Here is a 144179-nt window from a genome sequence, read left to right on the forward strand (position 1 = left end):
CCTTATTCATCCTTCTCCTATGCCCGTATCTCATTAAGTGTAAGATGTCATCGTAGAGCTATCATTTTAGGTACCATTAAGAAAAAAAAAATCTTAACAAACCTTTGCAATGCTTTCTTATCACTTAGAATTTTTATTTTATAGGAAAAGAGCCCTTTTCAACTTCAGATGCAGATTTCTTCATGTAGTCTTATGTGAAATAAAGAGATTAAGGCTAAGGTAATCCTAAAATGTCTTTACATTCAGAGCTAGACTCAAATCCAGCTCATTGTGGAAGCGTCCATAACTCTAACCCCACTTGACACGTCCCATTGCTCCCAGAACCCTATGTATCCGTCTATGTGGTGCTCTGTCACATTTGCTCTCTTTTTTCAGAATAAATTCTTATGAACCATGCTGTAAGACTCCTCTTTGATATTGCTCAGCACAGCTTTTGGCTGACAGTTGGGTGATGCCCTTCTGGGAAATTAGAGCAGAATAAAAACAGCAATGGGCACCAAAGTGTCTATTTTGATGGTTTGTTTAGCAAATCTAGTTCGATCACTGGATGTGCAAAGATTTTCCTTATATTAGAGTCCTTATCCTCCGCCTCTAACATCAGCCTATTAAGTCTACAGTCTGTTGGATTTGATTCCCAACTGATGCTCAATTGGTGTAGCTTAGATATTTGTGTGGAAATTTACTACAGCGACTACCCTTCCATCTAATGGGGAAAAAGTTTGGTTCCTATAGCAGCTGTTTCAGACCAGTGCATACTTACTATACTTCTAAAATATGCAGCCCGTCCTTATGGGAGTACACATCATCTTGGAAGATTTTTTTACCCCTTTAATAAGCATTGATTTTTCTTTCCTTTTCACCTGATTTCTGAATAAAATAAAGCTTTGTTTGTAAGAATTGCTAAGGCAGAGGTTCAGGAAATAAGAACCATGGATGAGCCTGACCCCTGGCAGCTGTCATGAGAGAGCAGAAACAAAGTCCTCAAGTGATTTCTGGGAACACATGACCAGTCCCTCCATAGCTGTATTTCTCCCAGACTCTCTCTATTTTCCATGCATCATCATGTTTGCTGTGTTTGGGATGTTGCTATGCAAAATATGATATAAAAGAGTGGTTTTTTTTTCCTAAGGCAATTAAGTTTAGCAAATGCTACTCTAGAATGATGCAGAAGTTCCTTAGAAAAATTTTAGAACTCCTTGGGGAATGACCTACGAATGCTCATGATAAGAAAGGATAAATGTCAGTAATGGCCTAAAATGTCATTCCACAGGATAAAATTCATCAGTTCCAAGGACTTTGTAACTATTGACATCACTTAAGCCACAGTTTTGAAAAGTGTTCTTCTTTGTATTTGCAACAAAAGGCCCTCCTGATCTTTTTCTTCAAATTAATTGGCCTCTATGAATTTTTCTCTTTAAAAATTATATGCTACAGGGGCGCCTGGGTGGCACAGTCATTAAGCATCTGCCTTCAGCTCAGGGCATGATCCCAGCGTTCTGGGATCGAGCCCCACATCAGGCTCCTCTTCTGGGAGCCTGCTTCTTCCTCTCCCACTCCCCCTGCTTGTGTTCCCTCTCTCACTGGCTGTCTCTCTCTCTGTCGAATAAATAAATAAAATCTTTAAAAAAAATTATATGCTACAGTCTTATTATAGAAAAAAAAAGAAAGAAAAAAAGAAAAGAAAAAAGAGAAGAAAACACCAAAACTACAACTTTAGCATTTATTAGAAAAGTTTATGTCATGGTGTCCTTTTCATTTTATCTTTCTTTTGTGGGTATGCATGTGAATTTTTCTTCAGAGCTCACTCCCAGAAAGAGAGATCTATGGATTTGATAGCTCTGTGACAGACTTTTAGCAGAGGAGTTATGAAACATGTTCATAGGATCTTAAGCACGTAACTCCTCAGCAAGCATGGCCTGTGTAGACTCTAAAACGCTGAGTCCTCATAATTAAAGGGGCAGCATGGGCTTACTTAAGGATTGGCAGCATCCACCTTGCTATTAATAAAGAATACAAAATGGGGGCGCCTGGGTGGCTCAGTAGGTTAAGCATCTGCCTTCAGCTCAGGTCATGATCCCAGGGTTCTGGGATCGAGCCCCACATAGGGCTTCCTGCTTAGCAGGGATCCTGCTTCTCCCTCTTCCTTTGCCCGTTGCTGCCCAACTTGTGCTCTCCCTGTCAAATAAATAAATAAAATCTCTAGAAAAATAATTATATATTGCTTTACTACTTCCTTTTATGTTTAGGATGACTAATATCTTTTATTATTTTTTTTGAAGATTTTATTTCTTTGACAGAGAGAGATCTTGTGAGAGAGGGAACACAAGCAGGGGGAGTGGGAGAGGGAGAAGCAGGCTTCCTGCTGAGCAGGGAGCCTGATGTGGGGCTCGATCCCAGGACCCTGGGATCATGACCCGAGCCGAAGGCAGATGCCTAACAACTGAGCCACCCAGGCGCCCCTGACTAATATCTTTTAGTCTTGAGTGTGTTGAGCCAAAATTATTTGGTCAAAATTATATGTGTGTATATATATATATATGTATATATATATGTGTGTGTGTAAATATATACACACACGTGTGTATATATACACATATTTATTTATTTATATGTAAGTATAAATATATTAAATATCTATATTTTTTATACACCCATATATAGATATTGGTGTCAGTACTATCCAATGAAGGGCATAAAGAAAGGTCAGGATCACAATAAGACTGCTGGAAAGACTCTTGTAGAATTTTTATTCAAGGATCTAAATATTGAATTACGCAAAGAGTAATGCAGTGAGAAACACTAGGGCTTTACTGAATGAGGAAAAAATATAATTTGTGATTTTTCCTGCCCTACCTCCGTGGTGAGTATTTAGCTCATTTGGAGGGATATTCTCATTTGTAAGAACCAAAGCCTTTCATCCTTTCTGGGCAGGGCGTCCATTAGAGGCCGGCCAGGTGGTACCAGCTGCACTTGCTGAAAGAAATCACACGGTTTCATTATGAAGAGGAATGACAGAAGAATGGGTCGTCCAGACCAGCTGGATACATCTTTGCCACTTTCTCGGGGTGTGCAGGCACACGCGCACACTCACACACACATAGACTCCAGAAAAAGACGACTTCAGAAGCTCTAAATTTGTGGAGACAGACATTGAACCTGGTACCCATGGAATCTAGAATCTTCTGGTCTGTTATGATGAACAAAGCAGTGGGTCTTGCTCATAGTGGAGACAAAATCTGCTCATTAAATTAAGTAAAAAAATAACTCAATTATTATATGACTTCCCAAAGCCACGAAGAGCCAAGAAAATGAGAAACAGAGACATTGCCCCATTTCCTTCTCTGTAAAAGGAAGAACATGAAACATACAGGAGTTGTAGGGTCTGTATTGTTCTACGTGCTTGACTTAAATAAACTCACTTAGTGCTTATCATAACCTTATGGTGTAAGTATGATTACCACCCTCTTTTACCAACAGGGAAACTGAGGCACAGATAGGTTAGGTAATTGTTCAAGATCCCACCATTAAGGGTTGGTACTGGAAGTGTTGATAGGAGAGTGTGGATGTCCTTAAGTAAAGGTATATATCCGGGCACCTGGAGTGCCCCCTACACAGATTTCCTTCATCTCTAGCATCCTTTGTGTACCATACTCCATGCGCTTCAGTGCCTGCGTACGTGGAGTGGTGCGTTCTGACCCAGGGAGATTGCGTAATGGAAAAGGCGTCCGGGAACCGGGCTGGCAGCACGCGCTGCTCAGTTGACGCTGGAAAGTGACTCAGAGGAAGGTGTTTCTGGTGTGCAGAAAAAGCCTTACAGCCCTGGCAGGAAGGATGAGAGGAAACCGGTGGGTGTTACAGTGCCAGAGAGTGTCGGCACGGCTTTCAAATTCGGTGAGAAAGTTGCACATACGACACGTAATGGGGTCTCCCCCTTATTAGCCTTTTTATACACTTCATTTAAAATTTTTTGTTTCACTTGGATACGGTTGGCCCACAACATTCCATGACTTTCAGGTGTACGACCTAGTGATTCAACAGCGCTGTGGGGGATGAACCACCGGCTCGGAGCTACCGTCTGTCACCACACAGCGCCATCCCAGCACCACTGGCCATATTCCCTAGTTTTGCACATACTTCAGTTTTCTTTTTTTATTAAAGATTTTTATTTCTTTGTTTGAGAGAGAGAGTGGGAGAGGGAGAAGCAGACTCCCTGCTGAGCAAAGAGCCGGATGCAGGTCTGGATCCCAGGACCCTGAGATCATGACCTGAGCCAAAGGCAGAAGCTTTAACTGACTGAGCCACTCTAGCACCTCCATACTTCATTTTTCTTCTCCAATTACAAGGGTGACATAAATGCCAATGCAGAAATGGCCTAAAAGTCACGTTCAAGTTTCTTTCTCTATTTTCTAGACGTACTTGGAGGTTTTAATTCATACTCCCTTTGCAGTGTGTTTGAAACGGATTCTTCTGGAGGAAGACTGTGAATCTGAATGTATTCTGTAAACCTTTTATCTGAAGGTTCAGATCACTGGGAGATCAGTCATCTTCCAAGTTATACAGTCCTCACTAAATGCAAGAAATGAGACTAGGTTTCAGGTGGTTGTGTGGCTGCAGAATTAGTTTCCTTGTTTTGTGTTTGATGTATTCACATATAAAGCCATTAAATGCAGCCAACTTGTAGGCCCATGACTTGCCGATGGCCATGGAGCTCATTAGGGAATGAGGAAGATGCAACCAGTATTGTTCCAGAAGAAAACCCAAAACGTACAAGGTAGGGCAGTAGCAAGAATTAGAATTTACCGAGATGGGTCTGCGTGCCCCTCAATGAAAATACCCTGACCACACGCCAGGAGCACGATATAAGGAATCCTGGCTGGGCTAGACGACTTCCAATACTCCTCCTGCCCCAGCTCTAGGAGTATTTTGGTTCATTTCACAGAGAACTTAATTTTTTACATGCATGGACAGCTAAGCATTTGGATATTATATGAAACCATCTCAAATAGTAAGACAGCTCTGTTAATTTTTTTGAAGCATGTGACCTTGGTTTTCTAAAAACCAGAGAGGTGGTGGTGAGCTTTCTGTAATGCTGGGGCTCAGAATTGGGGCCGAGCGAGTACTGAAGGGCTGCGGCTCCTGAGGCCTGGGCGTGTACAAGGAAAAGCCGTGGGAGAGAGAAAAGAAAGGGAGGGAGGAACATTAGAATAACATGAGTGACAACGACCATGATGTTAGTAACCATCACAGCAGTCACATCAGTTCATCATGGAAGTTCTCATTTTCCACGGGAGGAACTGAGTCATAGGCTCAGGAGTCCCAAGGTCTTATTAATCGGCAGAGGCAGGATAAAGACTTCAGAGCCTTGACTCCTGATTCCGGGTTTGCCCGTGAGATCAGGTGGGCTCACCTGGGCAGTGGCTTGCTCAGCCCAGCATGCACAGCCCTATATTAAAGACAGGTCTAAGAAGGGAAGGTCACTTCCAACTCCGGCAAGATGCCTCAGAATTTAAAATATCAGTACTTTGGGCAGTCTTAAGTATATAGCTCACCTGCCCTCCCCGAGACTCACCTTGCTTTATATTAAATGGAAAGAATATTAATGAACCTTAGAGGTCTCTTAAATAATATAAACTCAAATCCCTATTTTGGAGGACTACGAAAAAATGAAAAATGATTGAGTCATTAAGAAAAAGACAGTGTAAAAGCCAAGTCTGGGGTTTGCTTTTTGACCTGAACTTTGATTTGTTTCTCTATGTTTGAAACATAGTCCATGTTTTCTTTATGTTTTGTTATGTTTCTCTATTCCAGGAAGCAGGAAAGAAAGAAAACCCTCCCTCAAACTCTTCTAGCATTACTCCATAGCCAAGAGGGCTATTACTGTCTATGGGTCTATTGGCTATGGGCTAAACAGTTTCCTTTGCCTCTTCGAAATAGGGTAGGAAAGAGCCAAGACCAGTATAAGAGCTGTCACTCTAAGATCATGATTCTTAACTGGGAACGATTTTGCCACCAACCCCTGGAAGGGATATTTGTTACTTTCTGAAGACTTTTTTTTTTAAAAGACTTTTTTTTTTTTAAAATTTGACAGAGAGAGAGACAGCCAGCGAGAGAAGGAACACAAGCAGGGGGAGTGGGAGAGGAAGAAGCAGGCTTCCCGCTGAGCAGGGAGCCCAATGCGGGCTCGATCCCAGAATGCCGGGAACACGCCCCGAGCCCAAGGCAGACGTTTAACGACTGAGCCACCCAGGCCCCCCCCCCTTTTTTTTTTTAAGAAATAGAGCGTGCATGTGTGCACAGGGGCAGGGTGTAGGAGAGGAGGGCAAAGGGAGAGAGAGCGAGAATCCCAAGCAGCCACACAGCGAGTGGAGCCCCACGCCCCACGTGCTCATCATAACCTTATGGTGTAAGTATGATTACCACCCTCTTTTACCAACAGGGAAACTGAGGCACAGATAGGTTAGGTAATTGTTCAAGATCCCACCATTAAGGGTTGGTACTGGAAGTGTTGATAGGAGAGTGTGGATGTCCTTAAGTAAAGGAATATATCCGGGCACCTGGAGTGCCCCCTACACAGATTTCCTTCATCTCTAGCATCCTTTGTGTACCATACTCCATGCGCTTCAGTGCCTGCGTACGTGGAGCGGTGCCTGACTTCATGACTGGAGCCAAAATCAAGAGTCAGATGCTTAACCAAATGAGCCACCCAGGTGCCCCTGGAGATATTTTTAATTACCACAACTGGGACTGCTACTGGCTTCTAGTGGGTAGAAGGGACACTAACCATCCAGCAATGCACAAAAGAGCCCCCACGACAGAGACTGATTCCGCCCCAAATGTCAATATTGCTCATGCTGAGAACCTCTGCTCTAAGACCAGATGAAATGCCTGGGAGTTCACCCCCCTGGGCGCCTCTCTTTAGGCTTCAAACCTAAAGAATCTCAGGCTGCTGGAGTTGCCTAGAACTTTTTGACAGGTGGCGAGGGAACATCTTTCCCACATTCTCTGTTAATTTTCAAAGTTCCTCGAATGAGCTTAGGTAATTACTTCTACCATCTCCTTTCTCTGTTTTTCTCATTATACAGAAGTAAACTGGCTTTTGAGAATTGTCGCTAGTCTGTTGTACATCAGTTTTCATAACTTGATTTTAAAGCCAGAGCTTCCCTCCCCCTTTTTTTTCATAAGGAGCAGAAAATGTGGAAGAAGATTCAGAAAAACTTTTCGAACACAAAGACGTCTCTGATTAACTACCCAAGTGACAATTTCAGTAACCATTCGCAATATTTATCATTTTTAAAAGTCTGCTACTTTAAAAAATGCCATCTAGTCGGTTAGACAGCGGAACCCAGGAAACATGCCCAAATCAAGAACTTAGAAACACAAATTAGTTTTAAGACTTAGAAAAAATATTGAAAAAGAAGGCTTTTAGAGGGTAACAAAAACGTATAACACATAAGGTAACAAAAAAGTCATAACATAAAAGGTAATACGACTTGACTATCAAGGTGAAAAGGTAATGAGTACGAAGTCCAGGTACGACATCCATAATTTTGAAGACTGTCTATATCACTTAAGCTTTGGCAAAATCCCCAGACCCACAGAGAAGACTGAGTCACCCGTCTCTCTTTCCTTTATTCTCTGTCAAAGGCGACCTGCGTGTATGTTCTGTGGCTGAATGTGTAGAACACGCTGAGAAATCTGAGCATGAAAGGCCACCGACGTCAATTGTAGGTGGAGAAAAATTCTTTCTCAGGTAAGCATTTGGCCTTTACCAACAAACTAGATTTTTCCGGTCTCCCAATTCCTTCGAATGGCCTTAATTTAAATATGCGTTAAAAATGTTCACTTCTGTGACTTTTCGGGTTGTTTGTCATTTGTGTGCCTGGTATGAACCAAAGCGAATCTGAAGGTTATTTCTCAAGCCAAGAACGAAGTCAGATAATGTCAGTGTTGGCCTGAGCTTTGAGTTCGAGAGGTTCACGATCATTTTGCTGAGCTAAGAAATAGTGAAGAATCTGAGGCAAAGGGAGCGCGAAAGCAGGAAAGCCACTGACCACAGTCACCGATTAGCATCTAGAATGGCCTGTGGAAACAGCAGGCTCCTTTGCCAAAGAATCACTTCTGCATCAAGGGACAACTTTTTGCTATAAGATCTTCCCAGTCTTTGCTTACAGAGACACTGAGAAAAATGTTAAATTATTATTTTCTTTAATTAGGTGGGCTCCACACCCAACATGGGGCTTGAACTCATGACCCTGAGATCAAGAGTTTCGTACTCTACCGACTGAGGCAGCCAGGAGTCCCTAAGTGATTTTAAAATTTGGTCCATTTATACTTATTCTTTAGATATAAACTATACATATTGAGATTATTGATGCATTTATGATTAATATAAGCTTATCGGAAGCATATTAGTACATTTGGAAATTAACTTTTATTGTGGTCCTCCAATACCAAACATTAAAAGCATTAAATCAAGTTACTTTTTTCTTTCTAATGTAAAATTTATAAATATAAAAAATGGACTTCTTAATTCAGAACCCATCATTATTTGTACTTATTAAACAGACCTTTTTCCTGTAGGTTATTTTTGCTTTACACACACACACACACACACACACGTATACCAAACAAGTTGGTAACACAACAATATAATTTCAAGGAAAATGTTAGTTCACTTACATGAAGAAACTTTTAGAGATTGTGGATTTACTAATTCAAAACCCTTCAACAGATCCATTTATTCATGCAGAAATTCCAACTGATCAGAAATTCCATTTAAAATTATTCTATTTTAGGGGCACCTGGGTGGCTCAGTTGGTTGGGCATCTGACTCTTGATTTCCACTCAGGTCATGATCTCAGGGTCGTGAAATTGAGCCCCATGTCCAAGTCTGCTCCGTCCCTCTCCCTTCCACTCCCCCACCTCAGGTGCGAGTTTTCTCTCTCTAAAATAAATAAATAAAATATTTTAAAAACCATCAAATTATTCTATTTTGATAATAGATGAAATGTGCTGGGCACCTCTGAGGTACTCAGTCCTCTCAGTACATTATTTTATCTACGCCTCACAAGAACCTTAGGAAGCAGAACTAACATTATCTTCATTGAACGGATGCAGAAATTAAGGCAAAGAAATTAAAAAACTTGCCCAAGGTCAGGCAGTAGGTGGTGAAGTCTGATTTAAAGCTGAGTTTGCCTGACTTGGAGCCAAAATCCTGAAACAGGGCACCATAAACTTTTCATTAGTCTAGGTATTACTTTATGGACTACGACAATAAAAGCACATTGTTTTAAAGTAGTCTTTAGTTAAGAATTAATCACAAATTCAAACTGACTTTTCTTTTAGTTCCAATTACTAAGCTTTAGCATATGTTAACTAATACCCTTTTCCTCAAACCTCAAAGTGTTTTTGCAGTAAAATTTTATTCAATTTCAGTTAAAAATTGTATAAAATGTATTATGTTTCCATCGAAGAAAGCCATTAATATTGTAAGCTAAATTTAGCAATATATGTCAAGAACCTTAAAATATACCCTCTAATTTAGAAACTCCATTTCTGAAGAACTTATTCTTCAGAAATGGCTAAAATGCATATAAACATTTTATTTAAAACATATTTATATGTATGTATTTATGGAATCAAAATTTGGAAGTAATGAAAATACATGGAGAATGGCTAAATAAATGATAAAATTGCCATTTCAAGTGACGTTTGTACAGAGTTTATTAGACCATGGAAAAATACTTGCGTGATATATTTATTTTCCTTAGAGTGTGAGACAGAAGTATAGCAAAACCGAGCAAGCATTTAGTCACGACTATGTAAGAAAACTTTTCAGAGTCGAGGAAATTGGAAGACCCCAGAACATGTTTAAAATGCCTATTTTACTTCTATTTTTCCAAATGTTCTGATCTAAAATTGTTGGCACATACTACATTTAAAATGGAAAAAGACATTTGAATTTTCTTTGTAAAAATGTCATGGATCAGCAAGATGGCGGACTAGGAGTTCCCTTGCTCCTATCGCCCCACAGCAACAATAATTTTGCAGATATCCTGGGATAGAAATGCCTTTGTGGAAGCTATGGATCCAGGCTGGAGGTTGTGAAACTCTGGTGGAGCCCATTTGAAGGGCCATTTGGAGAAAGCAGGCCCTTCCCCCGTGGTAGACTCAACAACTGTGTTCCTGACTTCAAACCCAGAAGCAACCCTGTGCTCCTGTGGACTTCCTACAGCCCCCTGTGGCATTGGTTTTGTGGGAGGAGTCACACCCACCCTTCTGGGAATCGGGTTTGACTTGCCATGAATCCTACAGGTATAGCTGAGGTAGTGAGTATAGTAAAGAGATTCCTAGTTAGAAAAGACAAAGAACTCAGTTCCTTCAAGTACAAACCACAGGACTATTAATGTGGGTGCTACAATAGATGCCCATTGTCCTGGATTATGATAGATACCTCCTTGGAAATACCAGGAGCCCAGCATGCCCACACCCAGTATGCTTACTGGTTCATCTGGATATTCTCCATGCCGGCAGTGTCTACAAACAGTTGCCTTTGAAAGCCACCAGACTATCGTTGAGAGAGACCAAAGGGAATTGATGCAATGAGATGGCTTTCATCTCTCTTGCTACTCAGAAGGCTGCTTTTGTTCATAAGCTGGGGGGAAAGGAGAAAGAATGAACGGGGTGGGAATACATTCCTTGTCTTCTAGGACATGCAAAGTTTCATGTCAACTTGAAGGACCATACAGAGACGGAGAAAGGCCTCAGCCATGTCCATTCAAGTTCTTAGTGCGTATATTTTTAAAAGATTTTACAAAGCACAAGCAGGGGGAGGGGCAGAGGGAGAGGGAGAAACAGATTCCCTGCTGAGCGGAAAGCCCAATGTGGGGCTCCATTCCCAGGACCCTGAGATCATGACCTGAGCCAAAGGCAGAGCCCTACCTGCCTGAGCCACCCAGGTGCCCCATTAGTGCATATTTTTAAAAAGAAAAACATAGCAATACATAGTACGAAAATAATGTTATATTTAAAGATTTACTTCTTTCAGTGTATTTTAAAGACCACATAAAACCTCTTACGGGGAGATAATATTAAAAGTACAAATTAAAATATTTCACAATAGTGTAATTTTTAAAAACTTTTTTAAAACACCCCCTGCAAAGGTTTCCATAGCCAACAAAGTTAGGGAAACACTGCATTTTGCTACAGTCTTCTTGAATATTGACAGTGTGCGCGTTGGCATATTACAAGCTCCTAGAAGTCCCACAAGATACAAGAGTGTTTAACTTTGCTTTTCTCACTGTTTGTCCAACCTAATGAATCACAACCTCATCTTTTTTCAAATATAAAGAAAAGTGACATAAAACACACCTTGGGAGATGTTGCTCTAGGTCCCCCAGTGTCCAATCTCTTTTTCTTTCTTAGTCTCTTCCTCATGTGAGACAACTCGAGACCTCAAGCCACGTCTCCCCAACCTCTTTCCCAAGCTCCCCTTACTTCAGATCTAGAATACAACCCGGACACTGGCGATACCGACTAGTTCCTGGGCTGTTGCCAGTGAGGACAGCACATCTATGCTGATCTAAAGAGAATCTATGTACAGTTAAGAGTATAAGCGCTCACTTCCCACTCCAGTTGGTCTTTCGTCTCCCCACCCCAGCCAAAGTTTAAGGAGATCTCCTTGGTTTTTTGTTTTTATTTTTTGAACTGGACATCTCTCCATTAGAAACTCAGCACCGGCTGAGGTACCAATTAATTTTGCACAAGCTGCCATCGCACCATCGGATGCTAATCCGTTCATTCGTAACCACAAGGTATTGTGTTAGGGTCACGCACATGACTTGTGCCTCCAGCCCTGTGAGTTTATTTAGAGCTTAGCCTCTAGTTCCTGCAGCTGTGTCCTTTCAATGACTGCTTTATGGCGGCCAAGAGAGTTGAGGTCGGCTGCCAGGACTCTGAGATCTGGAGGAACACATGGACGCATTATTCTTTTACTCTGAAGCTATCCAATTCCTGTTCCGGTCAGATGGGGAGATAGTGGGAGAATATCTCTGAAATAGCCCAGCACTTAGAGTTGATGATATTATCCGTGCCTGACATTATTGCAAAAAAGCAGGCTGAAGTCTACCCATAGTGTGTTCTTTAGGGGAAGGTTAATTACTTATGAAAGTGTAATAATGCAAACCATAATTCTGAATGTAGCTCCTGGCTTTATTTGTAAGAACTACTATGGAGTCATTATTTCCTTTATTCTAAGACTACACATTGGATCCAGTCTGCTTCAAACAAGAGGCCATGAAAGAGGGCTCGCTATGCTAATTGAATACTAATGAGGCTTTTGCTTAAGTTGTTTTGTGTTACAATTATTTGCAACTATATTTCCTCTGTACATACGTACAGGGGACAAAATAGTTCAAAGGTACCAAGATTCTCACTTAGCCTGACTATTTGGAAGAAAGTATCTTGCCACTTTTTCTTCTGTACTTGTAACATTTGTAAAGGGTTTTGTTCAGCACTAAGGAAAAGCAAAATATCATCATCATTATTACTGGCCTTTGTCCACAGTGGATTTCATCCAGATTCTAACCAGTGACTCTGTGACTAACAATCTGAGTCACTAAGTTTCATATGTTTATGTATTTCAACACAATTCCCAGGCTGAGAGGGTTTTTTTTTTAATTTATTTTCATGTTTCAGGGTTGAGAAAAAATAAATGCCTTTTTGTATTTTTGAATCCAGTGTTACTGAGTGACAGATTCTGAGCAACTCAGCGCAAAGATTGAACTGCTCCTTCAGTAACAGATTAGTATGGTCAAAAGTTTAAAAACTGCCAAAGTGTCAAAAAAATCAGTATGCATTTTTAGGACAAAAGTCTTTTGGCCTGGTGGAGAATTCAGGTAAATATAAATATTTGTGACTTTACCATGGTAGTGACACAAGATAATCTCAGAATTTAAAATGCAGGGAAACTCAGGGCTACTGGGTGGCTCAGTCAGCTAGGTGGTTGACTCTTGATTTCAGCTCAGGTCATGATCTTGGGGTCCTGGGACTGAGCCTTGCACTAGAGTCCTGGCTCAGAGGGGAGTTGGCTCGAGGATTCTCCCTCTCCTTCTGCTCCTCCCCCTGCTTGTGTGCACTCTCTCTCTCGCTCTCTCTCCAATAAATAAATCTTTAAAAAGTGAAATAAATTGCAGGGAATCTACAATGAAAATGTGATACAGAAAAACTCAAGTATATTTATCAGTTATTAACTTAGCAAAGAGGTACCTCTTTATTCTTACAGCTCCTTCAAAGAAATATCAGAAAATGGACAGTCTGAGCTAAAATATCCCTTTTTTGTGTGGAAAATTCAATTATTTTAATAATTTCCTCATTGTCCGTATCAATTCTCATACCAGCCCCAACTTGTCCCTAGACTATAACTCTTCTGATAGGTCCATCACACCCATCTTAAAAAGGCAATTACCCTGTCGTTTTCAAATCAACTAACTTTACCAGATTTGCTCATACATTTTCACAGTATCTCAGATTAATAACACCTTACAGTTTCATGGGGTTTTTCTAAGGATTCTCTTGCCTGTTATCTTATGTTAATCTCATCATTATGCAATAGAGCAGCAAGGTACTGCCCCCTCTTATAGATGAGAAAATTGTGGCATAGTAGATTGATGTAATTGGCTTAGCCTTATTGGCTAAGATCATATGGATTGTTACTAAAAAAAAAAAAATCAGAATTCTAATGCAAAGCTATTCCACTAGACACGTAACAGAAATTTGAGATTTAAAAAGAATTTTTGCCTCTAAGTTCTCATACTGCAAGATTAAGAATTAAGCCTGGCCGGGGGCGCCTGGGTGGCACAGTCCTTAAGCGTCTGCCTTCGGCTCAGGGCGTGATCCCAGCGTTCCGGGATCGAGCCCCACATCAGGCTCCTCCGCTGGGAGCCTGCTTCTTCCTCTCCCACTCCCCCTGCTTGTGTTCTCTCTCGCTGTCTGTCTCTGTCAAATAAATAAATAAAATCTTAAAAAAAAAAAAAAAAGAATTAAGCCTGGCCAGAAGAGTTGTTATTCTTGGATATCATTGATCCTTGCAAATACTATTCATGATATCAAGTGTTACATCGTGTTACCTTAATGCTGCCCAAAGTACCAAAGTATAATTAGGCCACACAAAATGTTATCCAAATATGACAAGATAATAAATTTACTTTTAAAAATGATTTGCTTAAAACTATAAGAAAACTCCAATTAGTTGGTGTCAACTTTTGTATTGCTAGTATAATTTCTATCAAGTCCTTCTTGGAAAATTCATTGATCAATTATATTTGAAATCTCATCCTTTTCTTCTCTAGTTCCTTTCACTCCTAAGATCTTTAAATGAATGCAATAAATTCTAGAGTACTCTAGATTTGGAACCACTAACCACAGGTGGCCACTGAAAATGTTAAATGTGGCTGCTTTAAACTGAGATGTGCTGTAAGCGTAAAACACACTAGATTTCAAACATCTATTATGAAAAAATGAATAAACATCTCATAAATGTTGAAATGATATTTTTCCTATATTGGTTTAAAGAAAATGAATTACTAAAATTAAAAAAAATGTATTCATCATTTTAGGGTCTTCTTAGGATGTCCTATACAGGTCTATACAAGATGTTCTTGAGTGTAAGTTCCTGTCGTCATTCAAGCAAGTTCTGTTTTTTCCTTGTGATCCCATTTGGTTTTGCTTTTAAATTAATGGCCTTTCTAAGGAAAGATGTATCCAGAGTTTCTCTTCCATCTTCCACAGGGCCTGAGCTGGGCCCAGAGTTGTTGCTTTTTGGTTTCTGTTGAGCATCTACACTTGTCATTTGTTTTGAGACCCCTTGCCCCTGATCCGACTGACCCATGCACCCACACTGAGCCTCTGGTGGGTGAATTTGATTTTGCAGCAGCAAGAGGTAAAGTGAGATCCTTTACAGACTGGTTGGAGAACCACCTGCATTTCGCTCATCTGAGAGGCTCGGTAGCACGAATTTCCATGTCCCATCCTACGGCTTCCCCACATAATCTGCGGGGTAAGGGGCCGGCTTGAGGCTGCTTTAACCAGCTCCGCAGGCGAGTGTTGTGAACCCTGTAGCGTGATCACACCACAGTGATAGTACTTTTCAGTTGCTGGAAGTTTTAGTGACGGTGGTTGTGAAGCTACTTCCTGGGCTTGGTCTTTGATAACGTCAGTGGAAGACGGACTTTCACCTTTGGGAAAAGAGGTGCGAGGCGGACCATAAAAATGGCCCCGAACAAGGACCTCGGGCAAGGACGAGCAAAAACGGTGACCTATAGCCCAGGAAACAGTATCCCCCAGTGTCGAGCGCGGTGCCCAGTCTCCGCGATCCCCCCAGCAGTCTTTCTTCCTCTGCGCTGACGTCTGGGGAAGTCTACCGCACGGTGCTGAGCGCGGCCACGTCTGAATGACTAATAATTTTCCAACCTAGAGCGACATTAACTGATTGATGACTATTTTCCCCTCAAACCAAGCAAAATCAGCATTCCTCTCCCTGCCGTGTGCCAGAACTCAAACATGAACAAAACAGTCTTCTGGAGAGAGAGGCCGGAGTCCGAGAACTGTGTTCAGCTCGGGGGTTCAACCCCAGATCAGGACTGCGAAGAATGCGACGCGACAGCAGCGAGCAGGGCAATGAATATCTATGCAAGGAAAGCGGGTCCCTTGAGGCATGGACAAAGAACCGGCACCTTCGGTGGGGGGAAGGCTGGGATCAGGGGTTCAATTAACAAAAGATTCATAGAAGAGCAATTGCTTTAAACTGCAACCTTAAACCATTCAAGTCTGGCCATAGGGTCTCACAAAAGTGGTAAAATCGATAATTCGTAAAAATTTCTCCCCCCCCCCGCCCCCCCGGGAATGCGGTGAAGGGAAGGCCCTATTTCAGATTCCAGATGCCAAATGCGGGCTTGGGCTGGGGGAAAAGCAATCACACGGCTCTTTCAAAACTCCGGGCGGGGCGGGGCGACGATTTAAGAAACACATTCGGGAGAGTGTCGTCCACAGCCATACTTCGAGAACATCCCGAACCGCAGACTCTTTCACGGATTTACTTGGGATAAAGAGCGCATAAAAATTAGCAGGAAGGATTCAAAGACATTGTTCGCCTGAACGCCGGAGAGCACAGCCTTAGGGAGCCGGGGGCCATGGGAACACTTTCTCCTGCTGTAAAATTCCAGCCGCGGGCAGCTCCGTCCTCCCCAGTCCCAGCGGGGCGCAGGCGGCGGGGCTCCGGGGCTCGCAGACGGGCGGGCGGCGGCCGCGAGGGACGCGCCCCCGGCCTGCGCTCAGGTGGAGCGCGCGCGGCTCCGCAGCTGCGCCCCGCGCCGCCCGCGCTGAGCCCCAGGACCCGCCTCGCCGCCCTGCGCCCCGGGACCCGCCGGCGAGGGGGCCCGGGCAGGGGGGACGCCGCGGCCGAGCCGCTGGAGCCGCGCCAGGCGCTGGGTCCGCGGCGCGCGGTCCTTCCCCGCCGGCTAGCCCGGGGCGGGGCGGCCCGGTCCCCAGCCCCATCCCCCTCCCAGCCCTTCGCCCTCCCAGATCCTTCCCGCGCCCTTCTTCCCTTCCCGCTTTCCCCGGGAGAAACATGGCCGGGAGCAGCGAGGAGGCGCCAGACTACGGGCGAGGCGTCGTGGTAAATGCAAACTCCCGATTTCTGGGCTGAGTCGTGCGCTCCCCGCTCTCTCCCCTCCCCTCCCTTCTTGGCACCCTCCTTTTAGATTAAATGCCTGAAATGCATTCGCGTGAAATGCGGGCGGGCCACTGCTTTGTTCTCCCGTCCCGGAGCGGATGGCTTCCATACTCCCCTGCCAGCCGCCCCTCCCCGCGCCCGACCTGACCCAACACTTCACAGCCCTTCCCTCCGTGTTCTCGGTGTCCGCCCCCCCCCCCGCCCCCGCGCCCCTCTCTCGCCACCCAGGCCAGGAATCGGATACTCCAGCCCCGAGCCTGTGTGGTGCCGGGTCCCCACTCCTGCTAGCCATGAGCAGTCACCTTGGGGAGCAGGACGGGTCTATGAAGACCCTGGCGCGCTACTCCTGGGGGGCCTCCCTCCCTTTGTGCTTCCTTCTGACCCCTCCAGCCCAGGCTTCCAGTTTTGTTTCCCAAAAGGATACTGCCCAAGATTCTCGAGGGCAGCTAGGAAATGAGCTCAAATGGACGTTGTTTGAGCTTTGAAACGTGGGCTGGGACTCTGGGGTCTTTGCACAAGCTCGACATAGGCTAGCGCCTCTGGGGGGTTAGTTTCCTTGTGAGCAAAAGGGAGACGCAGCGTGGTTGACCCGGCGAGCGAATTGGAGAGATTGTAAAATATCTGCCTAGTAGTGTGTCCGGATGGGAAGATATAGGATGATGGGTTCCCAGACCAGAGCCTCTTTATCCCTGGGAATCCCCCAAAGAGTCAATCAGAGGGTACCCATCGGTCAGTGTCCTGGAATCAAATCCCCTCTTGCCCTGTGGCCACTGGCCTCGGCTCCGGATTCCTGTCCAGAATGGCTTCTATAGAAAGTGGAGGTTATTATTGCCTTAGGATTAACAGTGGTGAGGGTGGAGAGTGGGGCTAACTTGCTGCATTAACATTTCTTTTTTCAGAGATCTGTGGTGTTCAGATAACCTGTCTGTGGTTATGTGTGGATTGCTGGAGTATGGGGTTTGGGGAAGGAAACACCACACACTCAGACAGAACTAGTCAGGTCGAAATGTGTTGCTCAGTTCTTAATTTATCAGCAGGATCTTTCTATCTTCAAGGATGAGAAATTCATTTATGTATTCATTGCACACTTGTTGACTGTCCTGCCAGGTGGCCCGGTGGTGTTCTAGGCTCTGCGGAGAGAGCAGGGGACCAGACAAAGCCCTGTCTTGATTGGGCTTACATTCTAGAGAAGGCAAGCAAATAAAGAAGATAATTTCGCACAGTGACCTATGAAATGAAAAGAAAAGAGCGTAATGAGATATGGAGTGGTTAGAGGGGGTGCTGGGGCCCAGAGCAGTCCTGCTTTTGCTAGGTGATTAGGATGGCCTCTTGGCAGCCATAAAGGGTGAGTAGGAGGTAGCCTTGTGGACACTTGGGAGAAGAGGTACAGGGCATGCCGATTGCAAAGAAATCCTTGTATCCTGAGAAGAAACCCTCACACCCAGTTAGTCCAGTTGCCATAGAGAGAGCAGTCAGGCCTGGGGTTGGGGGATGGGGAGGAATGAAAATATGAAAAGGGAAACAAGTTCACTTCTGGACAAATTGAGTCTGTAAGGCCTCCAGGTCAAGAGGCACTGCAGGCGATTTGAAATTCGTATTTGCAATTGAGGCGATTGATCGGATAGACTTGGAAAGCTTCAGAAAATAGAAAAATACATCTGATGCTTGGAGTGGATAGGAAGGTCCGGTGAAAATGGGAAAAAAATTATAAACTGCTGCTAAGGGTAGAAACCTGGAAATCCCCACATGTAAGAGGCAGAGTGCCCAGCAGAAGTCCAATAAAGAGCCCAAGAGTGAGTAGCAGAGTCGGAGAGGACAGACGGAGTGGTAGGTGTCTAGGGAACACAGTTTTGTTGGAGGGGTGAGAGGGGCCATTGAGAGCTCAGATGCTGCAGGAAGAGCAAGTAGGGCAAAGATGGAAAAGAGGCCATTGTATTTAACAATCGCAAAGCCATTAGCTGTGAGAATCATTTAAACAACCATCCCATCAGTAGAATGGCTACAATATAGCACTACTCTTTAATAATACATGCTCTTGGAAAGGAATTAGGTAAATTGATATGACTAATAAGATAGGCAGATTGTTAAAGTCTAAAAAAGCAGATGATGGAACAGTATAAATAGCTCAATCTATTAGTATCAAAAGAAGCTCTCTGGGAGGCAAGGTAATTTTGTGAGAAAGGCGGTGGGAGGCACTGAGAGGACCTCACGAGAGGTTGGAAACAATGTGTAATGGAGATGGCCCCTGCATTTATGCTGTTTTTTCCAGTAGAGCTTGGCGTGATTAGACGAACTCAAGTTGGATACGGGTAGGGAAGGCAAATTCAGAGCAAGTTCAACGTGTGGGGGGAGCCCATGGCATCTAGGGTAGAGAGGAAAGGCAAAACACAGAAAGGTACCTACCGATACAGGGGAAATGGAGAGCCCTCAAGGATGGTTGCAAAAAACCAAAGGGAAGGGTTAGTACCAGCGGAAAAGGGGGGCAGGCAATGATAGCGTTTATTGAGCACTTACTATGTGGTTTCCCTGTATTATTCATTTACTCCTTGCAAATCCGTGAGGGAGGAATATAATCTCTGTTTTACAGGGGAGGAAACGAAGGTTCTGAGAGATTAAGAAAATCCCCAGGGTCACATAACTAACAAATGACAGAAGCAGGACTGAAGTCAGGTTTTACTCACGGTGCTACATAGAAAGCTGTGATTGCAGGGAAGTCCTTCCGAGGTGGGATTGTTCTGGAAGATTGGATGTGGCATAAAGGTGAAGTAGTTTGGGTTAAGGCAGGTGGAGGAATCACAAGATGTAGTAGCTAGTAGGAGGATGAAGGCAGGTTTGGGGGCTTTTCCAGAAAAGAAAATTCTGAACTGGTAGAAACTTTGCAGATGAAGATGGCAGGGGGGCATAGAGCCAGATGACATCAGCATAAAACGAGAAGCATGGTTTGTGCAAGAGAAGGGAATATTAAGAGATTTAAGATGGCTCTTGCCTACCAATGGCTTTCCATTGAATCGGGGAGGTAGGACATTAGTAGATTATTAACAGAAAGCGGTAGCAAATGTTAATTGCCAAATAGGAGTTGTAGACCCTGAGGTCAGAAACTTTGCTCAGGATTGACGGGTCACTTGATTTGGAGCCAGTAAGGTCAGCAGCCCATGATCGGTACATCTTCGTTCCTTCTCAGGGAGAGAAAGATCTCTACTCGTCTGGCCTTTTGGGATCTAGTTCTTACATATGTTTTGTTTCTACCAAAGCATTATCAAGAGAATCATAGCTAGAACCTACATAGTGGGTTTGGAAGGAATAATAAGAAGAAAAAAATGCAAAATAACCGTTGTATTTCTGTTATGGGTCCCCCCCCCCCAAAGAATTGGGGCAGTATTGGAGATAAGTAATCAGATAATCCATCTAAAGTACAACTTTACCAGGTTGGGTGCGGAACCCGCCCCAGAAGAGGAAGTCCTGTGTGATACAAGGTGTCATTTGCTCCTGTGAGTCCCCTTTATTCCTCTGGGAACAGAATCTGGAGCTTTTCTTTCAGGGAAGTGTTTGTACACATTGACTCAGCGAGTGATTTGAGGCACCCATCACAGCGCGCCTCCTTGCCTGGGCCAGTCCGTGTTCGATGTTCGTGTGTGGGAATTCTTGGAAGCAGAGCTGAGGGATGAGACTCCTTTCCTCCCTGACAGTCAAGGGGGAGATGTGAGCCTGAAAATTGGTAGCAACCATGGTCACTGCCTGCAGGAGAGAGTGGGGCTCAGCGTGTGGGGCTCCGAGGCAGAGAGGAGCGGGGATTTGCTTTTTGTATGTGTTTCCAAACTACTTTTCTCCCTGCGGGAAAAACCTGAAAAATGGTGCAAGAAAGAGGCTAAGCAAAAAATGATTTTTAATGGCTTAGAAAGAGGGTTTTCAGTACATCTTCAAATGAGAAAAAAAGAGGCGCCGAATGAGTTCTGGGGTTTGAATTTTGTATAAAATGGCTCAGTTCATGTGTTTGCCACTTCCCCAGCCTAGCCATGTTTTGTGTCTTTGAACAGAGGAAGCATTGTTCTGACCAAACTTAGCGCATATTCTCTGTGATACTGAAACTATTTAAAGATTTCTTGTTTTGATTTTTTAAAAAGCAGATGAATAACATAATTATCTACAGTTCATAGCAGCCTCCGTTCCTTTAGATTTAGGACTTATTTGCAATGCAATTTGCATGCACCATTAAGAATTACAAGGAGTAAACCAGTAGTTTCTTTCTTTCTTTCTTTTTTTTTTTTTTAAAGCATATTCCTTTTTTTCTCCATGATAAGTGTACTCTTTAATCCCATCACCTATTTCACCATTCCCTCCGCCCACCTCCTATCCGGTAACCCTCAGTTTGTCCTCTATAATTAAAGTCTGTTTCTTTATTTGTCTCTCTCTTTATTTTTCCTTTGCACATTTGTTTTATTTCTTAAATTCCACATATGAGTGAGATCATATGGGATTTGTCTTCCTCTGACTTATTTCACTTAGCGTGATATTCTCTAACTCCATCCAGGTGGTTGCAAATGGCGAGATTCCATTCTTTTTTATGGCTGAATAATACTCCTCTCTGTGTGTGTGTGTGTGTGTGTGTGTGTGTGTGTGTGTGTGTGTGTCTGTTCATCCATTGATAGATACTTGGGCTACTCCCCTCGTTGGGCTATTGTAAATAATACTGCAGTAAACATCAGGGTGTATGTATCCCTTTGAATTAGTGTCCTTATATTTTTTGGGTAAATACCCAGTAGTGTGATTCCTGGATCGAAGGGTGGTTCTATTTTTAATATTTTGAGGAATCTCCATCCTGTTCTGCACAGTGGCTGCCCCAGTTTGCAGTCCCACCAACAGTGCACGAGGGTTCCTTTTTCTCCACGTCCTCACCAACACCTGTGGTTTGTAAACCAGTAGTTTCTTTATCTCTAATTGTCTTTTATCTCAACAAGGAAAACTCACTCTTTCAGACTCACTGGGAAAGGCCAGTTTGAATTATAGAATAGTTTTAGAGAAATACATCTCTTCTATTTTTAAATGTATAACTTTAACTAGGGTAACAAGACATTGGCAGATAGATTTGAGGCCCTTCTGTAAATTAATTAAGACCTTTAATTTGCAAGTTAACCCATGATGTTTCAACACACCTAGATGGCGAACTCTTACTGCGTAGGTACTGTAGCCTAGATAATGATGTAAGAGTTTTATTTCCGTTATATATCTTACTGAATCCTCACAGCAGGCGTGCGAGCAGGCGCTGACTCCATTTTATAGATGGACACACTGAGGCACAGAGAATCAAAGCCCAAGTCAAGTCCCACAGCTATAAATTCCCCCACATGTGCTGGGCTTCTAAGTCCGAGCGCTTGACCTCCACTCCATGCCGCCTCTGACTACAGGTTACCATGATGGCTCTTACCCATACGTTGGTTTTGTCATTTGCTTATCATTCTTTTCTTCTTTTTGACATCAGTTATTAGGCACTTACTACACACCAGGAAATGTCCCAGGAACTCTGAGTCAATTCTCTCTCTCTCATTCTTTTCGTTTGTTTGTTTTAAACAATAGACGTGTATTTCTCATAGTTCTGGAAGCTGCAAGTTCAAGATCAGTGTGCTGGCTGATTTCGTTCCTGGTGAGGACACTTTTGCTGGCTTGTCGATAGCTGCCTTATTCTTCCCATTGTGTCCTCACATGGCAGAGAGAGAGACAGAGAGAGAGAGAGAGAAAGAGGGGGGAGCAAAGGGGGAGAGAAAAAAGAGAGAGAGTGTGCTAGAGAGAGCTTGATTTTTTTTTCTTATAAGAGCATTAATTCCATCATGACGGCTCCAGCCTCATGTCCTGATTATTTCCATAGGCCCCACCTCCTAATGTCATCACAAGGGGCAGTGAGGGCTTCAACATATGAATTTTAGGGGGACACCATTCAGTCCATAGTACTGTAAAAGCAGCTTCTTTGCAGCAAGTCCTCAAATGGGGTTGTTCCTGCGTGCTTTGGAGACTGTCTGTTCTCTCTTAGTCCTCACACCAACCCAGACCACAGGTTTTATTGTGTCTTATTTAAAGGTGGGGGAAACCGAGTCTCAGGCAGGGTGAGTACTTTCTCTAGCATCACAGCCGGGAAGGGTCAGAGCTAAGCTCTAGAACACAGAGAAGAATGTAGGCTCTGAGGTGCAGCCAGGGCCAGGGCGGGAGTAGTCAAGGATTTGCATAGTGGGAAGAATGGGCTCAGAAGACCACTCATGAATGATGCCACTACCTGGAAGGGCTCCAGGAAGCGGCGTGGGTAGTTTGTGTGTGGTCTGGAAGGGGAGCCAGGAAATGCCGTGCACTTGAATGATCTCCCTGGGGCCTCATGCCGGTTGGGGTTCTCGTCTGGCCTTTACCGTGGCCTGCCAGAGGATCTTCTGGAGGCTTCTCACGTACAGCTGGTGTTCAGGCTCTCACAGGGAACCACGGTGTTGATGGTTACAGCAGGCTCAGGGAGTTCTCAGGGCTGGAAAACAGAGTTGTTCTGTGCAAATTCAATAGTTGCACCCAGCCAATTTGCTGATAGAGGCAGAGCAAATGTGATACTTTTCAAATATGCAGATGACACACCATTTGGCTAACAATCTGCCCCTGGTAGATAGGAATTTCCGGAGCCTTGAGCAGTGGTGCTCCTTATGCGGGGAGACAAATCAAGACAAACCAGTTTGTGCTGGAGCTCAGGTAGTGCTGGGTAGTCTGTGGATGGAGACTGTCTCATTCATTAACACATCGGACATTTTTGAGCACTTACTGTATTACAGATCAGTGTTCTGAGTGCTGGGGTTTCAACAGTGACTCAGATATGGTCTCTGTCAGAAGGCACTGACATTCTAGTGGGAGGAGACAAGACAAAGCACACATGGGTCAAAGCCAGTAGGAGCACATGCCGAGAAGGAAAGTAAAGCTGGCGAAAGGGACATAGAGATGGGTTGGAAGGAAGGGGGTGCTGTTTTCTCTAGGTGATCAGGTAAGTCCTCTCTGTGGAGGTGATATTTAAGTGGGGGCTTGAAGGAAGTGAAGTGTAAGCCATGTAGAAATCTGGGGGAAGAGTATTGCAGGCAAGAGAAAGGGCAGGTGCAAAGCTCTTGAGGCAAGATCTTGTCCAAGATCAGCAAGAAGAACATGGCTAAACCAGAGTGCAGGAAGAAGAGAAGGCCTGCAGATGAGTAAGAGAGGTAGCCCCCGTGGGCCATAGTGAGGACCCTGGGTGGTTCTCAGAGAGTAGTGGGAAGCCCACGAAAGAAGACGAGCTGAAGATGGCAGCACTCCAGCTGCCATGTTGGAATGGGGTGGGGATGCCACGGTGGAAGCAGGGAGGCAAGTCTGACAGCTATGGGAGTGGTACCCGGAGAAATGATGGTGGCACAGACTGGGAGGTAGCAGTTGGGATGTTGACAGGTGGTCCTGGTTAAATGTTGAAGGAATTAATGATAGGATTTGCCAGTGGGCTACATGAGGGAAAGAAAGAAAGAAGTCAACAACAACATTTTGATCTGAGCAAGTAGAAAAATATGTTGTCCTTTGCTGAGATAGGAAAGGGATAAATTTGAAAGAAAATGCCCTGAGTTTGGTTTGGCTGGCGTTCCAGAACCCAGAACTGGGATGGGCATGGGTGGGGGGTCTGGACCATAAGTTGCCCTTCTAAAACCTGAGCTAAGGTTTTGCGTCGTAGGTGAGGAGAAGTGTGGAAAGCTGGGGGATGTGCCAGAATTAAATTAAGTCCAAATGGATTCTATAACAGATAAGAGCGAGTGAGCCAAAGGCTGGAAGAGGCAGGAGTCTTTTCAAGGAGCCTGAATGGGAGCCTTTGAAAAGACAGAGAGCTACGAGGGCCCCATCTATGAGGAGTTTGGGAGAAGATCAGAGAGTAGGAGCAGTGAGCAAGGCCTTCAGAAATAACTGAGGCCTGACCTGAGCTTCTGAGGAGGGGGTTGAACTTGGGATACAGAGGGAGAGAGGGAAAGAGAAGGTGAGGATGCAGGTGCAAGAAAGACAAATGAACAGAACACAGAGCTGGAAGGGTCACGACTGGACTGAAGACCAGTCTGAAGATAGGAAGGCGATGGTGTAGGGGATTGAGCTGGAAAATGAGGATAGCTCTGCATGATGAAAGCGTCAAGCTGAGTAGAGGAGTCTGATGGAAGTGTGCAGGAGCCATCAAAGAACAGGAACCAACAAGACAGCTATGGAATGAGTTGAGTGCTAACACTTCCCTGGAGTATCCTTTCTTGGTGATCTGAAAGTAAAAGTAACTCACTCTTCACCGTCATTTTCTCTCCCACATCTTTACTGTTCTAACCATAAAACTTGCACATTCAGTGCTAAGCAAGGGGAAGACTGGCTCATAGTGAATAGACCAATTTTCTGGAACGATTTTTCCCAATAGGACTGACTAAAGTTCCCACCGTAGTACATCGTTCTGAAGTGTTTACTGTGATGACTAGACCACTCAGAAGTTCGTGTCTACACTAATCCCAGGATACATGTACTTTAATAGGTAATCTTTCCCAGGCAGATGAGGCATTGACAACACATAGAAATATAATAGTATATGTAATAACATTTATAATAATGTATGATGATACTGTCCATATTTCTAAGTCCATAAGTATAAGTCCAATATACTTATGAACATAGTGTTACTTATATTTATGATACTATATAATTTAGATACAACAAACATTACACACAATACTATCAGGTTAGCTAGAAGACATCAAGTGGATATTTCTTTGTATGATGTCAAAAGTTAGGACTGGAATTCTCTGTTCATTTCAGTACTAGATCCTTTATCAGTTTTCATGAAAAAAATTACTTTCTCCCACTGAGCTTTTCATAGGTTGACAGAATATAATCCAATGTCATATTGATTGTCAGACCTCTTCTGTTTTTAATAGTATTCTTTTTTCTCAAATGATACCCATTTTTGTTTATTTATGTTTTACAAGTAAATTTCCCATGAAAAATATTGTAACCAAAGTAATTTGATTTACAGATTAGGGACGACTGGCCAGGATATGACTTGAATTTATTCACATACCCACAGCACTATTATGGAGAATTGGAGTATGTCCTCATACCTCATGGCATCATTGTGGACAGGTGAGTGTTATTTCTTGTGTTGGTCTTGGCCCTGCACCGGCTGGCCCCCTCTTGTGCGAATCATATAATACACTTTACGACCCTATTCCTGAGTCTCTCTTATATAGCCGTAGACCGAAATTTTATAGGACAGAGAATTTGGAATATAATGAATCTCTGCTTTAACTGAACTGTTTACCTGGACACTTGTTCTGGGGAAATGATAAGAATATATACATATATACACACACACACGTATATATGTATATATGTGTGTGTGTGTATATATGTATATGTATATATACATATATATTCTAGAAATAGTTCTATATATAGTGTGTATATATAACATATATATACTCTAGAAATAGTTCTGTGCAGATATTTTTAATGTATTATAAATATATTAAATATAATATATTTATAATATATTAAAATTATATATGCAGATATTTTAATATATTATAAATATATATAATATATAAGTATATTATAAATATATATATAGCTCACAGACTCTTGAGTTAACCAGGGATAATTAACAGGTGAACTTTGCCTTCATGGGACACACCCCTGCAGCCCTGGCTTTTCCTGCAACTTGGCATACATCTCGAATCAAGCAATGTATCACAGATCAGCCAGTCTGTGCCCAGTTTTGGTTTCCAGGCAGTGATAATGTTTTGGGAGTAGGCATATTTTCAACTTAAAAATATCTGCACAAAACTATTTCTAGAATACTATTTCTAGTTCTTTCTGACCTGTCTATATAGAGATCCTTTAGCTCCTTCCTCGCCAATTGGCTTTCTAAAAGCCAACATTTTCTCACCTGTTCTAGGCCTGTAAGTCAGCATTTGTTTCTTGGTTTTCAGAGAGCATCTTTTTCTTGAGCTCACCACAAGCCTCAGGATTTAAAGGTCATAGCCCGTTCACAAAACTGCCTAATGCCCAGACTATTATCATTCCATGTACGTCTCTGTTTTCTTGTACAAAGATCAAATACTTAAGCCTTCACATTCACATGGAAAGCAAGCCTCACAGTGCACTCCCAGGAACATAAAGATTCTTCAGACAACCAGAAATTGGGGTGGGAGAGGCAATGGGGAGTAGGAGCAAATTGAAACTTTGGACTCTCCACGCTACCCTTTTTAAGAAACCATAGTACTTCTGCCTCTATTTTTAAAAAAAATCTGTTATAGTCTTCTGAATTAATCTTTAACTTGATGAAACAAGTCCTTAGCCAATGTAAAGTTTGAAAAACCCTGGACAGTTACTATTCCCAGGATATTATCTTTCTATCAATTCCTGTCTATAGCAAAAGGAAATTTCATTCTTTCACTCTAAGATTTTTCCACTGGGTGAGACTTGCACAGTGCACGTCCTCTCAAACTATAGTATGTTATTAAAATAAGGTCTAGTTTGGAGTTTCTCATGGCCTAAGATGGCTTTCCATGAAATACAAGTCCCAATCCTCAGAGGGAACAAAATGTTCTGTGATCAAATAAACTTGGGAAATTTTGCATCTCTCAAATGGCCAAATCTCCCTGTTAGCAATTCATATTGAAAATACGGAAATTCCTGCAAAAAAGAAAAAAAAGAAAGAAACCTGCTTGACTTTAACAATTAAACCAACTTTGGTTGTGCAGTGGAGTCCCTGTATTCGGCTCACCTCTTAATATCTTAGAGGCATTTCCCCTTAACTCTGGTTTGGGAACCCCCTGGTTTAAGCAAATTCCTGCTTTTCTAACCTCATTTTTATGCCTTTAGTTAATTGTATCCGGATCTAGTACATGATTGGACCCTGCTAAGGCTACCTGAAGCCAGTTCCCAGTACAGGAGACTTAACCAGTGAACTTGTTAAAATGTGTATTCTTTTTTTTTTTTTTTTTTAAGATTTTATTTATTTGTGGGGAGGGAGCAGAGGAAGAGGGACAAGTGACTGTGCTGAGCGCAAAGCCCCATGTGGGGCTCAGTCCCATGACCCCGAGATGATGACCTGAGCCAAAACCAAGAGTCAGATGCTCAATCCACCGAGCCACCCAGGCACCCCATAAAATGTGTTTTCCTGGGATGGGGCCCAGGAATGAATTTATTAAGTGTAATTTACATACTACAAAATTCACCTATTGTCAGTCAATGATTCAATGATGTCTAGTAAATGTTTATGATTGGGCAGGCACAACCATCATTTTACAGTATTTCTATCATCCCCAAAAGTTTGTTTGCTGTCAGTCCCTGTTCCCACTTCCAGCATTGGGCAATCACTCGTCTGATTCCTTTCTCTCTAAATTTGTCTTTTCTGAAGATTTCATATAAGTTAAATCGTACAATATCTAATTATTGATCTATCAATCAATGGTTATTTGCATGTCTAGTTTTGGGCTACTGTGAACGATGCATCTATGAACATGGAAGTCTTTGTGTGGGTATACCTGTTCATTTCTCTTGGGTGGATTTCTTGGAGTGATATTCTGGATTTTATGGTTAAGTTTAAGAAACTGCCAATTATTTCCAAAGTGGCTGTACCATTTTACATTTCTACCAGCAAGGATGAGGGTTCCAGTTTCTCCACATAGTTGCCAACGTTGAGTATCGTCTGTCCTTTTGACTATAGCCATTCTAGTGGATATACACAAGTATCCCGTTGTGGTTTTAATTTGCAGTTTCCTAATGATTAGTGTACTTGTTAGCTATTTATGTTTTCTTTGAAGAGATGACTATTTAAGTCTTAGGCCATTTTTACATTGGGTGGGTTGTTTGTCTTTTTATTGAGGTGTGAGCGTTCTTTATGCATTCTGGATACAAGTCCTTTACCAGAAATAGGATTTTCGAATACCCCACCCCCTATCTGTGGCTTGTCTTTTCATTTTCTGATTTATATCTTTTGAGAAGAATGTTAGGTAAGTATTCTATAAATGCTAGTTAGGTCCAGTTGATTTATGATACTGTGTGGTTCAAGTGTATCCTTAGTGGTTTTCTGACTGCTGGATCTGTCGATTACTGAGAGAGGGGTATTGAGATCTCCAACTGCAGTGACGGATTTGTTTATTTCTTGTTGTAGTTCTGTCAGTTTTTTGACACTCTGTTGTTAGGTGCATGCACATTAAGGATTGTTAGGTCTTCTTCGGAAATCGACCTCTTTATTATTATATAATGCCCTCTTTATTCCTGATAATCTCCTTGCTCTGAAATCTGCTTTGTCTGAAATCAATAAGCTACTCCTGCTTTCTTTTGATCTTTTGATTAGTGTTAGTACAGTATGTCCTTCTCCATCCTTTTACTTTTAATCTATCAGTGTCTTTATATTTATAGATAACATATGTTAGGGTCTTTTTTTTTTTAATCCACTTTGACAGTCTCTCTCTTTTAATTGTTATATTTAGATCATTCACATTTAAAGTGATTATTGATTAGTTGGTTTAATATCTATCATATTTGTAATTATTTTCTGTTCATTGCCCTTGTTCTTTGGTTTTTGGGGTTTTTTTTTGTTTGTTTTGTTTTTGTTTTTTTGTCTTCCACTCTGTGGAATCTGTCTCCCCCACAGTGTGTGGCCTCTGATGATATGCAGTTTATTTCTCTTGTTTTTACTTGTAAGCCTCACTTACTAGGGCTTCCCCTGTGTCTGAATAGTTTAGTCTTCATTATAAGATTGGCTAGACATTGTACTCAAGCACCTCAAGCCCGTACAGCTTCCACTTTCTGCTGATGAATGTGTGTGGGGGCTGTCAAGCCCATTCAAATTTCCAGCCGTTTTCAAGTCTTCCCTGGCTTTTATTGTTTCATTGTGCTTTCTAGTGTCTCCTCTGCACCCGCTTATGGGTTCCATCATTCAGGAATGTGTAGGTAACCTGGTCCCATGCCGATCTCTGCTGGGCATATGCATAGCTTCTGGTCAACTTGGGATATGTGAAGAGTATATTGTCTGTCCCTCTCCTGTGACGCTAACCTCCCAGAACTCCCTGTCAAACTAGACTAGTTTGCCAGTTAGTTGCTCAAACAGGACCACAACTTCCTGATAAGGGGGCCCATTGGCTCTCCCTGTTCACAGGCTACCAAGGTAGCCATACTAACTGACAATGCTCCCTATCAGGTGAGCTCCCTCTGGCAGCGCCCCATGCCGGTTGAACAACGGAGCTGATGTGGGGCTCAGGAAGATGGGAGCATTCTCGGGCAAGAATGCCACAGACTTGTGCTATTTTTACCCACTGTTCAATGTTTTCATGAATAAATGACTCTCAGTTTGTTGTATGTCTCTGGTTAACTTCCAGAGTACTGCAATGGTTGTTTTCAACAGTTTTATCTAACTTTATAGTTACTTTTTTGTGGAGATAATGTGTTGACCACCTCACTCCATTATGCTGAAAACAAATGTCCCTTTTGGCAGAATATCTGGCATGCTGATGTACATTTTCTTAATGATCATATTTCGAGAAACATCATCTGAAACCATGGTTGCCATTTAATATTATGTTTATACCATGCATGCATATACACACATATGTATAACTTATATATAAAATATGTAATATATTAGGTATGTAGAATATATATATGCTTATATATATGTATGTATATATATACACATATGTATAACATATATAAAATATATTATGTAATATATTAGATATGTAGATCATATATATATAGATATATATAATGCTTTATATATAGATATATGTACATATATACACACATATATATTTTTATATATATATATATGTTCAGATCATTCATTTAACACATTTTAAATCTAATTCTATCTGAAGTGCCAGTAGGAATTTCTTTTAAATATGCACCTTAGCTCCTGCCTTCATTCAAGGTTTTAATGTTGTATGGAGACATGGGCAATGGACTGCTAGACATGAAACAATTAGAAAAAATACAGTGACAGTTCCAAATCAGGCTTGGGGTGCCAGCCCGAGGCTGCCCCATTGCCTAGCTCCAGGAAGGCATCATTCACATGGTGCTCCGTGGAAACGATGCCTACTGGAATTGTACCCTGAGCACCTTTCACCTAGGTAATGTGCCATCTTTGTCAAATAGAAGACAGAGGTGATTCTTTGGATAGTTTCTGTGGGCTCGACTTTTCTTCCAGTCTTTTCTAATGCTGTAAGGTGGGTGAGTCATTCTTCACGTCCTCTCCCTTTGCTATAGAGTGAGCATAACATCACCAGATACGTTCATAGCATTGTGAACAACCAGGCTCTGTGTGATAAAATAATAACATTCGTGATCTTTGACATATATCTTACACCTTACTCATGTTTGTGACACCAAGGAGCAAAAATGTGCTAGGGATGATGTGGTTATCAGCAATATGGTTTGAACACTCTCTCTTTGTCCAGCTTGAACAAAGCTCCTTTATCCGTAGGCTTCTGTCTCCCGAGCTCTCCTCCACACTCCCCTGCATAATCTAATATGGGTAATGTATCTTGCATTTTTTTTTAAGGAAAAAAAATACTCAGAAGTACTTAATGCTTTAATATATCTTTTAATCCCTCTTTCAGAACTGAACGGCTGGCCAAGGATATTATGAAAGACATAGGAAACTGTGACATTGTGGTCCTGTGTGTGCTTAAAGGAGGTTACAAGTTCTGTGCGGATCTCGTAGAACACCTTAAGAACATTAGTCGCAATTCAGATAGATTTGTCTCTATGAAGGTTGATTTCATCAGACTAAAAAGTTACAGGGTAAGTTATTAATTCCATTTTCATTATATAATGTTTAGCATAAAGAATTTTCTAGAATAAAAGAATTGATAATCTGATGAAAATGAAGAATGTCATTTTTTAAATTTGCAAGGTACTGCAACCTGTAATTGAAATAATACTGTTTAGGGGGGAAAGCCCTCTTTCTGTTATCACATATATGGAAAGATGCTTCAGGAATGATTCATGCTTCTTTTATGGTTATAAGGCTGAGTGGTTATTTCCTGGTGACTAGCCTCACAAATGAGTGTGTTAACAATGACTGTTAAGAAAGTCCAGTGAACACTGACGTGTTTCCGGTCTGGATGTCACCGTTGGCCCTAGAGACCTGTGCGAGGGTGTCCAGCCCAGAGAGGACAGTCTTAGTACTGGGGTGGCTGCAATCATGACCTGGAAGTGGAGAAGGGAAGTCTGTAGGGACAGTGAGTTACCAAGTGCAATGAGCCAAGATCAGAAAGCCTCCAACAGAAGGCCCATCCACCAGTCTGTACTGGGGCTTTCTTGGCCTGCACTGGACAGAACTGAGGGAGAGTATCCTCCAAAGATGTCATCCCCTTGGTCTTCCGTCTTCTGTGTTGTTGTCTTCTGTGATGCTTTTTGACTCAATGTATAATAAATCATTAAAACTAGCCTACTATTGGGTGAGGAACTGTTGGAGTCAATATCATGGAAGTATTTTCTGATTAAATTAGCTTGACACATTTTAATTCTCTCTTCCAGTTGGTTTTCTAATGCTGCGTGACAAAGTCACGACACACTTAGTGGCTTAAGCCAACACACATTTATCATCTCAGTTTCTCAAGATCAGCCATCCGGGCATGGGTTCTCTGCCCATGGCTGAAATCAAGCCATTAGCCAGGGGTGGGATCTCATCTGAGGTTTGCAGATGACTGACCTTTCCAAGATCACTTGTTGGCAAAAGATCACTGGTTGTTGACAGAATTCAGTCTCTGCTTCCCTGCTGGAGACGCGGTCAGCTCCTATAGGCTGCCCTCAGGTCTTTGCCCCATGGTCCCCTCCACCCGCCAGTTCCCAGCACAGCAGAATCTTTCCATTTAGTGAGGGCCTGACCCCTCTTGAAAAAGCTGACCTGGGGCGCCTGGGTGGCTCAAGTCGGTTGAGCATCCGACTCTTGATTTTGGCTCCAGTCATGATCCTAGGGTCGTGAGGTCCAGCCCCGCGACGGGCTCCATGATCAGTGCAGAGTCTGCTTGGGATTCTCTCTCTCTCTCCCTAATCATGGGAGTGGATTCCCGTGTCTAGTAGTCTCACCCACACTCACGTGGAGGAGACTAAACAGGGTGTGTACACACCAGGGAACAGACGGGCACGTGCCTTAGGGTTCTGCCCACCGCTCTCTGTGATTCAGTTGCTTCAGCTCTTGGGCAGCTGGCGAATTATTTATCATTTCTTAAGACACTCTGTATTCTCCCAATGACTTCTAAGTTGTTTTTTACAGATGTCTTAACCTGGAATTGTTGGTTTCATCTTCTCTTGGAAATGTTTTCTTTAGGTTCCTTTCATCCTAGATTAAGTCGCTGTACTTCCGTGTAAGACTTTTTTTCTCATTTAGTTGGCTCTGATCCTTATTGGATTTTTCCCTGGAAAACAGCTTTTTAAACTCTTTTTAAAAATTAAAGTCAGATGTGTTGAAGTATAATTTATATGCACGAGAAGTTATCTGTTTTAGTTTACAGTTTTGTAAGTTTTGACGATTGTATACAGTCATATAAATCACCTCAATCAAGATATAGAACATTCCTCACCATAAAAAATGCCCTTGTGTCCCTTTGTACTTTGCAGTCAACTCTTTCCGCAGCTCCTGGAAACCACTGATACATTTTTCTGTCCCTAGAGTTTTGCTCTTTCCAGAATGTCATATAATGTAACCAAATACCATGTAGCCTTAGTACATCTATAAATCTTAGCATAATTCATTTGAGATTCATCCATGTTGTTATGAATACCAGAAGTTTATTTCTTTTTATTGTCAAATACAATTTCATTATATGGATATATCACAGTTTTAAAATCATTTATCAGAGGCACTTGGGTGGCGCAGTCGGTTAAGCGTCCAGCTCTTGGTTTTGGCTCAGGTAGTAATCTCAGGTGGTGAGATCGAACCCCATGATGGGCTCTACACTCAGCATGGAGTCTGCTTGTGATTCTCTCTCTCTCCCTCCACCCCTACCCCTGTGCACTCTCTCTCTCTAAAATAAATAAATAAATATTTTAAAAAATTTTTTAAATAAAATAATTTATCAGCTGAAGAATATTTGGTTTGTCTCCTTCTTGGAGATGATTGTGAACAAAGCTGCTATAAATATTCACATACAGGTTTTTGTGTGTACTTATATCTGCATTTCTGTTGAGTAAATTTCTCTGGAGATTGCTAAGTCATATGGTGAGTGTATGTAAGAAATGACCAAACTGTTTTTTAGAGGGATTGAATAATTGTGCATCCCCACCAGCAGATGAGAGTTCCAGTTCTTCCATATTACCCACAGCACTTGGTATTGCTAGTTTCCGTTTTTCCTCCTTTTTACCTGTATTTTACCCATTCAAATAGGTGATAATATCTCATTGTGGTTTCAATTTGCATTTCCCAAAGGAATAATGATATCAAGCATACTTTCATTTGCTTATCTGCTATTCATATAAGTTTTTTGTTGAAGTATTTGTTCCGCATCTTGCTCATTTCAATAATTTGGGTTGTATGGTTTCTTATTATTGAGTTTGAGAGTTCTTTATATATTTTAGCCACAAATCCTTTATTAAATATATGCTTTGAGTATATCTTCAAGCTAATGGGTTGTTCTTTCATTTTCATGACAGTGCTCTTTTTTTTTCAAAGAGCATAATTTAAACATTTTCATAAACAGTTTTAACTTAAATCTAGGTCTATGATCTATGTCGTGTTAATTTGTTAATATGGTACCTTTTTTTTTTTTTTGCAAGTGAAGGTCTGTTTGTTCCAGGATCATCTGATGAAAAGACTATCCTTTCCCATTGTATTGTCTTTGTTTTTTCACTGAAATTCACTTGACTGTATAAGTGTGGGTCTATTTCTGAACACTGTCTAGTTCTATTCATCTATATGCTTATCCTTTTGTCAATACCACACTGTTCTGATTACTGTACGTGTATAATCAGTCTGGAAATCAGGTAGCATTTGTCTTCCAATTTTGTTCTTTTTTTTTTTTTAAGATTTTATTTATTTATGTGACAGAGAGACAGCCAGCGAGAGAGGGAACACAGCAGGGGGAGTGGGAGAGGGAGAAGCAGGCTCCCAGCCGAGGAGCCAGATGTGGGACTCGATCCCGGAACGCCGGGATCACGCCCTGAGCGGAAGGCAGACGCTTAACGACTGCGCTACCCAGGCGCCCCCCAACTTTGTTCTTTTTCATAAGTGTTTCAGCTATTCTAGTTCTTTGTCTTTCCATGTAAATTTTAAAATCACGTTGTTGATTTGTACAAAATAACCTGTTAGAAATTTTATTGGGATTGTTTTGAATCTATAGATCCATTTGGGGAGAATTAACATCTTAAGACTCTTTACTCTTCCAATCCATGAAAAGGATATATTTCCCAATTTTTTAGGTCTTATTTAATATCTGTGTTTGTCTAGTTTTCAAGAGTCAGATCTTAGACATCTTTGGTTAGATTTACACCTAAATATTTAAAATGTTTTTGGTCTTATTGTATTTGGTAAGTTTCTCTTTGAAATTCAATTTCTTTTTGTTTATTGCTAGCATATCTAAATACTACTGATTTTGTATATTAAATATTATGACTTTTCAAAACTGTCTTACTGGTTCTGACAGCTTTTTTGTAGGATTTCTTGTAATATCTTCTGTCAACAGAGATGGTTTTACTTGTTCTTTCTAATCTGTAGACTTTTTATTTCTTTTTATTGCCTTACTGCACTGGCTAGGACTACCTGTACAATTCTGGATAGGAGCGGTGAAGGAAAACATCCTTGCCTTATTCTCAGTCGGTATGATATTGACTATTGCATCCCCCAGTTTTTGATATTTTGTTTTCATTTTCATTGAGTTCAAACTATTTTCTAATTTCTTTTGTGACTTCCTCTTTCACTCATGAATTATTTCTTGTTTAATTTCCAAATATTTGGGGATTTTCCAGAGATCGTTCTGTAGGATTTCTAGTTTAACTCTTTTGCAGTAACTATACTTTGTATGATTTCACTTCTTTTAAATTTGTTGAGGTTTACTTTGTGACCCAGAATATGGTCAATCTTGCTGAAACTAACAACATTGTAATCCAGGTCAGATTAAGCAATACTGCTATCTATCTCTTGTCCATTTCTCTGAACATCTTCTCTTTATTCGATCAAGGTTTTAACCTAGATCTAACACATATGTTAACTTATATTTATGTGATACTAATTCAAAGCAAACATTTGCATTTCTAAAATTCCAGTAGCATTATGAGCATTACTGCTGCATCTAGACAGATATTTTCAAATCGACATATTTTTCCTGGGGAGAAGGATGTGGGGGTTCCTGCCCAGGGTTCTGATGAAGAAGGAAGGCAATGGTAGACTTTACATCTTCACCACCTTCATCCATTCCCACACACTGCGTATTTTTGCTTTCATCCCACACTTAAGTCCTGTAGGACGACTGCCGTGTGTCTTGTCTTTTCTTACTAACTGTCCTTCCTCCTGTCTATCAACAAGGTGACACAGATTATCACCTGAGAAACTACTCATGTACAATATAAAAGCCTACCTGCCTACTCAGAACAAGCTTGTCCCCTAACTAACTATCCTCAGAAATGAAGGGAAAAACCATATTCATAGACTGAGGTGTGATGTGAACAGCTTTCTGCTCCTAGCACATAAGCTGTCTTCATCCAGTGATGAATTAATTGCTGCATCAGGTTAGGCCTGAGCTGACCATCCCTTTACATACTCGAGCTCTTTCAACATTCCTGAGGGCAGAAACATGTTTTTAAAGAACCAAAAACTCATAAACATCACCAAATAAGGGGACCAGGACCAGCTCATTTTCCTCTGAGGGTGTTTGGTGTTCCCACATACCTCCAAACCTGTGCATAGAGAGCAGACATCTTGAAAACATCTTGGCAGCAACAGTGACCGTGAAAGTGTTCTTTTGATTCCTTTGGAAATTTCTGGAAGGCGAGCACGGCGCTGTACATTGTGGGTGCTGGTCAAAAGCATTGTGTAGTTTTACTTCCTCCTAGCCTCTTGCTCCGTGTTTCTTTTTAAATTTCTTCTTTGGGGCAGAAAAGTTGAAAGTCCAGTTGGCTCAGAAGCCATGTTTCTCCCTGTAGCAGCCATTGCGTTCATAAGTCACTTGAGGGGCTCTTTTCCCAGGAGGTCCCTCATTGCCGGATGCCCTCTACTCTTTACTAAGGGACCTTCAGAGGGGTGGATGGCTTCAAACATCCCAGGTTCCAAGCAATTTGACTTGTCTTTGTTGTATATGAAACATCCCATAAGACATGGAATGAATTTGCATGAACGATAACATTTTAGCCAAAGATTATTTAGAAATTAACACTAGGCTAATTCTTTGAAAAGCAGGGCCAACATACTCCTGTTCTTTAATGAACAGAGGAACATTGGCAACCTTAAATTCCTTGGCATTCCAAGTTTTCTTTCCTTCCACCCTCCCTTTTTCCTTCTGTCCTTCCTTGTCTTTCCACCAATGTTCATTCAGTACTTGCTATATGAATTCATTGTCTCATTTAATTCTGACTACAACCCTGCGGGATATCTCTCATCTCTTCTTTTAATGATGAAGAAAAGGAGGCTCAAACAGGTTCATTAACTCACCTAATGTCACACAGTTAATAAATAGAAGAGATGGCTTCAGAGCCCAGGCCCAACTGTCTCTCAAGTCTGTGCTCTTTGCAACATACCCACATTTCCCACAAAATTTTCTAAGGTTTTCCATAAAACTTCATTGTTTCATGAGATATGAATTTGTTTGCCAACATTTATGAAGGAGTTAGTGATATTTTTCTCCTAAAATATATGTTCGATACATACTAAGTATATATATACAATTATTATCATTATGCAATAATGTGCCTTTAAGAAGTAGTGGCTTTGGGGCACTTGGGTACGTGGGTGGCTCAGTAGGTTAAGCATCTGACTCTTGATTTCAGCTCAGGTCATGATCTTAGGTCATGCTGGGCTTAGAGCTGAGCATGGAGCCTGCTTAAGATTCTCTCTCTCCCTCTCTCTCTACCCCTCCATCCCGCTGCTCTCATGCTCTGTCTGTCTACAAAAAAATTAAAAAAGAAAAGAAAAGAAAGAAATGGTGGCTTTACTTGAGGAAATCTGGAAGTTGCATCAGAGAGAACTTACTATGTATATGGCATCCCATATGCACACAAGTGGCTAGAGTTTGTAGCTTTTCTTATAAGATCAACAAAATTTGTGAAAGTATTCAATTTAACAAAGAATCAAATATTTATCAATTATTTCTCATTAGAATTTATTCACCTGTGAGGCCTAATTTTTCAGCAGATCTAATCCAAGGAAACACTACATTCCATCTGTTTGTATTATATCAGTACGTGACACATTTTTAAAAAGTCTTCTTTTTCTCAAAGTAATACATTCAAGTAGGTTAACAGACCAAACAGAGAGTTAGCTTGTGGCAGTTTTATGGAACAGACAACTTGGAAATCCTCTTGCTACCAACACCTAAAAATGCTAGGTGAAATATAATAATAATTGTTTAAAAACCTTTTCAATGCTTCCTGGAGCTCACAAGAAGGTACAGGGTATCCACGAAACAGAAATGAAAAGTCTGAGAATCAGACCAGAGATGAACTGGGGGCTGGGGTGGTGGAGGGGTTTATGGAAGAGGAGCTGTTGCCTCAGCATTGGATTTTCACACCCTTGCAGAGCCAGATGATAAAGCCTTGGACCAACATAAAATGGGAAGTTGAATGAGACCCTCCAGCAAGCCAGTGCCCTCAAAGATGCATGCCCTTGGTGAAAAAAATCCACCCTTCAGTAACGGGAGACCTTAAGAAATGGGAGACCCTAAGACACTACCTTGTCTTTTTTGGCCTAGGCTGGAAAGGGAAAGTAAAATATCCTGTGGGAATTTTTAAATTCAAGTCTGTACCACATGTGAGCTAAAGGTTTTAATTTACTTTACCTGCATCGTCTGGGAAAGTCCAGCCAGAGAATTTAATATTAAAATTGGGCTCAGACCACAATATCCCCAAGGTGCCTGGTAGAAGGCAGCTGAAAACCTCTCTGGAGTTCCTCCACGTAGGCCGGATTCTTTCAGATAAGCTGTACTTAAGCTGAGTGCACAAACCCAAAGCACAAAGGATACACAGAAACAATTCACCATGGGCAAGATCAGCTGGCAAAAATAAATAGCAGAGATAGGGACACAAACGATCTGAAAGAGAATAGAAAATAATTATAGTTAATATAACTAAAGACATAAATGAAAGGATTTAAAGAAAAGGTAAGACAGCACGAAAAGAAAAAAAAATAAACGAAAACTTTTAGAAGTGAAGTAATAGAACGTCTAGCAGCAAAAAATAACGTAACTGAATGGATAAGATAATAAGTCAAATGACAGGATAATGTTGATATGGATGTGAATTCTGAACTGGAAGGTAGATCTGAAAAAAGTAGCCAGAAGATAGTGGGGATAGAGGTGGAATATAAGATGGAGAAGTTAGGGGACATAAAAGAGTGAATGAAAAAGACCAAAAATATGTCACGTAGGAATTCCAGAAGGAAAGACTCCTCCTTAGCGAGACTTGAGTAGAGGGAGTTTTTGATAAGATAATGCCTACTCATATGCTAGAGCTGATGAAGGAACATGACTATTCAGACGTAGGAAGCACAGTGAGACCACACCTAGCACGTCATCGTGAAACTGAAAAACAAAACACCAGAGTCAAAGAATAGATTGTGAAAGGAACAAAGAGAAACTGTCTCTAAAGGAATCATCACTATAGGATCAACAGACTTCTCAAAGGCCACAACAGAAATCAGAAGACATGGAGTACTATCATCAACGTTCTGAGAGAAGATAATTGTCCACCGTGATTTTCGTTCCCTGTTAATCTCTGACTCAAGTGTCAGTGCCAGCTGGGGACATGAGCAATCACGTGCTGAAAGTTTCCCGGTAACAAATGCTGGCCGAAAGCACTTCTTAAAGGGTATATTTTAGTAAGAAGGAAATTGAACCCAAACGAATAAATGAAGAAACTGACAAGCATGTAGGTAAATCAAAAGTTTTGATTGGGACATCTGGGTAGTTCAGTCGGTGAAGCACCTGCCTTCAGCTCAGGTCATGATCCCAGGGTCCTGGGATCGAGTCCCGCATAGGGCTCCCCGCTCAGGGGGGAGCCTACTTCTCCCTCTTCCCCTACCCCCTGCCTGTGGTCTCTCTCTCTCACGCTCTCTCTTTCTCAAATAATAAATAATCTTAAAAAAAGAAAAAAAAAAGAACATTGGTTCTTAAAAAAAGATAAGTTTTGATTGGTTAACATAATAATTGACAAAATAAAAATACTGATGATGACACATTTTGGTGGTAAAACAGACAGGCTGGAACTAAAATGCCAGTCCACAATCAGTTGTAAATGACCAGAGTGAAAGCATTCTAATTTTGTGCATTGTTTAGGGGAAGCCTAGAAGTGTTTATGACTTGTAAACTTTAAGTCACATATGCCTATTTAAAATTTAAGGAGAATCCTTGAAAGAATAGGAATATTATGTATATCATGGATAACTTCCCAGGAAGTGGAGAGGATGGAAAGGAATTAAGAAAACTCAAAACTTGACTGATGTGATAGTAGAGAGAAAATATTAGGTAACATTATACCCATTTTTCAGATGAGGAAACTGAGACCTGAGATGTCAGGTAACATGTCCAAGGTCAAACAGCTTGTAAGTGGAGGGTCTACTCTTCAAACTCAAGTTTAACTCCAAAGGCCAAGATTGTGACCACTGAGACATACTGTCTCTCTAGAGGTGTGTTGATGTGTTAAGATGTAGTAGGCTAAAAATTTCACCAAAAGGAATCAACTTTAAGAGCACGTAGGTGGCTCAGTATGTTAAACGTCCCACTCTTGATTTCGGCTCAGGTCATGATCTTAGGGTCCCAGGATTGAGCCCTGTGTTGGGCTCTGTGCTCAGTGTGGAGTCTGCTTGTCCTTCTCCCCGTTTGCTCCTCCCTCGGCTTGTGCTCTCTCTCTCTCTCTTTCTCTAAAATAAATAAATAAAATCTTTTTTTTAAAAAAGGGATAAACTTAATTTTTTTCTGAGGTTTATTTTAACACCTACCTAACTAGGTTAAGCCAGCTCCGGTAATTGCTGGGAAAAATGGCAATGTCGATAAATAGACCATTCACCACATAGTTTTTGAAAAGTTTTATACATGATATTAATAAACTATGAAGAAGTACCCTCTAAGAAAACGAATAATCAATGTTGATTCTTGGTTTTCCTCTAAATTGTGGGAAATCATGCTTTTCTTCTCATCTTTCCCCTTTATACCATGGAGACTTTCCAAAAGATTTGAACATTCGCTAAACCTGCTTGCTCTCTGGATTCACTTAAAGCTGGTTCTTGGGAAGCTAAATCCGGCAGAATTGTGAAACAGCCTCGAGCACAAGCTCCATACCAACTCCTGAGGGCGTAAAGACTTGAGTCAAGGAGAAACAGGCATCCTTCGGCCAGCTCATGAGCTACCCAATTTAGTGTGTGGGGAAAGTTCTATCAGGGTTGGGGCGGGAGAACTTTTGGAATATCTATTCTAAGGGGCTTGGAAGTAGAGAAACATAGGAGGATTTGAGAAAAGTTGGAGGGGAGCATTGGTGGGTGCCAACAAATGACTTTTCAGCCGGCTCTTCTGTATGTGGATGTATTCTCTGCCCAGCATTTTTTCCTTATGCTTCCAAAATGTTGCCCTGATTGAAAGGTTCGTTAATTTACAGACGACCCAACCTGAGGCCAAAATGTAATACTCTTTGTGTTCCATCAGTTTGGATAGCTAACCTGTGAGCAAAGTCTTCGTCAAACTTCGAGGTTTAAAAACTGACAAGAACTTTGTATTAGGCAGTGTGGAGTTTCCCAAGATCCTTCCCCCATGCTGTTTGAACGCACACTGCCCGTATTAATTAATAATTCCTGTGTGTTGGCAGCACCCCCAGAAAGCTTTTTGGAGATAAAATACAATCCCGAGATTTGCCATGCAGGGCATGTGGGCCCCTGGGGACGCCGGCATCTTCATTAAAGAGGCTCGTTAGAGCTAAGGGTTGGCCACAAACCTATTCCCATGAGAGAAGAGAAAAACTAAAATACGGCTCTTCTCTCGCATTCCCAGAGTTCAGAACAAAGGGTTTAGGCCAGTCCTTGATTAGCCATGCTGGTGAGGAAGGGGAATGGCATAGAGAAACCAGATCCAGCATCCTTAGTGTTAATGAGAAATTTTCACTTTTCCCTATACTTCTTTTTACTGAACTTTTCCTACATAGTAAGGTGGCTTTGAATTGAATGCGCCTTTTCTTTTTGAGACAGAAACTCCAGCTTTAGCAGAGTCCCATCTTGGGTTTGGGTTGAAGAAAAGGATTCCAGTTCAATTCTTTGGTGATGGACAGGTAGAGAAGAGAGGTCCCCAGTTGTCTGGGGGTGCTGGATGGGTCCAAGGCTGGTGTATATGTGTGTGTAGAGTGTATATAAATATATATAATTTATGTATATCTATATCTATATATCTTTTTAAGCAAGGAAAGAAGGAAAACTAAGGGAATAGGGAGTCAAGGAAAATAAAGGAATAGAGAAGGAGAGGTGAGAGACGAAAGAAATTCCAATATTTACTGTATTTCATTAAACCTAAGACATCATAGACTGTAAAGTACACACTAGTTCATATACCACTAAGAAAGGAAAAATGCTATAAATTAAGCCATGACATGGATCGTATGATGCGTCCTGATTTTGGGTATATTAAAATGTGAAAAAAATACCACTTGGAACTGATGAATTGGTAGTCCCGCTTTTTCTTGCAATACCATTTGCAAGTGTTTGAATAGCTGAAATGTAGCAGAAAACATTGTCTTTACCCTTTAGTTATTCTTTTATCTCAGGTCCTGTGATATTATTCCAATACCGTTTTGAAATGGCAAGATACTTCTCTGAAGCTGCAGATTTTTTCCACCTTAGTAGCTGAAATATTTTTAATATCCTCAGATCATTTTTGCAGACTTCAAAGGGCAAATTATTTACTAAAGAATACACCAGGAAGAGGCCTGGGTGGTTTGAATCCATCCACCGAAATCCTTAAAATTAATCAAAAGCATTTATGAAAGCCAGAGCATAATTTCTGTGTGACCTCTGGATAGAGATGGTGGAACATCTGTCGTGTTTGTGTGTTTACTGAAACAGAGTGTTGACATTACCTGTTTTGTCTTTGACCTTTGGTTCTTAAGATGTATTTACTACTGGCTTTCAACGTGCATGGGATGAAGAAACTCAGCATGAAGCAAATATCTAGTCTGAGCTTAAGAGAGAGAATTTAGCATTGCTCTAGGCGCGTTTACTTTGAGATTTCCAATTCTGTCAAGTAAAAGATATTGAAGAAATGAAACAAAAGCTGCATTGTGTAATAAGGTTAATGGTAGGTTTCCAGCAATATTTTTAGTTGTCATTTCCTTACGGTCGCTATTTTGTAAATAACGTTCTTTGTGTGCCAATTTCGTTTTCTGTAGAGATGCTTATTAGGATTTGCCTTATGAAAAGCAAACACTGGGAGGGCAAATAAGAGAATAATGCAGAAGTAATGATTAAATTATAGAAGCAACTCTGAGACAGAGCTGTGCTTAACTTGGTAACTGCCACCAGCTGGGGTTGAATCCAGGATAAGAAACAAGACCCAGCGCGGTGGGGTGTGCTGTGGAATGGACTCTGCTACCAGTGCAAGTTGAAGTCGAGTGCAGCAAGTGTAACAGGTAGTAGAAAACTGGGATGTAAAGACCACAGCCTGGAGAGCTCTGCCCACTCGGCTGATAGTGTCAGCTGGCTTGTATTTTACCACTGCTTCTACAATTAATAAAACCTAATATTCACTGAGCACTTATCTACCCTGACCAACTCTTGTTCCAAGTACTGTATATGTATTAACTATTAAACCCTCACAAGACCCGTATGAAGTTGGCTCTACTAACATCCCCTTTGCACAGGTTAGGACATGGAGGCCAGAGAGCTCAGTTGGACCCCCAAGGTCTGTCCAGCTCCTGAATTAGGACTGTGAAGCACAACACCGTGGCTGCCTCTTGGAGCTGTGGGTGAGGAAAAGGACCCCAATACCTAGGACGCAGATAGGCAGAAGGGAGCTCCCCAGTTCTTGAGTTGGAAACTGCATGAGTTTCCAGGAAGGGGCTTGAGCACAGAAAACAGGACAAGGCATAAATCCAGAATGCACAGTGGTTACTGGATCTTGAGAACAAAGCAGAAGGACAAAGCCAGCAGGAGAGGACTGAGTCATAAGGCATTCGGCTCCGGTTGCCTGCCCAGCAGTTCCAGAGTTCCAATCCCATCTAAGGTTGGGTTTGTTCCTAGAGATTCACTGAGGTCGAGTCAGTAGGTGAAGTGGGCGTGGGGTCAAGTGATTTAGCTATTAGGAGTGAAAGCTGAAGAATCTGGGAACTAGGCAAGGCCTGGCCGAGCAGATGGTGTGTGATGTAGGAGTACTGACTGCATCAGATGCCTCAGATTCCCATTGCATCATATGTCTCTGCTTTTGTCCCATTTATCCTTCCCATGCATTCTGGACCCATGGAACTTAATCATGCTATATAAGCATGCTGTTAATCATTTTAATTTTTTTGTACTTGACCTTTTCCAAGAAAGATGCAATGTGGTATTTTGTTAATTGTATCCAGAGAATGTCTAATTTTCAGCACAAAAAATAAGTGCAGGTGGCAAAAATGCTTGCCCTGACTTTATTAAGTTGGACTACTTTTATCAACATTTTGGAACGGATGTAGAATATAAAATCTAGCATCAAGGCCATAAAAGTGTTTATGAAATTACATATTCTGTGTGTATCTTATAAAACACATGGACTTTATATGCTAGGTAAGATACCAAGAAATAATTTGGATTTGGTGGGGGAAAAATAGATGTAAGAAAATGACCTGGGGAAATACTTAAGAGAAAATAATCTCCTTAAATACCTTTTATGATGGTCTTTGTGCTATAATACAGTTCAAATTTAACGTTTTTATTCTCATTTATATTATAGTGTGGGTTACTTCATGGCATGAGTTTGCCATTACTCTATGCAATATTATTGTTAACAATTTAGATAATTTCAACATATAGGAAATGCTTGAGATTTACAGCTCTCGAGGACAGGAATTATTTAACTTTCTTTTTATTAATTTGGCATTCATTTGGAAGACAGTTCTGAAAATATTTTGTGTGTGTGTGCCTAGCGTTTTTTTCTCCTCGAGAACAGAAATGGAATCCAAACAGACATTGACAAATTAGAGAATAATGCACAAAAACAGGATGACTCTCAGTGAGTAAAGGGCACGACAATACGTCAAGGGCCCCGAAGCTCACGCCACGGATAGAAATGACTAGGCAGAAATGCCTCAGGAAGAGACTCAGCACTCCTGGTAGACCAGTAGTTGGTGATGAGTCAGCACGGCCTTTCCTAAAAATGCTAATCGAATACAGTAGTGGGAAGCATTGGGAGTCATGTGACCCTTAAAATCCCGGAATTACTCCTTCCTCTCTCACGAGCTCTTGCTGAAGTACTGGCAGGGGCTTTGGTGCCCTAGTAACCTCTTGTCTGTTTTGTTGTAGCACCCTTCTAATCAGCAAAGGCAGATGGAAAGGACGCTCAGAAGCTGCCCCAACTAGAATTCTAGTAATTCTAGTAATTCTGGTACACTTTTGAAGTTCCTCTTGGCCTGTGTTTAAGAGATCTAAGAAGTGAAAATGTACAATGTTATCCTTCCTCCCCCGTTAAGAAAATGTCTTAAGATGAAAATAGGGTTTTCCCTTATTCCGTTGATTTCTGAGCCCAGGTCACAGGAAGATATTAATTATGTCCCTACTCCATTCTTTAAATCACTTTTCACTGATGTTGACTTATAGCCAGGGAAATACTTAACCATGAAAGAACATATCCTGGTTTTATTTCATTATTTAAAGGAAAATCCACTCCCTTTTAATGCAGGTCAGTTGGGACCAGCAAAAAAGGGTAACTTTCCATTTCTATGTTTTCAGGTAGTGTTCTTGTAAAAATTAGAATTAATAGTAATTTTAGGTGATTAATGAGTATAATTTAACTTGAAAACCATCATGTAATCTAGTTCATTTCTTTTATTGGATAAATTTAAACATATTTCACATTTAAACATATTTCGTGCAGACTTTTCCAAAGATGGGTTTTCTGTGAGCAGCCTTGTTAGGCTTCTGTCTACATATAGAACACATATAGTAGAATAAATTATCCCTAATATTATCTGTACGAATTCTTAGATTAATATCTCTTTCTACTATAATAGCATTATGCATGGGTTTTTTAAAAGTTGAGTTAGATTTATCCAAACTAATACCAGTGATGTTGATTAAGGGACTGCTGTGACCCTATGTGAAAGTGCTGTTTCAAGTGCTTCACAACTATTAATGCATTAATGCCACCCGTGGCTGGATGAGTTAGGTAACAGATATCATCCCCATTTTACATATAAGGAAAGTGAGTGACAGCGAGTTTAAAAAACTATCTCAAGATCACAGAGCTGGTTGAGAATGGGGCTGAAATGCAAAACCAGGCAGCCTGACTCAACGGCATGAAGGCCTGACAACATCTTCGTGCTGCCTTCCAGAAGAACCTCAGGACTGCAGTTCACTTTGGCAAAGAACTCATTTCTCGGGGCTTTCCTTCCTTCTTTTGTGAAATGATAAGGTCAGCTTTCAAGATTGGTAGGGTCATCTGAATTAATGTCATCTTTAAAATCTTTGAATATCTGTATAAAAATGACAGATTGACCCCACACATTTGATTTGCATTTTCCACTAAAATGACATTAATATATTAATTATATGTGATACTGATTATATGTGATATAATATATGCATACATATATGTGTATATATGAAACCTCAATGGGCAAATTGAACAGGAGAGGCATATAATAGTGCCAGAGGTAATGGACATGTCATGGAGGTGCATGAGACCCAAGTGCCCGCACAGGAGGACACCAAAGAGCAGCAAAGAGCAAGTCAAGCAGGGCCTTGAGAGACTGAGTCAGGTACAGCAGTTAGTGAGCTGACGTCTGCACAGACCATTTGCACTTCCTGGTTCCCTGACCTCACCTTCCTTGTTTGAAGTCAGATGACCGCTCTCCTCGCCTCCCAACCCAGCCTTGCCCCCTTTTCCACTGTTGCAGGAAAGTAAAGTTTAATTTTGCAAGAAAAATTGAACCAAAGAGGTGCTAAAATTGTGGACATTGAGTAAAACAGAGGTCTGGGGGGATTAAGCTACAATTTCTATATGAGATTCTGGGAACGTCAGCCCCCTTCCTTAGCAGACAAGAACATTACCACTCCGCACCCCACCAATGAGGCACTGAGGTTTGAGAGTGAGTGCTCTTTTTTGAAGAAATTGAGTGGCCCTAAAGAAAAGACCTCCACGTATTGCATTTGGGAGTCTCCCATGGAAAAGGACCGCTATCCCCAAAGGAATCCTCTAGTAAATCCATCTGTCATTACTCTCTGCCCCTTGATAGACACATACTCTTTCCAAACAGTTTGTTTGGTGTCTCTCTTTTAAATAGGAAAAGACAAACAAGAGGAACTATCTCTAACTTGGATGAGAAAGACCACACAAAAATACAAGATAAAAGGGAACGTCGAGAAAATAAGAGATAAAGCAAGGAACAGAAGAAAACTTCAAAATATTATGTTTAACATTCCCTTGGAGACAAAATAAGATATAGTAATTCTAAAACAAGAACAAGACCCTGTAACGGAATTAGAGAAGATGAAAAAGAGAGAAGAAAAATTTCTTAGAAGTTACAAACATTTGCAGTTCAGCAGACACTCTTGCTTGCTTATCCAAAAGATGTCCTTACTCCTGACCACAACTTCTCTGTCTTCCATGACAGAGACTGCTCGTGCCAACTTGCTTTCTCAGCCTCTCTTTCACTTAAGAAGTGGGCATCTGACACAATAAATGGAAGCCCGCTGCAGGTCTTCCCAGAGGGAATGGTTTGTTTCCCTAATGAGGAAATCTCTCTCTTTTCTTAGTAAGATTTATTTTTTCGTAAAGATTGTGGCAGTTTTTTGGGCCCACCAGAAGACAAGTGTTAGGACTCAGCTAATTATTGAGGATGGCAGAGAGGAAGGAGAGAGAGAGCCTCGTTCTACAATGGCCCCACAGAGTCCAGGAACTAACTCTGAGCTATAGGGCAATAAGAAGACATGACTATATGGCAAGTGGACCATAAGGGAAAGTCTAAATGTAGGTGGGGGAGACAATCTTGTCAGGAAATAAGAAGACGACGTTACTGGGGGTTCTTTGAGCACAAACTTGCCATAGCGTGGTCATTCAACGAATAGTTATACTCTGTGGGTCAGGCCCTGTTCTAGGTGCTAGGGATCCAGGAGTGAACAAAATAAATTCCTTGCCATCCTGGAACTTACATTCTAGGTAAAATAGGCAGGAAATAAAAAGTGAGAAAAAAAACCAAGAAAATATGAAATTTGTGAGATAGTGAAAAGCACTGTAGAGAAAAATAAAGCTGGGTCAAAGACATGGGGTGGGTCAAAGGGGGTGTGGGATGAGCGGTCAGAGAAGGTGGTCTGTAACATGGGGGTCATTTGAAACAGGGACTTGGAGGAAACAAGGGTATAAATCACGTGGATGGGGGAAGTGAGTTCCAGCAGAGGAAGCAGCAAGTGCAGCAGCCCTTAGGTGATATTGGCTTGGTTTGGCACAGTTGAAGAAAAGCCAGGGAGGCCCAAGAAGAATAAGTGAGGGGAGATTAATGAGAGATGAATTCAGAAGCAATGAGAGGTAAAATCATGTAGAATCTGGAGGCTATTGTAGGAACTTCTCCTTTGGCTCTTCATAAATGGAAAGACTTTGTTGAGTTTTGAGGAGAGAGAAACGATCTTCCTTCTGTTTTAAAGAAGTCTGTTGTGTTGAGAATAGAATGAAGGGGTTAAAGGTTGAAGCACAGAGATGTTTGGAAGGCCCCTGCAGTAATCGCAGTGAGAAATAATAATAGCTTGACCCAGAATGGTTACAGAGGAAGTGGTGAGAAGTATTTAGATTCTGTACATATTATAGAGTTAAGCCCAAACCGCCAATCAGATTTGCTGATGCATTTGACATTGCTTTTCAAGAATGACTCCAAGGTTTGGGGCCTGAGCAACAGATGAACTACGTTGTCATTTACTAAAATGAGGAAGAATGTAAAAAGAGGACATTTGGAAGGGGAAGCCAGGACTTTGGTTTTGAACTTTTTTTCCCTTTGAACATCCGAGATGAGCCGGCCATGGGATATTCCAGTCTGGAGTTTAGAGAAGAGGCTGAGGGTAAAGACATTAATTCGAGAGTAGTCAATGTGTAGAAGGGATTTAGAGCTATTATGAAGGATGAGGTCACCCAAGGAGTCAGGATAGATGGGGAAGAGATCCAAGGACTGAACCCTGGGGCATCCCAATATTTAGAAATGAGGAGGACAAGGAGAAGCTAGCAAAGGAGTCCAAGGAAAAGCAGCCAAGGAATCAAGTTCTCCTGGAATCCAAGTGAAGGGGAAGCTGATCGATCACCAAAGGCAGTTGATACATCAAGTAAGAAGACTGAAAACTGGCCACCAACTTTAGGAAGATGGAGCTCGTTAGTGGCTTGACACGGTGTCTTCAGGAACAAAGAGAGAAGGATAGGTTTAGCAAATGATAATGTCGGCAATAGCAGCTCGACTAGACAACCCATGGGAAGTGGAGTGGGACACTGAAAATGACTCCTCGTCTAAGAGGTGTGTGGAATTCGGACTTTGCCTGTAGGGGTATGGTAGCCAAACATGGGAAAGGATCTTTAAAAGGAAAACAAGGGGCTCTGATTTTACCATCTAAGTTATGCTCTTTGCAACTCTTATTTATTTCGAATCATCGTAAAGGAAGCTCGATGACCCATTTCCCTGTCTAAATGTCAGAGGTCTTTGAAAAGGCAAGCATAATAAAAAGGAATATGGAAGTTATAAGCACAGACTTTCAAATAAAGATGTATCTGGTACAAATTCCAATATCGTATACTAATTTTTGATACCAAGTTACTGAACCTTTCTAAATCTTAGTGTTCTCACCTGTAAAGCTAATTATGCCTATCTCACGAGAGGTTTTTATGAGCAATCAATCAGATAACATATGGAAGACTCAATACAGAATCATGCAAGCAGGTAATCAATAAATAACAACTATGGTGATGATCTTGATGATGATGATGATTTGTATTACATCCTAGTCAGGCCTGAGACGAGAGACCACTTGCTTTGATGTGGAAAAGATGAAATGTTTGTTGATAGGAACCTAGCGGGTAAAGGGGTTGGCTATGCCTGTAGTTTCAACAAAATTCTTTGAAAGGCATTTATTATGGCCTAGACCTTGTAAGAAGCAGAGCAGGGCTCAAGGCCATATTTTCCTGATGGATTCCAAAATAAATTCCACTGACTTCTCTTAAACTCTACTCTTTAAACTAGATCATAGCATGCGTAAGGTTAAGACAATACCACACCCTTGGGAGGTTGAGGGCAGGAAAGAGAACACCTTGCTGTCTAAGAATGTTGCCAGGCCAAAAAGTACATCTTTGTGAGGCTCTAAGTGGCCCTAAGCGCACCTTCATCCTATGTTTTTCTTCTCCCTCGTGTATTTTTACTTCGGAACAGTATGTACACATGGGTGTTGGTTTTATTCTCACTGGTTCACAAAATAGACAGCAGATAGCAAATGCCTAAGAAATAATTTTGTGAAAGTACATGATGACTTTCTTTTTATTTTTGTAGTAATCCAAACCAAACTGGAATATTTCTGGTAGAAATAGTCACATTCCTCACACTTGAATAAAATATTTGGAAATTTAGCAAACGGGTTGTATGTCCTAAAACAATGTTTACTTGTAGCTATTATTAACTTCATTTTCTTATTTAAATGTGTAATTTTGAGTCCCGGTTCTATGATTTATTTTTTCTAGCTGACTTGACTATAAAACTTTATGGCATTGAGGCACTTTAGCCAAGAGATTCATAGGGCAGTGTGAGTTTTGGATTTCGGTTTTATATTACGGTTCATGGGCATTCAACATTTAAAAAAAAAATCAAACAAAATGGACATTCTCAGAAGTCAAGTACAGACAGTGCCCAACTTGGGATTTTTTGACTTTACAGATGATGTGAAAGCAATATGTATTCAGTAGAAACTGTACTTTGAACTTTAAATTTGGGTCTTTTCCCAGGGCTAGTGACACAGTCTGATCCTCTCTCGTGATGCTGGGTGCGAGGGAGCCGCAGTCCGTGGTCAGCCCCTCGATCACCGTTACAACCATCCTGCACTCATACAGCCACTCTGTTTTTCACCTTCAATACAGTATTCCATAAATTACGTGAGATGTTCAACACTTTCTTATAAAATAATCTCCGTGTGAGATAATTTTGCCCAACCATTGGCTAATGTCATTGGTCTGAGCATTTTAAGGTAGGCCAGGCTAAGCTCTGGTGTTTGGTAAAGTAGGTGTATCCAGTGCATTTTTGACTTCACAATATTTTCAGTTTTTCTATGGGTGAGGGACTGATTTCCTCCCAGAAGGAAAATAGAATTTCATTAGTTCCCAAATTTAAAAATCCTAACCCTATGGAAATCCTATCTCCTCACATGTGACTCAAGGAAAGATTTGTTGATGCATCTTCAACGTACAGCTGCTTTGTGTGTTTCGTGACTTTCACTTCTCTGAATTCTGGTTCCTATATTAGAGGTAAATAGATTCTAAAAATTGCTTTGGAACCATTGCCTGAGTTGTCTTTACCCTTCTTAGCCTCTGACTATAATTGAATGAAAAGACATTCTAATGGGGGGGGGCATTGAAAACCATTTAGGCTAACTTGAAAGGGACATTTCTGGCAAAAATGCCAATTCCTGACCACCCAGATCAGGTAAAGTAAGACTAATTTGACTCTGATCTCTCTTTGGTGTGAAGATCACAGTAGAATTTTACCTAACAAGTTTCTGGGCATAAAGAATTGTCAGTTTGGGCCTGCCATAGCTTGAGATATTTGGAGTGACAGAGCAAGCATGTGAATGATAATATCCAACGGAGAACTTTACTATAACTAAAAACCACATAATTAATCATCTCATAAACCTAACATATACATATGAATTTACTTAAAGGGTCAAGTAAAAGGAACAAAAAGATTGCTCGACATTTCCTGACAGCATTACACCCAACCCTCTCCTAGCTAACCTAATTTTGAACCAACAGGAAGAAGCCAGTTCCAGGGTTATCTCTCAACATAAGGTTCTCTACTAGATGACTCTGCCTTGGAAACTGGGCAGCCCTAGAAAGGTTAGTGTGTTCTCCCTAAACTGGCTGAAATGTCAATGGCAAATGGTATTAGGACCTCTAGATGCTGTACTTGAAATTATTTATATTTGATTTACTGAAAAGATTTTATTATACTGTATTGTCGTAGCTGATTTCAGAAAGTGAAAATGGCGTTTTCTGTTTTAGTAAACATCTGTAGTTTTTAACTTAGTAAAAAGAAGCCTTTCGTAGGTTTTAAAAAAAAAATAATTTATTTGAGAGAGAGCATGAGAGCAAGAGCAAACAAGCAGGGGGCAGGGGCAGAGGAAGAGGGAGAAGCAAACTCCCCGCTGAGCAGGGAGCTCGATGCGGGACTCGATCCCAGGACCCTGGGATCATAACCTGAGCCAAAGCCAGAGGCTTAACTGACTGAGCCACCCAGGCACCCTTTTGGTAGGTTTTGAATGGAAGGTGACATGTTGTGATATATGGTTTAAAAGGATCGCTCAGGATGCTGTTTAGAATAGGATGAATGGGCAAGAGAGAACTGTTAAGAGGTTATAGTTAAGGGGTCACCACAGTAATCATAGTGATGGAGACATGACTGTAGACGTTTGTCAAAACTCTTTGGGGGCGCCTGGGTGGCGCAGCGGTTAAGCGTCTGCCTTCGGCTCAGGGCGTGATCCCGGCGTTATGGGATCGAGCCCCACATCAGGCTCCTCCGCTATGAGCCTGCTTCTTCCTCTCCCACTCCCCCTGCTTGTGTTCCCTCTCTCGCTGGCTGTCTGTCTCTGTCAAATAAATAAATAAAATCTTTAAAAAAAAAAAAAACTCTTTGAATTATAGACTCAAAATTGGTATATGTAAATTAAACCTCAAAAGAGCTGATTTTCTAAAGTAGTGCTAAATATTCCTGCTTTTATTGTGGAGGTTAGCCCATATTAATTGTTTGGGATTCTAGAAGTAAACAAACAGGTGTGCACTGCATAAGCACTCTTGAAAAAACTACTTACCTCTCTAGCCATCTGTCACCTCAGCCGTAAACTGGAGACTGTAGTTTCTGATTTAGTGACTTCTTAAATCTGAAAAGTCAGGTATAAGAATTGTTTTTGTGGGGCGCCTGGGTGGCACAGCGGTTAAGCGTCTGCCTTCGGCTCAGGGCGTGATCCCGGCGTTGTGGGATCGAGCCTCACATCAGGCTCCTCCGCTATGAGCCTGCTTCTTCCTCTCCCACTCCCCCTGCTTGTGTTCCCTCTCTCGCTGGCTGTCTCTATCTCTGTCGAATAAATACAAAAATCTTTAAAAAAAATTGTTTTTGTAAACTGTATTGAATTTTAATTGCCTCGAGTTCAGTTTTTATTTATTGGAATCCAGTGGTGATTTCATGTTGTAAAGTATCCTTTTGTAGTAAAGTAAGTGGGCGTGAATTATTTTGTAGACTGGTATTTTTGAAGACTAGATTTTATTAAAGCCGGATAGATCTATAATTACATAATCCTGAGTGGGGGTGGGGGAGGGGAGCTTGCTCTCATCTGGACAAGCAGAAATTCGAGGTTCTTAGGTGGTTCACACTCAGCTAACATTGATCACTGTATTCACTGCGATCATACCCCGCAGCTTCAGACACAGTATCTTAGTCTTCCACGGCCCTTTGAAAGAGGTGTCATTATCCCCAGTATGCCTACAGGGAGATAAAAATCTGTCAGTTGTTAGATGACTCGCACCGGGCACTCAGCTTGTAATTGGTGAAACGAGAATTAAATCTTAAGTTTTCTGGTTTTATACTTTTCCCTCAACCAAAGCTGCCTTTTTTGCTCCAGTCCTTAAAATACATGTAAGTTGTCAGCATAATAATTGGCCTTAACTTACTGAATCCCCAGCCTCCACCATTACTCAGCATATTGGACAAATGTATGCATCTTATTAGAATACATCTGCATAGGAACCCAGCCGTGTCAGTAAGCTCTGGCCAAGGGCACTGAGAAAGACCCCCCATGCTGCTAATTTAGCCCTTCACCTAATTTCACTGAGGTGCTAAGTGCTTCACAGACTTTAAACAAAGTGGCATTTTTCAATATGGAGGGCAAAAAATGGAGTGAGAACATTCTGAAATCTCAAATTAATGCCAGGTGCAGTGTACTAGTCTTCCACTGTTAGAAGAAAGGGACATTTTCCCCCATACAAAGCTGACGAATGAACGAAGAAATACATGCAATATTTTAAAATTCACTCACTTAGGTGATTTGCTGAAAGCCTGTGCATCAATGATTCTGCTAGGTCCTGCAAATTTGGGAAAACATTACACAATTGTACACAATCTCTGTCCTTAAATGGACTCACAGCTTAGTAAGGGAAACAGATGTTCCCACAAATGAGTGCTGAACAGTGAGATAATGGGTCGTGGATACTTTTATGTAATAAAAAGGGAACCTGCACACTATCTAGTTACCGAAAGTCCTGCAATCTCTTTCTCTGATCTTTGCGGTAGATCTTAACATACGGGGAAGGCTAGATGCCCTGTTGAAGGCTGATCATCCCAGGAGGGGAGTTTGTGTTTAAAACGCCTGCCCCTTTTCCTGCATACTCATCCCAGCCAGAGATGTTCTGAGTTTCTGGGAGGATCTGGAATCAAAGGGACTGTTTAGAAGAGGGGTTAACTCCAAATGTTCATCCCCTGCCTCCACACCCCACCTCCGTTACCGGGGCCGGAGTGGAACTAGGTCTAGATCCAGTGAGGTGCCCAGTAGCACGTGGAGAGCGCCAGCATTCAAGCCCTTTCCAGCCCCTTCAAGCCCTGGCTTGTCAGCAGCCCTCTTAGGGGGAAAAGGGAACACTTTGTCACTTGGTGGTATATTTCTTCCTGCCTGAGATGGTGAAAAAACATCAAAATGTGTAAAGAAACATTGTTGGTGGTCTTCCAGTTCTTGATTTGATGAGAGCTAGAAGGCGTGTTCAATTAAATGCAATTGAACAAAAATATACTGAGGGTCTTCTGTACCTCAGTGGTGATCGAAGCGTGTGATGCAGCCCTGCGCCTCAGGGGCCTTTGCTGAAGATCAAGCAGTAGTCAGTGAAACTACTCTAAAAGGCCCTATTCAACGTTCCCTTTAAATGTCTTGGACCAAATCCTAGAAAGCCTTGCTGCCCTCAAGTAAAATTTTCCCACATTCGACGTTCAAAACACTTGGTTGCTAGAAAACTCTGTAAAGAAATTTTACTGAAAATCAAACTCTTAGGGCAAAGGTTATGACATTTTGTTGCCTGACTCCAGAATGAAATAGTCTTTTGTTCCGTGCCCTCTATTATTTAGACTGGGTTACAATACTTCACTTGGAGATGCGTTTGCATGTAGTTTTAAAATGAAAGAGGATGGCAAGAAAAAGAAAGAAGACAATTGCTCCAAATATTTTTTGATTGTTAGAAAAAATAGAACTTCCTCTGTGGTGTTGGTGGAACTTCGTGGGATTTTTCAGAACCCAAGTGAAGTGTAGTAACTCCAGAAATGATTATGTTGCTATTTTCAAAGACATTTTTTTCCCCCAAAGAATTTGTCTGGAAGTGATTGAAGTCAGATACTTTTATCCTGTGGAAATTCTAACTCATACAACTATCAGTCTCCATTTCCTGGGTAATTTTCCATTTTTATGCTTATCTACACTATCCATGCTTTCTTTCTTTCTTTTTTGGGGGGGGGGGGCAGAGGGAGAGAGAGAGAGAATCTTAAGCAGGTTCCACACCCAGCCCAACATGGAGCTCCATTTGACCTGAGCTGAAATCAAGAGTCAGACACTTAACTGACAGCCCCCCAGGCACCCTACACTATCCCATTTTTCTGAAGTGTTTTCATGTGACTTGTATATTCAGGAAACTAAGACATAAGCTGCTTTATATCCTCAATGGATATACTTATAGCATAACCATATGCCTATATTCCAGAGAATTCCATTCAAGGAAAGAGAAACCAGCAGCAAAACCAGCAAGAGTACCAAGATCCCCATGACATGTGCATTTCTCTATTCCTTTGACCCCATGCCTTTCAGAACCGAGCCTGTGGTGCTCGAATGGGAGCAAGCAGCTAGCAGTCCTCAAGCCAGCTTTCAAGGGCAGCTGAGGAAAACCTCTTACGTGGGAGCCTTGTGGCCACAGTTGCTCCCATGAAATGAGGTCTCGTAGCAATCCTACTTTTATTTCCCTGATAAATAAAAATGTTCCAGTTCACTGGCCTCTTAGCAGAAATGCCAAGGATATTAAAAAAAAAAATTAAAGACAGACTTCTGTGTGCCTTCTGTGCGGTCTATATTCTGACCATTTACTAAGGAAGATATTATTCTCCTTGTTCCACGTGGTAAGACACATTCATTCGTTCATTCACACGAGTCATTTGTTCCAAGTTTCAGTGTAGTCCACCTTCAGCTAGTAATGGATGTGCGTGCACACGCTCATGTGCATACACATGCGTGTGCGTGTGTCTGTTATGTAAGTATTCAAATTTGCACATTTTTGTAATTCTTTTTTTTTTTAAGATTTTATTTATTTATTTGACACAGAGAGAGACAGTCAGCGAGAGAGGGAACACAAGCAGGGGGAGTGGGAGAGGAAGAAGCAGGCTCCCGGCCGAGGAGCCCGATGTGGGGCTTGATCCCAGGACTCTGGGATCACGTCCTGAGCTGAAGGCAGACGCTTAACGACTGAGCCACCCAGGAGCCCCACATTTTTGTAATTCTTAATCTTTCTTCATATTCAGTATCTTTAGACCTCATAAGGTGGGTGGCCCAGGCCTCTATGACTTCAGAGAGGACCGGGCATTCACAATGTAATCAGAATGGTAATGAGGCATATATACAAAGCATGGGAGCAGAGGGAGGGGAGGGGAGGCTCCCTCGGCTGGAGCATGAATGTGGACTGGGGCTCTCCCTACAGACAAGAGGAGATGGGGAGTTAGAAGCTGAGAAATCAGCACCTACAACTGCACAGGGATAGGAGGAAGCCTGATCTGGTGTGGGTTGGGGACCATGTGCATGGGCCATGTTAGGAGGCTGAACAGCCGAGGTGAGCCTGGTCTACCTCTGGAGTTGACCTGAACCCTCTGGTCTGGAGGTCGGGAAACCATGGGAGGATTTTAAACAGGGAAGTGATACACTCAGCTGTGACGTAGAAAGTCATTCTGAGGGTGATGTGGAGCATTAGAGGTGGACGAGACTAGGAATAGAGAGGATAGGTAGGAGTCTATTGCCACAGTCCAGTCAAGACAGGAAGAGGCTCTGAACTAAGGCAAAGACAGAGGGGAAGCAGCAGAAAGAACGGGCATAGTTTGAGCCTTTGTGGAAGTATTTTGAAGGCAGTTGGACACATCATTGAATCTTTATGAGCCTCAGTTTCTAATCTGTGAGGTCAGTGTAATAACACTTACTTTGAAAAATCCTATCAGGGTAAGATGAGATCACCACCCCACCACCAATGAGCCCTTCCTCTTTCTACTTCCCATGCCAGTCATACTGGCCTCCTGGTGTTTCCTGAAATATACCTTGTATACTCACACTCAGAGCCACCCCACCCACTTCTCCCCCAGCTCGGATGCTTCTTAAATGTCACCTCATCAGAGATGTTATTCTGACTGCCCTATCTAAAATAGTGTCCCCCACATCCTTCATTCCCCTATCCCAATATATTTTTTGATAGAACTTACACTGCAGATATATTAATTAAGTATTTATGTATGTACATAATCCCTGTCTTTGTTCACTAAAATGTAAGGCCCAAAAGAGTAGATACTTGTTTGCTCACTAGTGTCTGCAGAACCTAGAAGAGTTTCTAGCATTTAGTGGTTGTGATATTGCGATTTATAATAAGAAATACACATTTGGTTTTCACCCACTTCCTGACACAGAGCTCCTAAAACCCTTGGAATTTCCTGTGATGAGAATGATAAAGGTGTCTTTTATTGTTAATGAGTGACTATTGGAAAGCACCTAAGCACGGGGGCTGGTTGCCAGTGGAGACCACCATGTGATGAAAGGGTTGAAACTTTCAGTCCCACCCAATCCCTAACCCCCATACTCTGACTTTCTGGGAAGGGAGAGGGACAAGAGATTGAGTTCAATCACCAATGGCCAATGGTTTCATCAATCGTTGGTGAACCAGAATACATCCGTGTGTTGCCATGCTAAGCCCCAGACTCCACAGGGACATAAGTTCCTGTGTTTAGGGACTCGCCCTATGTATCTCTTCATCTGGCTGTTGATTCATATCCTTTATAATAAACCAGTAATCAAGTGAGTAAACTGGTTTCCTTAGTGCTATGAGCCACTCTGGAAAATTAATTGAACCCAAGGTGGGGGTTGCAGGAGCCTCTCCCATCTATAAACAGATGGTTAGAGCACAAGTAACAACCTGAACTTGCAATTGGCATCTGAAATGGAGGATAGTCTTGTAGGACTGAGCCCTCAACCTGTGGAATCTGATGCTATCCCCAGGTAGCCAGTGTCTGAATTCATTTGAATTGTAGGACACCCAAGCAGGTGTCAGAGAATTGTGGGGAAACAACCCACACTTTGGAATTGGTGTCAGCGTACTACAAATATTTTGAATGAATGAACAATGAAGATAAAGTGTCAGATACCTGAATCCTGTCACCTTTTGTATCTATCCGTCTATCGTTCTGTCCATCCACCCACCCATTTCTGATCAAAGCAGCTATAGTAGTGGTGATAATACTACTAGGACCAATAATCATAATTCATTGAATATTTGCTACTCAGACACTATATAAGTGATTTACATGGACTTTCTCATTTAATTCTCAAAAAAATAAATGAGGGGCTCCTGGGAGGCCCTATCAGTTAAGTGTCAAACTCTCGGTTTCGGCTCAGGTCATGATCTCAGGGTCATGAGATCCAGTCCTGTGTCAGGCTGTCCACTAGGTCTGGAGCCTGCTTGGGATTCTCTTTCTCCTTCACCCTTTGCCCCTCCCCCTGCTCTCTCTCTCTCTCTCTCTCTCTCTCTCAAAACAAAACAAAAGAAATATAAAGTAGGAAATCAATAGTGACCCATTCCTCTAGGTGATTAAATTAATAGATAACCTTGAATATGGTTGATAAAAGGAAGAGAAGAGAATTCTATGACTCTTGGCTTCTGGCTTGAATATCTGATGGATAATGTATCCTCACTTAGACACAGGAGGAAGAAACCATTCAACAAGAAAGACAACAGGTGTTTTAGTACAGACTGACTTTGAAGGGCCCATAGAACACCCCTGTGGAGTTTTCCAGTAGACTGTTAGGAATATGAGCTTCGGTACTATAAAGATACCTTAGCAAGAGGCAAAAATAAAACAGGCAGTCCTTAGTATACAGGTGGGAGTTGAGGCGTGGAAGAGATTGCCTACAGAATGTGAACATGGGTTGAAAGTGGGGGTAAGATTTTGGATAATATCTATGTAATAAGAGGTGGGGTGAGGAAAAGGAGCCCACACTAGGAAGGGTCAGTAATGTAGGGAAAGGACCAAGTAAGAGTGGGCTCTATAAACCATTGTTTAGTCTTCTGTGGCTACTTCTGGGATAATTAGAGGTCCCTAGAGGGTCTGATGTATTCTTAGGGTTTCCAGAAGACATGGCTCCAGAATATTAAGTCAGGGAGAGGGGATCCAAGGGATGGCATAGAAGATGACCAGTGCTGTGCACCTGACATGTTCCAAGCCCTCCATACAGCTGACTGGCGTGCCCCCTGACACGCTGTCACAATCACTGGTATGCCTCCCTCACAGCCTTGCAGGAGCCCTCAGTACCACTCAGTCTTTGTGTGGAGGAACAGTTGGTTGTGCAAACTTTTTGGGGAAGAGACATCTCAACAAAAATATGTAATAGTGTGACCAGTTCTTCAAAAGGGGAGAATTGTCACCTACTCGTTTTTGTCAACTTAGGAAACGATAAGAAGAATCTCAGACTTGCACATGGAAAAAAAGAAACCTTTCAGATGAAAGAGAATCTGAGTGGTTTAAGAGTGCAGCCTACTGGGTACAGCGCAACCTCCTCTGCTTCTATCAAATGAACTTCATCGAGAGGAGGTAATGCTGTCGAATTTCAGGCAGTTACAGGGTAGTCTATCAAAATAAAGACAAAAACTTTCAGCTTACAGTTTAGAAAGGCTAGAACAAGGGCAAGAAGAAATGAAATGGTACATTTTTCTGAGTGACCCTCTTCAAAGATGGCCCTTAAAATGGACGACCAGACTGTTGAATGGAGAATGTGGAAAGAATATCAACCAGGAAAACCAGGTCCTACCCCTGGCTCTACCAAAACCAGCCACGTGAGCTTTCTAGGCCTTACTACTTTCCTTTGTAAAATGAAAGAGGAGGACTTCTTTTTTTTTTCTATAAATATAATAGTCCCCAGTTACCACGGGAGATTACATCCCAAGCCTCCCAGTGGATTTCTAAAACCACAGAGAGTACCGAACCCTATACGTACTATATTTTTTCCTATACAGATATACCTGTGATAGAGTCTAATATAAATTTGGCACAGTAAGAGACTAACAACAATAATAGAACAATTATAATATATGCGGTAATGAAAGTTACATGAAAGTGGTCTCATTCAAAAAATCTCATTGTGCTATATTCACCCTTCTTCTCGTGATGATGTGAGATGATAAAATGCCTGCAATAGGAGAGGAGGTGAAGTGAGTGACATTGGGTGACATAGCCTAACGCTAGGCTTCTGATAGATCAGATGTAGGATCATCTGCTTCCAGACCACGGTTGGCTGAGGGTAACTGAAACTACAGAAAACAAAACTGTAGATAAGGGGGGACTACTGTATCACAGGGTGACTATTAAAATATGAGCTCCGTGAGAACGGAGATTGTGTCTATTAATTGCTTCTTGAGGTATGCATGTTTTAAAAATGTTTTATTGTGGGGCGCCTGTCTAGTGCAGTCGGTTAAGTGTTGGACTCTTGGTTTTGGCTCAGGTGGTGTTTTCATGGTTGTGAGATCAATCCCCACGTCAGGCTCTGTGCTCAGCACGGAGTCTGCTTGAGATTCTCTCTTCGCTCCCTCTGCCTCTCCCACTTGTGCTCACTCTGTCTCTCTCTAAAATAAATAAATAAATCTTTTTAAAAAAATGTTTAATTGAAGTATAACTACATACCGGAAAGTGTTCAAATCGTAAGCGGTCAGCTTGATGAATTTTTCACCAAATGAATATGAATACACTCATGTAATCATTACCAGCTTGCAACAAATAGAACGTTACCAGCTGTTTACTTTATTAGTTTTCTGCTTACAGGGAATGCTCAGCAAATAACAAGTTAGTCTATGAAGATGACCCAATAATCTTTCCACAACTGCCCCTATACCTTGTTATTCTATTCATAGTGGGGAATTTGTGCAAATAATCCACTCAGTCTTTTAGGGTCTTAGGAGAATAGCATATATTTGTTGAAAGAATAAATGAATGAGGATTGAAGAGAACTATTATGGCAAGGTCTCTAGACAATGAAGAAGAAATAAATCTAACTGTAATCTTACTAGACTACATCTTGCTTGCTTTCCTGTTTCTTGTCACCGTGTCACTGTGTGGTGAGAGAAGAAAGGACTTTAAGCTCCACTGTCACTGTCTTTGGTCCAAAGTGTGAAGGAAAATGTGAACATTAACTTCCCGAGGCTTCTAGAAGAGTCTCCTTTCCTAAGAGAGGCAGTTGGCACTGGATCATAATTTATGAAGACGAGATTCTAGCCCCGGTTCTGATGCGACCTACTGATTCACAAGGTCTTGGACAGAAGAGGACCAGGTCTCATCTGTAAAAAGACAGACGTGGGCAATTGCTAGAATTCATTCCTGCTCTATGATTCCAAGGACACCCACTTCTTTACAATGCCTCGTTGTCGCCCACAGAGCAGATGAAAATGAATGGGGACCTCAAAGTAGTGAGCCACTAGCATAGGTCCACGGCTCTGAGTTCGCTGATGAAACTAACCAGGCAGAGATGAACGCCTAACTGGAATGTGAATTGTTGCCTTGCAAAAGAGCAATGTAAAGATTAAGGGGGGGAAAAATCCTGGGCTGTCCATCCCTCTGCCATCCAGCGAAACGGGCAGCTTTGATGAGTAATCTGTCCACTGCTCCAAGCCATCAGCTTTGTTCTTACCGCCCACTTTGCTGAAGCAGAGTTTTCGCCGCCAAAGCAACCCCAACTGTGCAGATCTCACCTACCTAACACTCCTCTGCGGATAGACGGTGCAAGGATTGCAGTGACAGTCATCGGGAAGATTCCGGGGCTTTGACCCTTCTAGACGGATACCTGTGACAAGTCACCACACCTTTGTACCATCTCTGCTGTGGTGAGTGGCTATTCCTAGATGTTAAGGAAGAGAAAGAAATTCACTGTAGATGCCGAGTGATTCCATACAGCAGTAAGACATCAGCAACATGGGAAAATTGGAAATGTTCTGTTTCGGCTTTTTTAAAAACACATTTTAGCATGTATTAGTGAGGTTAGGCCATGGTAGTCAGTTCCCTTTAAAAGCAAATTTCTGTCTATAGCTTCTATTTTTAGCTTACGATTACACCGTGCGCATGCGCTCGCCCCTGCCCGTTTCCCTTAGCCTTCTAATTGCTGACACTGTACCCGCAAAGAACCACCCAGTTAGTTTCTCACACAGTCACAGGTTCCTTTTTTCTTACTGACTGATGTTACCCTGCTCGGCCATTCAAGAAATGAGAGCCTGACAACTGAGGGATTTTAATTGTGGCCTTGGGAATCAACTATACATAAATAAAGGAGCCGAGATACAATTGTCTATTAAATTACGTTATGGTGTCTGAGGCATATGATTCTGAAGCAGATTCAAAGCCTAGACACATGTCTGATGCTAAAATATGATTTCCAGGTTGTAACTACTTTGTAATTTGATAGCTTGAGGTTCGACTTTCAGACCAAAGACTTCAAATTCTAATTTCAAACACCAATCAGTGACAGGTGACCATGAAATAATCTCTTTTCTTAAGGACACAGGAAGCAGGGTTTTCTCTTTTTAAGTACAGTCTTTATGCATAGATTTTATTTAATACAATGTTTATGTGGAGTCTTTGAAAACAGTATTTACCCTAGTTATTTGTTTTTTAATTCTGGAAATAAACATGCAGGAAACTTAGCAACTAGAATCCCACTCACTGAGTAGTGTTATCTAGATAGGTTGATTGGGTTTCTGGGAGGAACAATTAATTTTTTTTTAATCCAATGAATGGATTTGATGAGAATATTTAAAAGACTAAGGATCTGTGTGTTCCAAAGAGCACACCTAATTCTCTTTCACAAATTGGTTAGCACATTCTATCTCCCCTCAAGATTCTGGAAGGTTCTGAGATATTTTGCCTTTTTGTTAATTGGCCAAAATAACAGGGTAACTTCTCCTGAGCTGTGGAAGTTGATGGGAAAAATTCAGTTGCAAAAATACCAAGTTACATAAGGTTATATAAAAAGTCAGCTACAGAACCAAGGCCTCAGAGTTTCTGGCTTTTTGGTTTCTGCTCCTCTTTGAGCCTTGGTGTGAAATGGTGTGTGAACTGCCACCGTTTGAAGGGTCTTTTGACCAATACCCCTGTCGTGTTGTTTCTCACATCTCAACACTGGCTTAGGTGTTCACAGGAATTTATATTTGGAAGGAAACTCTGAAGAGGCAAATATTGAAGTTCTCTCAGTTTAACAATATGAGAAATGATATAAAAAAAGGTGTGGTTTTTATAATGGAGAACTAGGTTGCATTCGGTCAATTCGGTGCACTGTGGAATTCTACCTAGAGATGGACAATAAGCAACAATTAAATTTCTTTTGATTGATTTTCAAACCTTTGCCAGCTAGCAGTCTCTACACATTAACTACTCTCCTCATTTAAAAAAAAAAAATCTGAGTTCATTTCCAATCCATCTTTTTTTTTTTTAAGATTTTATTTATTTATTTGACAGAGAGAGATAGTGAGAGAGGGAACACAAGCAAGGGGAGTGTGAGCGGGAGAAGCAGGCTTCCCACTGAGCAGGGAGCCCAATGCAGGGCTCCATCTCAGGACCCTGGGACCATGACCTGAGCCAAAGGCAGATGCTTAATGGCTGAGCCACCCCACACGCCCCTCCAATGCATCTTTTGCTCACTTCCTAACTCCCCCAGTTCTGGTAGATGAGAGTCCACAGATATCTATGTCTGTACGAGAAAGAAAATCTGTAAGGGCAGCATTGCTGTTTAATTCAGAGTACTTCCTACAACATTGTTGGCTATTCTCAAACAGAATTAGAGAATTTCACTGCTGGGGGAACATGTTTAAAATAACCATCATGTGTCATAGTCATCTGTCTCTATTGTCTTGAAATATTGGATTTTTAAAGCCTCTTGTATATTTCTCTTTCTCGAGTATATAGTTCAAATATGGCATCACTATCATAGCATAATTGAGTACATTTCTGGTTAGTTAGAAATCAGTATGTTTTAGGAATACTCTACCGGATTTCTATATAATAAAGGCTGTTGCCCATGACCATGTCCTACCCGCTAAGTTTTGTGGAGAATATGGAGCCTTCTGTCAGTGACGGCAGCACATCTGTCCAATCCCATTCAAACATGTGGCCGGGGATAGTTCTGCACAGTTCTGACAGTGCAACCCCTTTCCGATGCCCTTTATCCCAGAGCACTTCCCAACCACACAGTCACAAAGGAACCCCTTCTCTTGAAACAAAATAAGGCAGAGGTACTCTTTAACATCACAAAAAGTCTAGGACCAGCTACTGCAGAAAGCACTGACAAATCATATTATCAACTGAAGTTGTGGGAGACAAATTAGACTGGTTCCCCAGCTCCCAGCAATTGCCCCAGTGGCCCTGACTGCGCTATTCCATCCACTCCGCTACTCTCATATAGGGTCCAAATTGCCCCCTTGATCACAACTGTTAACCTAAGGGTAGATATCTGACACAAAGCAGGCGAATCACTGCAGCTTAGGTATGCTTGGCCGTAATGACTGGTCCAAGGGGCAGGCATGTGAACCGAGCCAGACGAGTGACGTCTTCTGTGGAATTTTTCACACTCAAGTGTAGAAGGAAAAATCCTTTTCTCTTGGGTGGTGAGGTTGTTAGGATGTGAGGCTAGAGGTGGAGCCGAAACAGACACAAGAGAGAGTCCCGAAGCCCTCCTGAGTCCCCGGTCCTAGAGTCTCACCATTCCTCAAACTGCCCCGTGTCCTGCCTTCCTAAACACGGTGCTTCGGCACTTCCTTTCAATTAATCACCTTTCTGTTTAAATTGGTTCAAATGGGGTGTCCGTCACTTGCACTTGAGAAAATCCTGAGTGGAACACAAGTCAAAAGGGGTACTTTAGGATATCACTTTTAATGGCAGGGAAGCATCCCACCCGCTGCATATATTCACAGATTTTTCAAGTAATCCTCTATTATTGGACATTTAGATACTTAAAGTCTTCCTGCATCATAAATGATGCTGTGATCAACCTCCCTGTTCATAAAATGTTGTACACATCGCTGACTGCTTCATTAGGCTTGCTTCTAAAACTGGGTGTACTTTGAAAGCTTTTGATATGTTGTCACCCACATAAAAAGCTTTTTTTTTTTTTAAATTCAAGTATAGCTAACGTACAATGATATATTAGTTTCAGGTGTACAATATCATGACTCAACAATTCAATACATTACTTAGTGCTCATCACCATAAAAGTACTCTTAATCCCCTCCACCTCTCTCACCCATCCCCCCACCCACCTCCCCTCTGGCAAGCACCAGTTGGTTCTCTATACATGTCTCTGAGAGCTTTTGATACATTGGCACCAGATTTCCCTGACAAACATTTGTATTTAACGTGCATTTCCAACAGCAGTCTATGCAAGCGTTTGTTTTTTTCACACTGTCACCACCTCGGGATACGATCGTTGTGCTTCTTTAATATGTTTCTCAATTTTCTAAGCAAAACGTGCTAACTCATTGTTTTTTTCGGTTTGCACATCTTGGGAAAAGCAGGTCATTCTTACAGAGAAGCCCTGGGTTTCTACCATGTTTTGGAGCATCGTGCTGGTGGCGCTCTTATCACTGTGCTGAGCCTCCGTGGCCGCCAGACTCACTCTATCAAATGTTAACAGAGTTTCCTGCCATCGGAGGGTTTTGTCAAAATATCACGTTGCCTCATTTTGGTCCAAAATACCCACAACTCACTTCATGCTGAGAGGAGGAGAAGAGAAATCATCCAGTACATATCCTAAGAGATGCTAACAGGTAGCGGGAGCACCTTTGCTTTATTTTGTTGGGTTTTGTTCCATTTAGACTTAATGATCGAGGGGGATGGGAAAGCCCTTTTACTGGCAAAGAAACTGACTCTAAGGAGGAGACTTTCTTTTGACTCATGTTGCTCTCAATTTTTTTTTTTAATGCACTCACAATAGTTTGTTCTTCTGCTATGGAGCTGGAGTGACCTTGGATTTCACAGAGGCACTTTTCAAGACTCTTCCACGTCATCCTTTTCCAAAGCATTTGCACTGTGTGACCGCCCAGTGCTCTCACAAGGGACTGAATGACACACTTTCTCTTTCCTTTGCAGTGACTCCAAGTAGGGTGCATTTGCACTCCCTCCCATTAGCAGCAGGCTAAAACCAGCGTGACATTGTCGGAGTTGAGCTTGGGGAACGCTGAGCTTCTCGAAGAGACTCTCCAAGTGGAGACGGGCCATGTTGCACAATTAAAAACTTGGGGAAACATCCTTTACAGCATGCACTGTTGACTTCTGTACTGCTGTTGACCAAGACCAAAAGCCCCTTTTGTGCACACGTGGCACGAGTACGATGCGGCCAGAGAGTTAGATGCTTGAGATTTTCACCGTGTCTGTGCAGTAAAAGAAAGAGAGGAGGAAACTACTTTCATTTTATCTTTTGATTATGTGTTGACTTAGCTTCCAGTGGTTGGAAAATGATCATGTGAAAAAATTGTTTTAGTATGGTTAGGTCTGTCCTCATTTATCAAAAGATTTCATTAAGGCATATTGGTTTTCATTTTTAATTAGTCTATATTTTTTGTATATATGAAAAAATATATGCATATATGTATATACTTTTATACATACCTATGAAAAGCGCAGACTGATTTAAAAGTGAAAATCAATATGCCTTAATGCAATCCTATTTTAGCCTATTACATCAATAATAATGATATTTAAATATATATGGTGGGTGTGCAGCCCCATTCTACCCCTCCTAAATTGTAAGGTTTTCTTTCCTTTGTTGTCCAGTGCTATACCTCTTCCCTAAGCTCACATCAGCACCACCACCCCCCCCCATGTATAGAAAACTACTTTATTTATTTGAATAAGAAAATTTCGAGATTTCCAGAAGAAAGAAAAAAAACCTACATGGAGATAGAAACAGAGTGGCTTATAGGCTATAGGTTTTTAATTTAACCTTGGTTCAAGTCACAATTTCCCGGGATCTCAGTTTTCACATTTATAACAGGAAAGGGATTGAGTATTCTCTACAGTGGTATTCAGTTTTACAATTAGAAGATATAACACAGGCAGACCTGTCTGGGGAGCCAGATCCCAAGTTTCTCTTTTATAAAGCACTTGGCATTTCCCCTTCTCTTTCTGGATTTTAACCCGATTCCCCTCTAGCTCACCACCCTCTAATGGGACCAGATGGTAGTGTTAATGACTACCATTTCCTGATGCCTACTCAGAGCCAGAATGTATTTGAGGTTCAAAAGCGTGGATTTAGTTGCTCTATGACCACACGGTCCAGGAATGGTAGAACCTGGACTTGAACCCACAATTGTCAAGCTCCAAAGCCATGATCTTCACCACCATGCTATGTCATCTCCCGGTAGGCTGGTGATTTTCACGTGTGTTTTCAGCACTGAAATGTTTTAAGTGATATCTTCCATAAAACCTCAAAAGTGGATCTGCTCTGGGTTCAGTAGAGTGGGTACGTGGGTGTCGGCCCCTTCGCCTCATCTACTAGCCTAGGTTCACCCCACTGTGCTTTCCCAGAACTCTGAACTGCAAGACATGGGAAAGAAACCATGACACTCCCATGACTACACACAGCTGTGATAGGGCAACACCCACCTTACCTCCTCTCCGGAGTTTCTGGGTGAAGATCGAGCAGTCAGTGTCTACAGAGGCAGAGGCCCAAGAACGTGACTCACAGTGTAAGCAGCGATTCCAATAGCCAAAGAGCCAGCAGAGCAGCCCTATTTTAATATTTCCTTTGGGGGCCACAATAATGTTATCAGGAGACAGGCAGTTTCTACACTTCCTCTGTCTTGACTCCATCACATTTTAACAGACATGATAAGTAGGAAGCTTCAGGCCCTCATTTTTGAGCATCACTGCCATTAGCATTGCCAAGCTGATTAGTGTATCATTTTCCTGAAGTTCAACATCATGGTCAAGTGTGAGGACTTTGCTCTGAGCAGGCCCAGGTTTCCATTCTGGCCCCACCAACTACCGAGTGGGTTTGGATCAGCTATTTAATTAAGATCCCATTTTTTCGTCTAGGAAATGAGATAAAGTAAGTGAAACCCAGCACAGTATCTATCACAATAAAGGTGAGCCATTAATATTAATATTGAAAGTTAATGAAACATATTCTTCTAGTTACAAGAAAATGAGAAGAATCCGTATTTCCAAAAACTTTATTAATATCTATGGTAATCTAATTATTAAAAGATGGACTCCTTTCTTTCAAACTTTTTTTTAGGGGCTCCTGGGTGACTCAGTTACTTAAGCTGAGTCACGAAGTCCAACTCTTGGTTTCGGCTCAGGTCATGATCTAATGGGTCATGAGATGATGGAGCCCCACATGGGGCTCTGCGCTTAGCAGGGAGTCTGCTAGAAGATGCTCTCCCACATGCCCGCCCCCTCTCTCTCAAATAAATAAATAAATCTTTAAAAACTTTTTTTTTTTTAGTTTGGATACTCTCCTTCTGAATTGCACCTAATTTTTTTGTTTTTGTGATTGCCACACTAAGTCTAGTTAACATCACCAGCACACATAGTTAAAACTTTTTTTTCTTGGGATAAGAACTTTTAAGATCTACTCTCTTAACATGATGCAATGTACAACCTGGTGACTTATAGTTAATAATAATACTGTATTGTATATTTGAAAGTTGTGGTTGAATTTTACGTGAGGTTTCTTTCTCAAATATGCAATATTATGTCATATGGGATGTGCTATTTCCATGTTCCTGGGAGTCAGGTGTGCCATTACAAAGACAGATGCTATAATGGTCAGAGTTTAGGTGGATTTTATTATCTATTGATAGCTAAATTCCAGGGTTGTTTTTTTTTTTAAGATTTAATTTATTTATTTGAGAGAGAGCACAAGCTGGGGGCGGGGGGAGAGGCAGGGGCAGAGAGAGAAGCAGACTCCCCACTGAGCAAGGAGCCTGATGCAGGACTTGATTCCAGGACCCTGGGGTCATGACCTGAGCCAAAGGCAGATGCTTAAGCAACTGAGCCACCCAGGCACCCATAAATCCCAGGGTTTTAAGAGAATTTGGAAACTCCTTTTCCCATTCCTCTCAGCCAAATGAAAACCGGAATTATAGAAATCAAACTTTTGTGCAGCAAGTTTGAGAATCATTGATGCATGCTTACTATGTAACCATGTCTTCCGTGGTAGCAAAATTTGCTTTTAGGTCTTTAGTGCTCCAGAGATCACTAATGGTTTAATAGAACTGAAATGTCAATTTTCTAGTGAAGAATTTGCTTTCAGTGCCGCTTGCCTCCTGAAATACCTCAGTCCCTTTCCACTTGTGGACCAGTGTATTTATAGTACCCACAATTTGTCATTCAATTTCAATTGTTGAATTAGGTGTGCTTGAAGGGCGTATGAGCACAGAACCAAGGCTCCATCACTAATTGGCCCCAGCAGCAGATAAATGGAAGAGAAGAGGATTTATTTTGACTATAGGGGTAAAAATAATACTGCATAGCCAGTCTGAGCAGATGAGAGTCAGGGGTGAATGTGCAGAAGAGACAGCTGGTGTTGAGTAAAGAGAAGGAGGCTAGAAGTTGTATTTAAGAAGCGACTTAATCAGAACACCAGTGATTTGAAGCAGACTTCAAAGGCACATTCGAAGGAAGTTTGACTTGGTCTCTATGGTGGCTACGGGATTGAGAAGACTTGGAGCAAATTCCTAGAACTTTTGGCTACAGTAGAGTGTAAATTATTTAACATTCATTAAATATGTATATTGACTTTTTTTTAAACTGAGCTTTTGTTTTTTTCACATTTTTAAATACTTAAACCTGATGCAATAACCTCTTTGAAAACAGCCGTTCAATAAGCATCGTAGGTACCCGTGGGCACAGCACACTTAGCCCCGGGTTCTTTCCCGGGCATTCATTCATTCAGTTGCCAATGTGAGTCATTTCCAGCTTCCAACCTCAGCACCCTCCCCTAAGCCCTCCTCCTTGGCACCTGTTGATGGACAAGTGGGTAGTTTCCAGTTTGGGGCTATTACAAATACAGCTGCTATGAATATTTGTAACAGGTCTTTGTATGGAAGTAGGCTTTCTTTTCTCTTGGATAAATAAACACCGGGCGGTGAATGGCTAGACTTTATAGTAGACACAGGTTTAATTTTCTAAAAAAACTACTCAACTGTTTTCCAAAGTGGCTGTACCATTTTATACTCTGCCCCCAGGAAAGTGAGAGAGTTCCAGTTCCCCTACATCCTCACCAATACTTGGTATGGTTTTTAATTTTTGCCATTCAAAGGAATCAAGGTACCTCATGGCATTTTAATTTGTATTTCCTTAATGAATACTGATGTTATATGTTTTCCTTTTTTTTTTTTTTTTTTTTTTTTACTTTTAACCTATTTGTTTCTTAATATGCAGAGCTGGTGTCTTGAAGGCGGCATGTAGCCAACGTGATACTGTTTGCCTTTTACCTGTGATGTGAAGAGCATATATATTCAATGCGATTATCAGTATGGTTCAATTCTGTCATCTTGTGATTTGTTTTCTGTTTGTCCTTTGTGTTCTTCCCCCATCATTTCCTATGTTCTGCCTTCTTTTCAATTCATTATTGTTTTTTGATTCCGTTATATCTCCTCTGTTTGCTAACTAGCCAAAACTCTGGGTGTTTTTAAAATTTAGTGGTTGTTCTGGCATTTATAGAAACATCTTTAACTTACCAAAGTCTACCTTGAAGTTGTAATATACCATTTCACCTATGGTGTAAGAACCTTATAATAGTACATTGCCATTTTTACCCTTCTGGACTTTGTACTATTGTTGTTATGCATTTTACTAATACATCTGGTATAAATGCCACAATATATTATTACTGTTTTTGGTTACTTTTGTTTAAAAATATCTTTTAAAGGGATGTGAGTAATAAGAAATTAAGTCTTTATGTACACTCATGTAGTTATAGTTACTTTCTCTGATGCAGTTCATTCCTATGCCCGGCCATATTTGAATAAATAAGATGGATTCCAAGGATTCTAAGTAATGTATGTAGATACTCCTTTCCCAAGGAGAAGGAGATTAATTCCCTATCCCTTGAGTGTAGGCTGTACATAGTAACTTAGCAGAGTATGGAAAGCAGAGGAAAAACGAATCACTGTACTGTGGAGCACCTGCCAAACACTACCCTGACCAGGTGGTCAAGGCTAATGTCGTGAGTACTAGGTCCTGTTGATAGCATGTACCCTGGGTGTGATGTAATGACAATGGCACTTCACCTCTGCGATCATCTTGTCAAGAACACATAACCCAGTCTAACTATGAGAAAAATACCACACAAACCTCTATTGAGGAACATTCTACAAAACACCTAACTGGCACTCCTCAAACCTGTCAAGGTCATCGAGAAAGGAAAGTCCCTGAAATAGTCACAGACCAGAGTAGGCTAGAGACATGATGACTAGAGTTTAGTTAATGTAACGTAATAATACTGGTTCCTTAGTTGTGACAGATGGACCACTGCCATCAAATGTGTTAACAATAGAAGAAACTCGGTAGAGGGTATACGGGGAATCTTTCTGCTAACTTTGCAACTTTTCTGTAAATCTGCAATTATTCCAAAATTGATAGTTTACTTTTTAAACAGATTTCAATACCAAGATTTCAATTCCAAATGTAAAAAATCTTTTCTATTTATTTATGTAGTTACCAAATCTGGTCACGTTCATTCCTTTGTGCAAATCCTTTTCAGATCACCTTTCTCCTGCCTGCAGTTTTTCCTCTAACTTCTTCGGTAGTGTAGTTCTGCTGAGGATGAATTAGTTCCACTTTTGTATGTCTGACACCATCTTTAAGTCACCCCCTTTTTTGGAGAAAGAGAGAACACATGGGGGGAGGGGCAGAGGGCAAGGGAGAGAGAGAATCTTAAGCAGACTCCATGCCCAGTGCAGAGCCCTTTGTGGGACTCAGTCTTGTGACCCTGAGGTCATGACCTGAGCTGAAATCAAGAGTCAGACACTTAACTGACTGAGCCACCCAGACACCTCTCATCCCTGTTTTTGAATGATAATTTTGCTGGGTACGGAAGTCTAGGTTGACAGTCCTTTTTCAGTACTTTACATTTCTTGCTCCATTACCTTCTCACTTGCATTGTTCCTAACCAGAGCTACATTGTTGTTATTATTTTCATGCTTTGGTGTCGTTTTCTTCATGTTACTTGTACTTGGCTTTCCTTAAGCTTCTGGGATCTGTGGATCTATACGTTTCATCAAACCTGGAAATTTTCAGACATTATTTCTTCTAATAATTTTCTTCCCCACTCCCGATTTTCAGGAACTCTACTGAGATGTCAATTAGGCCATATTTTAAAGTTGCTCCACAGCTCACTGCTGATCTTGTTACTTTAAAAATTGCCTTTGTCTGTGTGTTCCATGTTGGGCACTCTCTATTGCTGTCACTGAGCTATAATCATTTCTCTGCAGGATCTCATCTGCCATTTGTCTTTGTCACTCGTATGACTTCTCTATTGCTTCATGACAAATCACCACAAATTTAACGGATTAAAACAACATACATCTGTGGTCTCACATTGTCGTGGGTCAGCAGTCTGGTGCCAGGATGCTGGCTCCTCTGCTCGGGGTCTCCCAAGGTTGTCAGCTGGATGCATCCTTGTAAAGCCAGCTCAGAAAATATACCCTTGCAAGCTCCTCCCTGTTGTTGGCAGAATTCATTTCCTCCAGGTTGTGAGTGGAGGTCCCCACTTTCTTTCTGGCTATCCGCTGAGGGCAGTTCTTACCTCCTAGAGGCTACCCCCCTTCCATGGCACTTGGCTCTCTCCACAGCATAGCAGTTCACAACACGTGTGTCTGCTTCCTCACAGCCGGCAGGCAGGTGTTTGCCGATGCCTCCTGTTTCTTTTACTGACTCCCCTGAGTTGTCAGGCCTACCTAGGTCATCTCCCTTTTGGTTAGTTAAAATGAACTGATTTGGGTTTTTAATTACATCGGAAACATTCCTTTTGCTGTATACGGTAATGTGAGTGTGGGAGTGATATTCCATCATATTCGTGGTCTCTTTCACACTCAAGGATGTGTATGCCAGAGGGTGGGAGTCCTGGGACCATCTTAGAATTCTGCGCACCAAAGCCATGCATTTTTCATCTCAGACATTTTACTTTTAATCCTTAGAGGCTCCATTTGTGTCTTTTAAAAATTTTATATCCCATGTCTCTAAACTTTTGAGGATATAGAATACAACTCTAAGAACGGTTTTAATGTCCTTATCTTCTAACATCTGTGTCAGTTCTTGATCAGTTTTGGTTGATTTTTATTTTCTTCAATTTCCTGCCTTTTCTGTGCCTGAGAGTCTTTAATTAATTGTCAAACATTGTGAATTGTACCTTACTGTGTGGTGGATTTTTTAAATAAATAAAATACTTTAAATAAATAAAAAACACGTGAAACTTGCCATCTTAATCATTTTTAAGTGTACGGTTCAGGAGGGCTAAGTGTTCCACTCTGTTGTGCAAGAGACCTCTAGGACTTTTAATCCTGCAAAACTGAAACTCTATGAAACTGAACAAGCCCCCCATTCCCCCCTCTCCCCAGTCGCTGGCAACTGCCATTCTACTTTCTGTTTCTATGACTGGAACAACTTTAGACACCTCAAATAACTGGAAGCATACCAGTATTTGTCTTTTTGGGACTACTGTATTTCACTTAGTATAATGTCCTTGAGGTTCACCCATGCTGTAGCATGTGACAAAGTTTCCTTCTTAAGTCTGAATAATATTCCATTACATGCATATACCACATTCTGTTTTATCTATCCACCTGTCGAACATTTGGGTTATTTCTCCTGGTTGGCTGTTGTGAATAATGCTGCAATGAACCTCGGTGTGCAAATATCTCTTCACCATTCTGCTTTCGGTTCCTTTGGACATGTACCCAGAAGTAGAATTGCTGGGTCACATGGTAACTCTGTTTTTAATTCTTTGAGGAGCCACCACACTGCTTTCTAAGGAGGGTGTGCCATTTTACATTTGCGCTAACAGTATACAAGGGTTCTGATTTCTCCTCATCCTCAGCAACACTTGTTACTTTCTGGGTTTTTGATCGTAGCCATCCTAACGGGTGTGAGGTGATATGCCATTGCAGTTTTGACCGCATTTCTCTGATGATTAGTGATGGTGAGCATCTTTTCGTTGGCTTGTGGATGCGTAATTTTTTATTCCCTTATATATTCTTGAGCCTTGTTTTGAGATGCAGTGGTTACTTGGAAGCAGTAGGATCGTTGCAGATCTTGCTTTTATGATTTGTTAGGTGGGTCCAGAGCAAACGTCCCACTAGGGCTAGTGATTCTTCACCGCGGAGGCAAGACTCTCCAGAGTACTCTACACAGTTCCCTGTCGATCGTGGGATTTCCCCTTCTGGTAGGGACAGGCACTATTCTTGGCTCTGCTTATGTCTGTTTAGAAGGTTCTTCCCTTGGCATCAGGTAGTTTCTTAATCTGCATCTGCAGATCTTCTGCATGCTCTGCTGGTTTTCCTTCCAAGCCCTTCTCTCCAGTGTCCTGTCCTGAGAACTAGCTGTCGGGTTCTCCCAGGATGCTCAGCTCCGTCGCCTCCACTCCGTCTCCCCAGGCTTCAAAGGGGTTCTCCTTCCCTATGCTGTGGCCTGAAAACTCTACCAAGACAGTCAGCCGGGCAGTCACAGGGCCCACTTTGTTTGTTCCTGTCTTAGGGATTGCTCTTCTTTGTTGCCTGACATCCAGTGTCTTGAAACTGTTGTTGCCTACGTTTTGCTTTTTTTAAAATCTGGTCTTTGTTATTCCATCTTGGCAAGAAGCAGAAGTCACAGGGACTTATCAAAACATGATGAAATTTTAAAACTACAACAACAATAAAAATCATCCCCTTAAAATTTTTAAATTAAAAACCTAGGTGCCATAATAGGAAATAGTGTCACGAACTCCCGTGATGCTAAGGACATCATGAACTTTACAGCAAATGAATTTGATGTAATCGGAGGAAGATTATATAAATACCAAATAAATATTCGAAATCTCTGAAGCCCAAATATCATTGTCTATGCAGCTTTTGCCTTTGGCATTACCCGTTGATAACTGCAGAAGCAGATCCAGGTATGAGTATGCCAAAGTACACTGAATTAGGGTTGCACTTTTCCCACCTGCCCAGTCAAGCATTTAGTTATTTCGGAGAGTTCCCAAGGGGGTCCTCCCCTGTCTCTAGGCCAGTCCTTCAGCTGCAGTTCCTACAGAGCATCTGCCACCTCCACCAGCCCCTGCTCCTGAGCAGCCCCTCCTGGGATCATTAGCAAGGCCATTGCTGCTGGTGCCCCTTGTGAGTGCCCTTGTCTATGCCAGGAGAGCCCCGAAAACTGCCAGTCCTGCAGGTACTGGGGCACGCCCAGGCTTCTCACAGAGGCTGGGGCCCCAAACAGTTGTGAACAGACCCTGCTTTGGACCTTTGACCCCCCCAGAATCTTTTTTTTTTTTTAAAGATTTTATTTATTTATTTGACAGAGATAGAGACAGCCAGCGAGAGAGGGAACACAAGCAGGGGGAGTGGGAGAGGAAGAAGCAGGCTCATAGAGGAGGAGCCCGATGTGGGGCTTGATCCCATAACGCCGGGATCACGCCCTGAGCCGAAGGCAGACGCTCAACCGCTGTGCCACCCAGGCGCCCCGACCCCTCCCAGAATCTTACTCTCTAATGAAGGCAGGTCAGTCCTCCAACATCAGGGCTCAAATGCAGTCAAAGAAACCAGATGGAGAACAGAGGTCATATCAGCCTCCAGCCTCCTCTTCTCTCTTCCCTGCCACCTCCGACTCCAACAACTTCTCCGGCTGCCCTTACAAAACAAAGGCCCTCATGTCATCAGCCAATGACAACAAATATTTGATGGGGGTAAAGAGAGAAGAGTAGATGTTTATGCATGAGCACTACATGGGTGCATAATCAGACAGCCCAGGTGCCCTGTTCCGTAGCCGCTGGCCCTGTCAGGCCCCCTCATGCGGACAGTCTGACTTTTGGGGCACTGAGGTTGTCGGGTCTATACCCGTAGTTGTTGTTGTCATTGAAAAGTTGTTCTTTGATTATCTGGCAGGAACCGAGAGCAAAGCCACCTTCCCTGGGCCACCTGGCATTCCTCATTGGCAAGGACAGAATAAGGCCCTCTCCCGTACCCTAGTCTGTATGGAACCCCACCTCTCCCACGTGAAGAAGGCACGCCCGCTCTAGGTCAGACACAGCTGTGGTCTACTTCCTTCTCCCACTCCCCTTCCAGGCTTCCGCCAACAAATTGGTACGGCGGAGTCTCATTTCCTTTGCTGTCCTGGACCTTCCTTTGCACTGTGATTATAAAAACATTTATTAGAGAATAACTTATTCCTCAGGCACATTAATGGAGTCCAGATTCTGTTTGTATAATATGGACAGACAGATGGGCTACTTTTAGATCAGCAATGCTGTTTACACAGAATTTTCCCGAGACCACCCAGCTCAGTTCACATGTAGTCTCCAGCTACTTCCAAGCCCTGGCCTCCAGAGGCAAAGAAAAAATTTAATAACTCAGCGCCCCACCCAGTTTTGAAGACATGACTTAATACTGAAGGAATTTGCAAGCCTGCACTGCCAATCAACATGCCTACATCACATAAACCATCTTTTCTTATTCTGAAAAATAAAAGGTGGTTCTGTAGGCATTCTGCTCTCGGACCTTCTCACATGATACTCGTGTCTCATCAGATACCGGGAGAAGTTGGAGCAAAACCGTAAACCTAAAATATAGTAATAGTAGAGGAAATGCTTGACATCTGGTGTTCTCTTTTCTTTGTATTCCGTATAAAGTGCCTTTTCCCTCTGGCTTTGTATTACGGCTGAGGATATTGGTAATGCATTTTTTGCACATACAATGTTTGCTCCATTTTGCGTAGCTTTTGCGTGTTTTGGCAATCTGCTCGCTCTTGACGTGAATTCTGAGAAGCAAGTAAGGCAGCAGTATTATCCCCATTTTTCAGATGAAGTAAATGAGAAATCGAGTGAGTTTGCCAGGGTGTCCCGGTGAGTAATTGGTTAAGGCAAATCTTGTGTCTGGTCGTAATCATTTCTTCTTATACGATCCTGTTACCTGGAAACCACTACCTAATTTTAAATTTGGTTGTTTTGAGTTACATAGACATAGTGGTATGTTACATATGTACATTACATGTACATTAAATACACTATGTACATTACCTTAGGCTTTACCACGATGTAAGGACACATTTATTCCTTTTATCTGTAAGCCTTAATTGAACTTGAGTCAATCAAGTGTAGAAAATGTGAACCAGGTTTCTTTTGTAAATACTGATAAATTTTAGTTACATGAATGACTGGGAGTTACATAAGCAAAACAAAGAGAAGGAGAGCTTGATAGAGTGGGAAAATCACATAAATAAAAGTTAAGATATCTTGGGGTAGGCCTGGCTTTGTCATTTATTCACTCCCACACCCTCCCCTTTCCCTTTTATGGATAACAGGAAAGGAAAATACAATTCAATAAATATTTATCAGGGGCCTACTGTGGACAAAGCGCTCTACATATGACATTTAACTCAAGCCTCACAACAATCCAAACAAGTAGGTGTTAGTGTCCCCACTTTACAGAAAAGGGGAATACATCACGTTCCTTGCTGCACGCAAGGCCTGCTCAGTGCTAAGGAACCAACAGTGGTGGGGCGCCTGGGTGGCGCAGTCCTTAAGCGTCTGCCTTCGGCTCAGGGCGTGATCCCAGCGTTCTGGGATGGAGCCCCACATCAGGCTCCTCCACTGGGAGCCTGCTTCTTCCTCTCCCACTCCCCCTGCTTGTGTTCCCTCTCTCACTGGCTGTCTCTCTCTGTCAAATAAATAAATAAAAAGGAACCGACAAAGGTGAAAGATCGAAAGTCTCTATCCTCAAGTTGCTTTTAGAATAGCAGACGTGAACAGATGCATAGACAATGAGCAAGGAGGAGGATTATAACAAGGGCAGCAGGAATTGGTGCTTAACGCAAAGGAAGCACGTCGGCAGCAGAAATCAGTTCTGGTTGACGGTGGTGGCAGGATGAGGATCAGGTGATGACTTATAATGAAAGTAGATTTTTAATTTGTGTGTCTAGGGAAGTTATGATTTTGACAAGCAGAGATGTGGCAGAAAGATGTTCTGGGTGAAGGAAGCATCCACAAGACACACGATGAGAAAATGCAGGGTGTGCGCTGGACTTAGCCAGCAGGTGAAATATAGACCCCGACGACTCAGAGCGTGGCCTGTGGAGCAACCCCCTCCCCGTCACCTGGGAGCTCACTAGAAAGACTGACTCTCAGGTCCCACTCCAGGCAGGGTCACCATCTGAGCGGGGGAGTCATGTGCACATTACAAGCACATCTGGGGGAGAGGAAGTCTAGTGCGGAGTCACACGGAAAGGTAGATTCTGCTCAGACCCAAGAGAAAAGCTGGAGAAGGTATTGGTTCAGTGGAAGCTTTGGAGCAAGACCGAGGGGGTGTCCTGTGTTCAGCTCCATCACGTTCCAGCTGTGGGACCTTGAGCACTGTTACTTAGCAAAGTTGCTTGAATTGGGGTGATAACAGTGCCTGTTACCTCTCAGGATTTTTAAAGAAATCTTCTTTATTTTTTAGAGCAGTTTTAGGTTCATATCAAAATTGAGAGGAAAGTACAGAGAGTTCCCATGTGCCCCCTGACCCCACACACCCACAGCCTCCCCCACCGTCAACATCCTATACCATGGTACATATGTTACAACTGACGAACCTACATTGACACCCCATAACTATGTGTTTGGATAAATGTGTAATGACATGTATCTATCATTATGGTGTCCTAGAGTATTTATACTACCCTAGAAATCACCTGTGGTCCACCTATTCATTCCCCCTCCCCCACTGGTTACCACTGGTTACCACTGATCTGGTCACCACTGGTTACCACTGATCTTTTACTGTCTCCATAGTTTTCCCTTTCCCAGAATGTGTTATGGTTGGAATCATACAGTATGTACCCTCATCAGATTGGCTTCTGCACTTAGTAATATGCATTTAACCATCTTCCATGTCTTGTCATGGCTTGATAGCTCATTTCTTTTTAGCCTCGAATGATATACCATTGTTTGAGTGTACCACAGTTTCCTCTCATGTACTGAAGGACATCTCCGTTGCTTCCAAGTCTTGGTAATTATGAATAAAACTGCTATAAACATTCAAGAGGAAGTTTTTGTGTAGACCTAAATGTTCAACTCCTCGGGTAAATACCAAGGAGGAAGGCTGCTGATGGTACTCATGAGATTTTGTTAGGATTCACGTACGTGATGTGTTTCTCATGGTGCCTGGCACTTAGTAAATGGTCAGTAAATGGTTCTCAAAGTCAGCCTTGCCTCTAATATTTATGGGGCCCCAGGCAAAATTATAAATGCAGAGGCACATATCATATTTCTAAATATTTAAAGTTTTGAAGCTTTATAGCTTTGTCCACGGCCAAGCTCATGTGTCTACCCTGATTACCTGAGCTAGAGACTGAAAGAGCTGTACTTATCCTTGCAAGCCTGAGCAGAGCCGTGTGTCCGCAGGGCAGGGCATAAGCTGGGCCCAGGACCAGCTCCTGGGTGATGACTGAGCCTGCCTAAAACCTGCATGAGACTGACCCACTTAAGCTCTTCAGGGACTTGGGGCAGTTGGGCTCTTCTCCCTCGTGCCTCTTTTTCCTGATTCAGGTGCCTCCAAGACGATACCTTCCGAGCAGAGAGGCAGGAGGGAACATGGTTATCTGGGGAGTTTGGTCTCTGAAACACCTGCTTTGGGTTATTTAGGGTGGCCAACTTGAAAAAATTTCAGCCCCTCTTTTTCTGGTTTCCCAAGATAAGGCTCTGCTTTTCTCTACCACCATCCTCTCCCCACCCCCCACAAACTCGACACTGCAAGGGGGTAGAGGGCAAGGCCCAGTTCAGCCACATGTCCCTATTGCATAATTCTCACTAGCTCAAACTTCTAACAGAATTTTCCAGAAACTTCCTTATAAGACCAAAAAGAAAAAAACAAATGTCTTTGTGTTTTGGTGTTTTTGATATTCAGGGGCTGTCTTGCCTGGCTCTGAGGATGGCCAAAAAAAAAAAAAAAAAATCGGACAAAATCAGACACCATTTTACAGGCATGGGTATCTTCAGAAATGTTTTGAGCTGAGAAGTGACACGAGATAGCAGAACTTTTTGGACCTAGAGTACAGTTGGGTGGGAAAGAAGACAGATCCAAATTTAATGCCAAAAAGCGGTGTGTGTTCCAGAGGTTTCTCTGGCGTGCTATCTGCTGCCAGTTCTCTCCCTTGGTCCTTCCTGTTCACTATTCCTTCCCCTTAAACCAGTTCATGAGAGCTGGTTAAAGATTTCATTACTGTTGAACAACTATTTTTAATTCTTTTTAAGTTATAATTATAAATCTTCCCTGGGTTATTTAGGAGGAAAAAAAATTGTATGGAGAAAATGGCCTTCCAAGAAAGAGTCAACCACGGGGATATGGCCGTCCACCATCCACACTTTAAAACACAGGTTTTACTGAAGTCTTTTGGGGTCAATCAGATGTTTCAAGAGGCTCCAGTTGTTTTTCCTTCTGATCCATAATTTAAAAACATAACTTAAACCAAAACAACAGTCAATACCAAGATTCAAAACAGAAGGATATCCTGCTTCAAGATTTCAAACAGAGTTCATGTAAAGCGAAGTCGCTGGATCTGTTTTCAAACTGTTTCATCCTTCCTGGGGTCCTTTATAACTAAATTAAAATAAAGGTCCATTTTCTTCTCTCTGTTCTCCTTTTTCTTTTCTTTTCTTTCTTTCTCTCTCTCTCTCTCTCTCTCTCTCTCTCTCTCTCTCTTTTTTTTTTTTGATGACCCTTCATTATTTCTCCCAGCCTATAGATTCTTCACATCATTGGGGCCCCTTCTTCTAACCCAGCTCCCCTTAATTTCTCATAAAGAAAAGGGCCTTTCTCCCTTGAGTGGAGATTACTCTTAGCTAACCAGTACCCCTCTCAGAGACTGGGTGGAGTAGAATACCAATCACAATGGAGTAATAAATCCTTGTCATTAAGCAGAAAGCCATTTTGTCTTTGAATAAAGTCACATCATGTTCACAAAGTTAGACACACCAAATTCAGGAAAATGCAAAATACATGTCTACTTTCAAATGAGTGAAATTGTACATGCTAACCTCTGTGTTTTTCTCCTGGTTAAAACACTAGATTGGCTTTAAAATGTATCTTTTACTAATCATGAAATGAATTCCTGTTATTAAGATATCTTGGTAAATCATTTTTTCATATTTCTAGTGTTCAGAATTCACACGGATATTGGCATTTAGGTTTTTAAAAATATTGAGGAGACTAGGAACTGAGATAATAAGAGGATGAGAATAAAGAAATACCATTTGGATGAGAATCAGACATAACAAAGGAAGGACTACATTTTTCCAGTCGTCCCATCTTCCAAGTTACTCAAGTCAGCTTTATTTAAGTCCTTCTCTGAGCTTTATAGATTTTTTCTCATGTGTTTGTTTATAGTTTTCATTTTTCTCTGACTCCCATTGAGTAATAAGGTCCTTCAGGCTTCTGGACAGCTGGAGAAAGAACTTAAAGGAATAGAAACCAAGTACTGCCCGAGAACACTTGTTGTCTAAGTGGGTAGGAGAAGAAGTATTAAAAATATAGTTAACACATGTACTCGGATGCTTCAGTATGGCTCCATAAATACCAAATGCCAAGATGTGCCAGCAACAGAGGGTACAATTAGGATAACAATAAGGCTGTTATGCTGAAGGAGTTTCCATTCTATTGGCAATTGCTACATACACAAAAAAATTCCAATTGGATATGGTCTATTAACATGCAGATCTGTATAGAGCATTATTGGGACACATATAAAGTCCAGTGGACTCTAGGAAAACTTCCTAGAAGAGATGATGCCTGAACTAAGTCGTGATGAAAGAGTACGAATTACCTATGTGAGGAAAGATGGAGAAGTGTGTGTGAACAACCATGAGCTAAGACACGGAAGATAATGCAGTAGATTCCGTGCCGGGAACTCCTGGGGCCTCAGTGCAGGACAGTGGTGTTCATCTATAGTGATGAGATGTGCCACAAGTCACTTGTCACTAATAATATTTAGCAAAATTTGCAAATACCGACCTTTCCTGTAAATCAGCATGGTATCTTAGTTGAGGTTCTTTTGTTTACAGGTAGTACATAAATCAATTTTAGATTACTTTAAGCTAAAATGGTGGATTCATAGAAAGGAATTAGGGTAGCTCATGATTCTCAACGTAAAAATGCAGCTGGGCCTGGAAAAGAGATCAGAAGCCCAGACGTCCATTCTCATGTTCTACCACAGACCTTCTGCCGCCATCTTGTAAGGCAGTTTTAAGGTCAACTCCTTGCTCTACTGACTATAAATGGCCCCCACAAGGATCTGATGAGAGCTAAGTGCAAAAGTGGGTCAGAGCACAATCTCTAGGTGGCTTCTGCCTGTTGAGGAGAAGGATGAAAACAGCAAAGAGGAATGATAGAAATTATGCCTACCAAATGATTCGCTGTAAAGCTTCAGACACCACAGCGTGGAAACTGGGAGGTCACTGAGAAACCCCAAAAGAAAACACACATGAGGTCGTTTTTAACCAAAGCTCCAGCCAGGATACAAAGGGGCAGTGGAAGGACATGAGTCCTCTTTACCCACATGCCTCCTCATGGGTAGCGGTTAGCCCCGGTAAACCCTAACCACAGAGCACATGGCTCCGACGGAACAGTAATACACTGAGTGAACCAAACAAAGACTATATCACAAAGTCAGATGTTAGGACACCCTGTAGATTTGTAAGTTTCTTAGGAGAATATAGGGCCTACTTTATATACTGCTAACTGTTACATGCCAGGCACTTTTCTGAGTGCTTAATGTGCATGAATTCATTTAGTCCTCCAATAATCTTAAGAGGTAGAAACGATTAATATACCCTTTTGGTACATAGGGAAACTGAGGCACTGAGAGGGTAAATAACTTCCTCGAGGTCATACAACTCATGGAAGGTGGGGCTGTGAGTGGGACCCAGGCAGTCTGGTCCTTGAGGGGACCTGGGGAGTCCAGCTGCCTGGTCACTTAATCTCCACATTGTTCTTTCCATATCATATCCACCCCCCCCCCCCATAGGTTGTAAGAATGAGTTCCAGAACAAACGATCTCAGAAGCAGATGGGTATTTAAATGCACAGGAAACCAAAAAGTTGGTCAATTTCAAATGCTAACACGATGGTTTTCAAACTTTTTTTGCCTGCACCACCTCACTTTCAATCCAGTCGATGTAACACAGACTAGTGGAATTGTTCTGCTTGAAGCAAGGGGCCCAGAAGCCAGGCAGGTTCTGACCACGCTGTGCCCTCCGCTCCGACCTCAGACAGCTTAAAGGACTTAAGGATCCAGTTAAGAGTCCTGTCCTACATCAACCACTGGTTGAAAAGAAAACTGGGGATACTGGAACCTATTCCCCTGTCCTCGTTCTTTGACTTGGTATCAGATGTTAGAGTTGGGGGAGAAAATCAGTGGTTTGCACCATTTCAATCAGAAACTCTCCAGTTTGGTCATTAAACCTCCTTATAGTGAAGTATTTCTGGTTTTCGTTTTGCGTCTCTAGCCATCTAATACAGGATCAGTGACCTTACTAGGCACAGAATAGCTGAGAGGAAAGATCAGACCAATGGGGAGGAAAAGCCAAGTTAAAGGGTCTGTGGTGGCTGAGAATATCGAGAAAGCTTTTGTGTGTACAGATTTTGAAGCAAATGTCTCTGACTTTGAAAACGAATGGCTTAGAGAGTGGTTCATTTGTTTATTTATTTTTCTTACTTTTCCCCTTCCTGTTCCTCAAAAGGACAGGAACTCAGGATATTTATTCTTGTTCAGTACTGTTGTTTTCTAAACATTATCTAAGCAGTCCAAAGTCTCCATAGGACGAATCACCACACCAGCGGGGCTGCTTGGGTGTGCCCCCTTTGATACCTGGAGATCAGGTCACCTAAACTAGTCATTTCCAAAATATTTCTTCCAAGGAAGCCTGGGCTAAATCTCAGAGATTTCCTTGGCTCTTTAAATGTACCTAACCGCTGCCAGCATTTCTACCAAGATGTTGGCTTCCCTTGGCCTTTGAGCTTGTGTATTTCACGTCATTAGTAGAAGCAGAACCCACTTCTTCTCTAGGTTCCTCTCAAATACATAGTCTGTGCTTCTCTCTTCTAGGAATACTGGGCACACAGGGTAGGGGTTCGTTACCCCCAGAATAATATGGAGCCAGGCAATTCTAGGATTGCACTAGACTCACTTAGCAGCAGCTCCTCTTCGGGCAAGTTCCATAAATGCTCATTGCTCAGGTTCCTTGTTTGTAAGTTGGGGATTAAATAATACTTATACTGAGCTCTACTGAACTTCAGCAAAAGCGATCAATCCTTTCCTATACAAACTCTTCCAGAGCATAGGAAAAAGATAAATAACCACTCAGCACATTGTATGAGGCTAGTATAACTGTGCTTTAATACTATAAACCCATCTGACTTATGAAGATATGACAAATAATCCCAAATAAAATATTATCAAATCGAAACCAATGATGGTTTAAAAAAATGTATCGATCCTAGGACTGTAAGGATGCTTTTGAACCATTAGAAAAATATCATGGTTAAACACAGTGGATTGAAGGCATACATTTAGCTCTAGTCTCTCCTGAAACCCCACCAAAATGCCGGTAAAGAAAGAAACAGAGGTATATACCCCGAGGACAAAGAGGAGGGGAGAAAACCTCACTGGGCAGGGAGAGAGATGTCAGTGGTTTTTAGGAGGCAAAACGGATTAAGGAAGGGCACTGACTCAGCCGAATAGAGAAAGTGGAAATCTAAATGCCTATGAAGGGAACTGTCGATGAGAAGCCCCGGATTTGTGCCACAGGATTGCTGAAAGGCTCACAGGTAGTCACTAGGTTCTTAGAAGATGGAGTGAAGGAGGAATGGGTTAAAAGCAGCAAGGTGATGGGGAGCATGTGAATGGAGAAATGGTCTGTAAGTTCCCTTCTCCATCCCAGCGAGACAAAAGTCTTCTTTCCTGGAGTCATTAAACCAGGGGAGCTCCAGACTTCAGTGTCCAGAGAGGTCTGAGGAGTGACCATTTCCAAGGAAGGAAGGAAGGAAGGAAGGAAGGAAGGAAGGAAGGAAGGAAGGAAGGAAGGAAGGAAGGAAAGGAGGAAGGGAGGAAGAAAGGAAGAAAGGAAGGACAGAGGTAGGGAAGGGAGGAAGTGAGGAAGAGGGGGAGGGAGGGAAATGAATTCTATCCAGCATTTATCAAGTACTTACCATGTGCCAGGCTCTGTTCTAAATGATCAGTATATATTAATTCATTTGATCTTCATAACAGCCCAGCAAATAGGCAAATAAATGTCCAAAAATAGCCGAGACAATAAAAAAAGAACACAAAAATGGGACTTACACTACCAGATACTAAAACATACTAAAAAGCTATAATAATTGAACAGTATAGTTTGGATGCTAAAATGGACCTTTAGGCTAATGAAACAGAAGAGTATAGAAACTGACCCTCACATATGAGGATGAAAGATATGATAAAAATGACATTTCCAACCAGTAGGGAAAAAAACCCAAACAATTCAGTAAGTGGTATTGGGACAACTGACTATACAGACACTAGGAAGATATAAGTTCCAGATGCGTTAAGGACAAATCTAATAATAAAAACATGTTATAAACTTGGACTCTACGTAAGGTCTTCTGAACTAAGACTTGCTTGGCAACATGCTGAAGGCGAGACTTATAAGCACATTATTCAGCTTTCTGATATATTGTGGTTTTTGTTTTTAATCAATAGGATGAAGATGATAATAGAATTATTATGACATTTACTCTGATTGGCAGAGAGTAGATCTCGTTTGTTACGTTAAACTGTGTGGTTTAGTGGTTCCATCCAATTCTGCACACCTCCGTCCGGTGGAGGTATTGAAATTTTATTTTTCCCACTGCTATTAACAACACATTTGAGTCTAATATGCAGACATTCCCCCTATGTTAGCTCCTATATCTCGCACCTCTACAAGTGATAAGAAAATCTTCTCCTTTGGCATTTTTGACAAGTTCCTAACCCACTGCACGACCGTTTGTGAATGTATGGTTATAAATGCCCATTCAGAAACAGCAAGAGATCCGTGAATTCTGGATGTTCTTTGACTTTCTCCTTTTGCAATCAGTTCCCATAAGAAGAAAATTATTGGACTTATCTACTTGGTGGGCATCCTCTCCACTCCTTTGCCGTAAAGAATGAACGCTTTTCCAAGTGGAAGTGAAAACATTTTAAGGTCATTTTCCCTCCTCTTGTGCAGTAAGGTAATAAGCCTAAAGCTGCTTCGTTGGTGAAACTGTTATATTGGTTATTCGGCTGATTTCTACCTCAACCAATTCTACCACGAAGGAGCTCAATGCCTAGATAGAGACTCGCTTGCAAGTGACAGAATCCAGTTCAAACCAACCCAAGAACATTCCTAAGGGAAAGAATTAGCTTCAGTAGCTGCAAGTCCAAGGGCAGATGTAGCTTGGGGCATAGCTGGTTTAGCCAGGTAAGGCCTGGCCCCACGTGATCCTTAGGGAATGAACCACACCCGCCCCACCCCGCCCCGCCCCCAAGCATAGAGGCAAAGCCTTTTTGCCAGAACAAGAGGGGAAAGCCCTGAGCTAAAGAAGCCGCAGCAGTGACCTAAGATGCTTCCTGGTTCAGCACATCCTGCATGGAGTGCCCGCACCATCACCTTCTCCCTTAGGTTATTGCTGGAAGGGTCTGCCTTGGTCATGAAGCCACAATCTGTGGGGAATCTGCGTCAGTCCCTTTGTGTGTCTCCGAGGTGAGGCCAGAAAACAAGTTGCCTGCTCTCTGTTTCCTGTTCTACCTCCATGTTACTTTGCTGTGATAGGCGCTGTGTAACAAAGCATATTTGTGTGTGTGTGTGTGTGTGCGTGCGTGTGTGTGCGCGCGCAGGATGATGTAGGATACATAGCCACCATGAAAATGAATACTCATGACCTCTAATGGAATTGGAGTGCAAAAGTCTCTTAACATATTCCTGGGACTGCGGAAAGTTCCTGAGGCTTCTTCGTTCACGCCTGAAGGTCTAAGCCAATAGTTCTTGATCTGTGAACTGTTAGAACTGCCCTCAACACCAGATGAGGGGATGGACCTGTGTTGGTAGGAGTCGAGGAGGCCCCTAATTTCTTTGGGAACCACCATCTGATTGCTCCCCACTGGAGCAGACGACTGGGGCTTGGTGGCCCAGCAGACAAATGCGTGGCCCACTTCTGGGCGCCCCCCCCCAGCCCCCTCCCCCCAGGGAGGTCCCGGAGCATGACTGCCTTCCCCGTTGCATCTGCCTCGGGATAGGTTCAGGCACCTCCCATCATTTTTGTGTTCCAAAATTAGGGCTGTTGGTTTTCTCTGCACTCCTTTTATCATCCCCTTTGCACGGAGTCTCTCCCCTCCCGGAGCCATTAGAATGCTTTGTCTCCAGCGCCGAGGCAGGCCAGCGGCTCTCGGTAACCAGGGGCAACGAGGAATCTGCCCCAGCTATTTGCCGCGTTTGTCAGGCGCAATCTAGCCGCTAGCCCGGTAGACGGGGAAGGGGCGGGGGGGATATGTGCTGTAAAGGTTTTCTTGTACAGTGACATATTATCTTTGCTTTTTTTTAGAACGACCAGTCCATGGGCGAGATGCAGATAATTGGAGGCGATGATCTTTCAACACTGGCTGGAAAGGTTTGTGAATGTAACTGGGCTCGGGCTGCATAGATGTCGTAGGGAAATCGATGACCTTCATTTCAGGTCAGCTCTTGACAAGCATTTCAGACACTCTCCCGGGCTGGCTAATTCATGCAAATGGATGTGTGAATCCTTTTAATGATTTCTTCCTTATAAAACACTCCTTTTATAATGCTTCCAGGACCTGAGGCTGACCAGATCTTTCGTCTCCAACCTTCCTCCCAACCTCACTTCAGACAACCCCGTATTACAAAATCCCTTGGCATTCCTGCTTTCTTCCTTTTCTCCTCTTGCGGTTCTTCTAGAAAAGGAAGCATATTCCTTTATTTATTTGCTTTTTTGGTCTCTCATCTATGGCTCAGCACCTAGGCATTGCAGTAAGACATTTAAACAGGTTTGTTGAAATATCTAAAATTTAAGGAGGGGATTAAAAAAGGATTTCTTGGGAGCACATTTTTCAGCCTTTTGCCTTTTTCACTCCCACGCAAAAGAACGTAATCCATTAGATCACAGGGCGAACACCTTCGCTTTCAACTTGGCGTTCCAGACCTGCCCGTGCTTAATAATTAAGTGAAAATCTGTTTGGATCCTGACACAAATCCGTCCTTTGGAGCGAACAGTTGTTTCCTAAAGCACATGGCCTTTGTGGAAATGGGGCCTGAGATTCGAGTTTTGCTGGGAATGCAAGCAACAGCTCCACAGACGTACCTTGTATTTGTTATCCTTGAACAAGTTCAGCTTTCCAAGTAAAAGGGATCAGTCTCTTCCACAAGTTCAATCTCCCATATTTGTGGTTGTTATTGTGACGCAATGTCCGGATGGGGAGAAGGAATAGCAGGCACATTTAACAGAAATATGTGTAACAACGTTAGGAACACTACAGAGCCACGAGGGCTCTAACTATACCAACCAGCTTCCTTCCCTCTACTCTTCAGAAAGCCTAGTAGCCATCCGGGCGTGACGTTGCTATGTAGACGTAAATTATATTCCGCAGAAATTGGAATTAACGGGCTGATGTTCATGCATCACTATGCCACCATTTAATGTTACTACGTCAGCACATGAAATAACATCCTTGGGGTGCCTGGGTGGCTCAGTCCGTTGAGCGACCGACTTTTGATCTCCGCTCAGGCCTTGATCTCACAGTTGTGAGTTCGAGTCCCGTATTGGGAGCCACGCTGGGTGTGGATCCTACTTAAAAAACAATTAAAATAAAGATAACCCCTTAAAAAATAAAATACTCAAAGCAATTTCCAGAAATTCACAACTTTTAACAAGCCTGGAGTGACCTTTAAACGATAAGTCATTTTGGGAGTTTGTTGTAGGACATTGCCTGACAGGTGCATGGCACGAGAGAAATACCATACCTTGTGCAGTATTACACGAGCCTCTTGCCATGGGCTATTACCAGGGGTCTGTCAAAGTGGTAGTTCTAAGAATCCTAAATGAATGCCAAGAAAAAAGTTGCACATAAAATTGGTTTTTCTCTCCGGCTTTCTAAAATCTTCTATTTCATTTTAAAGTGATCTCTCTTCTACGTGAGCACCAGATAGTCTCTTCCTTTAGGAGCTGGAGAGGAGGGTGGGGAAAGGGTAGTTTCTTATTAGGGACGGAGTGACAGGAGGGGTGATAGTACTGTGCCTCGGTATCCCCTCCCAGAATACTACGAAGACACCCTCCCGCCATGAGAAAGTAGAGATCATGGAGGTTCGGGTGGGAGAGGTGGAAAATCAGCCGGCTGTAAATACAAGCAGGAGTCAGCTTCCATTTTTTGCTTACATGACAAGAGATTCTTCCAGGTTACCAGGTGCTATTCCGTGGTATCTTTACCCTCACATTTACGTGTGCATTGATGGATTTTTGTATGTGCCTAAATGTGTGCCGAGTAGAACCCCTTGAGCTTAGAACACACGGGATAAATATTTCTAAGGTGAATCCGCATTGGTTAGACAGGTTCTCAACCATCGCAACAGCTTAGGCTTAGAGATGATGCATCTTTATGCAGTTCGGGGTACCTGGGCTCCCATCAGAGGGGAGTGCTTAATGAGCCAGTGTAGACCGCACTCAGTACTCTCAAATGTATCTTAAAACTGCCCACTTCTCTCCATCTTTATGGTAATCACCCAAGTCTAGACTTTCAGTAGCAAAATGTGGTCTAGGGCAAGGGTTAGTGAACTTTTTAGGGAAGGGCCAGGCGGTAAGTGTTTTTAGATTTGGGGGGCTATACAGCCTCTGTTGCAACTACTTAACTCTGCTATCATAGCACAAAACCAGCAAGCGGCCATAGATAAAATGGAAACAAATGGACATGGCTGTGTTTCAATAAAACTTTATTTGTAAAAATAGGCAGTAGGCCAGATTTGGCCGATGGGCCATAGTTTGATGACCTTTGGTCAGGAACCAGCAAGGTCAGCACCATCTGCAAACTAATTAGAAATGCAGCATCTCAGATCCCACTTTAGGTCATCTGAATTAAGTCTTCCTTTTCACAAGATCCCTAGATGGTTTGTATTCAGATGGAAGTTTGAGAAGCACTGGTGTTCTAGGGCCAGACCACTGCTGTCCCTTCTCTGAGATGCTATGGTAGCCACTAGTCTCCTTGAACTCCTTCATTTAACTCCTGCTGCCCTCCAAACCCTTCTCCAAATGGGATCTTCTTAAAATACAAATCAGATCTCCTCACTAGCCTACTGAAAACCGTTCAGCGGCCACTTGATTAGGGTTGTCAGACTTAGCAAAAAAAAAAAAAAAAGAACAGGATGCCAAGTTGAATTTGAATTTCAAATAAACAATAAACACATTTTTAGTATAAGCATGTCACATGCAGTAATTGGAACATACTTAAACTCAAAAGTCATTTGTTATTCATCTGAAATTCAAATGTAACTGGGTGTTCTGTATTTTATCTGGGAACCCTACTCCCAGTGTTCTGAGATTATAATCCAGCCTCCTTCTCACAGCCTGTAAGACCCGTGTGATCTGGCCCTGCTTCCCTCCCACCATCTTCGTACACCACTCACCCCTCCTCACAGTGCTATCACCACAGAGGTGAAGTTCCTTCCTGCCAAGACCTCGGACAAGCTGTGGCCTCCAACCTGGAATCCATTTTCCTCCTATCCTTCAGGTCTCAGCCTCCTGTGTAAGAGAGGCCTTCCCTGACTCTCCGTCTAAAAGAGACAGGCTCCCTACCTTCCCCATTCATCTCCGTATCTGTACCCTATTTCAAGTCAGCCCTTTCCACAGTTTGCTGTGTTTACTTTGAGGCTGACTTTTTTATTGGTCTGTTCCCCCCACCAGAACGTCAGGGTAAGGTGGGCAGGGAGCCTGCCTATCTTATTCACCATCCTATCTTCCGCATCGGGCACGGTGCGTAGCTGACAGGTGGGAATAAGTATGTGGTGACTGAGAGCAGGCTCCTCTTTCTCTTAGAAGGAAACCAGAAAGAGGTTTTCAGTGAAGTGTGGGAAAGGAAGGACATGCAGAGGGAAAGGTACATAGAAGCCCATCTAGCCAGATGGAAGGACACATCAGCCAGCACGCTGGGTTTAAGTTGAGTGAGAAAGGTGTCAAGTGAGGGCACATTGTCTTCGAGAAGCAGAAGGGCTTTGGTGTCACAAGAGATTCAAAGCGGGGATGGGGTTGGTGACTGCAACACACCTGAAAGTGACAAGTGAAAACAGTGGCACTTAACTTTTGGAATTTCCTTTTCCTTAAACAGATGAAGGCATGCATGTGGCCTGATCTGTTCACCCATCCCTCAGCCTTTCAGGGAAAGGCTATGCATTAAGAGTTTGAGAGGACTTTAAAAATAAGTTTCAGGGGCCCTCCAGAATCTTTCCATCACCCAGAATGTACACCGGGGGGTTGGGGGGGGGACTCGAAAGGCACCCAACAATTAGCGGGTACTCTTTGTAATGATCCCAAGAAAAGCCCCTGGCCCTTAAAGAAATCCAAAGAAGGAATGATTCCTCGGGACTGTGACTGTCTGTGCAAGAAGAGGCTGAGGTGTTACTTGGGACCAGAAAGCCTGGGAATAACCCAGAAAAGGGAGGAAGAGCATCATGAAATGAGGGACAAAGGAGGGAAATAGGACAGCCAGAGGACAAGAGTGGACCAATGTGACTGAAGGAAATCAGCTCAAAATAGAGAAAGAATACTTTAAAACACCAAAAATGTGAATTGGGTTTGGTTGGTAGGATATATTGAATGTCTCAATAAAGAGTTTAACTTGCTCAGAAAAGCAAAGAGAAGTTGCAGAAGTTTTTGAGCAGAAGTGACATCAAGAAGCTGTGTTTTGGGAAAATGAACTCGATAGGAGGGTAGAGTCACTGAGGATGGGAGAGAGACTCCAGGCAGAGAAACCCGTCCGGAGGCCATATAGGCTGAGCCAGCACGAGCGCTGGAACCACAGGAGTGAAGCAGGAGCATTGCAGAAGGCACCGTGCTGTCCAAAGCAGCAGCAGAGCCAAACGATGAAATGAAGGACGGAGGGTTAGAAAAGACTTTTTACTTTCGTTTTTTTTTTTTTTTAAGATTTATTTCTTTATTTGAGAGAGAGAGAGTGTGTGTGAGCGGGGTGGGGGGGCAGGGGAGGGGCAGAGGGAGAGAATCTCAAGCAGACTCCTGGCTGAGCGTGGAGCCCGCCGCAGGGCTCCATCTCATGACCCCGAGATCATGACCTGAGCTGAAGCCAAGAGTCGGACGCTTAGTTGACTGAGCCACCCAGGCGCCCTGAAAAGATTTTTAAAAAATCAAATGTTTATAAAAGAACTTTGAAAAACCTGGGGCCATAACTCACCTATATAATTGTGCATACATTATAAGAGCCATAACTGTACTACATAACTTCTTAAACTGTCTAAAGAATTGTGTGGGTTACTAATGAATCATCGAGCCTTACATCGGAAACCGGGGATGTACTGTATGGTGACTAACATAATATAATAAAAAATCATTAAAAAAAAAAAAGAATTGTGTGGGTTACAGTATTCAGAAAAGAGACAATGACCCCCATGGACCTGTCTCTTTCTTGGCTTCTTTTTTTACTTTTCTTCTTCTTTCTTTCTCTCTTTCCTTCCTTCTTTACTTTTTTCTTTCTTTCTTCCCTTTTTTTAAAGCAAAGAAAAGGAAGCTCATAAGGGAAGCTGGCTGAGTCATGGTTCTAAATAGGTCATGGCTGTTGAATAAAGGGAACCCTCGATGAAGTTAAATGGCTTCGTCGGCTCACGATGTTTAAAAGCATTTTCCTCGGTGTGTTCGAGCTGTCTGCACAACGTGCTCTCCGGCTGAGTTTTTTTCAACGTTGATTTAATCCTGGCATTTCATAAAATGTGTGGAGCCATTAAAGCAAAACGATTTTATTCATGTTCAAGGGGAATCTCTGAAAGGGGTGGAATAAAACCAAATGCATGGAAACAGACCCAAATCTGGCAACAGGAAAACACAGATGTGCAGGTTAAATGCAAGATTTCAGGAGACGTGCCACCTTCCCCCACCAAATCAGTTTCTAATCAAATGCCAGAATGAAGCGTCAGAACCTGCCAAATTTCCTCCTTGGCTGCCTTAACTATTTAAATCATTCCTTTTTATTGCATCTGACGAGGCTGAGAACAATAATGGAAAAGCCCACCGACTGATGATTCTGGCAATTTTGCGAATTATCACATGAACTGAAATGCTGAACTACATTCCTTTCTCCGTGGGGTTCATAGTCACGCTCCTCCCCGTGCTCAGCACCCACAATGAGCCCATCATAATTCCTGCCATCCCTCTGCTTGCCATGACCATAGCCGCAAAACTGTGCTGCTGCCGGTTAGACTGGAGTGCGAATCATGCTGCATTTTAAAAGACTGGGGGCGCCTGGGTGGCGTTGTCGTTAAGCGTCTGCCTTTGGCTCAGGGCGTGATCCCAGCGTTCCGGGATCGAGCCCCACATCAGGCTCCTCCGCTAGGAGCCTGCTTCTTCCTCTCCCACTCCCCCTGCTTGTGTTCCCTCTCTCGCTGGCTGTCTCTGTCAAATAAATAAATAAAATCTTAAAAAAAAAAAAAAAGAAAATTTAAAAATTTAAAAGACTGAAAGTGGGAATAACCTATTTAAGAAAATCGTTTAGATTTGTATAACTCCTACCTTCTTTCTTGTCTTCTTTTTCCTCTTTCCTTTCTTTTTTTCCAGGAAACTTGAGGTGATTAGCTTCCATCAGGATTGCACCGTAGCAAGGAAAGGACACACTCCAGAGACTCCTCATAGAATTTTTGCCTGTGGCCCCCAGGTTGCAAGTTTTACTGACTTTCCGGGAGGAAATGAGATGACTAAGACAGTAACTGGCAGGCTTCTCAGATTCAGTGATGGGAGTTATCAGATTGGAAGCGCTTAGGAGGCACAGCGTGTCCTGAAAAAATTTCTAAGGTTGCCCACTCAGAAAAAAAAAAAAAAGGGAGGGGGGATTTTGGAAGATTTCTTGGTGCAAAACTAAAAGCAGTAGACATTAATTATAGCTCAGTTAAGGGGGAATTGTACATCATTGAGAAAAAAATGGAGGGGATATGTCAAAAGTTTAACGACCTAGAGAAAGAACTGGGGTCAAAACTGTTGATCTTTTCCACGAGCATTTCTTGAGCACCTGCTACGTACCGGTCTCCATGTTATACGCTGATCGTATAAAGACGAATTTGTCTTTGTCCCTTAGCTTGTGGAGCTAATCCTGGTATATTAAAATGTAAAGAGATCAGTTCTCTTAGACACTAGTAAAAATGCTTCCAAAGTTGGGGTAGTCACTTCCTCTGTACTCTTGGGCTATTTGTTTTGTATGCCAATTTCCAAAGGTACTAAATGCATTGCTTTTTTGGAGGTGAACTTTTCATACGAGAGGTAGGCTGCTAACAATCTGGACAGTAAACCCACATATTATTTAGGAAAGAACTTGAAAATGTGTGTGATGAAAATAGTGTGATGTTCTGTGAAGGAAAAGAAATATCTGTATTGACTGCTCTATTTAACTCACTGAAGATCTTTAGATTTCTGCATAGCTCCCTTTCAGTAACAGATGGTTTTTCTATATCAGTTTTCCCTTGCCCATCATTTATGAACCCACTAAATAATTTTACTTTTGAAATGCCGTACACAACTCGCAAAGTTCTTTGTGTTGTTACAGATGTTATCAACCCGCTTAGCCTCTCTAATCCTCCAAAATCCTTTGAGAAATATAGTTAAACCATAATTAACTAATGTATTCTTCATAACAATCCTTCCAAGAAGGAAGAGCTAGAAGGAAGGAAGGAAGGAAGGAAGGAAGGAAGGAAGGAAGGAAGGAAGGAAAGAAGGAAGGAAGAAAGGAAGGAAAGAAAGAAAGAAAGAGAAAAGAAGGCAAGCCAAAGAAAAGGAGAGTTATTGCAGTCTAAGACACTGGATGATGATAGGGAAAACAAGTAGGAATTCCAAGGAACGAAACAAACTAAAAGGGAACATAATTATAGTATACTACTTGACTCTGTAGTGGGAAAAAATGTGAGCACTACAAGAAGATAGAGTCATAACAAAGTATCTACCCTGGAGATGGAAAAAGAAGTGAGATAGTGTAAAAACAACTAAATTCTCATCATTATATAATATAGTAAATAGATGGTGTCTAAAATTATTAAACTGAGGAATAGAAGTACAGTAAAAGAGACTACTTTAAATTAAAAGGGAGTTAAAGGCCCAATGCATGGGCTTTGATGAGACAAACCAGCTACAAAGGTCATTTTAAAGACAACTAGGGCAATCTAAATATGTCCTAGGTTTTATATGATATTAAGAAAGTAGTGCCAGATAAAGAAGTTGTCATACACACACACACACACACACACACACACACACACACACACACACACGATGGAATATTATTCAACCATAAGAAACTAGGAAATCCTGCCATTTGTGACAACATGAATGGATCTTGAGAGCATTATGCTAATGAAGTAAGTCAGACAGAGAAAGACAAATACTGTATGATCTTACTTGCATGTGGGATCTAAAACAAAACAAGACAAAAAACCTGACTCATAGGAAAAGAGATCAGATATGTGGTTACCTAGGGCAGGGCGTGGGGGGCAGGGAAATCAGAGGAGGGTGATCAGAAGCTACAAACGTTCAGTTATAAGATAAATAAGTACTAGGGATGAAATGTACAATACAATGACTGTAGCTAACACTGTCGTGTGATATATACGAAGGCTGTTAGGAGAGTTAATCCTACGAGTTCTCATTATAAGGAAAAATTGTTTTCTTTTTTTGCTTTCTTCTTTTATTATATCTGTATGAGATGATGGATGCTAACTAAATTTATTGAGGTAATCATTTTCCAAAATATATAAATCAAACCATTATGCTGTATGACTTAAACTTATACAGCGTATGTCAATTATACCTCAATAAAACTAGGAAAAATGAAAAACATAAAACAGATTATTGTCATTTTTGTTAGATGTGATCAATTTTGGCTATGCATAATATAGAAAGCCATGATAACTTTAATACATAAAGCACATGAGCATTTTTAAATACTTTACAGATAGATACACAGCACCATTTAGAAAATCTTTAGACTTCTCTATTTGATTTTGAATCTGCATACGCATTCCTTGATTTTAAAATGTGTTTAAGTAATTTTGATAACCTATCTCTGGATTAGTACACATTCCAGTCCCACTTCCCAGCCACCACTGTATCTTTTAGTTAAAGTTAATCTTTTCAAAGATGACTCTTGTTTTGCAAGGTTCTGAGCTTTTAAAAAACAAATTTAATTATGTACAGTGTACTTTATTGAATTACACAAGAATGCAGACTAACAGAGTTTTAAAGAGTTTTTCATTATAAGATTGAAACAACAAGAGATTATGAACTAGGGAATTAAATTAATCAAATATTCTCCAAGTATTCGGGTTGGGTAATAGGCATGGTTGGTAAGCCTCAATCAGACTAAAAATGCACATCCTAACCAACTGTTGTGGGTTAACGGTTAAGAACATAGCAAATGTGTTCGGAATACCGAGGGAACTCCTCTGTCGCTGTGACTCTTAGGGCAGGGGATACTGTGGGCATGACCTACTTCAAAATAGACAAGATAAGCTTACATTTCAATGATAAAACTAAGATTTTAAAAATTTATTTAAAAGGGGGGTGCCTGGGTGGCACAGTCAGTTAAGCATCTGACTTCAGCTCAGGTCATGATCTTCGGGTCCTGGGATCGAGACCCACACTGGGTTCTGTGCTCAGCAGGGAGTCTGCTTGTCCCTCTCCCTCTGCCCCTCTCCTTACTCACACACTATCTTTCAAATAAATAAAATCTTTAAAAAAAAAAAGTATTTAACGACTAGATGACTATTTAATGACTATACCTGAGAGAAAAACACTTCCAGAAAGATATTTCCACCTAAGAAGCATTTGACACATAAAGTAAATATGATTTTCGTTGGTTGGCTAACACTTTCATTACTTAAATCTCTTTCTCATTAGACGTAAGTGAGCTTTCTAAGGTGTAAGGCTTGATAGAAATTTTAAAGTATTATATGAGTCATAGGGAGAAATGAAGAGTCATCTAAAGAAACACAACATTACATTATATCCACACCCTTCAGTTCATTGCAATGTCATATTTACATAGTCGTATTTTAATTTGGCGGGACAGTATTGACATGTAACTACTAATCCATTTAATTGGTTGGTTTTAATTCATTAATCAGTGTCATCAGTTATTAATCCTCCACTCAGTAAATAATTGCGGAGCATTGATATGCCGGTACATATATGCTGGGGACTGGGAATACAATAGTAAGCAAGACAGACATGATTCCCATCCTCATGGAGTTTATATTCTAGTGGGAGGACAGGTATCAAACAGGAATTGAAATGAAACAGAATCAGTGTTTTTAGGGGAGAAGGAGAGGTAGGCTTGAGAGCACATAGCAAGAAGCCCAACCATGCTTCTAAAAATATCAACCAGGCGCTTCTCAGAGCTCTCTGTAGCCCCCTCTTCCACAGGATTGAAAAGCTGAGAGTAAATAAAGAGTCCCCAATGACTGGTGGCTCGGCGGGAATATAGGACTGTCACAGTTGAATACGTGATCCTTCTGCAGACGCTGTCTCCATGAACAACATAGTTTATGTGGCTTGTTTTCCTGGTAAACTCTTAGTAACGTTTGTATGCCAACGAGTGCTGGATGGGGTGCTTGCTGGAATTAGGGACGTGGGTCGACCTTGTGGATAGCTCTTCAGACAGGTCTAGGATCTGACATGACCCTGCTGCTAACCTGAATTTAGATACCAAAACTGTAGCACCCAGTAATTGCGGAGGGACTGTTGACATGAATCTGCAATACCTACGTTACCTCCGAGCCCTTGAGTTAGATGGATGGGGGAGGACCAGCTAAGCAAATTGTGAAATTTCTAACTGTAAGCAAAAACCTGGGTCTATCTTGTGAGTCACATTTGCATCGTATTCTAAATAACCGTTGCGTGTCTTTTTTTTTTAATTCCAGAATGTCCTCATTGTTGAGGTAAGCTGACTTTTCTTTATCCCTATTTGGAAGTTGAAAGAATCTAACGGTGAGTTTTGAAATATAGAATTTATTATCAAATTGGTCAAGGATTTATTGAATTTCCACTGTGTGCATGGCTCTCCAAATTTACTAAGAGCTAACTGGAATCAGTGGCCTGAAACAATTTAGAATAAAAGCTTTGCAATAATAGTTCGTGGTACTTTATCCGTTTTTATGCCGAATTTCACGCATGTCTAAATTGGTTCTTATACCTCTTTGTGAATCAGGCATTTTTACAGAAGAGGAAACTAGCCCAACAGAACCAAATGTATATAATAGTAAAACCAAGGTTTGAACTCTTTTCACCCTCGATTCAATGTTCTTGCTAATGACCCCTAAGGACTTCAAGCAATTCTATCTTCAGCAACCAAATCATAAATACAATCGATTTTAAAATGGCAATCCAAGAGAAAGCTATAATTTAATTTAATTTTTCTGCTAAAAAAAAGAGAGAACGGGCCCTGTGGCAGCCGTGGACTTAATACAGCACATGGCCACTTTCCCTTCAAGAGCACGCCTGTCTTATCAGCTGGCAAGAATTCAAGGGAGCCGTTTGCAAGCTTTTGTTACACAATTGCTTGTGTGTGCCATATGTATCTGCAGTCTCCTGGCTCAGACATAACCCAGGAAGTAGACCCTCTAGCCAAACGAATTGCCCAACCCTGGCTAAATTCAGACCTGTTGTTTTGATAATCAGCTCCCGACAGCTGATTTCTGTCCCAAGGACAATGCATTTCTGCTGCCCATTCTCCTCTAATTGAGCAGCAGCTCATCAGCAGAGAGGAGCCGAGGCTCACGGCGGCCTCGCACCCTCAGAATTCACAGGCTGTCACCAGCTGCCGTCCAGACACATCTCACTTCCCGGCCGTAGAATCCCCTATTGAGCGGGGAGGGCACGGGGGAGGTGTTTATCCATTCAGTGCATTCAGATGTACATCCCATGTCCATGAAAATTCATGCGTTCCGTATTGTGTTGCATAACCTCAGGGCCAGATTTTGTCCTTGAATGTGCATGCACGAGTCCCGGTGTTCCCAGTGAGCAGCCCCCACCTGCTCTCCAAAGGCCACCGAACTCCGCTTTCACCGTAGCTCAACGATTCGAAGAGGAAATATTCACCCATATATTCCCCTAAACCCAGCTTCCGAGAGAAGCACCTGTCTAAAAATATAACCCAGCCTGCTTCCTACTTTGACTCCATCTGATGGCAATTCTAATTATGATGCATTATTAATAAGGCATACAGTCATCTGTCTGGATGCAAAATCTTTTATGCTGCCCAAATGCGCGCAGTTGAATGTGTCTGTCCTCTTTGCAAAGGATGTTGTTGGAACCGGGAAGACCATGAGAGCGCTGCTCAGTAGCATAGAGAAATACGAGCCCAACATGATCAAGGTAGCCAGGTGAGTAGGACGTTCACATCGTGGTTGCTTCTGTGTGTCCAAATAAGCCCGAGAGGGATGCTAACTCAGGACATTGTCCCCGAAGAGAGCCGTCTTTTCCAAACCAGTGACCCTTTGCCCTGGGGTGTTCTGGCCTGACCACACTGAACAAATAGCCCATTTGCCTGCTAGCCTGAGACAGAGGAAGGGGAAGAGGACATGCTTTGCTGGGTGTCTGAGCCTCTCGTTACTGTGCCTCCATTAGCAGCTTCCAGGAGCAGCTGGCGGAGCCTGGTGCCAGCGCCCCTCTCCCTTCCTTTTATCTAGAATCACTGATGTGGTGCCTCAGTAACAGGAGCGGGAATTAGGGGGCCGGGATGGTGCCCCACATGCTGCGGGGGGGGGGGGGGTACATATTTTAATGATGTTCCGTTCTATTTGCAATTCACAGAAGTTTTATCTGGATCACTAAACACTTTTTTTTTTTTTAATGGTAGTTTGTTGGTGAAAAGAACACCTAGAAGTGACGGCTTTCGACCCAACTGTAAGTGGTGTTGGTTTTGGTTTTGGTTGGTTGGTTGGTTGTTTGGCTGATGGTGTTGTTCTGTGTTGAAGAATCTCTGGTTTCCTATTTGCCGGCATTCCATGTGAAGCAGAAGCTGTAAAGGTTCGATAGTCCCGCAGAGCTCCCGAGGTCTCCCCAGCCTTGCCAATAGAACCTTTACAACGAGGATAGAATCCTTTACAACGAAGGTTTTTTAATTTTCCAGTTTGCATTTTTCACAGAGACTCTGTCATGTGCGTTGGATATTTTTGTTTTTAGGTTTTCCATAGCACCTTAAAGCCAAAGAACTCAGCTAATGGGTTACAGGGGGTAGAGGGAGACTTGACCCCATCAGACTGGCTGACACCCCGGATTCCTGCCTTGGCCACTGCCCCTGTCAGTTAGACCCGGGAAGGCACTGGAAAGGCTTACAGGCTCTCATACCGTCTCCAGGAACCAGACAGTGCTCGATGCCGACCTTCAGCGAGCCTGAATTTGAGCACGCAGAAGGGGGAAATTCGAGACACCTCTCCCATCACCTTCAAAGAAAAGTTCAATAACACGGAGAATTGGTGAGGCACATATCTCCAGACACCATCTTCGTACTTGACCTCAAATATATGTTCGGGACGATTTGGCTCATCCAGGGCACTTTGCTACTCTCCTCCCCATCATATGAATGGTTCTAATGCCAGGAAGAATAAACAAGCAGCTTGATTATTTATTAACCTAACACTAGAGGCGACTTTTTTGCACTCACGTAGGCAGACTTCAGCTTGACTTTTATAACTTACATTTGCTCTAAAGCCTCTGGGATCATTTGGCTACAGTTCTCATCAGCAAGCTGCAAAAACATCAGAGCAAGAGAAGCGCACTGTGGACGGTAATGTGCCGATGACATTTCGCAAGGGACTCTTCATTCTAAAAACAAGTTTCATGTATTAAATCTAGACCACATCAGTGCTGGGCAGATAGAGCCAACAACGTGTCCCCGTCCAGTTACTGGCGTGGGGAAAATAATCTGGATGCAGTAAGGTTAGGTGAAGTTAGTAAACAGAAATCTTTTAAGGAAATCACGGAAGATCCCATAGAGATGAGATTTTAACGGAAGTTGAAAGATTCACTTTGGACAAAGCCAACTAATTACAGGTTATTTGTGTCACTTACAGCAACAACACGAGTAAAATAAGGGCAGGTAACAGTAGTAAGAGGTTGCGATGGGCCTTCCACTCTTCTAAGAGCTACACAGAGATTAACACATTTCATCCTTACAACATTCGTCCAAGGTAGGGGCTCGTGTTATGTCCATTTTACAGATGAGGAAATTGAACACAACAAGGGTCAATGGTTTTTGAAGGTCATGTTGCTGTATATGTTGAGTCAGTATTGAACCCAGGCTGTACGGTTCCGATCACGGCCTCACTTTTATGCCCCATCTATAAGTAACTCCCGCAAGTGCAAATAGAAGGGTAGGAACTGCACCCACTTACCAGCTAGACATAGGTCACTCTGCTTCCTAATCGTCCCCCGGATCTCCTGATCCAGCTTCCTTCTTTCACTGCCTTCACTCTGAAGGTTTGGCCTTCTGAATCGGCTTTGCCCAGTCTGACGTGCCTACTGTAGGCATTGCTCTGGTGACTGTGAAGTCATTATTGTGGTGACAACCCAAGTTCTCTGGAATTTACTAATATCCTTTTAGCTGGTTCAGAATCTCTGTTTCTTCTGCCTGGATTTCTGAGGCTTGATACTTTGGGTTCCTTTCTCATAATTGACTCTTTCCCATATGCTCAGTGACATCTTTTGTATGCTCTGACATCTTTCCTTCTGCTCTTGCTTCTCCTCTTTGATTATTTTTCTCAAAGCAACGTACAGTGTGGAGGGACCAAAGGGGGTTTCTATCAGTGACATATAATGTGATCCTCTAGAAAGTAAGTCCCTCTCCTCCAGCACCTTCTGCAAGCAGGAACCAGTTGCCTGCTCCATGTGAAAGCATCTTTGGTCATAGGATCCAAAATGGTGGTGAGTGGTCACCAGAGGGCTAACTTGCTCCATGGCTATACCAAAGTACAGTTTCATAAAAGTAAGTCAGTGCATCTCTCATCTGCAGTGCTGTAATAAACAGATTTAAAAAAATGGAAAGAGTTTGAAAAACCATTGGACCATAGGCATATTTATTCTGTTTCAAGACCTCTGAACAAGGAGCGCTATGGTCTGTTCCTTAAAGATCCTTTTCCGTAAAGATCATCATCCTTTCAATAAATTTTTCCTTTGTCCAACCTAAGTACCTCATGCTGCATTTAAATCCACTTACTCCCATTCTTCCCTCAATAGACATAGAGAGCTAATTAATATCATCTGTCTCCTGGACTCAAAGACTAGCATTAGAATAACCCCTAGCGTTCTCTTCCTCAAACTGAACAATCCCACTCCCCGTCATCTGGTCTCCCAGATTTGGCTTCCCAGCCCTTTATCCAGCTGAGGACACCAAGCGCAGTGGAAGAACGTCTTCCTGGTGGCAACAGCCTGTGCACCTAGTCATGTAGTACAGGATTGGGAGGCCTTCTGTCTGAACTGCACTTTATGCTTCCAGATTGTTTCCTTTGGCATTATATCATGGGGTACTGCTTGCTTTGGAACCACGGGGCTGCATGACTAACTCATGCATACTTTTTGCTCTCCCCTGGGCTGGCTGAGCCCTTTCTCAGCTCTGAATGGTAGGAGTACAGCCATTCTTCCTTGTATGTTTGCGTGTCTACCTTGTCTCCCTGCCTCGTCACTCTGGGCCAGGTCCTGTTGGGCTCATCCCATGCATAGCTTATCATTTTTCTCACTTGCTTCTGCTTAAATGAAAGGTCCTCACAGTTTAAGTGCCAACAATAGCATATGGTGGCTTTCTACTCATGTTATCTACCTCTTATTCCTTTTTTTTCTCCTCTCTCTCCCTACTCAGATGTTGGATTTGAGATTCCAAACTTATTTGTGGTGGGTTATGCCTTGGATTACAATGAATACTTCAGAGATCTGAATGTAAGTCACGCATGCAAATCCCTAGCCTCCTGTTCACAAGAATTTAACAGTTATACAAATGAAACAAATTATTGAAATAGTGGTGAAAATGGCTACCACTTATGGAGTGTGTCGGGAATATTCTGGGTACTTTGCTTTCATAATCCCAATTACAGTTGCATGCAGTTCATAACTATTCCCCTTTTGGAGAAGAAAAAAAAATATATATATATATAGACACATATATACATGGTCCCCCAGTGTAGACCCCCAGCTGTGTGACCCTGACCAATGTTGAACGATCTAGAGGTAGACATCCTACACGAAGTGGACCAATCGTGTGTGTGTGTGTGTGTGTCTCTCTCTCCTAATAAGTGGAAACTTAAAGCAAAAGTCACAGAAATCAAGGGGTTTTAGTCTTAAGCCACTGAGTGGCAGGGCCCCAGAGAGAGTGTCCACAAGCACCATGGGCTGAAGTCAGGAGCTAAGCCATTCCGGCCTTCCAGGTCCTTCATTCGTAGCTCTTCCTTGGATTCTGTGAGCCACTCAGTAGCCTACAGTAAATCCCCCTTTTTGCCTGTATTAATCTGATTCCACTTCTGTTCCTTGCAATCAAAATATTCCCGACACATTTCTTGCTACCCATAAAAGATTGAGTAAGAGTCAATGTTGTGCTTACCATGGCTGTTTCTCCGTTCTCCCTAGAGGCGGTAATGTTACCAAACGGAGACTTCTCTCCCCACTGTGGCTGACCATACCCTCCTTCAGCCTTTCTGGTTGTTCCAGACCTAGGGAGCCAGATTCAGAATAGGTCTCAAAACTAGAACAATGAAGAAACTTTTTCAAGCATTCGAATGGGTCTCTTTCAATTTTACATACGCACGCGCAAAAACACGTAGACATCTATTTGAATGCACAATAGCCAATGATAAGATGACATTCTGTTATTACTGCATTCCATTTTCTGCACCTCCTATTTTGTTAAGAAGCCGATTCATTTAGGGGCACCTGGGTGGCACAGCGGTTGGGCGGCTGCCTTCGGCTCAGGGCGTGATCCCAGAGTCCTGGGATCGTGCCCCACATCGGGCTCCTCCGCTGGGAGCCTGCTTCTTCCTCTCCCACTCCCCCTGCTTGTGTTCCCTCTCTCGCTGGCTGTCTCTATCTCTGTCGAATAAATAAATAAAATCTTTAAAAAAAAAAAAAGAAGCCGATTCATTTAAATCCTCTATTGTTTCAGCACATATGCGTGATCAACGAACATGGCAAAGAGAAGTACCGAGTCTAAAGAAGTAATTCTCACCATCGAATCTCCAGATAACCTCATGCTTAAGACTACAGCCAGAAAGCCAGCATGTAAAGTTTGTCTCCCCAGGCATCTTCACTCAGCAGGAAATAAAAGAAAAAAAAAATGTTTTAATGAGAGAGCTTTCTTTTCTGACATAAGAGTACCAAAGGTTCTTAAGGAAAAGAGAGCAATGCTTTGAGTTGACTTGTTCCAAATTAAACACTCCACCTTGTGACTCATGCGTTCTATCTACCTTCACACTCCAGAACTTCACCTGCTTTTATTCCGATACGGTTATTATGCTTGATTACTATACCCCCACCTAGTTACTCAAATATTTTCCACTTAACCTTTCTTTTTTTTTTTTTAAATATTCCATTTTGGTAATATTTTGCAATCTGAAGAAACTGGAAGCCTTTTTCAGTTAAGCTCTGAACCCAAATCCTGGGACTGCCACCAGATTCCCGTACTGAAAAAGGAGGGAAAGGACAATTTAATATAAAGTTCTGTTTGTGCATTTCTAGCAGGCCCTTACTGTTTGCTTTGACAAAGCCTTTTTGAACTGTAGCGTATAATGAATCTTAATGATGTTATGAAATGAGCCTTTGCTCAGTGCTGGTGATCGGAGCTTCCGGTATGTGATAACGCTATGTCATGAATGCATGGATGTACTCAACTGTGTTTAATACTCTGAATTGTAATTAGAAAAAATACAATGGCAGCCAGGCCCTCGTTTCTAAGCTGCATCTTTTTATTCGTGTGCGACATGAGCAAATGGCAGAATTTGCGGAGGGTGGGGGGTTCAGTTCAAAACTAAGCGAGTATGAGCTTTTCCTCTTATTTACATCAAAGGACAAGACACTATTATGTATTATCATCAACACGAACACAGAGGTTGAATTATTTTTTGAGTGGTCTTAGAAGACTTATCCCACAGCCCGGGGCACTACAGAAAACGAGCACACTTAAGAAAGTTTCTTTCTGAATAACATTTTTTCCATTTCCACTGTTTTATGAGATGTTTTCTAATTTATGGGGATTTTAATTGAAAATAAACTCGAGTGCCAATAGAACTGTTTTTTTCTCACTTCCTAAAAGGAGAAAATGCAGAAGAAATAACTAAGCAGCATTTGTTTGGTTCTAAACCATATGTGGCATATTGTTATCAGGATCTAGCTTCCTTTAATAAAGAATTAAAAACCTTGCTACGTTTCATGACTGCTTACTGTTTTTCTTCCACTTTCATATCTTTTATATACTTTCAGCCATTAAAATGTGTGTGAGCCAGTAGCTTAAATATACTCCTGCATATATCTTTCCTGGGGCTTTATTTTTGTTAACCTGAAAGAAAGCCAATATATGCACTAGTATAAGCAAACGATTAAGCCAGACTCGATCTGCTGCTTTTTTTTTTTTCTCCTTAAGCTTGTTTGTAAGACAAAGAAGTTTAGTTGTAAAAGATTTTCCTGAATATCTTTGTTCCAGTCAGAGAAGAGAATAAGCCACACCCAGATATCCCAAGTGAGAAGCGAGCAAAGGGAATCCCTTTTAGCTTTGTTCCATAGAAGAATCAGTAACCACGTTAGAGACCGATCACTCTAATTGGCCAGTTTCTTGAATTAGCAAATCGTGTTCTAAATCCAATTTCCACTCTGCCACCTTTATATAAGAAGACCTAGAAAAACCCAGATACATTTGATTATAAATATAAAATTACCCATAATCTTTATGAAAATATTTTCTTTAGAATGTTGAATTTTAACAAAAGTCAGTGTAATTTTTGAGAACTGTATGTTTATTTGAATTAGGAAGGAAACTGATCTACTTCACAAGATTTTGAGAAGGACTTGTGCTAGTTAATGCTGAAAAAGAGAATTCCATTAAATACACAAGAAGTTTAATCATTCCTGCAATTTTTTTCCTATCACACAATATTTTGACAGTGATATCCAAGAATGTCATCTTGGGAAAAATAGTATTTCCTTTTCTCTTGCAAAACTCTGATCTATTTAATACGGCTGAGTTTTTTCAACCCAGACCAAAAATGTGAAAACTCATAACCTGATTAGCAACCAATGCGTTTACTAATTTGGTGTTCCAAATCTGATTGGTGGGGGGAGGGGGGAAGTGTGTGACATGTTTTATTTGGATTCAGTTACAATAATTAGTAATACTTTTACTACAGTAATACAGTAACATAATCAGTAATACTTTGGGATATTCCAAACAAATTAGAACCCTTCATTATAAATTGGTTCTTTCTTACTGGGCTGGAAAGTATCCAGTATTGAACCATGCACTCCCAGTGCGAACTGCAAATAGTCCAATCTTGATGCATCTTCTTTAACCTTTGGCTGTTTTTGGATATAATATGGGTCACCATGCTTCAGGCCTTCTGAGACTATTTAAAAAAAAAAAACAACAACCTTTCAGAGCACAAGCAGGCGTTTTTTTCAGCCTCCTATGGGATGAACTTCTGTTTTCCCAATGGAAAGAGAAGGTGACCTATCCCACTTCTAAAGAACTGGTGTCATGGAAATATTTCCTCACTCTTGTAATAGAGGTAGTATGTTCTAGGAAATTGAAGCCCTAAATCACACTCCCCACCCAGATGTCTGGCTAATTTGGGCAAAAATAGCATTTGGAAGTTGCAATTATTTTGCTATCATAAAGTTCTTTGGGATCCCTGGATGACACTGGAGGGCTGGCAGGCCGGCTAGTTGCAGGAGGGGAGCCAAGGGAAGGTGGAAGGGAGGTTTGTGCGTTGATGTTGGGATGTGTGTAGAGGAGGGATGGAAGGTGCACATGGAGAAGACCACTTTGTTTCTTGGCCCAGCCATACCCCATGATTGATTCTGAACTCAGTGGAGAGAAGGAGACAAAGACCCCAACTGAAAGAGCTGTTTTCACGGTAAAAACACACTGGGACAGACAGGCCATTCACATTTCACTGAGGGTCAAGCATAGTCTATTCCAAAAAAAAAAATGTTTTTACCATTTTTTGGCCAAAAGGACCCCCTTTTCTGACTTTTTCCGCCAGTGTGGGCTTTGTCAGAGGTAAGTAGGAGACACCATGAAGACAGAGTAGGATACTGAAGTCCTACACTTTCTTAGTGGGAGAAATAAGCCTGAACGAATGTTACTATGACTTCGTTTGAATCCAGACTAATGGGTGTTGACTAGTGAATAAGCTGCAAATGAGGATGGTGAGTGTAGACGACTCATTCAAGAAACCCGGCTGCGACGACCAGAGACACATAACCATAGCTAGAGGGCTCTTAAAAGATGGGAAAGACTTGTACATTTTTATTTACTGTGGAAAACCAAAAACGAGTGAATAAAACAATAGAAACAGTGTATTCATTATCGGTTGCTCTGTTAACAAACCACTCCCAAAACTGAGTAGCTTAAAGCACAATAATTATTATTTCTCAGGGCTTATGAGAATTAGGAATATGGAGCAGACACTGTGGGGACGCTTCATTTCTGCTTCATGATGTCTTTTGCTTCTGCTGAAAGATTCTAAGGCCGAGGGCTACAACCAAGCGACGATAAATGGTCCAATGTGGCAGCCATTAGCCACGTGTACTCGTTTAAATTTAACTAAAACGAAATAATTTAAAATCTACTTCCTCGTGCACATTAGCTACATTACCACTGCTCAATAGCCTCATAAGGGCATAAGTTACCATATTAGCACAAACATAGAAAATTTCCACCATCCCAGAAAGTTCTGTGGGTAGCTGCGATCGGAAGGTTTGCCTGGTGGTTGATATGGCTGCCAGCTGGAACCTTAGCTGAGCCTGTCAGTCGGAGTTCTTCTGTGTGGTGTCTCCTCGCAGTTCGAACTTCTCACAACATGGCAGCTGAGGTCCAAAGGTAAATGCAGACAGAGACAGAAGCGGGTGGAAGCCATACTGTCTCTTACACGACAGGCTCACTTCCACCACATTCTGTTAGTCAAAGCGGTTACAAAGACTTGTTTGAGTTTAAGGGGAGGGAACATAGACTGCCACCACTTGATGGAAGAACATTGTAAGACGGTCAAGTGAGGTAGGGTGTATACGGCTCTGGCCATTGTCAGAAAGCTGAAGATGAAATCTGCCACAGACGGGTTATTCCCCTGCACATTTTCCACTAATGAGATTAGTGAAGAAGCCGATTATGCAGGGGTCATAATGCATAATTGAAAACACGCCTGCTTGCCTAGATTTTTAAGAGTGACAGAATACTGGGGTGCCTGGGTGGTTCAGCAGTTAAGCGTCTGACTCTTGATTGTGGCTCAGGTCATGATCTCAGGGTTGTGAGATCAAGCCCGGCATCCCCCTCGCGCTGGGCGTGGAGCCTGCTTAAGATTCTCTCTCTTCCTCACTCCCTGCCCCTCCCCCACCTCAAAAAAAAAAAAAAGACTACTACTACCTAGCCACATGGGGAAATATGAAATGATAAAAAGAATACCAGAGTAACCCACCTTGATTATAAAGGTAGAAATCCATGTTTTCCCACTGATAGTGTTTGGGCCAGATTAAGAAGACTTTGAAAGAGCAGTTTGATTTCTATTAAGGTGCTTGAAGTTGAAATATAAAAACCATAGTAAAATAGTTTTTGCTTGCCAAGTATTCTGAAAATGTAAATTCATACTGAAACTTGAGAAGTAGTTCCATTTTTATAGGAAGAAATTGCCACATAATTTGGCCAAGAAGCTTATCCAGAATAGGACTCCCTATATATATTTACACAACATTATGCTGGAAATGGTACTCACCAAATCGATTTAAAAACCTTTTTAAAACAACAAATCACTGAGTACTAACCAACAGGGCTTTAGGATGAAAACTGCTCTGTCCGAGTTATCTAATCTCCTAGTATTGAATGACAGGGCTGGTTGACTGGAAAAAGGAAGTGTTGTAATTTGTCTTATCTTTATTTGAACAACACTTTTCGTTGTGCTGTGTGAAGAATATTCATCAATAGCCTGGGAAATGACTTAACACTGCGTAGCTTCTGGGTGACTGCGCGAATCTTTACAGTTGTATTTAAAACAGATCTATCATGAGCATAACAAAATACATTGGGAACGACTGGAGCCCAGGCATTGAGTGTGTTGACATGTCACAAAAGATCTGGCCACGACTACTGTGGATCGTCCGCTCTACAAAAACTTGACGATAACTCAATTTAGTATTTAGCAGGGAAACCCAGAGGTAGGAACTGGCATCTCCATTTTAGAGATAAGGAATTGAGTACTAAGGAGGGTCACAGAGCTCTGTTCAAAACAAGAAATTGAACCAGTGTTATTAGACTGCTGAGTCAGTATTCCATACACAGCGCCGAGTTCATGGATGGTGTAGAAAGTGTGTCTATAGACTTGCAGGTGACAATCAGACGAGGTGAAGAAAGAATCGTGTGGTATAATGAGAAATACGTTTGGTCTTTGTCCCTGGTTCCTGGCACAGAGCTCCTAAAACCCTTGGAATTTGCAAAGTAGGGACAGGATCTTTTGTTACTCTTAACAAGCCCCTTTTATCTTACCTGAGTTTATGCGAAAGAGGTGACTTAGAGTGGGACCCCCTCTAGATAGCCTCGGGATGAGGCTGGTCACCAGAAGGACCAGTGACCGGAGGGTTGGAACTTCTGGCCCCGCACACCCACCTTTGGGTAATTATGCAACTGGATCTCATTAGCTACTGTTTTCACGCATCTACATTCAAATATGAAAGAGTCCAATAATTTGTCTATTATTTTTTATGTGATTTTGGAATCAGGATTATTGTAGCTTCAAAAAGTGACATCGACTTTTACTTTTCTTCCATTTTCTCAAACAACTTGCATAAGATAGGGGTTCTCTGTGTATTGAAATTGTTACGACTTAAAAAATCTCCATGTGTGTGTAGTCATTTCTTCTTTCTATTCTATATTCTATTTGCTTCTAATATTTTCTTTTCTACCCAAAGAAACCACTTTAACTTTGTTCATGTTCTTCCAGTGGATTTTCTTTTCCAGGCTGGTGTACCCATCCTCCAGATTCCGTCGGGTATTGGCTGCTACATTTCCCTGTCGCCCCTTCCCTGCTTCCTGGAGGTCTACACCCTCCCCAAGGTAATCACAGCCAATGACTTGCAGACAGGTGAGCACCCCAAAAGCCCAAGTGGGACTCTGTGGTGCGATTCATGCTCTAGAACTCTCTGGGGGATCAGGCTGAAGTTCTTCACCTGCTTGCTTAGCCTCCTCTGTCCCAGCCTACTTTCTTGCTTTCTTCATTCTCTTCCTCCTCAGAGCACTGTCTCGAGACAACACTGAAGAATGAGTGTGCCTGAACTGCTTTCTTCAGCTCTGCTTCTTGGAGGGCAAGTGCAACCCACAGGTCAAATTCAGCCCACAGCGTGTTTTGATATGGCCTGTAGGCTAACAGTGTTTTTTTCATTCGTATGGGATTGTAAAAAAAAAAAAAAAAGAGGGAGAGGAAGGAAGGAAGGAAGGAAGGAAGGAAGGAAGGAAGGAAGGAAGGAAGGAAAAGAAAAAAATTCAATAAACATCCTATGTGACCTGCCAAACCAAAAATATTTGCTAGCTAGCCTTTCACAGAAACAGTTTGCAGACCTCTATTCTAGGAAATCTGACTTAAGATACTTCGCTATTTTTTTATGTTCTACTTCATTTATTTCTGGCCTTAGATTACTCTATTGTTCAAAAGAAAGAACAACTATTTGAGCTGAATTATTGGTTTTTTTTGGTTTTTAACTTTTTGTTTTCTGATAAAGATCTTTAGAGTTCTCTCAGTATATTTATTGTAAATACTGGTATATTAGGACTTAATTTCTGCCATTTTAGATCATATTTCTCATTTATAGTACTTTTTGTTTCTTTTTTCTCTTTTTCTTGGGTTTCTTGATTTTCAACAAAGATTTGTTTCTTATGCTGGTTTGAAAGTTATATCTTCAATTTTTGTTCTCATGGTAATTGGCCTTACGTTACTAAGACCCATGCTCACGTTCATGATTTTTAAGTTCTTGGTATCTATTCTCCCCCAAGATGATAAGTACTATCTCTTGTCCAGAAGTTAAGTTCTAAGGTACTGTGTATATCCTTTCTTTTATTCTTTAGTTCTAGCTATTTTATCTTATTTTTTTAAAGAATTTTATTTATTTACTTGAGAGAGAGTGAGAAAGAGAGACAGCAGGGGCAGAGGGAGAGGGAGAAGCAGACTCCCCAGGACCCTGGGATCATGACCTGAGCTGAAGGCAGATGCTTAACCGACTGAACCACCCAGGCACCCCCATTATTTTATCATGCTAAGACAACATAAATTTTACCAAGGTATTTGACCACCTTTCTGGCCTCTGTCCCTATGCATCCTGGCCTTGTCTCTTTTCCTATTTAAATACTATTTTCAAGCAAGTTTTCAATATATGTGTGTGTGTATGTATGTGTGTGTTTATGATAACCCTTCTAAGCCTTCGTATGTATGTGAATATTTTTTTATTGTGTTCTCCTATTTGAATGAGAAATTGGCTGGATATAAAATTCTAGGTTTCCAATTATTTCCTTTCAAGACTAATTTACATTATTTGTTGATCTTCTCACATCCTATATTGCTCTTGGGAGCAGGATGTCCACTGGATCATTGTTTCTTTGAAGAGAATCTCAGCTTTTGCTCTCTGCACGCTTTTAAGAAATTTGTTGCTTTCTCTCTTGTTGGGCACTGAACATTATAATCTGAGGACTCTCATCTCTTCTTTTAGTTTTGAGAAATTCCTTGGCTTTATTTCTTCCACTATTTCCTCCTTTTCTTTTTTTCTCTCCCAGAGGTTTTATGATTCAGACATAAGCACTTTCACCTCAATCTTAGCCACGCCTTGACTTTTCTCTTATATCTTAACTCCGTTCTTTCCTGCTACATTCTGGGAAAGTTGCTCAATAGGATCTTGCAACTCACTTAGGTATGTGTCAGTCCAAACCATCTGGCTGTCCTTCTCATTTTTTGCGTCCCTCATTGTAACTATTATATTGTTCCTATCTAATATGTTTACTTGGTCTTTACTAATGGCTTCTTGTTTTTGATACGTGCCATCCATTATCTTCCCCCACCTTCTAGAGTAAATGTTTCATGTTTATTTTTAAGTTCAGGTGTGTTTAGCTCAGTAATTCTCCTTCAGATGATAAATGTTCAGCACAGTTTTTCCTTTACGATCGTTGTATTCTTTGCGTATCTAGTTATTTTGACTTGTGAGTTCACATCTCCCCGGATGGATCGGCTACTTCCGCTGGAACTGTGTGATGCAGAAGGTCAAAGCCTGGTCTGTGCTCAGCCAAGCGTGTTGAAGGTAAGGGGAAAAGATAATCCCAGATCCCACAAAACCACCGTTGATAGCTACGATTTGTTGTCGTTGCTGCAGACATGCCCTTGGTTTCGTGGGCGTTTTCCATGTAAACTCTTAGAGGCAGCGCTGGGAGAAAGCAAGCTCCTTCCGTTACAACCCACCAGTCCTAGGGGTTTACGGGGAAAGTTTCCCTCACTTTCCAGAGTGAATGAATGAGTCTGGCTGCTCAACCTATTCTTGTTTTCATCAATTCCCCAAGGCTGCAGCTTTCTGTGCTACCTAATTTTACCCTCCTGGCCAATGAATTGGCTATCGTTATTGTTTTGTGGTGAAGGCTCAGGACGGTGGGGTTGAGGGAGGGACCAAAACCCAAACCATCTTCCAACCATACTCTCTTTGCTGCCTCCAGCCACTCCCCAGCCCCCACTCCACCTCTAGACTTAAATGTCCCCCCTCCCCCTCCCGCATATATCAGTTGAAGGCAGCTTCCTGTTCCTCCAGCTGACGGCTGTTGTCCTTCATTGATAGAACCCGTACTTCCCTCCTCACTTCTGTAGTTTCTCTAGGGCTTATTTGAGGGGAGGGATCCAGCAGTCCGTGCTTGTTTACATTTATCACCTTTTATCCCCTTACCAAGACTTTACTTATAAATTTACAATTATATTATGTTCATTGTAAAACAGATACAAAAATAGACATTATGAAACAATGAATAACTTCAGTGTCCACACTTGTGAAAATTCAGATGTCCTGACTGACCTCCTTGCAGAAAACAATAAAAATAGCTTGATTTAATATTTTTTAAGTCATTTTAAATGCATTCATGAACCGTCACACACACACAAAAAATACAGATTGCTCAGAAGTCGAAACTCGAGTAAAAGCAGAAACCCAGACAAGTGAGTTTGCTAAACCAGCTTTCATCTTAAGACTGTGATTGGCCATGAGAATGAGCCTCAGACCTCCAACAACAGGGAGCCTGGGCTTCAGAGACTGGGGGCTTCAGCTGCTCTACTCCTTAACCATCCCTGCGTTTGCCCTGCAGCCACACGCTGCTCCTGGTCCGTGACTGAGCACAGCAGGTGTACGAAGCCAGGTCTGTTCCTAGAGAACATGGGGGTCCTTTGTCAGGTATCTTTGATTCCAAGACCCCCTGATGGTCTTGCTGAAATTTCCTTAGAACTGTACAACAGTCTAATATGTTTCTACTCTCTCTTTTTCCCACTCCCTCCCCACTATCTGGAATGTTCCATTATACATTTCTTGCACATTTCATCTCATTGCGGCATCTGCTTCTCAGACGACCCAAACTCACACAAGAGTATTTACCAAACTTGCTGCACCGGAGATTTCATTTTTCTTGCCTTGTGAGGTGTAAGGAACAGGAGAGAAAGCCCAGGATTGGGGCCAGGTAGGAGTCTGATCACAGAAACACCCATGGCAAAAGTGAGATTAAAAACAACATGATAGCCTTCAACCTAACCACATCCACAATCACATTAAATGGAAAGAGCCTAAAGAAGGAATAGAGAAACTTTTTTCCTGTCGAGGGCCAGATAGTAAATATTTTATTCTTGCTGGCTATATGGACTTGGGAGTAATGAGTCATCTGTGCCTTTGAATGCAAAAGCAACTGTAAACAACATGTAAATGAATGCTTGTGGCTGTGTTCCAAAAAAAAAAAAAACCTTCATTTGCAAAAATAGCATTTAGTCCAGGATGTGTAGTTCGCCACCCCTTGGCCTAAACACCCCAATTAAAAGGAATAGATTGTCAAACTGGATAAAAATGTAAAGCCTAACTGTCTATCAGAAACAAACTTTAAATAGAAAGACACAGATAGGTTCAAAGTAAAGGTATGAACAAAGACACAACACACTGAGACTAATCAAAAGAAAGCTGGAATGAATATATTAATATCGAAGTAGACTTCAGAAGAAAGAATGTTATCAGAGATAATATTAAGAAATACATAAAAGATAAGAAGTACATTTATGATGATAAAGCAGGCAATTTACCAAGTGGGCATGACAAGCCTAAATGTTTTTGCACATAACAAGGGGACTTCAAAATACATAGATCAAGACCTGAGAACTGTGAGGAAAAAGAGACAAACCCACAATTATAGACAGTGGTTTCAGCACCCCTTTTTAAAGAACTGATGAGAACAAGTAGGACTAAAGTCGGTAAGGATGTGGTAGAGTTGAATAGCATTGTTGATCAACTTGACCTGGTTGATATTTCTAGAACACGCCATCCAACAACAGAATGCAATTTCTCTTCAAGGGCAAATAGACCATTTACCAAAATATGCCATATTCTAGAACATAAAATAAGTCACAAACAATTTTAAGGGGTTCAAGTTATATAAAATGTGTTCTCTGACTATGAGGAAATAAAAGTAGAAATCTTTAATAACAGAATGACCTATCTCTTGAAAATCCCCAAATATTTAGAAACTAACAGAGGTCTAAATAAACTCTGGGTCAAATAAGAGACCAAAAGAAGAATAATAAAGTATTCTGAACAGAATGAAAATGAAAGCACATCTATTAAAGTCTGTGGGATGCAGCTTCGGCAATGTTCAGGGAAGCTTTATAGCACTAAACACTTATGCTGAAAGTGGAGAACGGCTTTAAATCAGCAATTTCATCTTTCACCGTTAGGACCTGGAAAAGGAGGATCAAATTAATTATAAAGTATAGAAGGAAGGAAACTATAAATGTCAAAGTAGAAATCTATAATATAGAAAACTGAAAAACAATAGAAAAAAAATCGATGGATTAAAGCTGGTTCTTTGGGGCACCTGGGTGGCACAGTGGTTAAGGGGGCACCTGAGTGGCACAGCGGTTGAGCGTCTGCCTTCGGCTCAGGGTGTGATCCCGGCGTTATGGGATCGAGCCCCACATCAGGCTCCTCTGCTCTGAGCCTGCTTCTTCCTCTCCCACTCCCCCTGCTTGTGTTCCCTCTCTCGCTGGCTGTCTCTATCTCTGTCAAATAAATAAATAAAATCTTAAAAAAAAAATAAAAAATAAAGCTGGTTCTTTGAGAAGATCAATAAAATTGATAAAGTCTACCTACATTGACCAGAAAAAAAGAGAGAAAACATAAATTACCAATATCAGGAATGGGAGAGCTAACATTACTGTAGATTATACAGATACCAAAGGGTAATAAGGCAAGAGTAACACCTTCCCGTGCCTAGAAATAAAATAAGCTGGTAGAACGGATAAGTTGAATAAGGTTGTAGATCACAACATCAATATACAAAAGTCAAATGTAAATACTAGTGATGATAATCAGAAATTGAAATTTAAAATATATCTTTTGCAATATCAGTAAATATGAAATACTTCACAATAAATCTGAGAAAAGATGTGAAAGGCTTGTACACTAAAAACTACAAAAATGCTGAGAGAGATTTAAGAAGTTCTAAATTAATGGAGCCATGGGACACCTGGGTGGCTCAGTCAGTTAAGTGTCTGCCCTCAGCTCAGGTCATCATCCCCGCGTCCTGGGATCAAGCCGCACGTTGGCCTCTCCACTCAGCGGAAAGTCTGCTTCTCCCTCTCCCTCTGCCACTCCCTGTGCTCTCTTTCTCTCTCTCAAAAAAAAATAAATAAATAATCTTTTATATTAATTAATTAATTAATTAATTAATGGAAAGATATATTTATTGTATTCTAGGCTCAGAAGATACAATATTGCTAACATGTTAGTTCTCCCCGAATTATTCTCTAAATTGAACACAGTCCCAAATGAAATCCTAGCAAGAGTCCTTTTTTTTTTTTGGCAGCAATTTAAAAACCAGAATCTAAAATTCATATGAAAATTCAAGCACCTAGAATAGCCGAAACAACTTTGAGGAAGAATAATGTCCTAGATGAACACTCTCTGATATCATGTTACTATATGTAAACGTAAAGCAATTAAAACAGTATAGTATTGGTATAAATATAGACAAATAGAACACAGGACAGAGTTTAGAAATAAACCTACCTATATATGGACAACTGAGTTTCAGCAGAGTTGCCAAGGCAGTTCAGGGGGAAATATATAGCATTTGGTACCAAAATAATTGGATATTGCATATGCAAAAAAAAATGTGAGCTTTGATTTGTACTGCACACCGTATAAATAATTAACTCAAAATTGATGATAAACCCATATATAAAACCCAAAACTATAAAATCTAAATAAAACCTTTGTGACCTTGGTTTAGGCAAAGATGTGTTTGATAAAACACCAAAAGTAGGATGTATAAAAGAACGAATTAATAAATTGCACTTTATCAAAATTATGAATTTCTGATCTTTGAAAGACATTGTTAGGGGAGTGAGAAGACAGGCCACAAACAGGCAGGAACATTTACAAATCACTTATCAGATAAAGACTTGTATCTAAAATACATAAAAACTCTCAAAACTCAATAATAGGAAAACAATCCAATTTTTAAAATGGGCAAAGTACTTGAATAATTACTACGCCAGGGAAGATATACACATGGCAAATAAGCACATGAAAAGATACCAACATCATTAATCATTAGGGAAATGCAGATTAAAACCACAATGAGATAATACTACCGATCTATCATTATAGCTAAAATTAAAAAGACCGACCATACCAAGTATTGTCATGCATTTGGAGAAATTGTTCTCAGACACTGCAGGTGGGAATTTACAATGATACAACCACTTTGGAAACCAGTTTGGTGTTTCTTAAAAAGTTAAATATACACTTGCCATACGATCTCACTATTCTACTCCTAGGTATTTCCCAAGAGAAATGAAAGTGTATGTCTAGAAAAAGGCACACAAATGTCAATAGCGGTTTTATTCATGATATAATAGCCCAAACTGGAAACGTTTCAAATATCCATCAGTACGTGAATAAAAGAATTGTGGTATATCCGCGGGATCCGTATACAGCTCAACAACAAAAGAGAATGAACTACTGATAGACGGTAAAGCATGGATGAATTTCAAAATAATTATACTGGGGCACCTGGGTGGCACAGCGGTTAAGCGTCTGCCTTCAGCTCAGGGCGTGATCCCGGCGTTATGGGATCGAGCCCCACATCAGACTCCTCCGCTATGAGCCTGCTTCTTCCTCTCCCACTCCCCCTGCTTGTGTTCCCTCTCTCGCTGGCTGTCTCTATCTCTGTCGAATAAATAAGTAAAATTAAAAAAAAAAAATAATTATACTAAGTGAAAAATACCAGACCAAAAAAAAAAAAAAAAAAAAGAAAAGGAAGAAAGAAAAAAAAATACTATGTAATTCTTTTACCTCAAATTCTAGGAAATGCCAAGCAATGCACAGGGACAGAAAGTAGATCTGTAGTTTCTGGGGACATGAGAAGAGAAGATGACAGAGGTCTAGCAGGAACCTTTAATCAGTGTTGAATTATCTTGACTGCAGTGATGATTTCACACGTATATACACATGTTACCAATGAATAAAGCGCGCACTTTAAATATGGACAATTTAGTGCAGATCAATTATACTTCAATAAAGCTGATAGCGAAAATAACACCAGGTAATATAATCTCAGATCAATCCAATCAGAAATACATTGGGTGTGACATGCACACTGTGTTGTTGACTCTTTGATATTACAGGCTCGGGCTATTTTAAACACTGTACCTGCAGGGTGACATTTGACATATGGGCCCACGTGAGGGCTCCCATGACAATCCACATGGTAAATGCTAGTCGGCTGTAGCTTCTTATTTTTGGATTTCAAACGAGAAATAAATAGAAGTTTTAGTATTTCTTGCCCATCTAATGAATCATGTGTGTCCATCTGGAGATACAAACATGCAAGTCTGGAGACATCTCCATAAATGACGGGAAGAGCAGGAACTGAGTCATCTCGGCTTTGTCACCAGGGCCTCCACAGCTGGTGCACAATAGGCACTTGATAAATATCTGAGGATCGCATGAAGCGGGGCTGGTAGAGCTACTTTGTCCTGCTGACCAGAGAACTAATTTGGCTTTTTCTACAGCGCCAGCAACAGTTCTGGGAATAAGGGTAATGTAGAAGATAAAGAGAGAGCAAAAATTGCAAAGAAGAAAGGTGAGATTAGGTTTCTAAAGACAGAATAAAGCAGCTGAGAGAAAAATCTAGGGCTAGGGTGGAGGTTTGGAGCTGTTAGGGTTTAATTCAGATGTTCTGGAGGTGAAGGGCTAACCCCGCACTCGGGAAAATCAAAGGCAAGTAATTCCCATCTCCCCTGGGATCAAAGAAAAGACCTGGTCCAACGTGGCATCTGCATGAATTCTGATATAAAGAGGACATTTTTCTCAATTTGCTCTCTGGCAGACGTTAAAAAAAAAAAAGATTTCTCTGAAATGCGCTTTTGGGGGCACAGAGGGGGGAGGTGAAAGGTCATAGAAGTGATAGCTAGGACCTCTCAAAGTCCTTGCAGCTAGACGAAGCTATTAAGATTTTCAAAATGGGCAAGTGTAAAAGGTATTTAAATTTAAATCTCCTTTCGGTACAGAACCTACACTTTCTCATTCTGTACCATTGTTTATTACACATACCGCAACATGCTTTAATTAAAAGAGCTGCTAAACTTTGCTTAGCTGTGGTTGCACCCTATGACTCATCAGCTTTTTCCTTTTTTCTTTTTAAAATTCAATTCAACAACATCTGGTAGCTTATACAAGGAGAGAGGATGTTCTTTACAATCAGTGATTTTTCTGGACAAAGTGTTTCTGCAGTTGGCAGACTTCCATTTTTCTCTGAGTTGCTCTCTCCATGTAGTCTAACACTGGCATCTTAATTTTTTCCTAAAGATTAAAACATACAGGGAGTTTGGGGTACCCGAGTGGCTCAGTCAGTTAAGCGTCTGCCTTTGGCTCAGATCAGGATCTCGCGGTTCTGGGATGGAGCCACCCCCCGCAACTCATGCTCCCAGCTCAGCGTAGTCTGCTTGTCCCTCTTCCTCTGCCCCTCCCCCAGCTTGTGCTCGCTCTCTCTCTCTCTCTTTCTCTCTTTCTCTCTCTCTTTCTTGCAAATAAATAAAATCTTTAAAAAAAAAACATGCAAGAGTTTGATCTAATATTGCGCAATAAATCCTTGTAACGGTCGGTTCCTAAATCCCTTCCATTCATTTGTTCTGAGTTGGCCCAACCTTGAAAAAAGAAAACTAGGGATATTTGTGAACGAATTAGAAGAAAACAAAAATATCAGTCTTAGACACTTCCCAGGCCGAACAGCATTTCTTTTCAGGGATTTTATATTAAAAAATCCTTTTAGTCTCTTTGATAACCACTAAAAGAGAAGATAAGGATCAGAAATTGCAAAATGTCTCCCTAGCTACACGTTATTTTTTTCTATCCAGATGTTTTTAACATCCCTTTTGACTCACAGTCCTTGAGCCAGAGATAAACTATGCGCGATATTCATGCTATTCAATGTTCTTGAAACATGTCCCTGGATTTTTAAATGTTCCTGCATTGGTCTAGTCTTTTTTTTTTTTTTTTTTTTTTTTTTTTTTTTTTTTAAAGATTTTATTTATTTATTTGACAGAGATAGAGACAGCCAGCGAGAGAGGGAACACAAGCAGGGGGAGTGGGAGAGGAAGAAGCAGGCTCACAGCAGAGGAGCCTGATGTGGGGCTCGATCCCAGAACGCCGGGATCACGCCCTGAGCCGAAGGCAGGCGCTTAACCGCTGTGCCACCCAGGCGCCCCTGGTCTAGTCTTTTTTATTAATCTTTTGAAATGGGAGTGGGGAAGTAGGCTTGTTGTCTACAACAGGAATTACATTCACTTAAATAAGATCCTTTTACAATTTTCTACTACTGTTTCTTCAGGAAAAGAAAGATGTTCGCTCAAGCCACTTATTCTCCATCTGTTTCCATTTCCATTTTGCCAGGGGAAAAATGCCCCAGGAGTTAAAAAATACACGGTAACCAAATTGAGCAGACAAAGAGGTAATTATTGATTCCAGATACTTAAGAGTACCAAAATGAATTTTAGGAAAAAAAATGCTGACATCCAATATAGGTTACTACTGGTTATAGATAAGATATTCAACAAAAGCTATTTTATGCTTATCTTTGCGTGGAACCATTCTAGCTTCCTAAAGATTAGATGGTTCACTTGACTATTTGGTAGTTTGGATGGTTTTAATAAATGTGATATTTCTCATTTCTTTTTTAAGCTGTGTTCCTGTTTTCATTAGAGACTAAATCCTGTCATCAAGCCCAAGAAGAAAACAACTTGGTTTTAAAAAATTTGTTTGGAAGAGAAATTAATACACACATTTGAATATACTTACAGCAGAATTCTTTGAGGTCTTGGCATAGTTTCAACTGCTGCTGATGTTTCAAAGGATCACCAGTATGTCCCCTCCCCTGTCTCCACCCTCAACGAGACCTTAAAGCCACTCATTCTTCTCTGAGCGACATACCAGAGAACCCAGGTCAAGAAATTACAGTTTCCTTGCACATTCATGTCCATAGCAGCTCTATTCACAACAGCCCAGGGGTAGAAGCAACCCAGCTGTACACTGATGGATGAGTGGATAAAAATGTGGTCTGTACGAAGAGTGGAATATTATTCAGCCTTCGAAAGGAAGGAAACCCTGTCACGTGCTACATGGACGATCTTGAGGACATTGTGCCAAGTAAAATAAACCAATCATAAAAAGACAAATACTGCTGACCTTTAAACAGCACGGGTTTGAATTCTGCGGGTACACTTAAATGTGGGTATTTTTCTATAAAGACAAGACAGTACTGTAAATGCATTTTCTCTTCCTTATGATTTTCTCAATACCATTTTCTTTTCCCTAGCTTCCTTTGCTGTGAGTATGCAGCACAGAATACATGTAACATACAAAAAGTGTGTTAATTCGCAGTTTACGTAATCGGTGAGTCTTCCGCTCAACGGTAGGCCAGTAATAGTGAAGTTTTGGAGGAGCCCAAAGTTAGATGCAGAGTTTTGACTGGGGGGGGGTGCCTCTTACCCCCACGTTGTTCAAGGGTCAACAGTGCTCCGTGATTCCATTTATAGGAGTTACCTTCAGTAGTCAAACCAGCGGTTGGGGAGAGTGGGTAACAGGGAGTCATTATGTAATGGGTACAGAGTTTGAGTTTTCAAACATGAGAAATGTTCTGGAGATGGAAGGTGATGATGGCCGCACAACAGTAGGAATGTATTTACTGCCACTGAACTGTACATACAAAATGGTTAAAGATGATAAATTTTATGTCCTGTGTTTTTTACCACAATAACGAATGAATAAATGAGTAAATGAATGAATGAATAAATGAATAAGAAATTACTCTTTCTTCAGAAACCTTTTTAATTCCCAAAGTTTATTTCGCTTTAAAAGTGCCCATTATGGGGGCACCTGGGTAGCGCAGTCGTTAAAGCGTCTGCCTTCGGCTCAGGGCGTGATCCCGGCGTTCCGGGATCGAGTCCCACATCGGGCTCCTCTGCTTCTTCCTCTCTCACTCGCCTGCTGTGTTCCCTCTCTCGCTGGCTGTCTCTCTGTCACATAAATAAATAAAATCTTTAAAAAAAAAAAAAAGTGCCCATTATGGGGACAGAAGAAAGGAAACCTGCTGTTATCTCACAGTGTCCTAAAAATACCAGATGCACTTATTTCTTTTTTCCTTGCTCCAAAGATGTTAAATAACTCATCCCGCCAAAATCTGATGGGGCTTGAGAAGTTCCCAGATTTCAGGCAGGAGGATTTTTAGAACTGAAATTTGAAAGGAACTGTGTTATTTTCAGAGGCATTGAAACTTGCAATCGGTTCATACCTTCCCTTCCCTAGAGAAGTCTTCATTCACACCAAATGGCACGGGAGATGGGTGTTTAGATAAGGAGAACAGGACCTGGAACGCAGGGAATGTGCATGTGGCACAAATACCAGCGTATCTGCTAGTTTGCTTACCTCTGTGCTCAGCCGATGCACTGTGGTCCATTCCTGTTGTGTGGGCATGCAAGGCAGAGTCCAAGTGACTAAAATCTCAGCTTCAGATGCTCCCACGTGCAGCATTTAATAACATGGCATTCAAATCATTGCCTGGCCTGCTGCTGGTACGCATAGACTCCAGGCAGCTGAATAAAGCCCTTTCTGTACTGAAGTCCGGAAGAACGTAAGAGGCAGGGGGGCTGAATGTGGCCTGCGTGGAAGATTCTCTGCTCTCACTCCATTATCTACCCTCATCCAAGATCTCTTTCCTGAGCCTAAATTTCACTTTTGTAGGGAGGGGGATGGTTTCTCCACTTTCGAAATACACTAAGTATTTCACCTGGGCATGGGTTCCTAATTTCTCTGGGATTACGCAGACCTCCCCCCAGCATTCCAAAAAAGAGAGGCCCACGGGGCGCGTAGGTGGCTCAGTCGTTAAGCGTCTGCCTTAGGCTCAGGGCGTGATCCCAGGGATCTGGGATCAGCCCCGCACTGGGCTCCCTGATCTGCTGGGAGCCTGCTTCTCCCTCTCCCACTCCCCCTGCTTGTGTTGCCTCTCTTGCTGGCTGTCTCTCTCTCTGTCAAATAATAAAATAATAAAATAAAATAAAATAAAATAAAATAAAATAAAATAAAATAAAATAAAATAAAATAAAATAAAATAAAATAAAAAGAGAGAGGCCTTCTTGTTGTCAATGCAGATTCATTCATTCATCTAACAAATCTTTATTATTTAACATATAGCAGACATTCGTTCTTTACCATGCATGTCTATTTAATATGGCCCTTTAATATCCCAGATTTGGGCTCTTTAAAAATCAGTGGGGGGGGGGGGAACCAGTGGAGTATCTTGAGAATGACTCTCTATGTTTAAACAATGATCTTGACCACCAACACAACGCTAGAGATCTATGAGGCGTGTTTAAAAATATTACACAGAATCTTGCTTCATTTCCAGAAATAAACAAACCAGTTATGTTTCAAGTGTGATATTTTCTGAAATGCCTATGGAGGGGCTGACGCAGTCTTGCTCACAAGAATCGACGACGGCCTTGAACACGGACACCCGTGACCCAGCTAGTCCAGGGCCCCCAGCCACGCACAGGCCCTGAGACGGGAGCTATGTGCAGGGCCTCCAGACCAAGCCTGCTGGGCGCTGGGGCCTCAGGGGCTAACGTCGAACCTGACTGCTCAGCTGATTTCTGTCCACCATCCCTTGGTCTGCAGAGACTCAGTCTTCTCACATGACTTCTGGCCCCGAGCTCACCCCATGGCCACAGGCCCCACCACTTCTTGGCATTCTCAGCCTGCTCCTGGCTTTGTGCCGCCTCCATTATCCACTGCGGCTCAGGCCCAAGCTTGACAGTTGTGACTAATAGGGGGCAGGTCATCCTTTCAGCTCCAAGATGATATCCCATCTACCTCATGTGAGCTGGTTTTACCCAAACAAAGGCATTCTCTCCCCAGCCCCAGCAACCTCAAAGCTCCGCTAGACTGTGCGTCTGCTTCTGAAAGTGTAAAAGTGAAAAAGAAATAAAATTCCTTCCTAATCCTTAGAAACAAATGGTAGCGAAAATGTACTAGAAATCACTCTGCAGTCGGACCCACCTCGTAACCCTCTCTGTTAGTGACACATCATTTTACTTTTCTAGAACTTATACTTAAAATGTGGGAGCTGAACGAACCCTGTCCTCTACCTCGGAGTATAATACTCGAATAGGACGGTGGAGTCCCAGGCGTTGGAGGTAGGCCTGTGTTTGAGGCCAGATTTCCCCTTTACCAACTGTGAGCCACAGACAAATGCCTTAGCGTTTCTGAGATACAGTTAAATGCAGATAATACATACCTTCTAGAGCTGTCGTGAGGATTGAATAAGATAATACATCTAAGATTCCAAGCACTTTGTATTAACACAACTACACACAACATACAAATATTTCGTCTTATGGAAATACTTAATGCTGATATTTTTCTTGTTGTTCACCTCCAAGCATACCCTTCAGCTTCATCTCAGTATTTTAAAATTCTTCATCAGTATTTTAAAAAATTACTATTTCCACGGTCAAGTGGTGTTTGCCTGAACCTTGACTCTGTTACAAAGGTACAAAAATCTTAGTTTTTGAACTTACCCTAACAAAACTATGGTTAAAACAATTGTGGTGCTGTTTTAACTTGAACAGATGGCTTTTTTTTTTTAAGTACAAATAATTTTGGTGACCATCTTTCAACTGAGTATAGTCAAAAACTTTTGAAGAAAGTTCCAATTTTTAAAAAAGATTTTATTTATTTATTTGAGAGAGAGCACAAGCACAGGGAGGGGCAGAGGGAGAGGGAGAGGGAGAAACAGACTCCCCACTGAGCAGAGAGCCTGATGTGGGGCTCGATCCCAGGACCCCAAGGTTATGACGTGAGCTGAAGGCAGTTGCTTAACCGACTGAGCCACCCAGGCGGCCAGAAAGTTCCAATTTTTATTCAGGAAGCCAAAATGATTGGGTAGACCACCAGAGAGGTGCTGGGTCCCTGTTACTTTAGTGCCACAAGTTCATAAACACTCCTTATAGCAACATTCAAATCAGGCACCAAAAACAGGAAGTGTGCCAACAGAGCGCGAAACAAAGAGAATTTTGACCTCACCGTAACTCTCAGTTAACTTCAACAGTCAAGACCAAACAGGTTCTACTCTTCCAGTTAAAGGCAGAGAAGTGAAATCTTAAAGCCAAAACTCAGAATCCAAGTAACTCCGACCTTTACAACATGGAGCTATCATTCTGGGCCCCCTTGGGTCCTCTCTAGGCTCACATTACTCCTCTATAAACCCAGGCAAGACAAACAGGCCTCCTCGTTGTGTAGCTGTGAGGAATAATGAGTTCATAAAAGAAAGGTAAACTTATCAGCAATAGCAAGCATCAAGATGCTTATGATTGATTTGGGGAAAACAGAGACAGGCTGCGATGCTTGACTTCACCACGAACTGCCCTTCTCTCTGAGGCCAGGCAGCTCCAGTGTTAGCATTTGGAAGGGCTCACTGTGAAGTCCAATGTCCTTGAATTGATAGAAAATCCAGGGCAGAGTTGTTTCAATGTAAGACAGGTTGGGCAAGTTTACACGGTAAGCAGAGGTTCTAGAAGAAATTGCTAACGTGCAACATGCTGTTCATTCATTCCTACTGAAGTCAACAGGAATAACGAGTCCCCCCCAAAGATATCCACGCCCTAATCTCCAGAGCATGTGAATTTGTTGCCATACATGGCAGTAGGGACTTCGTGGATTGATGAAATTAAGGATCTTGAGACGGGGAGATGATCCTGGATGGTCTCGGTGGGCCCCATGGTATTGCAACGGTCCTTATAAGAGAGAAGGAGGAGATGCAATGACAGAGGTAGGGGGTCAGAATCAGGGAGATTTAAGGTGCTCCCCTTCTGGCTCTGAAGATGGAGAAAGAGGGCAAGAGCCAAGAAATGCAGGAGGTCTCTAGAAACAGAGAAGGCAAGGAATGGCAAGGAAATGGATTCTTCCCTGGAGCCTCTGAAAGGAACACAACCCTGCCAGCACTTTGATTTTAGCCTAGGGAAAGCTGTTTGGGACTGCTGACTTCCAGAACTAGATGGTAATTAATTCGTATTGTTTGAGATTGCTAAATGTGTGACAATTTGTTACGGCAGGAATAGGAAACTAACACACCTGCCATATATAGCCCTGCCAGGTAAAAGAGATCCAAAGATGAAGAGACACATTCCTCCTTCGGGTATTTGTCCAACAAATGTTTATTGGTTGCTCAAAGTCGCATGATACCTAATGGTTACTGGGCATCGACTATGTGTCAGACGATACGTTAAGCGCTTTCCATGTCTTTCTCTAACCCTCACATCCATCCTACGTTAGCAGCCTAGCGTGTGAACATGTTGGAACATCATGTACTAGACACTGTCCTAAACCTTAAACATGCATTATATTTAATTCTTATAACCCTTTGATGTAGATAATAATTATTCTCCCTCATTCTGCACAAGAGGAAGGCTGAGGCTCACGGAGGTTGAAAGTAGTTTCTCTGGGTCAAACTGCTAGAAGGTGATAACACTGTAAACTTATCTCTCTCCAGAGACTGCCCTGTATTTTCCAGATGAGTAAACTGAGGCTCAGAAAAGTTAAATAATTTGCCAACACCACGCAGCTGATCAGCGGCAATGCCCAAACTGATCCATCATCCACTGACAACATCTTTTCTCTGACTCCCTCTGCCTCCTTCCCCCACTGGCTCTGAGCCTTCTGATTCTAATCTGAAATCGGTTTAGAAAGCCTTGTGTAATGTAGCGACTAGATCCCTCCTATCCTGATGTCCAGTTGACTAGTTCTTGGTAAGAGATTTGGGGGTAGGACATCTCAGGCCGAATGGCTCATATCCTCGTTGCTGTCATCAGCTCCCCTTAAGTTGGGGCTATTTGAGTTGTCCTAACAACATCCACTTCCCTTGGAGGAGAAACCACTACGAGAAGCTACCTTCTTCTCTTTTCCCTCCACTCTTGGCATAATCTCTTCAGGACCAAGAGCTCTCCATAGCGAATTTTCCATGCAGGTCCTAGAAAGCAATGGTTTTTCAGAACTGTGAGCTCCTAGATGAATACAAACCCCAAGCTGTGAACCTACAAATTGTGACAGAATGAGCAGAGAGGAGGAAAGAGGCAGATGGGAAGGCTCAGTTGCTCCACTGCCTCCAACACCCTCAGTTTGACAATATCCCAAATGTTCCCTGCATTGTATTCTTGCTGGTGGCCCCACAGCGGGCCACGGAGCCTGTCCCCACCCCACCTAAACTCCTTTGCTTTCCGCAGTATAGCCAAGCTGACATTGGGAGGAAACAGGGTTAATGAAAACCTAAAGGATGACAATAAAGGAAAAAAGAATTAAAAGCAATACCTGTTTCTAAGTGTATCCAAACTGCAAGTGTCTGGTGGTGAGAAACGCATTTTTAGAGAAGAATATTAAGGTGCGTCAGACTTACTGTAAATGGTTCAGACCCTAGAAATGTTTATTTAATTGAGTCGGTTAACTTGAAATCAGCTGATCTGATGGTCTGGCCTATTTTAATCTACAGACACCCTTTCCTCCCCTGCCCTCTCCCAACAGGAGGGAATCCTGTCCATTCTGTCTCTCTCAGCACAGACAAGATGGCTTCCTTGTGGAAATGCAAATAGTCTTCTTGTTCAACCTGCCCCCTCTTCCAGCTACCTCAGCTCCTTCTAGAGCCTGAGGGAAATGCCTCGTCCCTGACTGATCAAAAGGGGAGTGGACAAAGGAAGGAGAATAAGTAAGGCTTTCTTCACGGTCCTTCGGTCCTTCGGGAGCCCTTGGCAGGGGCTTCTCCAGGGGAGTTCCAGCTGGAGTTCACGCCTCAGGGGGTCCTATCAAGTGCTCCCCAGCAGCCTCCACAGTGAAGCAGCCCAGGGGTCAGAGAATAGCCTCGCACCTCTCCAGGGAGAGAGCATGCCTAGAGAAGGGGTGAAGCAGTACTGGCTCGTGGCCACGAGAGCAGGAGGAGTCTAAAAGGCCACCTCCTTTCTCTTCTCGAGCAGGCGGCAGAGCAAAAAAAAAACCCAGTGACTTCATTCGCTTATTTAAACACCCAGGAAATGTATTGATCATTTGGTGCCTCTGAGAATTCCTTAATTTGGGAAGACATAAGAAGAGCTGACTTTCTGCTGGAACCGTTCTAACAAAAACTACTTACAAAGAACGCCCAGAGCAGGATTGAGCCTATCCTGCTCCCTGTACCCCTGGAGCCCAGCCTCGTACCTCGAATACAGTAAGGAGCTCCAGCACCGCTCTCGACTCCTCTATGGAGCTCGGTAACGGTATCATGACCACTGACCGGTTGTTGACGTGGTGCCCTAGGGAGACAACGCGTGTCCTCTCATTGTTTTGCCTACGGCTAGTTTTGTTCCTGAGCTATCAGCCAGGGCAGATTCTTCAGCCTCTCAAATGTCAGACAGCCTGCTGCCTCGAGGTATGACAGGAATGTTGTTAAAGTTGGTTTCTCTTCGTGACATCATTTCTCATTCCTTGTGGAGACAGACTCTCCGGGCCAGCCAGAGGGACTTGTTGGCTGCCTATGCTCGAGGCACTCACTCCCTGCTTTCTCTCTACCAATCCGCACTCCTCTTAGCGACCTCCATTTAGGACAAGGTGCACTTCTAGACCCTCTTCCTGAGTTACTACCACCCTGTTGATCCCTTGAAGTCCTGAGTCCTCTGTTCTTACATATGAGCCGAATTCACTTGGGAAGTGGCGAGAAGCGTCCTTCGGTGTTAACATGTATCATGTGAGTCCCCAGGGAGGCTGTAGGCCTCAGGAGGGGAGGAATCCTATCGCCCATTATATCCCTGCCAAGACCATTCATTAGTGCAGCCTTCAGTGTTAGGACATACTTGACAAGTGGTTGTAACGGGGTTTGCTCTTTTATTCAGGTGGGGGGGCAGGCCTCGGTTGTACTCCTGGCTGTCTTGAGCCACGTGAGTGGTATTCGCTGGGGCTCTCCTCCTGCCACCCTCAGGGCTCCTCAATGATAAGATGAGAAAGTAGTGGAATGATCTCTACAGCGTCCTTCGGTTCTAAAGTTCTACATATTTATTTCTCTCTTGGCGATGTTTCCCCCAGCTTGCCCCCTCCTTTCCCACCACCACCATTTGACCCGTCTGAGACTCTCCTGACATCTTAAACGGTCTAGGGGCATATTCGATGCTCAGGGACAGCCCAGTGAGCCTGAAAGTTGGGATCACGCTGCATGCCGGCCATGGCTTTCTGAGCAGATCCGTGGAGAAGCTCCTGGTGTTTGATTAATTGTCGGTTGAGGAAGTAGGCAGCCTTGTGGCGGTTGCTTCTTTCCCATCCCTCCCTTGCATCTCCTCAAAACCCTTCCGACCCCAGAAGGCCTCTCCTTGTCCCCTCCAGGCATGCCTACCTCGCAAGACCTGTGGGCGCTATTTCATCACAAACGTGGGGTGAGCCAAGTAGCTGCCCAGGTGGACTGTCGCCCAGCAAAGCGGGTCCACACGAGGCCCTGGGTATGTATTTGAAAAGACAGACTATGGCCTTGGGCAAGTTGCTTACCCTCTCTAAGCCCCAGCATCTTCATCTGTAAAATTGGGCTAATAAGGGTACCCACCTCACAGGATTCTCGTGAGGACTTAAGCATTTAAAACCGGGCCTGCTACATAGCAAGTACTCCGCAGATGTCAGCCGCCATGATTACCATTACCATTATTAAGGATCTATCTTAAACCAGCTCCCAACAGGGCTTTTATCTGCATGAGGATGGAAGCTCAGGCAGAGAGGTGAGCTCATGGCAGAGCCAGCTGGCTTGCTGGGAAGCAGAGAAGCCCCGGGTGCCTCACGCCAGTATTTTTAGCCATGATAGTGAGTCACACGCATTTAATGTCAAAAAGACTTAAAATTGAAATAGCTTCTAACACCTCTCCAGTATTTTTACCTCACTGTTTTATCTGGGCATTAAAAAAAAATTGTTTTAATTATATCTTGCTCTGCAGGGGAAAAAAAACACAAAGGTTTGTCATCTCTCCTTTTTTGTGTTCCTCATTCTTAGTGAACAGCAGCGCTCGAAAATGGCGGCCTCAAGTAGAGTATCTCTCGGTCAGGTGGAAACCGCCTACGCGCCTCGCTGCGCCCCCTGTCATTACAGGAAATGAAGGCATTGTACTGAAGGCTGTTTGTTGCCCCATTGTTTCTCAGGCCCAGGCCTGTGTGGGACTGTTTGTAGTCCAGCACACACAGCGCCCATTATGTCCCCTGCGACATCCTTCATGCAGCTGTGAACATTTGTGCCCAAGCCAGTTTAGCGGCAGCCGAATTCACTCAGAAAGGCGTTGCAAACAACATCCCCAGTCAGGGCCTTCCTTCTCTCTGGGAATGTCCTGGACTTGCCGGTTCCTCCTCCCACTCAGGCAACAAAAGCAAGCAAAGAGAGGCCCCCTTGGATGTAACGGATATACTTCTGCTCTTCAGAGGTGGGGCTTTTCGGATCAGAACTTCCAGTCTCCACATGGAGTCTCTATTCCCAGCTTTCTGACCCAGTGCAGGGAAAGGTGGTGCCCAGGTGTGGGCCGTGGCTTTCCCCAAAGGCAACAAAGTCTAATGACTACCAAGCACTGTGTCCCCCTGTCCACGAAGTGGAGGGATGTCCAGCCTGGTCATTTACCACGAAAGCCTTGAGACTAACTTGGAATGTGACTCTGTGAACACTCTCAGGTCTTCTGGCCCACCTACCAGAGAACACATATTTAAATCATCAAAGCATGAGGGGCGCCTGCGTGGCTCAGTCAGTTGAGCGTCCAGCTCTTGATTTCGGCTCAGGTCATGACCTCAGGGTTGTGAGATCGAGCCTCGTGTCTGGCTCCGAGCCAGGCATGGAGCCTTCTTAAGATTCTCTCTCCCTCCGCCCCTCCCCCTCCCAAAAATAAATCATCTGAACATGACACTGATTCCTGGGCTAGAAATGGGCGTCAAGGAAGACTGAGGCAGGGAGCTCACAGACAGACATTTCCTGCTGGGCTCCGTCACCCCTATGGCCTTGGATTTGTATTTGTCCTCACTTTGAGGCTTGGGTTGGCAAGGGCAGCCCTGGAAACTGTTCATTTCCTCTTAGGCATGATTCCTCCAATTTTGGTTGGGAAATGCTGGCGTTTGAAGGCTTGGTTGTGGAAGGCGAACCAACCATCTGGGCTTTTCCTAGGAGCGCAGTGCTGATCTGATGGAACATTTAGCAAGAGGAGCCATAAGTTAAACATTTCCCATAAAAATATATGTGTATGGATATGTCTGTGTACATATAAATATCAAATTGTGTGCATACACTTATCAGTGTAACTCCCTCACAGACACCATTTATCAACGTTTGCCTACGAATTGTAAAGTGGTTGCAATTTAGAACATGACTTAAATACATACAAGTACAGAGATGTACTCGAAATTCCTTACTCGCTCAGCCTCCAGTTTCTACTGCTAAACGTGACTCTGATGTTCATTACAAGGGCAAAGGAGGAACTGAACTCGCTCTAGACTCTTCTGAGTCTGGAACCTTCTGAGGCTTATGCTCAGCTTCTGTGCAATGGCTTTGGCATTAAAACCCCTACACTCTTCTCTCTGCGGCTGGCATCAGTGTTGACCTCCCACTGACTCTCACTGCCCTAGCAAAAGAATGTTGTCTTTGACGGCCAATCCCAGGGACCCCAATGCCCTGCAGTTCCTTTGCTAAAGGAAATCCCTGTCTCTCTGCCCACAAGGAACGCAGCTGGCAGAGGTTTCTCCCCACTTCCAGCCCCGGAATGCTGTCTCTCTTGTAAGCAACAGAGCAGAGTATAAAGATATTCATGGAAAGTCCTTCCCTGTGAGCCAATTTTTCCTGGGACGGTTACTCTTTTTCCAATCAGGAAAGTGTTCTTTTAATAATCAAGTTACTGATTTATTCTCAACTCATCCCTCCCCGCTGATATTTGAGGCTTGGAGTGGCAATAAAAATAACTTCACATGGAAAACTCAGGATTACTCACTAATTATGTTCCCTTCCCACTCATCTTCCTTGCCAAGCGATCTCGAGTTTTGCCACTTTTTTGGGGGGGAACATTAAAAAGCAGAAGGAGGAGGCGCCTGGGTGGCACAGCGGTTAAGCTTCTGCCTTCGGCTCAGGTCGTGATCCCGGCGTTATGGGATCGAGCCCCAATCAGGCTCCTCCGCTATGAGCCTGCTTCTTCCTCTCCCACTCCCCCTGTTTGTGTTCCCTCTCTCACTGGCTGTCTCTATCTCTGTCAAATAAATAAATAAATTCTTTAGGGAAAAAAAAAAGCAGAAGGAGGCAACAGAGAATGAGAACAGATAAGGCTTTAAAATAGGAGCGTTAACATGGTTCCCTGCAAGGTGTGTTCCTTGTCTGGTGATCAGTAAGCAGGTCTCTTGCTTCGAGCAAGTGTCTGGATAGCAGTAGACCGGGAAGCGTGTGAAGGATGGAGGGGAAGCCATATTAAGTAACCGTCTAACATAATCATTGTTCTTCAAGGCTTCTAGGGGAAAACAAATGTAAACAAACATAAAATATTGCAAATGAAAAAGAAATCTATGAAATACAATGCATAGAAATCAGTTGTTCAGAGCATACTTGCAAAGCACTTACTTTACACGGGAAGTTCTCAAACATGTTTGCTCCCAGCACTCCCCCGAAAAATAATTTTCAAGAGCTATGCGCTGTTTAAAGATAACATCCAAAATTTTTCAACGTAAGTTTAAATAATTGCCAAGGAGATCATTTCCAGCAGATTGTAAACGTTGATATTTTAAACTACAAGCACACATGACTCTTAAATGTGCCGGATGGAATCGAAGTATCTGGACAATGTAATGACTCATTTTCATCCACTCACAAATACAGGAAGATTCTTATTTAATATTTGGAGATGATATAGCCTTTATTTTTCTCCTTGAACTTATATCCATTCCATCCTCCACTTATTTTTATTTAACGATATTGACTTTTATCCTTGAGAGTCTTTTATTCATCATATCATCATGCTTCTCTGCGACAAGATAGGTTTGCAAACCGTGTTTCCGGCTGGAATGCGGAAGGGGGGTTGGAGACAGATTTACGGTCTGAGGGACTGAAGGACCCCTAGGAAAGCACTCGGCGGCCTCATTCAACATAATGCTCGGTGTGGGCGAAGCAAATAGCCTGTGCCTGGGACCTAGATGCTTCCACGGCTTCATCCCCCGTGAACACGCAGCAGAGTGTTCATAGATGAGAGGAGGGAGGCACGTAAAAACTGAAAGTGGGTTATCATCCAAAACTCTCTGTAAGACTCTGGCAGCACAAAGCAGCAGGACTTGGGCCGGAGGCGTGAGAGCAAGCCCTGAACGCGGGAGGAAGGTTTTAGCCCTCGTCTGTACAGAAGGCCATCTCTGCACAGGGCACAGTGTGCCTGCCGCCCCAGAATCAGCATTTGTAGCCACAGCCCAGCACCCGCTCTGGTGGTGGCTGCCCCTGGGGGGGGGGCAGAACCCACTCCAGTAGCAGCCTGAGGGCAACGTCTGTGGGCAGCAGCCCCATTGGCAGGCCCATGATAATGACACTGGCTGGCTCAGACACAGCCCAGCTTCGGGCACAGCATCCCGAGAGTGGCAGGGCCGTCAGGGGTAGGGGTGATTTCACCAGCAGCCAAGGGCAACCTTGACCAGCTGTCAGTACTTTCGCTCAGAGGAGGGACTTTGCCGTGACTTCCAGGGCAATGTCCCCTGAAGGAGCCACAGTGGCAGAGCTAACAATTCGCCAACATGGGAAAGACTTATGCAAACCCATGTGAACCACCAACTGGTCACCCCTCAAAAAAAGTGGGGGGACCTTTCAGGATTCCCAGAGGCCCCTGCATTAGCAAAGGGAAGCCAGAAGTGAGAAAGTATTGTTTTTCACTCAATGCAACCCTGTTTTTGCCTCAGACCTTTGTGACCTGGGCAAAGTTGAGGTCGGAACAGAATCTCTCTGAAACTTCCAACAGGCCAGTCCATCGCTAAAAGAGAAGCAACAGCTGGAGAGCAGAAGACTCTGAGACTGAACATGCCAGGGTGGCATCTGAATGTAACCCAAAGTGGGCCTGTCTTTCCTTATTCTACAAGGCATATGCTGGAATTCTCCGACGTGGGAGACCCCCCAAAGTACGGGGAAACAGTATTACCTTAGGTCAAGCCAGGGTGAAGGGCACAGATAGGAAAGAAGAGCAGAAGTTAGCATGGAGAGGTCTACCTTCCAATTCTCACACAAGATGAGGAGAAAAAAGACTTACTGATCGTCATTCTCTAGTTCCTGCCTAGAAAACGCTCATCGCCAATAACCACGACCTGAGCCCTGAGTAGCTGGTTTTAGTTGTGTTTTCATAGAGTTTGAAGTTCTATGAATGAGAAGTAACATAGATGTGGCAAGAATTTTACTGACGTGGAAGACAGGAGTCTCTCCATCTTCTCTGAGCAAAATGGAGGTGGGCAGGCAGGAAGAGAATTGTCCTCTAGAAAAAGACCCCATGCTATGAAACAGAGGCCTCACTTCTAGCAAATCACCAAAAATGAAAAATCGGTAGGCAGCCAAATCTGGCTAGAACCTGTTCTGAAAAGAATTTTCTATATCCGTCAGTACTCTCCCTTTGTTGTTTTTGTTTTTTGGGTTTTTTTGTCCAAAGAAGCTGAGAAAACAATCCAGAACGGAAACAGCTCTGGGCTAGGAAAGCATTTTGGAGCCTGAAGACAAACCAGTAGAGGCACATGTTCCCAGAACCCTCCCCAGACCCCAACCCATATTGGCATGTAACTCCCTAAAGCCCCCTCAGCTAGGCTGAGGTGAGGACATCCCTACCCAACACTTGACTCTATTGTATAGGGGCGGCGAATAAGGCATCAAGGCCAAGTGTGTCCCACTCTGAACATCAGTGAGTCACAGACTTTGTCCACAGTCCATTACTGGGGTAAGCTCTATATCACTTATCTAGTTGTTTGGCTTTGTCCATGAAATTCCAAGCTCCTGTCTCCGTCCTTTATATCCTCTGTAGTACCTAGGGCACAGGACAGGGCTTAATAAATATACTGTTAAGTTGATTGGATTCACATGATTCAATTGCTGAGCGGAAACAAGCCATTATCAGAGATAATTTAGGATAGCCTTGAAAATCTGACCTCTGCAGATCCTTTCAGTGAATGTCCTAGAGGATAATCACCAGGGCCCTGTACATCCTGGTGTTGCCTGGCCGGATCCTGTCTTGCAGTGGAAATCTGGGAGACGCGTTTGGGAGTGACAAACATTCGAAATAGGAAAGGAGAGGAGAATGGGAATAGAGAGAGTTCTATGATGGGCCAACCACCTTGTAGGTGCGAACTCACTCATTGACTGCCCACATTACCACACTGGGAAGTATTCCTTTCACATCATCGTTCATGAAGCTTTGAGAAATTGAATCAGGGGTAAAACTGGAAGCCGGGTCTGACTCTGGGCCCTGGGCTTTTTCCAGCACACCACGAGTCTTGCTTAGTGAGAGAAGTCTCCTGGGGTCTGCTCCTGCAGGCTCACCTCTGGCCCCTGGGGGCAGGTCCCCCCCTCCTGCCAGACACTGGCCTCCCTCAGCACTGAGCAAGGGGCTCCCTGCTGCAGAGAAGCCAGAGCAAAGCATCTCCCTTCTCCCAGACCTTCCTATCCAAGTCCCAAGCTAGTCATGGCCTTCCACACATACTGCATCTATTTATAGAAAGAGAATCAGATAAGAAAGGGGATTTCCTGAAGAGAAGGAAAGAGGAAATCTAGGGAGGTCACGTGAGCACATGAGGCGTCCCCTTGACCCACTCTATTCACATCCAGAGTACTTGCTTTATTAGGCAGACTCGAACTTTCTCACCTTGGAAAACAACTAACACAGAACAGGAACATGATGGGTCTTCAGAAGGGAGTCTCCGGAATGTCATTTGAGGCTTGGTTGCTAAGGAATTCGCTCCATATCTTGTATTTGATCAACAGCAGCTACTCCAGACCATTCCGTTGTGTTCCTTCTCTAATGAGTTTCTTTAAAACCCAAGCAACAACCTCAACATCCTGTCATTTGAAATAACAACGGTGATCCCAGCAAACGCTTGCATAATACTTAAAATGCCTGAGACGTTATTTTACTTTTATGCTCACAGTGACCTGAAGAGGCTGTTCCTTGTGCACCTGCATTTCACACAGGAGGGAACTGAGGCATGAGAGACTTGTCTCTTGCCCAAGGTCAAGGGCTAAGCAATGGCGCAGCCAGGATTCAAACCTACGCAATTTGGCTCCGGTGCGGGCTTGTAACAACTCTAGGAGAGAGATACTATGTTGAATTAGAAGGATATTTCTTTTTTTTTTTTTTTAAAGATTTTATTTATTTATTTATTTATTTGACACAGAGAGAGCCAGCAAGAGAGGGAACACAAGCAGGGGGAGTGGGAGAGGGAGAAGCAGGCTCCCAGCGGAGGAGCCTGATGTGGGGCTCGATCCCATAACGCCGGGATCACGCCCTGAGCCGAAGGCAGACGCTTAACGACTGAGCCACCCAGGCTCCCCGAGAAGGATATTTCTTATAGAAAGTATATTAAGCGCATCATCAGAAATATGTTAGACACCAACACAGCTGTGATGGACATCACAGTGTCAGCATCTTGCTTTCTCCTTGCCTTTGCTTTTGTAAAAAGCGAAGGAGGTGGGGAGGGAGGGGGACTCAGAGTCTAGTGCCCTTAAGGTATAGTAATATCTGGTCCCTAGGACTAACTACTCCAACGACGTCTGTACTGAGGTCAGGTTTGTAGAAGAGCCCTCCAAAACGACCCCTTGCCCCATGTTCATCGGTCCATCCGAGTGTAAAACAATAAATCCTTCAGTTGTTAGCAACCAAAGAAGAGTTGGAGAAGTCAGCGGTGGGTAAGACTTCGGGCAAGAGGGGAAGGCTACAAATGATTGACGTCTGTCATTTATATAATTTCCTGCCAGGAGGCGAGATGTTAAGTTGACTAAAGAAAAGAGAAACACTGTATCTATCCCTGTCCTTTGCCTTGCCCGGAAACCTTTCTCCAGTAACTCATTTGATAGAAAGGATGGCCATTTTTGCCTTCAAAAACTCACTGTAAAAGCTCTTTAGACTTCTAGTAAAATACAGTGGGTTTAACACAAGCCTAATAAATCTAGTAAAATGTCAATAACAGAATGTCAGGAATAAAGTAAAAAGTCCAAGAGACCAAATGAATGATATGTTCATATCTCTTCAGAAGACAGAAAATTTGATAGATGAGATTTTTATGCAGACTAAAGAACCCAGCCAATCTAAATGGCTTCCAGGGGGACAACAAAAAGAAGGGATTCAGTTTGCCCCCCAGAACCCTAGAAGGACTCAGGTTTGGAGTCTCCAAGCAGCATGGAAGGTTGTGCGAGACTTACAAAGAAAACGCAGATAAAGGAATGCATACACCATTCAGCTTCTGTACAGCCAGACAAACTGCCCCCCCCACACACACGCACACACATGGACACATGCGCAGGAAACCAACGATGATGTCAATCTGATTCTCTAGACTTAAAAGGGTATTGATGAACACCTACCACAAAAGACCCAAACCATAAACACCACTGGGAAATTTTAGAACATCAAAAACAAAGAGGCAATCCTAAAAATGTCTAGAGAGGAAAGATAAAACAGTTCCCATAAAAAGTATCAGGACAGCAGAAGCTCTAGGTCAATGGATCATTATCTTCAAAAAATCAGAAGGATTTTTTTTTTCTGTCATAAGAGTCCTATATCCAGCCAAATTATTAACCACATATAAAGATGGAAGAAAAGATTTTTTTTAGATATTTAAATCCTCAGATGTTCAGATGCTCCTTGTCAGAAAAACACTGAATGATGTTCTTCAGAAAAATATAGGAGAAAACCAGGAAGCAGAAATTCTAGGAACCCGAAGACCTAACACAGGATGACAGCTGTCCAGGAGACCTAGAAACCAACCAGGCCAGGTTGGAATATGAGAAGGGACCGCCCCAGGGGAATCTTCTGGATACAAAAATAAAGCAAAACTAAAGTAATGTACTGGATTGAGAGGAAAATAGAATCAAGAGACATATTACCAAGCTACAGGAATATTTAGAATTAATCATTGCACAAATTAAGAAAAAAAATAAAGAGTCCATTAACAATTGCAGGAATATTTTTTCCCCTTCAGGGGAGTTTATTTCCGGGTCAGAAAAGGAGAAGCAGAGGCCAGGTCCTGTATGGGAGGGGAGGCACACTGGGGGGCCCCCCCAACAGCATTTGCTCCTTCGGGGCCTGCCAGAGGTGGTGGCAACCAGCCTGGGGCAGAGATGGCAGACAGGTGGGCCCAGAGGAAGCCAGAAATACCGACAGGCCAGGCCCTGGGCTCCAGGCCTGCAGGCCCAGGTCAGACAGGTGCGGCTGGGCCTCCGGCCTTGTCTGCTGGGGCCCTGGGCTCGGGAGGAGCTGCCCTGCTGGGACCGAGAAGGCAGAGGCGTAAGGACACCAGGCCGCCCAGATGGGAGTGGAGACGACTTCAGTGGTGGCCGTTGGGTTTTTCCCAAGTCCCTGGAGCTGGACTCGCATCCCTGGTTGGGGGAGGGAGGGGGCTGGGCAGGCCCTGGGGGGAGGGCGGATGGTTGCAGATGGGACAGGGACCGCTGAGAGGTTAGCGACGGCCCCACAGCACGCGTTCCACGTGTGAAAGTACCAGGGTTAGACAGTTACTGAACTGACTCCAGACAGAGGAAAGCTGGAGGATGGCCCGCCCCCTTGGTTCCTCGCAGTGTGCACCCCACTCCCACCCCAGGGGGGAAAGGAATGAGAGCCAGGGCAACTGCAAAGGCCCGGGGGAACCGAGGCACCTGACTGCCTTGAAGAAGCCAGAGCCTCAGATCGGGTTAGGACAGCTGGGGAAGCCTGGAGGAATAATCTGGGCCAGAGGCTTCCTCCGCCACAGCATAGGCAGAAGCAGCAACAGGAGACCTCCAAAGAGGCTGGAGTCTGCGGGAGGCAAGGGTGAGTGGTGAGCGGGGGCGGCTCGGAGCCAACCAGCCAGTACTTTGGTGTGGGGTCTAGACTGGGTTGGAAGGGTAGGCACATCTGTCTGTCTGTCCATCGGCTGTGCCTGCTTCCCAAGCCAGGACTCAGTATAGCTATAACTCCAGCGACATTGTTTAAATTTGAATAATAAAAGGAATGTAATCCTGATATTTTACTTAGCCCAGCCAAAAAAAAAAAAAAATAAAAATCACATAGTCAGAATAATGCAAACTCTGAATATCGATTCACTCAAACATTATGATATCGAGGCGCCTGGGTGACTCAGTCGGTTAAATGACTGACTCTTGGCTTTGGCTCAGGTCATGATCTCAGGGTCCTGGGATTGAGCCCCATGTGGGTTGTGGATTCTCTCCCTCTGTCCCTCCCCCTGCTCTCTTTGTCTCTCTGCCTCTCAAATAAACAATTAAATAAATCTTTAAAAATTATGATATAAATTAGGAAGAATGGAAATTACCGTTATATTTCTAAAATTATGCTCATGAGTTACGGTAATTAAAATTAAAATCAATTAACCTTAAAAAGGAGTATGCTGCACCATTCCAGACATCTAGACGGCAGATGCCATGGTTTTGCATTTGCTCAACTTGCAGAGGTTGCTACTCATAGAGAAAGAAACAAAAATGCCTAAGAAACAAATCTCTTGTGGTTAGCTGGTCAAAGAGTAACATTTAATTACAATCCGAAAGGCACAAAAAAGAGAAAAACCAAAAAGAGTTCAAAGAAAAAAGGTAACCAGAAATTTATATGTGGATTGATTATAAAAATAATCACATAACAGTTTATGAGGGAATTCAAGAGACAGGGTAATTTGGAGAGTGTTTTCTCATTTTATATATCCATGTAATAAAAGTAGCATATTATATACGTATTTATTGTAAGCCATATATATGTATATTGTACATATATTTCAAAAAATTAGCAGAGATTTGTATTATGATAGTTGAATTTGGTATTGTGAATGATCTTGGATTTCATCTCTGCTGTTACTGTTATAATTAGGAAAACCATTTTAAAATGAGTTCTTTTTATAATTACTGTGTGTTTTCTGTTGACTTTTCCTTTTGAATTTATAAAATTATAACATTTAGAATTGGAAGAGACAGGAGATTGAATTAAGATGGTTAACTGAGCACAGATGCCTAAAAAGGACAGAAAACGGTTACATGTTTAAAATAATAAACCCACGATATAACAGGAAAACAAGAAGAGATATTCTCGGTGGACCAGAAATAAGAAGGAATTCCTAAATAAGAGAAGGCAGAGAGGATTGGGATTATAGAGGAAGATGTTTTTCAAAAAAAATAAAAGCCTGTTTTAGAAGGAAGAAAACGTTCTGGAATTCTCCAAGACACCAATCCCATGCTTGGAAGTAGCAGTGATGAGGAACAAGAGGGGAGCCCAGAGGCAAAGCTAGGGGTGACTGGTAGAAGCAGTCAGATGGATCAAGGTCTGACTCTTCCTTGCCACATAGAGGTTCTGCCTTCACCCAGAGGCAATGAATATGAGCTTTGGAAGAATGCTTTGGAAACATCCAGAAATAAAGGGGAATTCCTATACCCAGAAGAGTAACCACTGGCTCACCTTGCTGACGGTACGCCCCACTTGCGCATGAGAATGCTAGGAAGCAGAGAAAACATTTGCAGACAGGCTACAGAGAGATTCCACCTGCAACCCTGAGCTCACAGCTAAGAATGGTCAATCATTTGAGAAAAACTAATATCTCAAAGAGTCGTATCAAACTCAGTAAGTGGAAGATTTTTTTTTCATTAGGACACAGAGGTAATGTACCTAGAAAGATAAGAGAGGATATTGCATTTCTGAAACTGAACAGGACTGGTTTTTTGTTTTGTTTTGTTTTGTTTTTTTAAAGAAAACTATTCAAGGCTTGGAAATAAAAACTGCGAGGATCAAAAGAAGAATCTACAGGATCTAGTTTGTACGTCCCTTTCTGACTATCTCTGTGTTAACAGGGAACTCACCATCTTATCAGTCAGTCCATCCCATTGCTGGAGAGCTCAAATTTAAATGTTTAACAGTTCTCTCTTATATTGAATCTGGTCTCCTTGCTCTCAAATCCTTTGGTTCTGGATCTTTCTCTGAGCAAAACTTAGCTTTTTCTTCTGCAAGAACCCCTTTCCAATACTTACAAATACTTATTATGCCTCTTCTTGTCTCTGAGTTGAACAGTCAATTATTCAACGGTTTCCCACCTGACAGCTTCTAGAGTCTTTACGCTTCTGCTGCCCCTGCCCCCTGAGCTCTTTCTAGATTATCCTCAATACCTAGGATAGAGACTCTTGAAGGCAGGCTTGAATTTGCACATGGTATTTCAGATGTGGCCTAATTTTCCCACAGTGGTATTATTACTTCCTCTGGTTACTCAACTGCTATTAATAACATCTAAGCTGACATGAGTGTGGTGCTTTCCTTGAAGAATTCCAGGAAATGAGTAAGTAGGTCTGTTTCTGTAATGCTGGATATTAGGTTCATCTATCTAGTAAATATTTATTAACCACAAGCTATGCTCCAGAGACTATACTGGGTACCAGTGGGGCTCCCAAGGCAGCAAAGCATGGACGCCTTCAGGAAGTTTACAGTTTAGTAGGGAACTTAAAGTACGTGTGTAGATACCAATGTAGCAACGGGAAAGGGACACCAGATGGTAGAATAGTACAGATGCAGAACGATGGAGCCAGTGGAGAAGCATGATCTAAAAGCAGAAATCCTTCCTAATGAACAATATCTCAGGAGGCTGACGATCGAGTCCCACTGCCCAGGTTCCTTGGCCAGACTCGGACCATGTTCGCCGCGTTGTCTCTTCCGGGTCCCTCCTGCGTCCTGGGGCTTGGTGTGTGCCCCTGTTGGTTCTTACTCTTCTCTCTGGGGTTGAGAGGCCTGGCTTTAAGAACCAAACCTTCCAGGGATCCTGCAGTTGGGCAAATGCTCAAAAATCCTGAAAGCAGGAATTCGGATAGATATATGTATTCCCATGTTCACAGCAGCATTCGTCACAACAGCCAAAAGGTAGACACAAGGCATGTGTCCATTGATGGATGATGAATAAACCAAGTGTGGTATATACATATGGCAGAATATTTTTCAACCTTAGAAAGATAGGGAATTCTGACACAGGCTACGGTAGGAGGGAACCTTGCAGACATTATGCTGTGCGAAATAAGCCAGGAACAAAAAGGCAAACGTGGTTTGGTTCCATTTATATGAGGTATCTGAAGCAGTCAAATTCATTGAAATGGGAAGCGGAATGGTGCTTGCCAGGTGATTGAGGAAGGAGGGAGTGGGAGTTAGTGTTTCATGGGGACAGAGCTTCAGTTTTGCAAGATAAACAGAGCTCTGGAGATGGATGGTGGTGATGATTGTACAGCAGTGTGTACTCATGCTACCGGACTGTACACTTAAAAATGGTTGAAATGATAAAAAATATATATATTTTTTTCTCACAGTAAGAAAAAACAAATCAGTCTATCCTTGGCCCTTAGATATTACAGAATTCAATTCTTCACCGCTTCGCCTGGATCTGATCCACAACTTTGCCTTCCTTGTGTGTTGTGTTGACTTAGAGACACTCCCGACATAGGGCTGTCTCACAGCTGCTGTGCCTGTGACATAATGTTAGCCAAGGGAAAACTATGTTCCCAGAGCAGCGGCTTGTCTTCAGGGACTACAGTCGACAGACAGATTCTAGAATCTTCTAGGGCAAGACTCACATGCCACTCAAGAGGCTCATTCGCCTTTAAACCTGCATGGAGCGGGCCCATTTATTAACCAAGAGCTGGTTTGGCTCTAGTCTGGACTGAGCCTGACATGAAGCCTCCCTATCCACATTTGGGCCAATCTGGCATTTTCCACAGAAATTCATTCTGAAGGAGGCTTTGCCCAGCATTTCTCCTCCATTCCCAGGAGAGGACCTCATCCTCATGGCAGGCAGCCACAGCACCTGGTGTTGGAGTTTTCAAGTTAGGGAACAAGCTGACAGGTTTGAAAAACCTGAAGTGACTATGTCATAAAGAGC

At 42.3% G+C, this 144179-nt stretch overlaps 1 protein-coding gene and 1 long non-coding RNA gene across 3 annotated transcripts; one reads left to right on the forward strand and one right to left on the reverse strand.

Moving 5' to 3' along the window:
- The first annotated feature begins 16521 nt into the window (after window positions 1-16521).
- Window positions 16522-106473, forward strand: PRTFDC1 (phosphoribosyl transferase domain containing 1). Of its 2 annotated transcripts, none has more exons than XM_045786880.2 (9): window positions 16522-16672; window positions 25758-25864; window positions 31351-31534; window positions 88401-88466; window positions 98984-99001; window positions 100362-100444; window positions 100921-100967; window positions 103918-103994; window positions 105211-106473. In XM_045786880.2, the coding sequence occupies exons 1-9, from the start codon at window positions 16625-16627 to the stop codon at window positions 105256-105258; spliced, it is 678 nt and encodes a 225-aa protein (XP_045642836.2). In that variant the 5' UTR covers window positions 16522-16624; the 3' UTR covers window positions 105259-106473. The 2 variants fall into 2 exon arrangements, with proteins under 2 accessions (XP_045642836.2, XP_045642843.2); XM_045786887.2 differs by lacking the exon at window positions 105211-106473 and adding an exon at window positions 104679-105158.
- On the reverse strand, window positions 17726-19690 carry LOC148107385 (uncharacterized). The gene is made up of 3 exons (XR_015722419.1): window positions 19411-19690; window positions 19244-19305; window positions 17726-17912 (listed from the first exon to the last, which is right to left on the reverse strand). It is a non-coding gene; the product is annotated as an uncharacterized LOC148107385 (long non-coding RNA).
- Window positions 106474-144179: the final 37706 nt, after the last annotated feature.

Source organism: Ursus americanus, chromosome 31 (genome assembly GCF_024610735.1).
Source record: "Ursus americanus isolate L20-20 chromosome 31, mUrsAme1.1.p, whole genome shotgun sequence".
Lineage (NCBI taxonomy): Eukaryota > Metazoa > Chordata > Mammalia > Carnivora > Ursidae > Ursus > Ursus americanus.

Coding starts and splice junctions, on each gene's coding strand:
- PRTFDC1 (XM_045786880.2), top strand. CDS start 16,625: ATGGCCGGGAGCAGCGAGGAGGCGCCAGACTACGGGCGAGGCGTCGTG. Junction 25,865..31,350: donor CATGGCATCATTGTGGACAG/GTGAGTGTTATT, acceptor TCCCTCTTTCAG/AACTGAACGGCTGGCCAAGG. Junction 103,995..105,210: donor AATACTTCAGAGATCTGAAT/GTAAGTCACGCA, acceptor CTATTGTTTCAG/CACATATGCGTGATCAACGA.